This window comes from Salminus brasiliensis, chromosome 6 (assembly GCF_030463535.1).
Source record: "Salminus brasiliensis chromosome 6, fSalBra1.hap2, whole genome shotgun sequence".
NCBI lineage: Eukaryota > Metazoa > Chordata > Actinopteri > Characiformes > Bryconidae > Salminus > Salminus brasiliensis.
Genome location: NC_132883.1, coordinates 449,114 through 593,292, shown reverse-complemented (window position 1 = coordinate 593,292; position 144,179 = coordinate 449,114). Strand labels below are relative to the sequence as shown.

At 42.2% G+C, this 144,179-nt stretch overlaps 4 protein-coding genes and 1 pseudogene across 4 annotated transcripts; all 5 read left to right on the top strand.

The window, feature by feature from the left end:
- Window positions 1–24,461: 24,461 nt before the first annotated feature.
- Window positions 24,462–38,956, top strand: LOC140557104 (guanylate-binding protein 3-like). The gene is made up of 10 exons (XM_072681255.1): window positions 24,462–24,763; window positions 25,767–25,894; window positions 27,041–27,150; window positions 28,087–28,289; window positions 29,484–29,726; window positions 33,565–33,845; window positions 33,944–34,156; window positions 36,030–36,132; window positions 36,224–36,417; window positions 38,052–38,956. Exons 1-10 carry the CDS (start codon window positions 24,547–24,549, stop codon window positions 38,163–38,165), a joined length of 1,806 nt encoding a protein of 601 aa, XP_072537356.1. The 5' UTR covers window positions 24,462–24,546; the 3' UTR covers window positions 38,166–38,956.
- A 2,086-nt stretch (window positions 38,957–41,042) lies between these two features.
- LOC140557112 (guanylate-binding protein 2-like) lies at window positions 41,043–45,428 on the top strand. Its single transcript, XM_072681262.1, has 5 exons — window positions 41,043–41,313; window positions 41,406–41,618; window positions 43,859–43,961; window positions 44,053–44,246; window positions 45,200–45,428. Exons 1-5 carry the CDS (start codon window positions 41,065–41,067, stop codon window positions 45,392–45,394), a joined length of 954 nt encoding a protein of 317 aa, XP_072537363.1. The 5' UTR covers window positions 41,043–41,064; the 3' UTR covers window positions 45,395–45,428.
- Window positions 45,429–49,113: 3,685 nt separating this feature from the next.
- Window positions 49,114–65,417, top strand: LOC140557107 (low-density lipoprotein receptor-related protein 8). Its single transcript, XM_072681257.1, has 12 exons — window positions 49,114–49,197; window positions 52,670–52,789; window positions 54,033–54,152; window positions 56,087–56,212; window positions 56,340–56,514; window positions 57,166–57,381; window positions 60,930–61,048; window positions 62,599–62,738; window positions 63,476–63,620; window positions 63,898–63,966; window positions 64,133–64,287; window positions 64,911–65,417. The coding sequence occupies exons 1-12, from the start codon at window positions 49,131–49,133 to the stop codon at window positions 64,938–64,940; spliced, it is 1,482 nt and encodes a 493-aa protein (XP_072537358.1). The 5' UTR covers window positions 49,114–49,130; the 3' UTR covers window positions 64,941–65,417.
- Window positions 65,418–75,846: 10,429 nt separating this feature from the next.
- Window positions 75,847–77,513, top strand: LOC140557111 (N-acetyllactosaminide beta-1,3-N-acetylglucosaminyltransferase 3 pseudogene; annotated as a pseudogene).
- Window positions 77,514–118,130: 40,617 nt separating this feature from the next.
- Window positions 118,131–129,480, top strand: LOC140557100 (N-acetyllactosaminide beta-1,3-N-acetylglucosaminyltransferase 3-like). Its single transcript, XM_072681247.1, has 3 exons — window positions 118,131–118,246; window positions 121,008–121,036; window positions 126,668–129,480. Exons 2-3 carry the CDS (start codon window positions 121,024–121,026, stop codon window positions 127,816–127,818), a joined length of 1,164 nt encoding a protein of 387 aa, XP_072537348.1. The 5' UTR covers window positions 118,131–118,246; window positions 121,008–121,023; the 3' UTR covers window positions 127,819–129,480.
- Window positions 129,481–144,179: the final 14,699 nt, after the last annotated feature.

Genomic DNA, 144,179 nt, shown 5'->3' with positions numbered 1-144,179 from the left:
AGTAACAACAGTTTAACTGATTATGAGTTATTATTAGAACTTCTCAGAAACTGCAAAGAGCACAGAACATGAGGTCAGAGCTGTCAATAACGGCGTCTTCTGTATGTGTTGAAGGCCTGACCTGGTATTCCTCAAACGGAGAGGAGCTCAGTCAGAGTCGGGGGTTCGGTGTGAATCTGAGCTTCACTGTAGAGAAACTGACCCACTCTGATCTCTGTACAGTGGAGGTGAACGGAACCAGGAGTCGGTCGCCATGACTACAACACAGACACAGCCCATAATTTATCTTCTATCCAAACCCACCAGTGCAGCTACACGAGTCTTCTGAGTTTTATATGGAGTGATGATGATGATGATGATGATGATGATGATGAAGGTAAAATAGTGAATAGAGAATCTCAGCTAATCCAGTTTTCTTTAGGGACTACTTTCTGTAGCTGCACTACACCCTGCAGCATGTATCCCTTCACCATTTTAATGATCTGGGAGGGAGGGAAAGAAAGAAGGGAAGAAAGGGGGTCACATACAGAGAGTAATGAGAAAATTATTTTAACCATTCCTGGAACCCAAGATTATTGTTATTATTACTGTGTGTTGAGCTAATGGGCATTTTAATAGGTATTTAATACAGCCTGCACTAATCAATACTGACAATGGCACAATCCGATTATTGAGCACCGATCCGATCTGATTCAATCTTTGTGTTTATACGTGTGTTTTAATATGTTGTACATTTTCATTTGTGCATTATGTGACACTGTGGGCGTGTTTTGCTTTTTTTGGCCTATATTTGTATTAACTACCAGTGTACAGTGCATATTGATTATGGTCCAGTTTGACCTGTCTGATCATTTCCCACTTCCCACAGGGCTGTACTGGCCTCACTGAGTCTCCTGTCCAGTTATCCAGCAAGTTAAACACCTCCATACACTGAAAATGCACGAGTAAGTAATGCATGCATAAACATCATACACAAACACCAAGAAAATATTTTTGCTAACAATTAGAATAGACATCATTTACCGTTTACTCTTCAAAATGCATTTAAACTAAAGACAAATAGCAGTAAAACATTTTAAGATTTAAAACCAGAGGATTTGCACTGCTGTGACTGCTTCCTGCACCTGAATCCCCTGTTCATCCAGTAGGGGGCGCCAACCTGACAACAAAAATGGCTTGCAGAGCCAGAACAGGCACAGTGAAGCGCTTGCTGTTAGCCACTGTGTGTAGATGTATGCAGCATCACTTTCCCACATGCTCGTCTACATGTCCTCTGTCTAGCTGGAGGACTGTGAAGCATTGTCCACTAGAGGGCAGCAGCGCCTCATACATGTATGTGTAGTTAAAAACAAGTACACCACATGTCCAAATGTTTGTGGACACCCCTTCTAATTAATGCAATCAGCTGCTTTAAGCTGCACCCACTGCTGACACAGATGTGCAAATGCACACACACAGCTTGTCTAGTCCCTGTAGAGAAGAAGTACTGCCAATAGAATAGGACTCTCTGGAGCAGATCAACATCATGACCCTATTGGCTCCATGCTGCCTAATGCCAGGCGTGGGCTAGAGGGGTATAAAGGACCTCTTCAGTGGACTTTAAGATTCAATCTTCATCTTCAATCTTGCTGATGACACAACATCCTAGGCACAGATGGAGGTGAGGCAGCCTACAGAGATGAAGTCAGAGTCCTGTCAAAGCGGTGCTATGAGAGCAAGCTCTGCAAACTAAAAGGAGATGACCGTGGACTACAGGAAGCTGCAGACGGGTGGTCACTCTCCTATCCATCAACGGAGCTGATGTGGAGGGAGTAGCTGCCTGTCTACATATGCACCATAGAGCGCTTCCTCACCAGCCTGCGACTGCAGAGAGTGGTAAAACAGAAGATCCACCATTGGCAACAAAACCCCTCCAGCTTAACAGTACATCTCAGTCCCGTAGCCTGAGGAAAATCCTAAAGATCCAGTTGGACAGCAGAAATCCAGCACATGTCCTGTTCACCACACTGCCATCTGGCAGGAGGTGCTGGAGCATCCAATAAACCAGAGTCTTTATCCAGGCTATCAGGCTTTTGAACAAGCTGTCAAGCCATGACCCTTTATCATCATCATCATCATCATTATTATTATTATTATTATTATTACATACAAGATCACTGAGTCACATGTACAGTTCTCTGCAAACCCTGCATTCACACGACTCTCCTCATGAGTCAATACCTGAGACTCACCACAAGCATTTCAAAGCATGAATGTCCTGACGTGTGCAAATGACAAACATTAAAAGTGAAACTGAAACAAACTGGTAAAACAAAGATTCAGAAGTAGAGATAAGAGTAATAAAAATAAAAGCTTTAATAATTATAGTAAACCTACCAACAAAACAAATAAAGAAAAGGTCAAAATAATAATAAAAACTAACTAATTCAACTAAAACACTTAAATGCTAAAAGTTAAAGGTTTAAAGTGAGCTATTTTATAGCTTGTTTAAAAAGAGTACAATAACTAAAGGGAGTTTTACCCGGCTTAGTTTTACCCAGTTCAGTTTTACCCAGTTCAGTTTTACCCACTTCAGTTATACCCGGTTCAGTTTTACCCGGTTCAGTTTTACCCAGTTCAGTTTTACCCAGCTCAGTTTTACCCAGTTCAGTTTTACCCGGTTCAGTTTTACCCAGCTCAGTTTTACCCGGCTCAGTTTTACCCGGTTCAGTTTTACCCGGTTCAGTTTTATCCGGCTCAGTTTTATCCGGCTCAGTTTTATCCGGCTCAGTTTTATCCGGCTCAGTTTTATCCGGCTCAGTTTTACCCGGTTCAGTTTTACCCAGCTCAGTTTTACCCAGCTCAGTTTTACCCAGCTCAGTTTTACCCGGTTCACTTTTACCCGGTTCAGTTTTACCCAGCTCAGTTTTACCCAGTTCAGTTTTACCCAGCTCAGTTTTATCCGGCTCAGTTTTACCCGGCTCAGTTTTACCCAGTTCAGTTTTACCCAGCTCAGTTTTACCCGGCTCAGTTTTACCCACTTCAGTTTTACCCAGCTCAGTTTTACCCAGTTCAGTTTTACCCGGTTCAGTTTTACCCAGCTCAGTTTTACCCAGTTCAGTTTTACCCGGTTCAGTTTTACCCAGCTCAGTTTTACCCGGCTCAGTTTTACCCGGTTCAGTTTTACCCGGTTCAGTTTTATCCGGCTCAGTTTTATCCGGCTCAGTTTTATCCGGCTCAGTTTTACCCGGTTCAGTTTTACCCAGCTCAGTTTTACCCAGCTCAGTTTTACCCAGCTCAGTTTTACCCGGTTCACTTTTACCCGGTTCAGTTTTACCCAGCTCAGTTTTACCCAGCTCAGTTTTACCCAGTTCAGTTTTATCCAGCTCAGTTTTACCCAGCTCAGTTTTACCCAGTTCAGTTTTATCCGGCTTAGTTTTACCCGGTTCAGTTTTACCCAGCTCAGTTTTACCCAGCTCAGTTTCACCTGGTTCAGTTTTATCCGGCTCAGTTTTATCCGGCTCAGTTTTACCCGGTTCAGTTTTACCCGGCTCAGTTTTACCCGGTTCAGTTTTACCCGGTTCAGTTTTACCCAGCTCAGTTTTACCCAGTTCAGTTTTATCCAGCTCAGTTTTACCCGGCTCAGTTTTACCCAGCTCAGTTTTACCCGGTTCAGTTTTACCCAGTTCAGTTTTACCCAGCTCAGTTTTACCCAGTTCAGTTTTATCCGGCTCAGTTTTACCCAGTTCAGTTTTACCCGATTCAGTTTTACCCAGTTCAGTTTTACCCAGCTCAGTTTTACCCGGTTCAGTTTTACCCAGTTCAGTTTTACCCAGCTCAGTTTTACCCAGTTATCACAGACTCTACGACCAGCACTGCTCCCAGCGGACCACATACACACATACACACACACACATACACACACACACTTAAACAGAGATCCCTCAATAAAAAAATACAATGTGCAATACCCCCCCCCCACACACACACACACACACACATGCAATTAAGGGTCAATTTGTAATTATCTGTAAATAATTTGTAAATAATATAGTTATTATATATAATAAATTGTTATAATAATATTGAGTTTTTGACTTCTATTATTTATATTGTGTATATGGTGTAAATTATTTATCTACGGTTTTGTAACTGAGTGTCTTGCTCTCCCTTTGCACTGAGAATTTCCCCACTGTGGGACTGATAACAGACTTATCTAATTTATATATGAAGTTTATTTATACACTTAAACTCTTACTTTCCTACAAATGAGTAAATTACCTGTTATTTCTGTGCTTTGTGTTCATGTTTGATCTTTATTTAAGTGTTTGATGTTTATTGTGGCTCTTTCATGGGTCGATTTCAATCCTGTGCATTATAGAATCACATATTTCAGTTTTGACAATTCAAGTCAAGTCAAGTCAAGTCAAGTCAAATTTATTTGTATAGCTTTTTACAACTGTTGTCGTCACAAAGCAGCTTTACATAATTAGTACTTAATAAAGGACAGAGACAGAGAAGAAAGAAGAAATAACATGAAGGGTCAAAGACCCCCGTGAGCAAGCCAACGGCGACAGTGGCAAGGAAAAACTCCCTCAGAGCTGAAGGAAGAAACCTTGGGAGGAACCAAGACTCACAAGGGGGACCCATCCTCCTCTGGCCAGACTATTTAAACATTAATGATAAAAATGACCAAAGCAGACACAACAGAAAGTTGATAGTGGTGATATTAATAGTGTCAGACAGGCACGAGTCCATCTAGGTTTCAGCACGGCCACCAAACAGGCAGCAGCGGCAGGCGGGTGAGCCATGGGTGGTGGCGGGTGGGGGGGCCCGCTGGCCGGACTGGTAGGTGGCAGCTGGTTAGATGCAGGTAGAGGGGACCTCAGCGGGCAGTCTTCCAGCAGGTCGGGCTGGGTGGCCATTTACTCGGGGAAGGTAAAAAGAGAAAAGTTAGTTCTAAGAGAAATTTTATGGAGTGCAGAGAATGTTGAGAATCAGCATCTGGGTATGTCTGACGACTCCGGCAGGTCTGATTATCACAGCATAATTAAAAGGAGAGAGCCAGAAGGTAACACGGACACGGGCGTACCCTGAGAACACCAGCATCTAACTGCTCCACCGTCAACAAACCTGAGTGATTGTGTGTAAGCAGCGAGACGACAGCTCCAGCATCTCAGTGTACTACAATTCCCTGGGTCCACGAACCCCTGGACCTGCAGCCCTTATCTAAGAAACATTAATTACCAAAAGCTAAACTAAACATATAAGTTTTCAGCTTAGATTTAAAGATTGAGATTAAGCTGACTTTGACTTATTAATCTCAGAGCAGGAGGATGGATGAAGTCCAGACCTTTCAGAGTGCCCACTGAGGTATTTGTGTACAGCACATCCCTGTAATTGAGAACAGAGAGAACAGTTGCCTCCACAGCTGTTATCCTGCAGTCCAGAGAGAAACAGGATTTGTGAGCTTTTGCCGTGATTAAGTTTACAGATGAGCTTCAAAAACACCTTTCTCTTCAGGGTACTCGATACACAGCTACTTGTTTAAAGACAAACATTAAAAATATGATATGAACAGGTCTAGAAAACAGCATGAACTTAGTTTGCAGATTTGGCCTGTTTATGTGAGTCTGGTGTTTATGGTCTTTATTTTGCTAAACTTTGTGCTTGTTTGGTTTCTGTTTCCTTGTCTTGTATTAAAACATTCTCCTGCGAGTGCGTCCGCCTCTGTCTCGTGACAAATCTTGGCAAACGATCATTCACCAGAATACTAGCTCGATTAATTTATCCAGAAGCCAGACTGCGGTGTCCTCAACGCAGAGTTGGAGAAATGACTGTGGTTGATCTGTTAACCAGTGGTTCTGATGTTTATGGCCAGTAGGGCAGCCATGAGCCCGGAACACCTCAGTACAGTACAGATATATAAATGTTCAAATATGGAACAGAACAGCACCATTAATACAGACGCAGTGGTCAGACAGATGTGTGTGGTGGGGATAAGGTGCACGCCTGCCTTGGCTCTGTTTGTCTCGTCATTTCTAGCCCTGCCTCTTCATTAGTAGTCCCACCTGTGCCTCTGTCTTAGCCACGCCCCCTTGTTAGTTCCAGGTGTCCCTTGTTAGTCCTAGTATAAGTACCCCTTGTTTCAGCCTTCCCTTGTCTGTTCTTGTTCGTGATCATGTGGCGGTTTGTGGTTTGGTAGCTTGGCCTGTTTGTTCAGTTTCTGTTTCTTTTGTTACTTTGAGCTTTTGGTTCGCTCCCCAGTTTCTGTTTTTCTGAAGCCTGTTTGCTCTGTTTGGTTTAATGTTTAATAAATAACTGCAAGTGCGAGCTACGCCTTCCGTAACAGTAACATGCTATGACCTACATAGTTCTACATAGTTAGCTTATAGTGAACACAGCAGTTACTGAGGTAGAGATCAGCTCTTATGTAATACAGTATTTAGCAGCAGTCACCTGGCAGGTGTGCAGGTAGGCACATGATGGGCGCATCAACAGAGACGTGTATGTGAGTGTGTATTAAGTACCTACAGGGAAAAAAATGAATATAAGACATTTTATGCACATTTTAGACATTATGTTTTAAAGAAAATAAATATTTCATGCAAATAATATACGCTTGCCCACCCCACATTTACACACTTCTGTTTTGTGTTGTGCTAAATGTAGTAGCACTGTATTAAATGTGCAGAAGTGTGTCTCTAATGATGTGACTTAATCACACTTACAGCATCATGTCATTTAATTGAGTTTATTAAAACACTAAACAATCACATTGACCATTTATGACTGGGAACAGATGGAATTTGGCTTCTGCATTTATCCCATCCGTGCAGTGAACACACAACCCTGTCATCAATAGCCTGGCGCTCTTACCACTGAGCACCACTGGTGGTTGCCACTGGCAAGGGATGCAAGCTTGAATATGACATGTATGGTAATATCTACATATACAGCACATATACAGCAGTATGTTTAACATCTACCTAAGCATATTTAAAACAGTTCAGCTGTAGTACAGTTAAGTACACATAGTTTTCTATTTCTGTACAATTAAAGTAGAATAAGCACATCATCAGTGATTACTCTTTAAGTGCGTTAGTCATTAGTGTGGCTGCAATTACACGTAAATGCACTGTAGTACTTTTAAGATCAGTATACTTGAGTCTACTTTTGTCCGATAGGGATATTTGCTTGTTTGCTTGTTTGCTTGTTCTGGGTCTTAGCTCGTCATAAAACGGAAGGTCACAACTTAACCCCCAACATGTTCTATGCCCAAGAGTGCCATTATGCCTTTCACAAAGAGGAATCTAGTTTCTATACTCTATTAAAGTAGCCAGGTCACTGTACTAGAGGGTGACCCTGATAATAATAATGTATTATTTTATATTTATACTTGGGTCTGCTCTTTTTCACTAGGGATATTAGCTTGGAGTGATGTGCAGTTCGTTTGTGCTGGCGTTGCACCGTCCTGTCTTGGGTTTATAATATTTATTGTTTTTGTAGTTTAATGTTTCACGTTTCTGCAGTCTGTACTGTATTGTTGTTCCGTGTTCCGCACTGGGACTGGAGGAATGTAGTTTTACTTCATTGTGTACCTGTACTCAGATTAACAGAAGCTCTTATCATCAAATCAAAACTCCAACAACGCAAGCAGTGACAGGTCACAGGAACAATGCCAGGTATGCTCAGTGGAATGGCTGTTCCGTGTTTTTGAGGTTAGACCAGACAGGTTAGAACATCTTGCAGCTCAAGAGGAATCAAGATTGTGCTCCCAAAGTATTCAGGTGAATGGCACCTTACACCAGAGGAACCCTGATTGCGGATCCCGTCAGCATGTCGGATAGTGTTTGCACCCATGCTGCTTTTCTTTATTGATATGGCTACTGACTCTTAATGTTGGAAAGTCAAATTAAAAGACATAAATCACATTAAATCATAAATATATGAAATAAAAACTTCTCAGGTGGGTAACACTCAATGCTTAAGGTTTAGTAATTCTACCACTTACAATGTTATTGCTCAGGTTTATAGATGTTACATGTTTCAATAGGCTGTAATAGTTATGAGGCATTTCATCATTTATTCATATTTGGGTCTCGCCACAACACCTCATCAACATCACAATCAAATATCATTCTAAATGAGTTTTGCATCAAACTGCATCATGTAGCACACTAGAAACACTGACCCACTGTAATGGATGCTCACCTAGAGTGAGGATTGAATCCTGGCTGCCATGTTCGCAGGCTGACCTGCTACTAAGTGAGCTACCATACCCATGACACCGACCGACGGCCCCTAGTGCAGAGCAGTTGATCTGAGCAGCAAATAAAGTCACCCAGAAACTGAACCCAGGCCACCATGTTGCGAAAGCAGCCAACAAAGTCCAACACATGGAAAATGGAGAGCATATATCAGGGAACGGCTGATCCGGACCAGCATGTAGATTTTTCCTATGGGAAAGTGTTGTTAAGCTACACTTTAAACCTGTAAAAAAATCAAGTTTTACAAATGGAGTCTTTCAACATACCTGCTATGGAGCCGGAACACTCTTACATCATGTCTGGCTATACAGGTAATCCAGCAATATGTATGGCGCTGGAATTAATAATACACACAGCCAGTCTCTTCCCAGTGAACACTGGCTCGCTGTCTACATAAGTGAAGACCATGTTGGGTGTTTTGAAAATGATCCTGACAGGCTCCCTAAAATAATTATCCACTTTAAAACATCGTGCATAAAACAACGGACAAGAACAAGACTTTACATTTCTAATTTAGGTTCCTAAGTTCAGTCATGTCACTCCCCCGCTGAGTTCTCTCTTCACTGGCTTCCTGTAGCTGCTGCCCGCATCAGATTCAGACCCTGACTCTGGCCTACAAAGCCAAGACTGGACCAGCCAGCCCCTCCGTACTTGATGGTGATGGTCAAAAGCTGATCTGCACCAAGAGCCCTTCCAGCTTCAAGTACGGCTCGGCTCGACCCGCCATCCTTTAAGATCCACGGAAGACGAGCGTCCAGACTTTTTACTGTCCTGCACCGAAGTGGTGGAACGAACTTCCCCTGGGTGTCTGAACAGCAGAGTCCAACACTCGCTGTCCTCAAACCCAGACTGAAGACCCTCCTTTTCTGAGAGGACTCAGGCGAAGAGAAGAGTACTATGGTCTCCATATTGACTTGTGTTTAGTAGAGTCTAAGATTAGAGGATCTGAATTTTAGTCTATTTAAACTAGCTGAGGTTCTTCTTCAGTAAACAGTGAATCTCTTCTGTAAGAACTCTGGAGAAGATCGTCTGATAAATGCCCTAAATGTAAATGATTACGTCAATTACCTGTGGTTCACTCTCCGCCATATCCAGGTAGAGTATCTGCTTGTCAGGGCGAGGAGTAGCTGTCTCTGCAGGAGTGGTATTTAATGCCTTAAACCTCCTGAAATCGTTGTTCATTGCGTTGAGAAAGTTGATGTTATTCTTACAGGGGGGAGGAGTGACCACTTTTTGGTCATGAGCGCGCTCTGTGACTCTTACAGCACGGTTCAGGTTGGCTCTAGCTGTTCTGAGTGCCAACGCAACGGTGCACTCCTCCACCTGTGTGTGATGATCTTCGGAGGCAGCTGCCTTGAACATGTCCCAGTCCGTGCATTCGAGGCAGTCTTATAGTGTTTCTGCAGCTCCTGCAGGCCAGACCCCCTCACCTGCCACATAGTGGCTTTCTTCTTGATCAGCAGGGGCTTGTATGCAGGTATTAGCATCACAGAGAGGTGGTCTGAGGGTCAGGGTGAGGGCAGGGAGTTGCCCTGATTGCCTGTTTGATGTTGCTGTAGACCAGGTCTGGTGTGTTCCTTCCCCTGGTTACAAAATTCACATACTGACGGAAATGAGGAAGCACAGTTTTCAGATTGGCCTGGTTTTAGTCTCCTGCCTCGATGGAAGCTCCCTCTGGATGTGTGGACTGCAGCTCACTGATGGATGGATGACGGTCGAGAACATTCAGGGCTACTTTTGCGTTATACACTGCTATAATGATGATAACAGGGAATTCCCTATAGGCAGATAGAATAGTTATAACCGTTATTAATATGATTCCTATAATTAATTACATTTTGTTGAACACTTTTTCAACATATAATAGTGTGTGGGTGTGAGAGGTATGTTACCATTAAGCACTGTAAAAGCTTCTCCCCACAGAGTTAAGAAGTTCATTCAGACATTGTTTGTAAAAATATCACCAGGTTTAGCTTTAAATAAAAGTTTAAGAAGACACTCCAGCCCGCTCCATGACCAGCCGCCCCCCAACATACTGAATACTGACTGTGATATTACATCTATCAGGTTGACCCAATCACACACAAAACATTTAAATATGCTAATAGGAAGAGATAGGGGTTGAAAAATGGAGTGCATCGTATTTGGCGTAATTTGTTATTAAATTCTGCTTTACTGTCATTATAGTGATACAGGGTTGCTCAGTACAACCAAACACTGCTGGGCTGAGTCTCCGGTGCAGAATAGGTAGGACTGGATATGTAGAGAAAGGCTGAGCTGTGCATGTAAATGAAGAGTAAGGCGGGGAGTTCAGGAGTGAGGTAGACCGGTCTGGTGTTGTAAACAGTATCCAGTACATAAACAGAGAGTACAGTGCAGGAATAAGTAGCAGCTAGTGATCAGCTAGAGAGAACAGCACACAGCTTATGTCCAGAGAAGAGTTCAGTTAAATGGTTAGCGGGAGAGGTAGCCAGCAAAAGATTGCAAGCAAATGTGAGCGAAAGCAAAGGTGTTTAAATGACTAAGGCCTGCTCACAGACTCACAGACTCACAGACGTGTGCAGACGGACACAGCAGTGGATATCTACATGGTAAAAACTGCCGCTTCAGAGCTGTTCTGCACCTCAGACGGTTTCGAGCTGTGGTTTCCTGTTTACCGGCTGTTCTGCTCCACATTGAAGAACGCTACAGAGCAGTAATCTGCCCTCTGACTGATTGACTGTGTGTGTGTGTGTGTGTGTATGATCTGTAAGTACTGTGATTCTACTCTCACATTCATGTCAACAGCACCTTTAGAAATATATTTATTTAGAAAACTGGTGACGTGTTCAATACTGTATTTACAGTCATTTGAATAACAAAGTTCATGTTTATAATGTATCTGTTTATAATCTGTTTATAATCCGTTTATAATCCGTTTATAATCTGTTTATAATAGAAGGTTTATTATCCATTAGATCCCCACTGTAAGAACATCCTTTATTAGTCCCACAGTGGGGAAATGTTCAGTGTCAGCAGAAAGGGATAACAAGACACTCAGATACGAAAACGTAGATAAATTACCAAAATAAACACAATATAAAAAAAAGAAGTAAAAAAACAATAACAATATTATTTACAGGTTATTTACAGGTTATTGCAAATGACTCTTAATTGCACATGTGCGTGTGGCGGGTGGGGGTGGTGGTGGTGTGGGGGGTATTGCACATAGTATTTTTACATTGAGGGACCTCTGTTCCCTGAACATGTGTGTGTGTGTGTAGTTAAGTGTGTGTGTATGTATGTGTGTGTGTGTGCGTGTGTGTGTAGTTAAATGTGTGTGTATGTGGTCCGCTGGAAGCAGCGCTGGTTTTGCAGTCTGACGGCAGCAGGAAGGAAGGACCTGTGATACCCCTCCTTCACACACTTGGGGTGAAGGAGGAAGCAGCCGGTCACTAAAGGAGCTGCCCAGTGCTGCCAGAGTCTCATTCATGGGGTGGGAGCTGGTTGTCATCCTCCTGTCCAGAAGCCAGTGCAGGTGGTGGGACTTTAGTGACTGTACAGCCCCCCATAACATTCTCCTGCTCTTCTCTTGACCCCTGGTGTTTTCCCTCCTCTCTGTTCTCTCTCTCTCTCTCTCTCTCTTTAATGTTCTGAGACGCCCAGTTTTAACTGTTCCATCCTGGTTCCGCCTGACCCGGCTCTCCACTACCCTCCTGCCCACTGTCCTGCTCGGGGCCTCGCACTGTTTCATCTTCACCTCACTGCAGGACTCTGCTTCTGACAGTTTACCTGCAGGACTTTCTTTCCCTCTTGATTTGAGTGTTGTTTTATTATTGTGTTTTTATTCCTGTTTTGCTTATTGTTGAGCTCTCTGGTGTCGACCTCAGGAGAACCGGTTCCCCTTTTCAGTCTTGGTTCCTCTCAAAGTTCCTTCCTCTTGATCCGAGGGAGGTTTTCCTTGCCACTAGCTGCTCAAAAGAGGCTCGGACCTGGATCTCTGTAAAGCTGCTTTGTGACAACATTTGTTGTGAAAAGCACCATATAAATACATTTTAATTGACTTTTATTGTTATTATTATTATTATTATTATTATTATTACAGTTTCATGTGGATCCCTTCCCTTAAAAATGAGCGCCCCCTGGCTTTTATGTGCTGAACAAACGAGTTAAATAGGACAAATAGTCCTTTATTTATGGAGGTTCTGGAATCTTCTACTTTGTTGTGATTACAGTAATACAGGGTTGCACAATACCATGAAACACTGCTAGGCTGAGTCTCCAGAGCAGAATAGGTAGGACATACAATAGTGCAAGGACAATAGACAGACCACAGGACAGGGTGCAGAGACAATAAGTACAATAAACACAAAGCTTATGTCCAGAGAATAGCCAAAAGATTCTGCACAGTAGCGGGAGAGCTGCTGCTGTAAGATGTGCTTTTCAAAGGGCTGCAAAGTTGAGTATGTAGGTAAGAAGGACTCTGGAAGACAGAACAGCGGGAGCAGCAGCCGACCGACTCACCGACCAGCGTTCACCCACCCGGATGAGGACAACAAGAGAGCTAATCAGAGGAGTTCACTGGTGTTGTGTTTGCTGTGTTGGATGGGGTGGACCAGAGACAGCAGTGCTGCTGGAGTGCTTAAACACCTCAGTGTCACGGCTGGACTGAGAATAGTCCACCAACCAGGAATAATTAGCCAACAGCATCCCGTGGGCACTGATGAAGGACCAGAGGATGACCAACACAAACTGTGCAGTAACTGATGAGCCTCTGTCCGACTGTAGAGAGGGACTCCAGTCTGGACCTGAAACTGAACTTCTCCTAGTCTGCAGTGGAGGAGGGAGTTTTTGGGTTTTCAGATTTTTGAAGTTTGACACTAAGGCCTGCTCACAGACTCACAGACTCACAGACGTGTGCAGATGGACACAGCAGTGGATATCTACATGGTAAAAACTGCTGCTTCAGAGTTTTGCTGCTGCTCTGCACCTCAGACGGTTTCCACAAAAATGAGCTGTGGTTTCCTGTTTACCGGCTGTTCTGCTCCACATTGAAGAACGCTGCAGAGCAGCAATCTGCCCTCTGACCGATTGACACTATGTGTGGGTGTGCGTGTGAATTCGTTTCACAGATTCGTGGCTTTACTGTCACCAATGTGATCAATTCTCACTGATTAATATTTATAGGCCTCCAGGGCCCTACTCTGAATTTTTAAAAGAATTTAGTGATTTTGCTGCAGACTTGGCAGTGTGCAGCAACAAAGTTATAATAGTAGGAGATTTTAATATTCACTTTGAAAAAGCAGACGATCCATTAACAAAGGCGTTTGTATCAATTTTAGATTCTGTCGGCATTATACAAAACATAACTGGACCCACACATTACTGTAATCATACCCTAGATTTAGTCCTGACCCTGGGTGTTAGCATTGATCAGCTAAATATTCTACCTCAAAGCTCAGTGATATCAGATCATTATCTAATCTCCTTTGAGCTACATCTAAGGCAAAATGTAAATTCTTCTCCCCAACACTGCCTAAAACGCACAATAACACCAATGACAACTGTACAGTTTACTAAAAATCTCCCACCCCTATCGACCTTAGCTTACACTCCGTCAGACCAAACGGAGCTCGTCAAATTAACAAACGATCTAGAGAATACCCTCCGATCAACCTTAGACAAAGTAGCACCGTTCAAAAATAAAATGATGAGGCAAAAAAGGCTTGCACCGTGGTACAGTGATCAAACTCGTACCTTAAAACAAACAGTGCGGAAACTAGAGCGTAAATGGCGGACGACCAAACTAGAGGTGTTCCACTCTGCGTGGAAGGACAGCCTTAGTCAGTATAGAAAGGCACTCATTAAAGCTCGCTCAGCGTATCTGGCCTTGCTGATCGAGAAAAACAAAAACAATCCCAGAGTTCTTTTTAATGAGATCTCTAAACTTACTAAAAGCCAGGCAGATACTCAACCCCAGATCCCAACATCTTTAACTAGTCATGTTTTTATGGACTATTTTAATAATAAAATAGAAAATATTAGACAGCAAATCCAACCCTGCTTATTAAATCAAACATGGCCGTCACCCGATGTAGTTGCTTTAGAACAAAACTTAGTTGTAGAACAAAGGCTGGAAGCCTTCTACCCACTTCCACAGCCTGAACTAGAAAAAATTATATCCTCAGCTAATTGTACAACATGTACACTCGACCCGATTCCCTCTAAATTGCTAAAAGAAATTCTCCCAATTATAATCGGACCTCTTTTAACAATTGTAAATTCATCCCTTAGCCTTGGGCATGTACCCCAAACCCTTAAAATAGCAGTTATAAAACCTTTAATCAAAAAACCAAATCTTGATCCTAGCGTATTATCTAATTATAGACCCATCTCAAACTTAACATTCGTATCTAAGATATTAGAAAAAGCTGTGGCCCAACAACTCTGCTTATACCTGAGTAAAAATGACATGTATGAGAAATTCCAGTCTGGATTTAGACTCAATCACAGCACAGAGACAGCCCTAGTGAAGATTACGAATGATCTCCTTCTTGCCTCTGATCAAGGCTACGTATCTTTATTAGTCCTACTAGACCTTAGTGCAGCCTTTGATACAATAGATCATTCTATATTACTAGAAAGATTAGAGAAAATGGTTGGAATCACAGGGACAGCCCTATCATGGTTCCAATCATATCTAACGGGACGCTTCCAATTTGTAAAGATAAATGATTTATCTTCAAACTACACAGAAGTAAGATATGGAGTTCCGCAAGGCTCAATTTTAGGACCACTATTATTTACATTATACATGTTACCACTGGGCTCAGTTATAAGCAGACATGGCGTTAATTTCCACTTCTATGCAGATGACACACAGCTCTATATATCAGCCAAACCTGACGATAAATTTAGACTACAGAAAATGGAGGACTGTGTAAAGGATATAAAACTCTGGATGTCACATAACTTCCTTCTCCTTAACAGTGACAAAACCGAAGTTCTCCTTTTAGGTCCAAAAGACTCTAGAAATAAACTATCAGACTTAATGTTAGACTTGGCAGATTCTCCCATCATTCCTGGTTTAGCAGCTAAAAATCTTGGCATCACATTCGACTCAGATTTATCATTTGAGCAACATATAGCTAATATTAGTAGAACAGCCTTTATGCAGCTTAGGAACATCTCCAAACTAAGAAACTCCTTATCACTACAAGACGCAGAAAAGCTAGTACATGCTTTTATTACCTCAAGGCTAGATTACTGTAATGCGTTACTGTCAGGTTGTTCCAGCAGGAACCTCAATAAACTTCAGCTGGTGCAAAATGCTGCAGCCAGGGTCCTTACTAAAACTAGAAAATTTGACCATATCAGTCCAGTTCTATCAGCACTTCACTGGCTCCCAGTTAAATTCCGTATTGAATACAAAATTCTTTTATTAACATATAAAGCCCTACACGGCCTCGCTCCTGAGTACCTGCAGGATCTTATAGTATATTACGAACCATCAAGACTACTTAGATCTCAGGGTGCTGGCCTCTTACGCGTTCCCAAAATTCTGAAAACCTCAGCAGGGGGAAGAGCCTTTTCCTATAAAGCCCCCCAGCTCTGGAATAACCTTCCAGATAATGTTCGGGACTCAGACACAGTCTCAATCTTTAAATCTAAACTGAAAACTTATATGTTTAGTTTAGCTTTTGGTAATTAATGTTTCTTAGATAAGGGCTGCAGGTCCAGGGGTTCGCGGACCCAGGGAATTGTAGTACTCTGAGATGCTGGAGCTGTCGTCTCGCTGCTTACACGCGATCACTCAGGTTTGTTGACGGTGGAGCAGATAGATGCTGGTGTTCTCAGGGTACGCCCGTGTCCGTGTTACCTTCTGGCTCTCTCCTTTTAATTATGCTGTGATAATCAGACCTGCCGGAGTCATCAGACATACCCAGATGCTGATGATCAACATTCTCTGCACTCCATAAAATTCCTCTTAGAACTAACTTCTCTCTCTTTACCTTCCCCGAGTAAATGGCCACCCAGCCCGATCTGCAGGAAGATTGCCCGCTGAGGTCCCCTCTACCTGCATCTAACCAGCTGCCACCTACCAGTCCAGCCAGCGGGTCCCCCCCAACCCGCCACCACCCATGGCTCACCCGCCTGCCGCTGCTGCCTGTTTGGTGGCCGTGCTGAAACCTAGATGGACTCGTGCCTGTCTGACACTATTAATATCACCACTATTAACTTTCTGTTGTACCTGGTTTGGTAATTTTTATCATTAATGTTTAAAATAGTCTGGCCAGAGGAGGATGGGTCCCCCTTGTGAGTCTTGGTTCCTCCCAAGGTTTCTTCCTCCAGCTCTGAGGGAGTTTTTCCTTGCCACTGTCGCCGTTGGCTTGCTCACGGGGGTCTTTGACGCTTCATGTTATTTCTTCTTTCTTCTCTGTCTCTGTTCTTTATTAAGTAATAATTATGTAAAGCTGCTTTGTGACGACAACAGTTGTAAAAAGCGCTATACAAATAAATTTGACTTGACTTGACTTGACTGAGACAAAGCTAATTCACACACACAGTGAAGTCTGTGGTCTGCTGAAAGCACGCGATGCTGCCTTCAAATCTGGCAACATTTGAGGAACTCTAAGCTTGCGGACGCAACCGTACCTGACGGCTGGCATTAGAGCTGCTGAACACATGTACAGCACACAGATCACAGCCTCAATGCCAACGAATCCAAGAAGTCACTATGGAAGAGTTCTGTCTCTTGATTTCAGCACGGTGTTCAGCAACATCGTCAGTGTGGAGAACACTGTCCCCGCCAAGACGTTCAGTGTTTCTCCAACAATAAGCCATTGGATTAACCCGGATATAAAGGCTCTCCTGAAAGAGAATAAAGAGGGCCTTCAGGTCTGGTGATGAGGATGAGCTGAAAGCTGTGCAGAGGGAGCTGAGCAGGAAGATCAGGGAGGGGAAATCCAGCTACAGGAGGAAGCTACAGCTACAGTTACAGCAGAACAACGTCCGGGGAGTTGGGAAAGGCCTTAAACCCATATCTGGCCACCAGAAGTCTCCAGAAGTGGGTGAATGAACTTATTTTCAATAGATTTGATGAATCACCTGCCCTTCCCCTACACAGACGCCCATGCTGCACTACCATCATGCTCATTTAAGAAAGGCCAGAGCAGACTCTGCCTGCTGAGGAGACTGAGGTCCTTTGGGGTGCAGGGAGCACTGGCTGAGGACTTTCTCCACACAGTGGGGACATCTGCCATCTTTAATGGAGTGGTCTGCTGGGGCGGCAGCATCTTTTGTAGTTCTGTCTTATTCTTCACAATTTTAAAATCATTTGTGTAGAGTGAATATGTTCAGAACTTTTATATAAAATATTATATATTATATATTAATATTATATATATATCACCGTTGGGATGCTCCTCAGTTTTCTTGTACACTGTGCAATGACAATAAAAGCATCTTATCTCGTTTTATCTCGACGGCAGACAGGAAGAGACTGAACCAACGGCCGGTTTAACCTGTCCGTCTGCGGCCTGTCTGTCTGTGGCCTGTCTGTCTGTGGACTGTCCGTCTGCGGCCTGTCCGTCTGCGGCCTGTCCGTCTGCGGCCTGTCTGTCTGTGGCCTGTCTGTCTGCGGCCTGTCTGTCTGAGGCCTGTTTGTCTGTGGCCTGTCTGTCTGTGGCCTGTCTGTCTGCGGACTGTCCGTCTGCGGTCTGTCTGTCTGTGGCCTGTCTGTCTGTGGCCTGTCTGTCTGCGGCCTGTCTGTCTGCGGACTGTCCGTCTGTGGCCTGTCCATCTGCGGTCTGTCCGTCTGTGGCCTGTCTGTCTGTGGCCTGTCTGTCTGTGGCCTGTCTGTCTGCGGACTGTCCGTCTGCGGACTGTGGCCTGTCTGTCTGTGGCCTGTCTGTCTGCGGACTGTCCGTCTGCGGACTGTCCGTCTGCGGTCTGTCCGTCTGTGGCCTGTCTGTCTGTGGCCTGTCTGTCTGCGGACTGTCTGTCTGTGGCCTGTCCGTCCGTGGCCTGTCTGTCCGTGGCCTGTCTGTCCGTGGACTGTCCGTCTGTGGTCTGTCTGTCTGCGGCCTGTCTGTCGGTGGCCTGTCTGTCTGCAGACTGTTGTCCGTGGCCTGTCTGTCCGTGGACTGTCCGTCTGCGGTCTGTCTGTCTGCGGCCTGTCTGTCGGTGGCCTGTCTGTCTGCGGACTGTCCGTCTGCGGCCTGTCCGTCTGCGGCCTGTCCGTCTGTGGACTGTCCGTCTGCAGCCTGTCTGTCTGTGGCCTGTCCGTCTGTGGCCTGTCCGTCTGCGGCCTGTCCGTCTGCAGCCTGTCTGTCTGTGGCCTGGTCCTGGCTCTGGATTGTCAGCAGCCTTTTTCACAACTCTGCTGTACATAATTTAATTTCATAATAAATGCAGTTATTAACAGTTATTTCTGTATTTGTCTAATGATTTGAACAAGGGTCGAGAGGTTCACACTGGTAAATCCTGCATATGAGATTGTAAACTGCATTTTTGAGTGTAAGTATATTAATCATATTCAGTTTAACTACATTACTGATGCAGCTCAGTAAGTTAATGCTCATTTAAATAATTCTATTAGCACTGTGTGTGTTTTTAATGTAAAACTGTGTGAAACAGAGAAAATGAGGAGCCATACAGTAATAGATCACTCTTGCCCTTTAATGGTGTAGGTAACTTCATACCATCTCTTACAGTGCTCATGCCACGCCCTTGCTTCCTCATATATATGTGTGTATACAGGTTCCTGAGCACACCACCGTGCCTCACACACACCCTCTCTGTCCTACTGTCTCTGCAGCACGTGAGTACTTTTACATTTTTAATATAGATATGTTAATGCTGTTACTGGAGCTTAGCCCTGTGTGGAGTAGGACTGCAGGACTGCAGGACCTGCAGGACTGACTCCTGAGGTGATCTACACCTGCACGCATTATTCTTTATTCTTAATCACGTGAGGACGTGCTGCAGGCTGTAAACCTCGTATGTTCACCGGGTCCGTGTTGGTAATCTGTGTGTTAGGCACTGTGTGGGCTGTGGTACTCTTCCCAATAACTGTAGTGAGCTTCATGAATGAGATCAAAAACTGTCTCTGTGGACTTCTCTCCTGAAGCAGCGCGAGCCGTCCTCAACATCGACTGAACTCCGTCTGATACACTGCTTATCATTATAAACACTTATTAATAGCAATGTATACAATATTCTTCTTCTTCTCGGTATTACTATATAATAATAATAATAATAATAATAATAATAATAATAATAATAATATGCTATTTTAAAAAAGAAAACAGAAGACTATAGAACCATTTAATTAATTAATTTACAGACACTATCTGCAAAATATGAAAGAAAATATGAAATACTATCCTTCATGCCAGGTATGACCCCCATCACTAGAGGCTTAGTGGGGTAGATGCACGGGTTTGACACCCCGCTGTAGAGGGAAACCAGTGAAAGCTCTCAGTGATTAAGCATTGATTTATTATTATAATGTTTGTTAAGATTTTTATTTTGTCTTTTCTGATTTATGTTTGTAGTAAAGATGAATGAAATGCATCAGATACATGTGCATATTTAAATATATATTTTACATTTGGGTTTCTAGGCAGGTGATCTAGACAGATGATCTAGGCAGATGATCTAGGCAGATGATCTAGGCTGGTGATCTAGGCAGATGATCTAGGCAGGTGATCTAGACAGATGATCTAGGCAGGTGATCTAGGCAGGTGATCTAGGCAGATGATCTAGGCAGGTGATCTAGGCAGGTGATCTAGACAGATGATCTAGGCAGATGATCTAGGCAGATGATCTAGGCAGGTGATCTAGGCAGGTGATCTAGGCAGATGATCTAGGCAGGTGATCTAGGCAGGTGATCTAGACAGATGATCTAGGCAGATGATCTAGGCAGGTTTTCTAGGCAGATGATCTAGGCAGGTGATCTAGACAGATGATCTAGGCAGATGATCTAGGCAGGTAATCTAGGCAGATGATCTAGGCAGGTGATCTAGGCAGGTGATCTAGGCAGGTGATCTAGACAGATGATCTAGGCAGATGATCTAGGCAGATGATCTAGGCAGGTGATCTAGGCAGGTGATCTAGGCAGATGATCTAGGCAGGTGATCTAGGCAGGTGATCTAGACAGATGATCTAGGCAGATGATCTAGGCAGGTTTTCTAGGCAGATGATCTAGGCAGGTGACCTAGGCAGATGATCTAGGCAGATGATCTAGGCAGGTGATCTAGACAGATGATCTAGGCAGATGATCTAGGCAGATGATCTAGACAGATGATCTAGGCAGATGATCTAGGCAGGTGATCTAGGCAGGTGATCTAGACAGATGATCTAGGCAGGTGATCTAGACAGATGATCTAGGCAGATGATCTAGGCAGATGATCTAGGCAGGTGATCTAGGCAGGTGATCTAGACAGATGATCTAGGCAGATGATCTAGGCAGATGATCTAGGCAGGTGATCTAGGCAGATGATCTAGGCAGGTGATCTAGGCAGGTGATCTAGACAGATGATCTAGGCAGATGATCTAGGCAGGTTTTCTAGGCAGATGATCTAGGCAGGTGACCTAGGCAGATGATCTAATCGATCTTCGACAGCGGGGCGACATACTCACAAGTTTATCCCACTGCGACACTAGGGCGCGCTGTTCAAATGTGTAGGCAATAGTATTAGTATTATTATTGTGTGGTACCAGTATTAGTATTAGTATTAGTATTGTGTGGTATTAGTAATAGTATTAGTATTGTGTGGTATTAATATTAGTGGTATTAGTAATAGTATTAGTATTGTGTGGTATTAGTAATAGTGGTATTAGTATCATGTGGTATTAGTAATAGTGGTATTAGTAATAATGGTATTAGTATTGTGTGGTATTAGTAATAGTGGTATTAGTATCGTGTGGTATTAGTAATAATGGTATTAGTATTGTGTGGTATTAGTAATAGTGGTATTAGTATCGTGTGGTATTAGTAATAATGGTATTAGTATTGTGTGGTATTAGTAATAATGGTATTAGTATTGTGTGGTATTAGTAATAATGGTATTAGTATTGTGTGGTATTAGTAATAGTGGTATTAGTATTGTGTGGTATTAGTAATAATGGTATTAGTATTGTGTGGTATTAGTAATAGTGGTATTAGTAATAGTGGTATTAGTATCGTGTGGTATCAGTAATAATGGTATTAGTATTGTGTGGTATTAGTAATAATGGTATTAGTATCGTGTGGTATTAGTAATAATGGTATTAGTATTGTGTGGTATTAGTAATAATGGTATTAGTATCGCGTTGTATTAGTAATAATGGTATTAGTATTGTGTGGTATTAGTATTGTGTGGTATTAGTAATAGTGGTATTAGTATTGTGTGGTATTAGTAATAATGGTATTAGTATTGTGTGGTATTAGTAATAATGGTATTAGTAATAGTGGTATTAGTATTGTGTGGTATTAGTAATAATGGTATTAGTATTGTGTGGTATTAGTAATAATGGTATTAGTATTGTGTGGTATTAGTAATAGTGGTATTAGTATTGTGTGGTATTAGTAAAAATGGTATTAGTATTGTGTGGTATTAGTAATAGTGGTATTAGTAATAGTGGTATTAGTATCGTGTGGTATTAGTAATAATGGTATTAGTATTGTGTGGTATTAGTAATAATGGTATTAGTATCGTGTTGTATTAGTAATAATGGTATTAGTATTGTGTGGTATTAGTAATAGTGGTATTAGTAATAGTGGTATTAGTATCGTGTGGTATTAGTAATAATGGTATTAGTATTGTGTGGTATTAGTAATAATGGTATTAGTATTGTGTGGTATTAGTAATAATGGTATTAGTAATAGTGGTATTAGTATTGTGTGGTATTAGTAATAATGGTATTAGTATTGTGTGGTATTAATATTAGTGGTATTAGTAATAGTATTAGTATTGTGTGGTATTAGTAATAGTGGTATTAGTATTAGTATCGTGTGGTATTAGTAATAATGGTATTAGTATTGTGTGGTATTAGTAATAGTGGTATTAGTATTAGTATCGTGTGGTATTAGTAATAATGGTATTAGTATTGGTGTTTTTTGTGTTTAACATTTTGCAGAAATGTTACATATTAATTGCATTTAATATTTTATTATATTATATTATTGTATTATATTATATTATATATTATATTTTTGTCACTGGTATTGTGATCTTAATAGCCTAAATAATTAATTAATTACATGATTTACATCACAACTTTCATATTTTGGCATTATTACAAAGTTTTTGCAGTGAAAGTCAAACCGAAACATCTGGAAACACTGAAGTAATTACTGTATTAAAAAGATTCTCCAAAAATGAATCTTGCGTTTAAACCATTAAAGTTGAATATCATTACAACAACGTTTCCTAGCTAGTTAAAATTTTCTTATGATAATTAAAGTCCTACTAACCACATTAAAGTTAACCAGCTCCCCACGCTAATAGACTAGTGTATACGCTGCGCTGGCCTGACAGTATCTGTGCAATAAAAGTACTGCATTCCATTAATATGATCAATATTCAGTTAGAATACATATATGTATTATCAATAATCAAACATTTTTACGTTATGGGATGTTTTTGTTACTTCAGAGGCAGCAAAACGTCTGTTTGGGTCTTTTGAAACCAGATCAGCTGTAGCTCCCAGTTCATCAAGGTGATTCCTGCTTTTGGGATATTACATTATTAAATGATAGATGTATAAAAAAGGATAATAATAATGATGATGAACAGACATTAAACTTGATAATGAGCTCAGTGCAGTGCTGAGAGCTATTCTGGTCCAGAATGCTGGGACTAACCTCTTAACAGGAGGGGGGAAAGGGGAAAGCATCACACCTGTACTGGCTTCTCTTCCTCATACCAGTTGCTGTAAGCACTCTCACAGAGCTTTTGTGGCTGCTCTAAAGCTGTGGAACAGCCAACCAGTCTATAAAAGGAGGTCATTTACAGGTGCTGTTTTTAAGGTAAACCTAAACTAACACCTACCAACCTACATATATATGCATATAGATAATACTCTTCATTTTTAGGGCCCCTGTCAGTCATAGGCCCTTAGAATCCTCCTACCTTTTCCACCCGCAGGGTGCTCTGCTTCCATTATCTCACTCTCAGGGGTTCTGTATGAAGTACATAGAGTTGCAGCAACATGGGACTCCCTGGTCTTGAACCACACTTTAATTTAACAGCGTCTGACAGATATTTTTATCAGTATGCATTCTGCTGGATTCATAGAAAAGGTGTAAAGTGCCTAATTAAACTTTACACGAACTTCACATTTCTCAGATATTATATATAAAGTACCAATTTCCATTTGCATCCAAACTTAGTAATGAAGCTTTCTAATGATGTGGTTTTGTTTATTTGAACTGTATCCAGTGTTTGCCTTTGGAAAATAAACCTTGTCTGATTTGATGTGTGTATTAATAGAGAATACAGATTATACTGGATATTAATTTAATTAATACTTCATACTGGATATTAATTTAATTAAAACTTCATACTGGATATTAATGTTATTAGAACTTCATACTGGATATTATTGCTAATAGAGCTTCATACTGGATATTAATGTTATTAGAGCTTCATACTGAATATTAATGTTATTAGAGCTTCATACTGGATATTAATGTTATTAGAACTTCATACTGGATATTAATGCTATTAGAGCTTCATTTTGAATATTAATGTTATTAGAACTTCATACTGGATATTAATGCTATTAGAGCTTCATACTGGATATTAATGTTATTAGTTTCATACTGGATATTAATGTTATTAGAGCTTCATACTGGATATTAATGTTATTAGAGTTTCATACTGGATATTAATGTTATTAGTTTCATACTGGATATTAATGTTATTAGAGCTTCATACTGGATATTAATGCTATTAGAACTTCATACTGGATATTAATGTTATTAGAGATTCATACTGAATATTAATATTATAAGAACTTCATACTGAATATTAATGTTAATAGAACTTCATACTGGATATTAATGTTATTAGAACTTCATACTGGATATAAATGTTATTAGAGCTTCATACTGAATATTAATGTTATTAGAACTTCATACTGAATATTAATGTTTTTAGAACTTCATACTGGATATTAATGTTATTAGAGCTTCATACTGGATATTAATGTTAATAGAACTTCATACTGGATATTAATGTTAATAGAACTTCATACTGGATATTAATGTTATTAGAGATTCATACTGGATATTAATGTTAATAGAACTTCATACTTCATCATTTCTTTCATGATTACAGCCACAATGTCTTCGAAAGGCAGTAAAAATGAAATGCCCAAACCAGTATGTCTTATTGACAACACGGAGAAGGGTGGCCTGCGCATCTGTGAAGAGGCGTTACAAATTCTGGACAAGATCTCACAGCCTGTGGTGGTGGTGGCGGTGGTAGGCCTGTACCGCACTGGGAAGTCCTACCTCATGAACCGACTGGCTGGAAAACAAAAGGGTAAGTGAATGTGTTATGCATGGATAGTGCAGGTTCATTCATATTTATCCTTTCATTCATTGTTTTTTTATTATAAAAGCGAAACCTAAGCCAAGGGAGGAAATTTCACCAGCTGACTTGTAGTTGTTGGTGCAGCGGTGTCTCCTATTACATACAGAACCACGCTGGAGTTCAGTGAGCTCTTCAGAACCTCCCGTTCTTTCACTGATGTGTGGAAGAAAGACAGACTGCAGGACTAGAGGCTGGATTTTATACACCTGTAGCTGAACTGGACTGAATCAAACAGCTGGATTCAGTGATTAAGAGCTGTGTCCCAAAACTTTTTTCCTTAGTATAACTGCCAAAGCAAAGAGAACTGTCAGAACTAATGAAAACTGTGAGTCTGGTGTGAAGGAAAAGGTGGGAAAAGGCTGTCAGGGAGGGAAAACACACAAAGGAGAGTGAGACCCACTTAGCCTTCAACTGGAGAGACTGGCTGTAACTAACGCTCAGAGAGTCAAAAGATCCAGCAGTGGGCGAGGAGTCTGAATCTAGCCCTTTGCCCAGGAGTTGTCTGTTGGGCTTGATTGCTGGCTGGCATGACTTGAGGCCTCCCCCTGGTGGTGAGAGGAGGCATTAATCTTGAGCTACCCCTTTTATTGGCGCTACATGCGGATGCCAATCAGGGTCAGTGATGGGAACAAGAAGGGTTAAACATGGGCCCTATGTAGACTGCACACGGGGCCTAGATGGGACTGGATTAGCACATGAACACCTGGAGCCCACCTAGCCCACGTTCCACAAATATGAGCCCCACATGAGCATGCTGACTGGGTCATGGAACTGGCTTCTCCCTCATTCATTTACTCACTCACTACATCACTACGTCATGTACATCACAATTCACTGCCAGGTTTCAGGTTATTCACCAAGGCTAAGGACGTCTTCCCACAGTTTGAGGCAATATGGTTCACAGCCTATTTACTTCCATCTATCTGTTCTGTTCTGTCTGTTCTGATTTCAGGCTTTGCTCTGGGGAGCACCATTCAGTCAAAGACCAAGGGCATCTGGATGTGGTGTGTGCCTCACCCCCACAAAAAAGACCATACACTGGTGGTTCTCGACACTGAGGGACTGGGAGACGTGGAAAAGGTGTGGACAGAAACACTCCAAATTCATTAAATATACACACATTCAGAAGTGCAAAAAAGTCTACGAAATATTTTTGGATACTGTAAGGGTTGTTCTGCCCAAACTCCCAGCACCTGGTGAGCTGGGTATATATACTCCCCAGGGAAGAAGCAGAGTGGCTGGTTCTTTGTGTGACACATGGTGTTTGCAAAGGTTAGCCAGTCATTTGAGGTCGTTTTCCTCTTCCTCATTGAAGACCAAGGTTTCTCCCTCCCCTTCTCCTAGTTTACTCATTCTTCTTCAGGAAGAACTGGAGGTTCGAGGAACCTTCCTTATTAGTTATTAGTTTGCCTCAGTTAAAAGAAGATGGCCAGCCTCTTCTGGCATCCTTTGTTCTGGTTTCCCACTCAAACCCTCCCCTAAAACAGGTGGGTTGAGCAGCCTGTTTTGAGGCTTAAAGGGCTGCTGTGGCACAGTGGTAAAGCACTCTGTCTCTGATCCCAGGGTTCTGGGTTAAATCCCCACTGGTGGCAGGATATCAAGTTCTGTTATCCGTCCCTTTCCAACCCATCCTAACTTCCACTGGTAGCTCTATTGGTGGGGTCTCGGAATAGCAGCAGGAGGCCCATTTACTCCTAAAAGAAATTGTAATTATATATATATATATATATATATATATATATATATATATATATATATATAATATCAAGCCAAAAAACATCTACACACTCCTTTCACTTTCTCCACATTTTAACATTTTATTACTTTACAGACTTATACATTGAGGAGTATTAGGCTAAGGGTGTGTACAGATATGTAACCCCTAAATAACCTGTTTCTGTCAGTGAAATGAAACCGCATATTTTCTAAAAAAAAAAACAAAAAAAAGTTTTTTATTATATATATATTTGTAGATGTTTGTAGATGTTTGAGGCAGAAAATGATCTTAATCTATTGTAGAATAAGTCTGTAACATAAACACAGAGAAGATGAAAGGGGTGTGCAGACTTCCTGGCGTGCCTCATATACGTATACACATATAGAAGCTCTAGCAATAAGTAACACAAGTGTGTGAGCTGGGCCGGACCAGTGATTACTGAAGGGTGTTGTCAGTAGGAGGTAAGAACAGAGCGCTTCCCATATTCTGTATGTTCTGTGTGTTTTTAGGGGGATGAGAAGCATGACATTTGGATCTTTTGCATGGCTGTTCTGCTCAGCAGCACTCTGGTCTACAACAGCTTAGGAGTCATCGATAACGCAGCGCTAGAGAAGCTACAGTATCCTTAAATACACACACACACACACACATACACACGTACACACACAGCGCCCTGAGATGGAACGGGAGGGCAGAAGCCAGGCCGTGGGGATTCATTGTGAATGTATTAATGGCAGGCTAGGGAGGACCAAGAACCGAGAAGCTGGATCATTTGGTTGAGTTCGTGCAGAGCGAGAGCTCGTTGGGCCAGGAGGAGATGAACCAGTGGCTTTTTAAGAGAGTGTCTGAAGCTGAGGGAAGGGGCCATGGCTGTGGAGAGCAAAAGATGGTCAGCAGGTGGAGAATTAATAAAAAGAGGGGGATGCTATTCCAGTGGTGAAGAAGGAGGATCCCGAAACAAAGCTAGAAGGAGCAAGTACCCGTGCAGTGGAGGGAGGCCTGAGGGGAAGCCGAATCCAGGACTATGTTGAGGAACTCATGAGGCGTGCTGGAGCCGGGCGCTTTCTTTGGGGAGAACGGAAGGCTTGCTCTTGCAGCCGAAGGTCAGACAAACTGAAGAGCAATACCACCTCTGCCAGCTGCCAGAGGTCGAGGGACGAAAGCAGGCACAATGTCAGCCTTGGCCAACCAGGTGCCATGACCAGCGGGTTTAATGAGGGAGATGGCATCATGAATGCTGCAGTAGCAAGGAGAAAGGTCCGGGCTGGGAACGAGGCTTTTGAGAGAAGAGAAGAGAAGAGCAGGGAGATCTATTAAGAACATTCTCTTTCCTGAATATTTGAGGTTGATCGTGAAGCCCTCTGATACCTGCTTGGCCAGGAGAGAGGAAAGAGGGAAGGGAGGGAGGTAAGGGTGTGAGCCTTCTCCCAAAGGTTAGTTATTGTATAACGTCCACTGAGTGAAACCCACCAGAAACACACACTTGCATGGTTTTTCTTTGTTTTTGAGATGTGGTCAGCATCTGTGATCTTCTTCCTGAAAAGTCTCTATGCAGATATGTCACAAAACTGACAGAGCACATTAACATGAACATGGATGCGGTGGAGGGGGAGGAAGCGTGCAGCAAGTCCACAGAGTTCATGCGTGTGTTCCCGTCCTTTGTGTGGGCGGTGCGAGACTTCTCCCTGGACCTGGAGCTGGATGGAAAAACAATTACAGCTGATGAATACCTGGAGAATGCACTGACGCTCAACAAAGGTGAGGAATAGGGCTGGGCAGTGGCAGCAACTTCATGAGGCACGAGCGTCTAGATTAATGTTTGTTTGCAAAACAAAAAAGGAGTCATATTTAATAACTAGAAAAGGGCTTTTCCTAAAGACAAACATGGAACGGTTGTGCAGCTTAAGTGGCTTTTCCATTTCCTGGCAGTTGCTAGGCTGTTGTCATGAGGTTGATATGGTGTTGCTGTGTGGTTGCTATGGCATTTAGTTTAGTTTAGTTTGTTGGCCTTCCTAAAAACGAGATGCATGAAGCAGTCGGTCACTCCTAGCAGGGCTTCCAACTGACATTTTTAATGCTCCCAGGAATGTCTCCGCCAGACTGCAGCACTTCCTCATCTTGACCGGCCACCAGATTTATTGCCAACTGAGCATTCATGGGATCAGCTGGGACGCCAACTTCAGCAACCTAGGGAGTGTGCAGGATCTACAGACCTAGCTATAACTATGGGGAAATGTGCCGACAGCTCCTTCTTGCTGTGTTACTTCTGTTTGTGAATGTGTATACTTTATAATGTTAAAATATTTGACAAACAAACAAGGAGACAAACTTATGCACCTTTACTACAGAACTACTGTTTACTTGCTCAATTTAAGAGCCTGAAAAACATTGCAAATGCAAAAGTAATGGCATGTTAAATGTATTTATTTCCAATATCAGTAAATAAACAGAATTTGTTTAGAAAATGTGCAGAAGAAAAGTATAACAAATGTAGTGTAGCATGTTGGCCACAGTCAAATTTATACTGTCAAATTCTTTACACCCTATACATCATCAGAGCTCCTCTGACAACATTAATCTAGAATAAATATTTATAAGTTATCATTAAAAAAATATCTATCCCACTGTATCCCTGTCCTGGCCTCAGCAGCTTTGATGGCTGTGGTGGCTTGGTTGAGCGCTGGGTTATTGGTTGCCGGGTCGTGGCTTTGATGCCCAGAACAAGGTCCTTAACCCTCTCGGCTCCAGGGGGCACTGCAGCATGGCTGACCTTGTGCTCTGCCCCTGGCTTTCTAAGCTGGGCTCTGGGATGAAAGCAGGTTCATTGTTCTCTACGCTTTAAATGCACCTGTTAGACATTTAGGAGTTGTTTTCATACTCAATTCTGGTGCCAAAGGTTTCAGTAATTTGGTGGAAAACATCTAAAGATTCTCATTTGTGCTCAATTAACAGATGACCCACAAAATGTGAAGACCTACAATAAGACGAGAAGCAGCCTGCGGATGTTTTTTGCTGTGCGCAAGTGCTTTGTGTTTGAGCGGCCAGGCAACACTAAGAAGCTGAAGAAGATAGAAGAGCTGACAGATGAGGAACTGGATGAGTCTTTCGTGAAGCAGGCAACAGCCTTCTGCTCATACATCCACACTAACTCCAAGGCCAAAACCATGAGGGGAGGCCTAGTGATGACTGGCAGAAGTAAGTACAGATGTCAGATACACTAAAAAGTCAATAGTCAATATACACAATCACTTTATTTAAGGGTCCTGTACACACACACACACACAAACACACACACACACACACACACACACACTATACAGTATATATAGTGTCCAAAGTGTGTGTATAGAAAGTGGAGCACTGATGAGCAGTACATTAATGCACCAGGCCAAATGGCCTCCTTTTGTTCAGCAATGTACATTTTGTGATTGTGCAAAAAGGAAAACAGCTCTCCTGTGTGATATACAGCTCCTAAACACCTAAAGTAAAGTATTTAGACTGAGTGCTCCCACAGCTTTGCATATTGTTTGTGGTAGCATGTTCGGTTTTCACCAAACGTAGCAAAAGTACACATATTCCAATCAGAAAAAGATGAAGTAAAGTAAAAGTAAGTGAAAGCAGAATTATCATTTACTTTTTTTATGCAAGTACAAATGCAAAAAAAAAAAAAAATCACAATCACAATCACAATCATTGTCTCGGTCATGAGACAGAGGCGGAGGTACTCGCTGGATAATAATTTACAAAAGAAAACAAAACACAACAAACAGAAACCAAACAAGCACACACACAAGACCAGACAAAGGAAGACTGAAACAAAGGGGTACTTATACAGATGCTAACAAGGGAGTCAAGGAACACCTGGGACCAACAAGGGGGGGTGGCTACAGAGGAGACACTGGTGGAAGCACTAATGGACAGGCGTGGCTAGGGCAGACAAGACACAAACAGAGCTTGGGAGTACATGGCAACACCAAACAAAGGCAGACATGACAACAGGGGCAGGCTGACAATCACACAACATTTTGATACCCTGATCATGAGATTTACACTAATAGCCTGTTCCTGTTTTCTCACTTGGACCTTAATTTTAACTAATTTTCTTATAATAAAGATGCCAAAGAATAATTAAACAGTATATATATCAAGTCACATGATTACCTGCCTGATTAGAAACTGTTCAATTAAAATTTTAAAGTAACAAGCATGTTTGGTAGTGAGTAATGTAGTAAAAGTAAAAGTAGTTTGTAAAAAGTACAGAATTTACGAGTAGAGAAATACTCAAGAAAAGTACAGATACTTAAGTACAGTACAGGACAGTAACTAAGTACATATACATTTCAGTAAAGATAGTGATCAGTAATCGTGTATTAAAATGTGCAGAAGTCTGTCTCTGTAGGATGTGACTTCTTTTAGGGTGACCATGCATCCTCTTTCTCTCCTCTTTTTTTTTAAAAAAACAAAGAATTTCTAAATTGTGTAAAATGTCGAGACTTCATATTGATTTCATTTCAGCATTTGCTTCATTCTGAGGGCCGAATTTTTTTTATTCACTCCAGTTTAAGCTCTGCTTTCTCACTGCTCGCTACTGCTGGTTTATATGTACCTGCATCTACATCACCCTTGGTCAAACTGCTTCCCATCAGCATCACAGAGCTTGACCACAGCCTTAAAAAAAGCCTAAACACACAACTGTTAATAAACACAAATCAGTTCCAGAGCAAAATCATGTGGTTCCGTCTCAGTGGTACCAAGTGGACCAAATATTCGGAAAGGTCTAAAAGCATGTCTGACTGGATGTGGCTCACAGGCTCGACGTATTGCCGGTCAACATTTTTTGCCGATTAATAAGTAAACGTAATCTGGATTTCACAAAATGAAAGCGTCCAGAGTGGAACTTAACAGTCGGAAGGCGGGAGAGAACGCTGGTGTGGCATTTCAGAAGAGGAAAGACCTGAAGAGCTTGAAAACTGAGGCTGAGCTAGCTTTGCTCCTAATTATCAGGTAATTATTTTGCTTGGCAGCTTGTGCTGTAATGTGTTGTTATTAGCTAGTATAGTAATGTTAGCTGTTGTACAGAAGTCCAGAAGTACAGAAGTGTAGTGACTGAATAATAATAATAATAATAATAATAATGATACAATTATTATAAGAGATGTGAGTTTTTGTCACAAACTCAGAAGGGCAATGGAACAGGATTTAATTTAATACACAAGACAAACAACAACATAAAGAATGACCCAGAATAGAATGATTAGAATAATAGAATAATATGCTGTATAACAGCTAGCCAGAAAAAGCCAGAGTTAAATCAGCATTATCTAAGAATTGGTATTTTTACTCTTGGGCTCCCCCTACAGTTGAGGAGTGTAATTCACTTTTTCTCCACTACTGTAAATACCAATCATGCTTTGAGCGCTGTACACATGCATTTCTGGACAGTCTAAAGCGGCTGCTCAAGAAGCTTGATCTGAAGGTGGAGCAGCATGTGGGCTGAGGCGGTAGAGTAATACCACAGGATTTTACACTAATATGACTCTATGGGTTCCGTAGGGGTTTAGATTAAGATTAGGAGTTAGGTTTTAGGGTTGATTCAAGAGTAAGGTTAAGAGTTAGGGTTAGGGTTATGGTGCAGGTTTATATTCAGTAGACTGTCGTTTACATTCAGCTGAGAGTTCAGTTGATTCAGCTGATTGTTAGTTGAATGTCAGGTGTCTATAATGGACCGAAGTGATATTGAAAACATTACCATTCAGTATGAATACAGTGTATCTCTAGTTCTAATTCAGCACACACAACTGCAATCATGGGGAAGACTGCTGACATGACAGTTGTCCAGAAGACAATCATTGACACCCTCCACATGAGGGTTTGCTACAGAAGGGCTTTGGTGAAAGGGTGGCTGCATTAAAGCATATTAATGGAAAGTTTTCTGGAAGGGAAAATGTGGTAGGAAAAGGTGCACAAGCAACAGGGATGACCACAGCCTTGAGAGGATCATCAAGAAAAGACAATTTGAGAACTTAGAACGATATCCCTCAGACACCAACGTCTCCAGAAAAGGGGCTACAACTGCTGCATTCCCAATATTCAACCACTCCTGCACCAGACACACTGTCAGAAGCATCTTACCTGGGCTGAGGAGAGGAAGAGCTGGACTGTTGCTCAGTGCTCCTCTTTTCAGATATTAGTAAATTCTGCATTTCATTTGGAGATCAAACCCTGGTCTGGAGGACGACTAGAGAGCCACAGAATCCTTAGTCTGGGATCTGAAGTCCAGTGTGAAGACGGTTTGGAGTGCCACGCCTCTGCTGGTGTTGGTTGACTGTGCAAGTCCAAAGTCAACGTATCCTAAAGTCTACCAGGCACTTCATGCTTCCATCTGCTGATTTTCTTTTCCAGCAGGACTTAGAACCTGTCCACAGTGACAAAACTACTATCAAATGGATTGCTGACCATGACATTACTGTGCTGGGTTGGCCAGCCAGCTCTCTGGACCTAAACCCCATAGAGAGTCTGTGTCTAGAGGAAGATTGGAAACACCTGACCGAGCAATACAGACGAGCTGAAGGCCACTATCAAAGCAACCTGGGCTTCAGTAACATTTAAGCAGTGCCACAAGCTGTTTGGCTCCATGTCACATTGCACTGATGCAGTGATTGGTGGTAAAGGAGTCCCAACCCCCAAAGTGCGTAAATGAACAGACATTGGTCATTTATGTATTCTACTTCCTTTTCTGTTTGATCTTATAAAATAGTCTGAGATACAGGATTTCTGATTTTCATGACCTATAAGCCATATTGACCAAATGTAAAACAGAAATGGCTTGAAATGTCACTGTCACTCACATATGATAGTTTAAATATTTTAAATATTATTAAATATTTTTTCATGATGTCTCATTTATATATATATATATATATATATATATATATATATATATATATATATATATATATATATATATTGATGTATTGTATTAAATGATTGTTTGTGTTCCATTTAGGTTAAAAGTGTTAAAAATGTGTTCCAGGTTTGGGCACTCTGGCACAGACGTATGTTGAAATGATCAGCAGTGGGATGGTACCATGTCTGGACAGTGCTGTGGATTCTCTGTCTCGGATTCAGAACAGTCGTGCCGTCACAGAAGCTGAGGAGTTCTACCTCTCTGAAATGACCAAAAAGGTCCAGTTTCCCACAGAGACTCACCAGGAGCTTTCTGACATCCATGCAGGAGTAGAGAAGGAGGCCATCAGCATCTTCATCAAAGGCTCCTTCAACGACCAGGACCAGAAATACCAAAAAGAGCTTGCGGTACCGTAACATCAGTACAAGATCCCTTTATCTGAAACAGTGTTCTTACTCTCAGTGTTGTGGAGAGGAAATTAACCCCACCTTCACTTCGTCTCCAGGAGTTCCTTAAGAAGGAGTACGAGATGTTTGTTCAGCAGAATGTGGAGGAGTCTCGTAAAGCATGCAGGGCCATCATCTCTCGAGTGTTTGGCCCTCTGGAGGAGGCAGTGATGGAAGGCACTTACCTGCAGCCCGGCGGCTACACCCAGTTCTGCAGTGAGCGGGATGAAGCAGCTCAGCTGTACATGTCGGAGAAAGGGCATGGACTTATGGTGAGTAAAATGTGCTTGGAGGCAGGTTGGCAGCTGCAGACATCATTTTATCCTCTGGGTTTCTTTTAACTTTCTGTAGCACAAATGTTAAATGTAGCACAGTGTCCTGGAAGCACAGCGCTGTAAAACAGGTAATACCTCACTCAATGCATCTGATTAGATTGCCCTGGAAGCACTTTATGCATATACACACATGGACAAAAATGTTGGTACCTCTTGGTTAATGAAAGAAAAACCCACAATGGTCACAGAAATAACCTGAATTTGAAATTATAATAATAAATAATAATAATAATAAATAAAAATGCTATGAAAATCATTGAAAGTCAGACATTGCTTTTCAGCCATGCTTCAACAGAATTATTTTACATAAACTCATGAAACAGGCCTGGACAGAAATGATGGTACCCTTAACTTCATATTTTGTTGCACAACCTTTTAAGGCAATTGCTGCAATCAAATGATTCCTGTAACTGTCAGTGAGACTTCTGCACCTCTCAGCAGGTATTTTGGCCCACTCCTCATGAGCAAACTGCTCCAGTTGTCTCAGGTTTGAAGGGTGCCTTCTTCAGACAACATGTTTCAGCTCCTTCCAAAGATGCTTAATAGGATTAGGATAGAATAGGATAGGTCAGGGCTCATAGAAGGCCACTTCAGAATTAACCAATGTTTTCCTCTTAGCCATTCTTGGGTGTTTTTACCCGTGTTTTGGGTCATTATCCTGTTGCAAGACCCATGACCTGCGATTGAGACCAAGCTTTCTGACACTGGGCAGCACATTTTTCTCTAGGTATCCCTTGATAGTCTTGAGATTTCATTGTACCCTGCACAGATGCAGCAAAGCAGCCCCAGAACATCACAGAGCCTCCTCCATGTTTCACAGTAGGGACAGTGTTCTTTTCTTGATATGCTTCATTTTTCCGTCTGTGAACATAGAGCTGATGTGCCTTGGCAAAAAGTTCCATTTGTCCATAGGACATTCTCCCAGAAGCTTTGGGGCTTGTCAACATGTAGTTTGGCAAATTCCAGTCTGGCTTTTTTATGATTTGTTTTCAATAATGGTGTCCTCCTTGGTTGTCTCTCATGAAGACCACTTTGGCTCAAAGTGGTCTTTGATGATCTTATAAACTTTAACATGCTTGTCTGTAATATTCTTTCTAATCTCCTGAGACAACTCTTTCCTTCGCTTCCTCTGGTCCATGTTGAGTATGGTACACACCATGTCACCAAACAGCACAGTGACACATAGTGGACACACCTTGATTTAACATGTCCCTTTGATCACATTATTTTTAGGATCACCATCATTTTTGTCCAGGCCTGTTTAATGAGTTTACATTTTTTAATAATTCTGTTGAAGCATGGTTCAAAATCAATGTCTGACTTTCATTTGTTCATTTTCATAGAATTTTTATTTATTATTACTTTTGTCAGATTCAAGTTATTTCTGTAACCATTGTGGGTTTTGCTTTGATTAATTAATACCAACAATTTTGTCCACGTGTGCATATGGGGAGAAACATGCCTGAAGCCTCACCTCCTCTCAATCTAAGGTCCTGTCAATTCCTATCTCTACCTTGCATGTTCACTTTGATGTTTCTACACCCCTCCACCTCCACACTGTCTCCTCCCTTTAATCCAGCCATATTTCTCAGTGCTTGCTGCACTTATCAGAGGAGGTCCTGACCTTCTATCACAAAACTGCCTGAACTCCAGCCAATATTTGATGGTGTTCTCTTACAGTCTCAGCCCATATCTTCTATGCTTATGGCATCAAATCGCAAAAAACATAGTTTGTATATTTTGCATATTTTGTATCTAACAACAGAAATACCTCTTACTCATGCACTCACTCGTCCTTCTGTGTTCTCAGAGAGAGGAGGTTTTGATGAGTTATCTGTCTGAGAAGAATGACGTGGGGCGGAGCATTCTAGCAGCTGACCGCTCCCTTAGTGATGCTGAGCGGAAGATGGAGGGTAAGTGGGGAGGAGGAATGGAGGACTTACAGGGAATACTTGATGGTGTTGTCCTGGTAGAACATCCCTGTGTCTGTTTATCTCTCTGTAGAGGAGAAACGTCAGAATGAGGCGTTGGAGCAGAAGAACAGATATCTAGAAGAACAGCAGAAAATCCAGGACCAACAGATTGCTGATCTGAAGAATTCCCATGAGGAACACGTGAAGCAGCTGACGGAGAAGATGGAGGCAGAGAGAGAGCGCTCTATGGAAGAGGTCACGCAAACACTGCAAGCTCAAATGAAGGTAATAATGGGAACGAGTTTACATGAATATTCTTTTATATATTCAGATTTATTTTCCGTCACTGTTAGCTGTGAAGTACCACACTCTATATAACTGTCTGCAAAACTTTGTGCACCCCTGATAAAATAACATTACAAAAAATTTGGCCTCCGCCTTTAACACTGCAGTGAACACACACACACATTCAAGAGATTCAAGAGAATGAAGTAGGTTTAATGATAAAAGGGCCATCTATCATTAATATGAAAACAAGCAAAGGTGTGAAAAGTACTGACATTCATTCCTCAGGTAGGAGTGGAGATACTGGGGTTTAAAAGACTTCTATAGAAACGGAAGCATTAACTTAAGCTTTTTACTCCAGTAAAAGTGTAAAAGTACTGGTTTCAGAACGACTTCAAGTAGAAAAGTAAAAGTAATGGAAGGAAAACAAAGGCTGAAAGCTTAGGCCACACCACAGGGGTCTATAGTGCACCACCCCCCCCTCCCCAAAACCCCATTTCTCTAAAAGTCATAATGAGGAGAATGATCTATTAAAATGTTGATGTTAAAAATGTTGGGCTGCACTAGGCTCCTGTTTCAGCTGCAGATCTGCCCATTAAAAATGAAGCATTTCAGTAATATCAGCTCTATTAAAGGAGCGTCTCTGTGCTCTACTGAGCATCAACATGAGCTTCATGGAGGAAAATATGAGGAGTCGTTGTCTAGAAGTTCTGTAAAGCTGCAGAAAGTCAGACTTCAGAGGCGTGTGATCAATAAGCTTTATTGGAGTGTAAATGTGGGGCTCAGTCGGGACGTTTCACTGCAGCTCTCTTGAGTCTCTGCCACGGACACAGTCTTCATACTAGACTACAGACGTCTGCTGTGAGCTCGCTGGAGAGGGACGGGACGAGTGCAGGTGTGATGGATCTCTTATAAACCAATAGGGAGTCAGAATGGTGTCTGTTTATACTTCTCATCCAATCACGATCAGACTCACACTTTCCGGATGGAGAGATTTATCTGCAGAGGGTTTTTATTGATGACGAGCCGGAATGAAAACTAAGGGAAATGAAATAGGAGGAACGAGGCTAATTTTAAAATGTAAGGAGGAGAAAGTTCAGATAATTGGGTGAAAATGTAAGAAATAGAAGTAAAAAGTCTGAAAAAATAAATAATTACTCTTAAGTTTAATATTAAGTTTATATAACCAACATTTCTACTGTAGTAAAGTAATGAAGTTTTGTCTTGGTAATCATGACATGGTAATCACGTGGACGTCTGTTGGAGTAGAGTAGAGTGAAGTGCAATGATGGAAATAAGTCACGTCCTCTACAGAGACGCACTTTTCCCAATTTTTATACACACTTTAATTTTTGTTTATTTACTCAATTTAACAAACAGTATTTTGAAAACAGGGGTGTCCAAACTTTTGCACTTAACCACATACACTATTCTTCCTTCAGCCTTAGACCAGGTGTAGCCAGTCACGTCTCTACACCTCACATGGCCCAACAGATATGTGTTATAGTTCAGCATCACAGGGGTATTGATGATGATAGCACAGTAAGTGGTCCCGTCGGAATTGGATCATAACAAGCTGCTCTGATTGGACCGGTTAAGATGGATAAACTGGGTTTTATTTTTGCTTGTTTCAGGAGCAGGAGCGCATGATGAAGGAAGGGTTCAGGCAGCAAAGTGAAGCGATGCAGAGGGACATCAACTCTCTTAGAAACCGGACGCAGACAAGAAGTGATTGTATTATTATCTAGCTCTGCTTTTGGTAATGCGACAGGGATCTTTTTGTTTTTAACAAAAGGTGCTTATGTACAGTATGTGGACAAAAGTATTGGGACACCCGCTCATTTACTGCTTCTTTTGATATCAAGGGTATTAAAGAGTTTCTCCTGCTTCTGTTGGAGTAACTTTCTCTACTGTCCAGAGAAGAAGACTATCTACTAGATTCTGGAGGATGAGCATTGCTGTGAGGATTTGATTGCATTCAGTCACAAGAGCATTAGTGAGGTCTGAATAGTGGATGATGATCACCACCCCATCTCATCATCCCCAACTCATCCCAACCAAAAGTACTGGATGAAGCTCCTCCACCATAATTCCAGAGAACACAGTTCTTCCACTGCTCCACAGCTCAATGCTGGGGGGCTTTATTATACCCCTCAAGCCCACGCCTGGCATTAGGCAGCATGGTGCTGATAGCTTCATCAATGTTGATCTGCTCCAGAGAGTCCTATTCTATTGGCAGTACTTCTCTTCTACAGGGATTGGACAAGCTGTGTGTGCATTTGCACATCTGTGTCAGTAATGAGTGCAACCTAAAGTAGCTAAATGCATTCATTAGAAGGGGTGTCCACAAATATTTGGACATATAGTGTATTTCTGCTTTATAATTTTCTAGCAAAAGGGTCAAATCTGTCACAGTTTCTATCAGTGATCAGTGTCGCTCTGCCTGTGTTTCTTCTGATTGTTGTCTTTGGCTTTTTGAGTTGGGTCTGATTTTGAACATTCTTTGTCCTTATCCTCTTTCGATTTTGTGAGTGTCTGGTTATGGTGAAATATGTCATAATAGTTATTCATGCAGAATTGTTGTTCTGGATGAATGATGTTATTCTCATTTGTTTTTAAATTTCTTTCTTTCTTTTCTAATAAGAGCACACTGTCTGCATGAATTACAGTTTGTGAAAGATTTAATAAAGTTCTATAAAACAAGTGATTAAAAGACTAGCATTCTTCTGAAAATCTCTTTGTTGTTCATTATTTGTTTTAATAACAATGGTAATCAAGTGATTTTGATGTCATTTTTCTTAAAAGACATGATGATAAATATGCAGCAAGCCATATTGTTATAATACAAAAAGAAAATCATTAAAATGATAAAAATCATTAAGACTCGGCTGTTTATGAAGTTCTCCGATGTTTTAGAGTGTCTGAAACTGATATTTTATTATTCAGCTAAGTTTATTATCAATCCATTAAAGTAAATCAAAGAAGATCTTTGTAAACATCTTTGAAAAGATGTTATTAAAAATATTAAAATGGTTGTTTCTTATAATGCCTGTCGAATTTTATTTGACATGAAAATATCAGCTGATGTTACCTGGTGACTTGACTCTGTACAGTCCTGCTATGTCTTCTGTATATAATATGTGGTTTGCTACCTCAGTGTCATCAAATATCATATAAAATATTACATTTCTCTACATTAATAATCCATCAAGATTAATGAGATTGTTTTATTAAGCTGATTGTGTTTAATCACATTAGACGTTGATCTAATATAAAAAACCCTGTGATCTCTGACTGTTTTCAATCTTTATCACCAATGTCTAGTGAGAGAGCAGCAGGGTCTGCATGTTCCCTCCACTGTATAGATCATACACTTTATGGACACTAAAAGTATTGGGACACCTACTCATTCCACTTACAGGAGCTTTTTTTGAAATCCCATTCTAACCGCTACAGTCATTAATCTGAAGCCGGTCCCCCTCTGCAGCTCTACCAGCAGCAGCAGGTCTGGAGCTCTGCAGCTCTACCAGCAGCAGCAGCAGGTCTGGAGCTCTGCAGCTCTACCAGCAGCAGCAGGTCTGGAGCTCTGCAGCTCTACCAGCAGCAGCAGCAGGTCTGGAGCTCTGCAGCTCTACCAGCAGCAGCAGGTCTGGAGCTCTACAGCTCTACCAGCAGCAGCAGCAGGTCTGGAGCTCTACAGCTCTACCAGCAGCAGCAGGTCTGGAGCTCTGCTGCAGTTACTGAGTCAGTTGGAGGCTTTTCTGCACTCTGCTCTGAGCTCAGCACTCGGCCCTGACCCCGCTCTGTAACTTTACGTGGTCTGACAGACACTCGGTGGCTGAGCTGCTCTCTGTGAGCTGTTCCTCCTAAACTCTTCCACTGTTCAATAATAACACCACTCACAGCTGATGGAGGAAGATCTAGGAGGGAGGAGATTTCACCAGCTGACGTTGTTGTTGGTGCAGCGGCGTCTCCTATTACATACAGAATCACGCTGGAGTTCAGTGAGCTCTTCAGAACCTCCCGTTCTTTCACTGATGTGTGGAGGAAAGACAGACTGCAGGACTAGAGGCTGGAGTTTATACACCTGTAGCTGAATGGGACTGAATCAGACACCTGAATGCAGTGATTAAGAGGTGTGTCCCAATACTTTTCAAGTCCACTGGTACGAGTAGCCTGAATGAGTAGCCTCTCACTCTCGTGGGTTCTTGTTACAGTGGAGGTTCTTGAGGGAACCAGAACTTTACTCTGCTGCTAAAGCTCCACCAGTTCTGATTAAGGCTTGGAAGATTTGATGGTTCTTGTGAATATTAAGAATCCTGCCCCAGGAATAGTGTCTGTCTTCCTTTAAGATAAAGATGTGTTGGGCTGGTGAAGACAGCACTATGCTGTATAGTTCAGCTTCTGGGATTAAAGAAATGATGAATGTCTTATTTGCTTTAATAAACAGATCCTGTGTTTATTCTTCTACAAACTGGATCTAATCTAATGTAATCTAATATATAAGATCAGGTAATTATCACGCTCCTCTTAGGTGTGATTAGGTGTGTGTTGTTCCACAACAGTGGAGAACCACCAATCTATGACCAATCTAAGTGTTAAAAATGTGTTCCAGGTTTGGGCACTCTGGCACAGACGTATGTTGAAATGATCAGCAGTGGGATGGTACCATGTCTGGACAGCGCTGTGGATTCTCTGTCTCGGATTCAGAACAGTCGTGCCGTCAAAGAAGCTGAGGAGTTCTACCGCTCTGAAATGACCAAAAAGGTCCAGTTTCCCACAGAGACTCAGCAAGAGCTTTCCGACATCCATGCAGGAGTAGAGAAGGAGGCCATCAGCATCTTCATCAAAGGCTCCTTCAATGACCAGGACCAGAAACACCAAAAAGAGCTTGCGGTACATCAGTATAAGATCCCTTTATCTGAAACAGTGTTCTTACTCTCAGTGTTGTGGAGAGGAAATTAACCCCACCTTCACTTCGTCTCCAGGAGTTCCTTAAGAAGGAGTACGAGATGTTTGTTCAGCAGAATGTGGAGGAGTCTCGTAAAGCATGCAGGGCCATCATCTCTCGAGTGTTTGGCCCTCTGGAGGAGACAGTGAGGATAGGCACTTACCTGCAGCCCGGGGGCTACACCCAGTTCTGCAGTGAGCGGGATGAAGCAGTTAAGCGGTACAGGTTAGAGAAAGGCCATGGACTTATGGTGAGTTGTAATATCTTTATACACCTTTAATAACAGAAATATTATTTTTTTGCTGAATAGCTTAATGATAAGTTTGACTGATATCCATCCGATATTGGATTTTTAAATATAATACACCACTCAATTTGGATAAAAAATAGTATAGAGTGGGTAGATTTGGTATTTTACAGAGAAAAGAAAAGAGTCAATACATAAAGTCCAGAAATAGAAAAATCTCTTTAAAAATCAGGATCACTGAGAAAGCAGTGGAGGCGAGGCAATGAGGAGAACAGAGAGAGCACTTTTTCATTAAGTAAAGCATTATACACACATGGACAAAATTGTTGAAACCCATCTTTTAAAGAAAGAAAACCCCACAATGGTCACAGAAATAACTTGAATCTGACAAAAGTAATAATAAATAAAAATGCTATGAAAATTAACTAATGAAAGTCAGACATTAAGACCCGTGACCTGTGACTGAAACCAAGCTTTCTGACACTGGGCAGCACATTTCTCTCAAGAATCCCTTAATAGTCTTGAGATTTCATTGTACCCTGCGCCAGATGCAGCAAAGCAGCCTTAGAACATAACAGAGCCTCCTCCATGTTTCACAGTAGGGACAGTGTTCTTTTCTTGATATGCTTCATTTTTCTGTCTGTGAACATAGAGCTGATGTGCCTTGGCAAAAAGTTAAATTTTGTCTCATCTGTCCATAGGACATTCTCCCAGAAACTTTGAGGCTTGTCAACATGTAGTTTAGCAAATTCCTGTCTGTCTTTTTATGATTTGTTTTCAACAATGGTGTCCTCCTTGGTCGTCTCCCATGAAGTCCACTTTGGCTCAAACAATGACGGATGGTGCGATCTGACACTGATGTTCCTTGAGCTTGAAGTTCACCTTTAATCTCTTTAGAAGTTTTTCTGGGCTCTTTTGTTACTATTCATATTATCTGTCTCTTTGATTTGTCATCAATTTTCCTCCTGTGGCCACGGCCAGGGAGGTTGGCTACAGTCCCATGGATCTTACATTTCTGAATAATATATATGCAGCTGCAATCACAGGAAATTCGAGCTGCTTGGAGATGATCTTATAACCTTTATCTTTAACATGCTTGTCTATAATTGTCTTTCTAATCTCCTGAGACTCTTTCCTTCTCTTCCTCTGGTCCATGTTGAGTGTGGTACACACCATGTCACCAAACAGCACAGTGACTACCTGTAGCCCTATATATACGCCCACTGACTGATTACAGGATTGTAGACACCTGTGATGCTAATTAATGGACACAGCTTGATTTAACATGTCCCTTTGCTCACATTATTTTCAGGGGTACCATCATTTCTGTCCAGACCTGTTTAATGAGTTTATTTTTTTAATAATTCTGTTGAAGCAATGGTTCAAAATCAATGTCTGACTTTCACTGGTTAATTTTCATAGAATTTTTACTTATTATTACTTTTGTCAGATTCAAGTTATTTCTGTGACCATTGAAAGTTTTTTCATTAACCGAGGGGTGCCAACAGTTTTGTCCACATGTGTATGTGTTCTCCCCTATTCTTTGCATGTCGAGTTGTCGCTGGTGTCGTCGGTTCTCCTTAGCCAAGGTTTCCTTCCTCCATGGCTCCTCTGCAGTGTGTCCCCAGGATGCGATCAGTCGTTATTGCCCCTGCCACCCCTACCAGCTTTGCCAATCTGGGCACTCTTGCACTGTCCATATGGGTTCTCGGCTTAGCGGCTGCTCCTCTCTGGTTTCTCCAGCTCCCTCTCACTACTCCCTTTTCCCCTAGAAGCTGCACCAGCTCACCCTCTACTCTAGATACCCAAATGCAGCCCTGTTCTTCTTCTACATGCTAGGCTCCCAGCATCTCCGACTAGGCCATCACTGGCTTCCAGAAGGTTTTAAAAAAACAGGGCATCTCCTTTTCCACACTGTGCCAACAAGAATACCCTAATTGTCCTATACCTTGCCTCAGCCACAGACATGTGGCACTCACCAGCTTAAGCTGCAATGACAATGATGCGCTACCATGAGTCCTGTGGTGTTATCCATGGACAGCAAGTGGATGGTTTATTTTATGAAGTTAACAACACCATTTAAAGATGAAGTTCTGAAAGGAGGAAGATGAAGTATGCAGATTTAGAAAGGCTTGCGACTCACATGTGATATTAGTGAGTTTTAGGAAGACACTATGTAACTGAACCTGGAAACTATATGTTCTTTCTTCCCCATGCACTCACTCATCCTTCTGTGTTCTCAGAGAGAGGAGGTTTTGATGAGTTATCTGTCTGAGAAGAATGACGTGGGACAGAGCATTCTAGCAGCTGACCGCTCCCTTAGTGATGCTGAGCGGAAGATGGAGGGTAAGTGGGGAGGAGGAATGGAGGACTTACAGGGAATACTTGATGGTGTTGTCCTGGTAGAACATCCCTGTGTCTGTTTATCTCTCTGTAGAGGAGAAACGTCAGAATGAGGCATTGGAGCAGAAGAACAGATATCTAGAACAACAGCAGAAAATCCAGGACCAACTGATTGCTGATCTGAAGAATTCCCATGAGGAACACGTGAAGCAGCTGACGGAGAAGATGGAGGCAGAGAGAGAGCGCTCTATGGAAGAGGTCACACGAACACTGCAAGCTCAAATGAAGGTAATAATGGGAACGAGTTAGGGATAATTAAATTAAATAAAATCATAAAAATCAGTATTTATATATAGTAATATGCATAATAATCTATGATATATATATATATATATATATATATATATAGATTAATTAAAAGTTATAAAACAGCAGCAGAATGCGAATGGTGAACTGGGTGAGGCATGAAGGAAGAGCATCATGTGGTAGAAATGTAGTTCTTCAGTGTTTTACTTATGCACTCTGAATTCCTCAATTGTTACATCTGCATATCTTTAAAAAGTGCAGTGGTCTGGTTTCAGTTAGCTCTGGCCTTGTGCTATGAGGCTCCTGGTAGTCAAGGGCCCCTGGGTACTGGCCCCATTAGCATAGTCAGTAATCTATCCCTGTTAGCCGGAGAGAGTTTGATTGATTAATTCCTGTGATTGAAGATTTCCCACACACTTGAGGCCTGGAGGGCCGACAATGGAACAAAAAACTGAAATAAAAGAGTGTGATGTCAAATTTTTCAATTGTTCACTCATCAAATTCATAAAGCATATTTACTGTAACGGACAGCACAACAGATATGCTCATTCAAACATAATAATATAATAATACAATATAATAGATAATTCTGCTGTTTCTGTGAAATCTGCTTCTAAACCACACCGTCCTGCAAAAACAAGCCATGTGGATGAGCCTGACGGTACACATCCCAATAAGAGACTTACATGTATTCAGTGCTCTGAACTGCTTAACTGAGACTGAGAGTGTTCTAGATAAGATCACTAATACACAGTTCAGTATCCAGCACTTCACACCAGCAGCTTCCAGCGACAATCAGATTATGGGTTCTGCTGTTCTATCAGGATTAGTAAACGCTAACACAGCATCTTATTAGTAGATTCAGCATCTCTACTGTCTGATATTGAACTGAAGTGCTGCCATAGGCTCAGGTTGTGTGACTGTTTCACCTTCAGGAGATGAAGCGGAGCATGGAAGAGGGATTTATGGAGACAAGTGAGGCGATGCGGAGGGAGATCAGAAAACTAAACGCAGAGGCTGAAAGACCGAGGACGTCTTTTTTGGGGTCCCTTTTTAAAGCTTTTATAAACCCAATTGATTTGTTTCTAAATCCAGTTCTTAAACTGTTTTCGAACCCATGTGGTCAGTAGTCCAAGTGTATGCTTTAGTAAGCAAACAATGACCTTTTTTAAGTGGCCACTGTAAGGCTAAGAGGATTGAAATAAATTCTTGTACATGCATGTTTGTTGTGCTTTATTTATTTATTATTGTGTTTTTTTATTTAAAGTGTTGTAAGTGTCATTTTTTATGTTTTATAAAATTACATGTAATGGGAGATTTTCACTTTAAAATGCATTTGGGATACCTACAGCAATACACTAGTCAGCAAGTGAACAGTCAGTTCTTGAAGGTGATGAAGGTGATGAAGATGCTGAAGCAGGAAAAATGGACAAGTGTAAGAATCTGAGACACTTTGAGAAGAACCAAATTGTTGATGTTCTAGACAATGACTGGGACAGAACATCTCCAGAACATCAGGCAGGTCTTGTGAGGTGTTCCCAAGACTCACTAATGCTTATGAAGGTCCCACCTCACAACTGACAGGATTTAAAGAATGTGCTGCTAACGTCTGAAGGTGTTTCAGATACCACAGGGCTCCTTTAGGGGTCTTGTGGAGGAGACGAAGGTCAGATCTTAATGTTATGAATATATATATATTCATGGGTTATTTAGGTTTAACATGGTCATTAAACAGGTAGCATTGGTAGGAGGGTGTGCCGCTGGTCTGACGTGGTGTCAGGGGACCTCAGCGGTCAGTCTGAGCATCTCAGTGTACTACAATTCCCTGTGTCCTCGAATCCCTGGACCTACAACCTTTATCTAAGAAACATTAATTACCAAAAGCTAAACTAAACAGATGAGTTTCAGCCTAGATTTAAAGACTGAGACTGTGTCTGAGTCCCGAACATTATCTGGAAGGTTATTCCAGAGTTGGGGGCTTTATAAGAAAAGGCTCCTCCCCCTGCTGAGGGTTTCTGAATTTTGGGAACGCGTAAGAGTCCAGCACCCTGAGATCTAAGTAGTCTTGATGGTTCGTAGTATACTATAAGATCCTGCAGGTACTCAGGAGCGAGGCCATGTAGAGCTTTATATGTTAATAGAAGAATTTTATAATCAGTGCTGAACTGAACTGGGAGCAGTGCAGTGCTGATAGAACTGGACTGATATGGTCAGATGTTCTAGTTTTAGTAAGGACCCTGGCTGCAGTGTTCTGAAGCAGCTGAAGTTTATTGAGGTTCCTGCTGGAACAACCTGACAGTAGTGCATTACAGTAATCTAGCCTTGAGGTAATAAAAGCATGTACTAGCTTTTCTGTGTCCTGTAGAGAGGAGGAGTCTCTTAGTTTGGAGATGTTCCTAAGCTGCATGAAGGCTGTTCTACTAATATTAGCTATATGCTGCTCAAATGATAAATCTGAGTCGAATATGACGCCAAACTTTTTAGCTGCTGGACCAGGAATAACTGAGTAACTGGGGAAGGTGCATTAGCGCACTCTATTGGCCAGCCGCACCAACAGCAACAGAGCTGAGATTCTTTGAGTAATGCCATAACAGAACTAATTAGGCTTTCATTAAGAATCAGTTTTGCAAATAGCAAACCCAAAAAAGACACCTGAAGAAACTTTTAAAGGTTTAAAGTCAAGTCGAGTCGAGTCAAATTTATTTGTAGAGCTTTTTACAGCTGTTGTCGTCACAAAGCAGCTTTACATAATTAGTAATTAGTGAAATACAGAAAAAAATACATAACATAAGAAGACAAAAAATAAATAAGTCTAAGACCCCCAGTGAGAAGCCAATGGCCACAGTGGCAAGAAAAAAAAACAAGAAGAAACCTTGGGAGGAACCAAGAATCACAAGAGGGACCTGCCCCGTCCTCCTCTAATCAGAACTATTGATAAATTATTGAAGTTGATGTAAAGGTTAATTATCAATTTACAGTTTCTTCACACTCACATCTCTGTTACAAATTAAATCATCATGAAAATACTTCTTTTCTGGTGTCGCTGAAAGAACCCTTTTAGCTCCGTTATTTTAAAAGTGTAGGTCCCGATATAGCAAGTTATATAACTTACACCTTTAATTATTAATACTGTATTAATAAACCTTAACATTAATACTGTACTTTATCATAAGCTTGATCACACACAATAATTTAACAATCAGTTTCAGTTTTAACAGACAGCAAGAAATCACTATGTACGTAAAATACAAATGAATTCAAAGGATGAATTAAAGTCTTCTAGACTTTTTTGTTCTTATCTAAACTGAATGATCTCCAGTAGTAGCCCGACACATTCACAGATAGACACAGAGAGAGAGAGAGAGAGAGAGAGAGAGAGAGAGAGAGAGACAGAGGGTCATGCTTTAGTTTAAACATCTAGAGAAGACATACACATAGCTATTCAAAGACCAACACACACACACACACACACACACACACACACACACACACACATTTATACATATGCACACATCAACCCCTGCACTGAAGCTACAGACAGATTCATAATGATTTAAAAATGGTCAGCAATGGTCAAGGCCATCACAGCGTATAGACACACCAGAGAACCACACCATTACCACACATGAGCGAGTGACGTGGTAACAGACAGACAGTTCATTGATTAATTAATCAATTAATTAAGCAATCTTCATTTATATAGCACTTTTCCAGAGCATCTCACAAAGTTTACAGGCAAAATAAAAATAAATGCATAAAATAATCTAAAACAAAATCAAGTCAAGTCAGATTTATTTGTAGAGCTTTTTACAGCTGTTATCGTCACAAAGCAGCTTTACATAATTAGTCATTAATAAAAGACAGAGACAAAAAAAAGAAATAACGTAAGACATGAAGGATCAAAGACCCCCAGTGAGCCTCAACGGCGACAGTGCAGGAGAACCTCCCTCAGAGCTGGAGGAAGAAACCTTGGGCGGAACCAAGACTCACAAGGGGGACCCGACCCGACCTCCTCTGGTCAGAACTATTTAAACATTAATGATAAAAGTTACCAAACCATCTAAACTGTTGAACTGCTCTGATCAGAATCATTATATAATAATCATGGTGTAGAATAACGTAATATAGTCATGGCAGTGATGGTCAGAGGAATGAGAGGAATGCTGGGTAATAGTGGTGATATTAGTAGTGCAGATAGTTAAGAGTCCATTTAGGTTTAACATGGTCATTAAACAGGTAGCAGTGGTAGGAGGGTGAGCTGCTGGTCTGCTATGAGTGGTGGTGGGTGGTCAGACTGGTAGGTGGCAGCTGGTCTGACGCAGGTAGAGGGGACCTCAGCGGGCAGTCTTCCAGCAGGTCGGGCTGGGTGACCATTTACTGGGAGAAGGTAAAAAGAGAGAGAGTTAATCAAGGTATGAAAGTCGTCATCATCACAGTCCAGACTCTACTGAAAGCAAGAGAATACACACCTGAACTGGTGCTGAAGGTCTGATGTCAGTAGTGAGATCTTTCCACAGTCTGAGAGCATAAGCTGCAAAAGCCCGGCCAGCCTTTAACTCCAGTTTAGCTCGATCAATAATCAATAACTCTTGACTGGAGGACCACAGATGTCTTACAGTCTGGGGGATCAACACTAAAAATGTAAAATCAATTAGAAATTAAAAAATTCAAAATATATTTTTTAATATAATAAATCCACCACTGGCCTGGTAAGATCCTGAGATTCTGAGCATTGATTGACTTTATTGATTTTGAGCATAGTGATTCCCTACATAGGGCACTACTGTTTGATTTGAGACGCGCCCCACGCGCTCTCGTTGCGTCATATTCTCGCGATAGCAGCAGTAGAGGTCGCTGTAGTGAAGCATGGAGCTGCTGAAGTCGTCGATGTTACTGTGTGCCGGCTTACTGCTCCTACACTCCGCAGCAGCAGGTAAACACACATACACACACACCTGAGCGCCTCTCCGGCCGTGTGTTCAGCAGGGTCAGGTCTCAGCGCTGTGTTCGTGCTGGGCGCCAGGCTGGAGGGCAGAGCTGTCATTCAGCAGCACATGGCTCACAGTCCCTGCACTGCTGCGTGGCCGGTGGTAGGACTGATGGGCTACTGATGCCAACCTGTGGGTTTCTGACCATCTATCTTTATGTTCTCCCACACTGAGACCCTGGCTGCTCCCTCACCTTGACCAGCTGGCTGAAGGTGGTGCTCCAGCTGGCTGAAGGTGGTGCTCCAGCTGGCTGAAGGTGGTGCTCCAGCCTGCTGAAGGTGGTGCTCCAGCCTGCTGAAGGTGGTGCTCCAGGTGACTCGTAGGTGTGCAGTGTGTTGATGTTTATGCTCAGAGGCTGCAGCAGGGTGTTCATGAGGGTGCCTGTGTTTCACACACTGCTCTTCAGATCTGCATTAATAAAAATATAAATAAATATACAAATAAATAAACCCCTCCCAAACAGCAGCGCCTTTACAGGAGGGGGGGAAAGCTCCTGAACTGTCAATGGAAGTTAATGTGAAAGAATTGAGGAGCGTTTCTATTGGTCCACTCATCATGAAATTCTGATACTGTATAAAGAACAGCTGCAGAGTCTCATTATGGAGAAAAGGTGAAAATGCCTAATTTGGCAATGTGTCAGACAGTGCTGATATATTTTAGTGTTATATTCTATGTTATACAGTGTTTATTTGTTTGTTTATTTGTAGTAATTAGGAGGATATTGGCCAGAGGTTATCCAGGTCAGTGAATTGATCGGCTGTAATAGCTCTGGCAGTTTGACTATATTTATAATTATTGTGATGATAATGCTGGTTTATATATATATATATATATATATATATATATATATATATATCCCTGTCTGTCTCTTGTCCAGAAAAATACACTTTATGGGACACCTACTCATTCAAAAAAGATTTTCTTTTGCTTTTGCTGGAGTAACTGTCTCTACTGTCCAGGAAACGGGACTTGGGCAGGATTACTGAGGTCAGGGTGTTTGATGATGATCACCGCAAACCCACCTCATCACCCCCAACTCCCCATCCCAAAAGTACTGGATGGAGCTCCTCCACCATCATTCCAGAGAACACAGTTCCTCCACTGCTCCACAGCTCCTCAGTGCTGGGGGGCTTTATACCCCTCTAGTCCACGCCTGGCATTATTAGGCAGCATGGAGCCAATAGGGTCATGATGATGATCTGCTCCAGAGAGTCCTATTCTTTTGGCAGTACTTCTTCTCTACAGGGGCTAGACAAGCTGTGTGTGCATTTGCACATCTTTGTCAGCAAAAAGTAGCTGAATGTGTTCATTAGAAGAGGTAATAAAATGAAATCAGATCAGAAACACTGTAATAAAGGTATTATTATTATTATTATGAGCAGCTAATCCAGCACCAGAGCCGCAGTAACCAGCTTATCCTGGGGCCTCGTGGAGGAGAAGTGGGAGTGTGTGTGAACTGAGGGGTAAAGAGAGGTTGGAGAATGGTTGTGTAAAAATGCATTGTGTGTGAGTGTGTGTGTGTGAGAGAGAGTGTGTTAGGGCTGTGTATTGTGAAGAACCTGGTAATACGATACATATCACACTACAGGGGTTATGATTCCATATGCTGTGATATTGAATTCACTTCAGCTCTATTGTGGTTCTACTGATGCAGGGCTGTACAGCAGTTAGGCTGAGTCTCTCCGGTGCAGTAATAGATGAGGACGTGGGACAGTAGTGCAGGACAGTAGACAGAACACGAGACAAGGTGCATTTCCTAAAGTAAGTGCGGTATGGCTGCACAGCTGAAGTCATTCTCATTGTTTACTCTGGTTTCCCAGGTGGTTGCAATGGTATAGGTGTTGGTTGCTAAGCCATTGCTAGGTGGTTGCTAAGGTGTTGCTATGGTAAAGGTGTTGGTTGCTATGGCAAAGGTGTTGGTTGCTATGGCAAAGGTGTTGGTTGCTATGGTAAAGGTGTTGGTTGCTGTGGTACAGGTGTTGGTTGCTAAAAGGTGTTGCTATGCTATAGGTGTCAGTTGCTAAAAGGTGTTTTGCTTTGGTAAACATATTGGTTGCTATGGTATAGGTGTTGGTTGCTAAGAGATAAGATAAGATAAGATAAGATAAGATAGTCCTTTATTAGTCCCGCAGTGGGGAAATTCACAGTGTGACAGCAGAAAGGGATAGCAGGACACTCAGTTACAAAAATTTAGATAAATAAATAATTTACACTATATACACAATATAGATAAGAATTAAAAAAGCAATAAACAATATTATTTACAGCAAAAGACTCTTAATTGCACATGGGGGTGGGATATTGCACATAGTATAGTATTGCACTAAAAGGTGTTGCTCTGGTAAACATGTTGATTTCTATGGTATAGGTGTTGGTTGCTAAAAGGTGTTGCTATGGTGAATGTGTTGGTTGTTGAAAGATGGTGCTACGGTAAACGTGTTGGTTGCTATGGTATAGGTGTTGGTTGCTAAAAGATGCTGCTTTGGTAAACGTATTGGTTGCTAAATGTAGGGTACCTAAACGGTTGGTCCAAACGCTCACCCAATACATTTGGCTAAGAGAGCTCTTTCCTTAAACTTTTGGCTAAAATGTGGATGCAAAACCTTTTGCCAATAAGCAGGTCGGTCCGATCGCATTATGCTTGGCTAATAGAACTATGTCCACATACTTGTGGCCAAAATGTTGTGTGACAAAACTTTAGTAGAATAGGACGGGACGGGACGGGACAGGACGGGACAGGACACACACAGTGACAGTGAGCACACGTGCCAAGAGCGGTGGGCAGCTATTGCTTCTCCTTTAGCCTGCACTGGTTCTGCTGTCGTATGTGTCGACTGTAATAGATGATCATTATGAAGACAGTGAGGGGAGAAGGGGAGAAGGGGGGGGGGGGGGGGGGAGTTGGGCAGAGAATGTGGTGGTCATTTTATAAAAACTGTACAGTGTATCAGTTCATAAAGCTTAAAGCTACTCTGTTAGTTCTATGATTTTTTTTTGTTTGTTTATGGACAAATTTCAATGCATTCCTATGGGGAAACTATAATGAGTAGAAAAGAGAGTGGATACAGAGGTGTGTCTAAAGGCAGAGGTGGGATTTAAGGAGGTGGGAAGCACAGAACCTGCAGTGTATAGGCCTCGCAACCTTGTATCCCAACACAGCCTTATTCTTACTCTGATGAAGCATGGACGGTGTTCAGGTTGCCGGGGCAGTGGTGGATCAGCGGTTAGAGCCCCGGGATATTGATATTGACAGGGTTGTAACCCTGAGAGAGCCACTCCGGCTACTGATGGCAAGCAGAATGACCCGGGACCACTTGGAGCCCCCTGTCTGATAATCTTTACATCTAAACATTTACATTTATATTTTTTTAAAGTGTGTGTATGTATGTGTGTGTATGTGTGTGTGTGTGTGTGTAGCGAGAGCGGTGTCCTGCAGTGGTTCAGAGTTCAGCTGCTCTGACGGACAGTGTGTACCCAACTCTGGGAAGTGTGACCACTCTCCGGACTGCAGGGACGGCAGCGATGAGGAGAATTGTGGTAACTGATACTACTTTGTTTGTTTATTTATACTGCATAAGTATGATAATAAGAGACAGAGGGCACTACACAGTTACTCTACGAAGTGTTACTGTCTGTACACAAAGCATCTCTTTTGATCTACAGTCATTTTTCACACACACTGCTTTTAGCATTTGATTAAAACTTCTCCAAATTTCTCAAAAAAAAAAAAAAAAACAAAAAGAATAATGCTGATAAATGACACTTTTACTGTTCCTAACCGGACGGTTGCCTCCTGATGGTTGAAGAATTCAATATTGCTCTCCCACTATTATGTAGTGGTGGGCAGCGATCTTCTGAATGTTGACACACTTGTCGCCATGGAGCCATATTAAGCAGAAAAGCCTTTGATTGGCTGTGCTCCACACCTCCCACTTCTCACATGAAAGAACTTTTCCACAGAGGGTTTTCCGGTGTGTGGAACCTGCCAGTTCTAAGCAGGTGTATCCCAATCTAACTCAATTAAAGAGCTGAAACTGTACTATAGTGAAAGTATGGTACTGTATCCCAATCTAACTCAATTAAAGAGCTGAAACTGTACTATAGTGAAAGTATGGTACTGTATCTCAATCTAACTCAATTAAAGAGCTGAAACTGTACTATAGTGAAAGTATGGTACTGTATCCCAATCTAACTCAATTAAAGAGCTGAAACTGTACTATAGTGAAAGTATGGTACTGTATCCCAATCTAACTCAATTAAAGAGCTGAAACTGTACTATAGTGAAAGTATGGTACTGTATCCCAATCTAACTCAATTAAAGAGCTGAAACTGTACTATAGTGAAAGTATGGTACTGTATCCCAATCTAACTCAATTAAAGAGCTGAAACTGTACTATAGTGAAAGTATGGTACTGTATCCCGATCTAACTCAATTAAAGAGCTGAAACTGTACTATAATGAAAGTATGGTACCGTATCCCGATCTAACTCAATTAAAGAACTGAAACTGTACTATAGTGAAAGTATGGTACTGTATCCCAATCTAACTCAATTAAAGAGCTGAAACTGTACTATAGTGAAAGTATGGTACTGTATCCCAATCTAACTCAATTAAAGAGCTGAAACTGTACTATAGTGAAAGTATGGTACTGTATCCCAATCTAACTCAATTAAAGAGCTGAAACTGTACTATAGTGAAAGGATAGTGTTTTGAGTGTGTTTGTAGGTCTGTTGTTGTTCTCTAACTCTCTGTCTCACTCTTGCTGTCTCTCTCTCTGTAGATGAGAATGAGTGTGAGGTGAATAACGGAGGCTGTTCCCACGTGTGTTTGGACCTGCAGCTGGGTTTCGTGTGTGATTGCCCCTCCGGCATGCGGCTGGTGCAGGACACACACTGTGAAGGTGGGAGGGGATTTGGAGTTTCTGTATTTACTCTGATAATCCAGGACTGAAAGTCCAACCGACCTCAGTGCTTTGCTGCATTTAAAGCCAAGGTCATTAAAATGGGCATTAATGAGGCTAAACCAACACAATGGCCAGCGTTTGTTTGAGATGAGCTCATTCAGGGTGGGGGTGGGTGGGAAATTAAAATCTGATTTCTCTACAGTGGCGGTCAGACCATAGTTATAACATGTTATTGTGATGTTAATGATAAGGTCGTTTGTAGATAATAAACTCTTAACAGAGGATCAGTAACATCAACAGTAGATCAGTGCAGCAGCAGCAGTGAAGCTTCTGGATCCACTGAGGTAAAGATCCTGAAGATCTTCTGCTGATGATTTACTGACATTCAGTAGATTTACTTTTCATCTGTTACATCAAGTAGACTTAATATCCTCACCCAGCCTAACTCACACCATAACCCTAACCCTGATCCTAATCCTAACCTTAACCCAAAACCTAACCCACACTCTAACCCTAACCCTGATCCTAATCCTAACCTCAACCCAAAACCTAACCCAGCCTAACCCTGATCCTGATCTTAACCTCAACCCACAACCTAACCCTGATCCTAATCCTAATCCTAACCTCAACCCACAACCAAACCCTGATCCTGATCCTAATCTTAACCCCAACCCACACCCTAACTCTGGCCCTGATCCTAACCTCAACCCACAACCTAACCCTGATCCTAATCCTAACCTCAACCTCAACCCACAACCTAACCCTGATCCTAATCCTAACCTCAACCTCAACCCACAACCTAGCCCTGATCCTAATCTTAACCCCAACCCACACCCTAACTCTGACCCTGATCCTAACCTTAACCTCATTTTGTGGTTTAGAACCCATTTGTGTCTGGAGAACCATTGACCCATTTAACCATAAAGCATTCATTTATGGAACCCTTACCATCCTCCTTTAAGAGTGTACAAAAAGGGTAATACTGAAAAAAGTAATACTGAATAGGGTTCTTTGTCTTACAAAATGGGCAACAGTGGAACCCTTTTTTCTGTGATGTGGAACCTGTGTTTTTTTTTTTCTTCAGAGTGAGAAAACCCTTGATCGTAATCAATGCAGAAACAGTGATGTTGATTCTGATGCTGATCATAAAGCAGGGTTAGCAAAATCACCCAGTAGTTCTATAAAATTCTAGAACAAGGTAAGGGTTCTTTAGTAAAGGACATAGAGATTACACATGAGAGAACTATGGCAACTCAAAGAACCCTTGATTTAAAGTGGTTGTTCTCTTTGATGAACCCTTTATGACTTTGATGGGAAACTATCCATAATCCAGCTAAGAGTTGATTACACTAGATGACGCTCTATCCCCAGCTGAAAGACACAAGGAGGTCTAAGAACAGTAACACAGCCGGGGGAGGGCACAGCAAGCAAACAGACAGACAGAACACCCAATAGGTGGCGCTCTACAATAACAGTGAACAGTGGTTCTTTGAATTGTCATGTTTCTGTAAGGAAACCATGCTTTTAATAAGCAATGTGGATCCTAAACAGCACTGAGTGGTTCTGTGACTTACAATTGAAACAGTGGAACCCTTTTTCTGTGATCTAGAACCTTTTTCAAAAAAGAGTTTCTTTTATGTGAAGCATTCAGATTTTATTTAGGGATTCAAATGGTTCTTTGGGTTGTCATAGTTCTGTGTAGACCCATTACCTTTAAACAGTTAAAGCACCATGTGGGCTGTATAGAACCATTTCATTTAATAAAGAAGTGTTTTTTAAGAATGTGAATAAAAAGAGTTTCAGAACCGGCTTCATTTGGGCGTTCTGTTGGTTCTTTGAGTTGTTGTGGTTCTATGCAGAGCTGTTACAGGTTGAAGAACCTCAGCATGATGTAAAGGTTCAAAGAAAGCTCTGTTGACTTGTTTCCCCAGAGGTGGACCCCTGTCTGGATGCAGATGTGTGTGACCAGCTGTGTGTCCAGTCCAACAGCTCTTTTACATGCGAGTGTGTTGATGGTTACCTGAGGAGTCCAGAGAGTGGGCGGTGCCTGGCTACAGGTGAGGGTTGTTTTCACGAGTGTGTGTATATTTATATATAAATCACTATATTTCTATATTTGATGGCTTTGTTTTATTTACGCTAATTTTTCTTTGTATACACGGTGTGTCTGTTCTTCATGAATAGGTGGCGCTGCTGCAGGGGTGGTGTTCTCCAGCAGTTCTGGGATCAGCTGGATGAACACTAATGGCTCAGATCAGAAGACGATCTCTGAGAGCACAGGATCTCCTGGACCTTTAGCCGCGCTTATGGCGAACAGCACCCTCTACTGGAGCAACCCTGAACATGCAGGAGTGTACAGGTACTGCAGATATCGCACAGTGCTGGACACCACACCAGTTCACATCCCACCACTTCACATCCTCTGCAGAGACACTCTTCTGTTTATATACTGATTTTATTTAAACCATAAAATAGTAAAAGTTATGTTGAGTTACGTTATTGAGGCTCTGTATGATTAGGTATTTTTGACCTGCACATTGTCACGATCACTCAAAACCTTGTATCTCCAAAACAGGAACTTGACAAACTGAGAAAAAATGTCTTATCTTTTAATGGAAATGAATATAATTCATTATTCATTTCATTTCAATTTTTTTTTTTCAATTTTCTCCCCAGTTTTAGCTGAGCCAATTAACCCCCCCTTCTGACACAATTAATTTCTGTTATGGAGAAATGATGAAGTAAAAATGATACAAGGTTTCTGTGTGACAACAATGATGTTTATTGTCCAATAGGAGGAGAGCAGAGGAACATGGTGTGAATTTTGTGTGATGATATTTATAAGATAAGAATATTTACAAGAAACAATAATATATAAATAATAATAAATAAAAAATATTCAATAATAATTTATAATATATAAATAAGAAACTCCAAAAACCAAATAGAATCATGTGAAAATGTAAGTAAACTCACAGCGGTTCTGGCTGATCTTCACTGTGTGCTTCAGGTTGTTTTTGGCTGAGGAAGATCAGATCCCCAAGCTGCTGTTTGAAGAAACCCGTGGAATTGTGGGACTGGCTGTGGACTGGGTTCACCAGGTCCTGTACTGGACCAGCAACATTACTCAAGCCTTGCACGCCTCCCCTCTGAACGGATCAGAACATACACCGCTCGTCACTGGCCTGACCCAGCCCACCGCTGTTGCTGTCCACCCTCTACTGAGGTCAGTCACTGTTTCAGAACATGCTATTAATCAACAGATTTAAACTTCGGGTTTTAAGGTTCGGAAATAGTAGTCTGTTTGTCTGTTGGCGTGTTTGGTGTCTGAAGTTTCCTTCCTGAGTCTGATGAAGTCAGAAGTCTGTTACAGAGAACTAAACACCTAGAAGAGTGTGAGATGAGTTAAGGGGAATTCTGGCGATAGTTCTAAATTCTCTGCATCAGTCGGGGGTCGGTGTGAATCTGAGCTTCACTGTAGAGAAATCTGACCCACTCTGATCTCTGTACAGTGGAGGAGAACGGAACCAGGCATCGGTCGCCATGACCACAACACAGATGCAGCCCATAATTTATCTCCTATCCAAAAGAGTTTTATATGGAATGATGATGATGATGATGATGAAGGCAAAATAGTAAAAAGAGAATCTGAACTAATCCAGTTCTCTTTAGGGACTACTTTCTGTAGCTGCACTACACCCTGCAGCATGTATCCCTCCACCATTTTAATGATCTGGTTCTAAAAGCAGGTTCTAGAGCCGAACTCTTCTCAGAACTCTGGTAGAACCGTGTCTCAGGCATCAGGCAGCGTCTTCATCACCATTAGGTGAAGAACTTTCTGTGAGGAGCTTTTATTAGAGCTTCAGACGTCTGCTTCCCTTCACCTCCACTGTAGAACTCCAGCTCTGACTGGGGGAGCTTATCTAGAACCTCCACTGTAGAACTCCAGCTCTGACTGGAGGAGATTATCTAGAACTTCCACTGTAGAACTCCAGCTCTGACTGGAGGAGCTTATCTAGAACTTCCACTGTAGAACTCCAGCTCTGACTGGAGGAGCTTATCTAGAACTTCCACTGTAGAACAGCTCTGACTGAATCAGAATCAGAATCGGACTTTATTGGCCAAGTATGCTACACATACAAGGAATTTGTTTTTGGTTACAGTAGCTCACAGTGCACGATTACTGACATTACAGAAGTAACAAACACACCCAACCTTCACACCAAACACACACACACACACACACACACACACAGTGACATACACGCATATACACACCTGTAAACTTAACATGTGCAGAGTTGTATATTTCACTGGTCACTGGTTGAGACGGTAGTACAGGTTGTTCTGAGACACTATCAGATAAATAAAGTGCAGTACAGAGAAAGGAGAGTGAGAGAACATCTGGATGGGATGTATGTATGTAGTAGACTTTATTCAGAATGTAGTGTTGTAATGTTCAGCTGTTCATGAGTGTGATGGCGTGTGGGAAGAAGCTTCTCTGTAGTCTGGAGGTCTTGATCCTCAACTGGCTGAAACACCGACCTGAGGGAAGATACTGGAACAGGTGATGTCAAGGGTGTGACGGATCACGGACGATGTTCTCTGCACGCTTCCTGGTTCTGGCCGTGTGCAGGTCCGGTAGGGAGGGTAACTTCACAACGATGGTTCTCTCTGCAGACCTGATGAGGTGCTGCAGTCGGTGGGTGTCGTGTTTGGTGGCTGAGCTGCCCCACACTGTGATGGATGCGGTGAGGACAGATTCTATGGTGGCGGTGTAGAACTGCACCATCAGCTACTTGGGCAGGTTGAACTTCCTCAGCTGACGCAGGAAGTACAGCCTCTGCTGAGCTCTCTTGATGATGGTGCTGATGTTGCAGTCCCATTTCAAGTCCTTGGAGATTGTTGTGCCCAGGAACTTGTAGGAGTCCACAGCCGTTACAGTACTGTTGAGGATGGTGAGTGCTGGAAGGGTTGGAGGTCTTCTCCTGAAGTCCACTCTCATCTCAACTGTCTTGGCTGTGTTCAGCTCCAGGTTGTTCTGATTGCTCCAGAGGACAACCTGCTCCACAACCCGCCTGTAGGCAGACTCGTCACTGTCCCGGATGAGACCAATGACTGTCAAATCATCTGCGAACTTCAGGATTTTGACTGAGGGGTCCGTGGAGGTACACTCATTTGTGTAGAGTGAGAAGAGCAGCGGGGAGATGATTGTGTTGAAGGCGGAGCTGAAGTCCAAGAACAGAACTCTGCATATGTACTTGGACGGTCGAGGTGCTGGAGGATGTGGTGAAGTCCCATGTTCACAGCATCGTCCACAGACCTGTTGGCCCGATACGCGAACTGCAGAGGGTCTAGTTGGGAGTTGGTGATCTCCTTCAGGTGGGTGAGAACCAGCCTCTCGAAGGATTTCATGACCACAGAGGTCAGTGCGACAGGTCTGTAGTCATTCAGTCCTGAGATGGTTGGCTTTTTGGGGATGGGAATTATTGTGGAGCGCTTGAAACACGCCGGTACGACACACTGCTCCAGTGATTTATTGAAGATCTTGGTGAAGACAGGAGCAAGCTGGTCTGCACAATTCCTCAGGCAGGAGGGTGACACTCCGTCTGGGCCGGGTGCCTTCCTCACTCTTTGTTTTTTGAAGAGTCGGTGCACATCTGCTTCACAGATCTTCAGGGGGGCTGTATGGATGGCTGGGAGTCAGAAGGGTGTGAAGTGGTGTTGTGTTGTTGAGTGGAGCTGGGCAGTTGATGACCCCCCATTGTCTGGTGGAGTGGTCGTTTGTAACCCGAGAGGTTGTGTAGACACTTCCAGACGACTGAAGGCTCGTTAGTGGACATCAGTCTGCTCAGCTTGGTGGGGTAGCTCTTCTTTGCAGCTCTCCCTGGTGGGGCAGGTGACATGCTGTCTGTATTTGGGCAGCTCACTGGTAAGTTTCGCTCTGTTGAAGTCCCCAAGAATGATGAAAACAGACTCTGTGTGTTTGTGCTCCGCGCTGGTGATCTGGTCTGTGAGGGCGCGCACGCGCTTGGTGGGATATAAACTCCGACGAGCATCTCGGAGGAGAATTCCCACGGGCAGTAAAAGGGTTTACAGAGTATAACCACAGACTCCAGATCAGGACTGCATGTTTTCATGAACACAGTGACGTCTGTACACCAGCCGCGGTTGAGGTCTCCGCGGCGGACTTCGGGGAAGCTTAGAGGAGGAATCTGCTCCGCTCTGTGGAGATGAAAGCCGGCGAGCTGGAGCGCGCTGTCCGGGACGGCCTCGGTGAGCCAGGTCTCAGTGAAGCACAGCGCCGCAGAGAGAGAAAAGTCCTTGTTGGTCCGGTTCAGAAGTGAAAGTGCAAAGTCCATTTTGTTGCCTAGTGAGCGGAGGTTGGCCAGGTGTATGCTGGGAAGCGCTGTGCGCAGTTTGACGAGCGCTCCGCTGCGTTTCCCACGTCTGCGCATCCGCCTGCGTCTGTGGCTGAGGAGCGCAGCTACTCCGCTCACTACAGCGTCCAGAAAACAGTCTGATAATGAGAAATCGGGAGTAATTCCATTTGGCATGGAGTGCCTGATGCAGAGAAGATCCTCAGCGCTGTATGTGACCGTGTTAGGTTCACACGTGACAACAAACAAAAACAAACAAAGCACGACGGAGCTTCTGACCAGAGTCGCCATCTGCGGCACCATCTTGGATCTGGGGGAGCTTATCTAGAACCTCCACTCCTCCTGTTACTGTAGCGCTGGTAGAGAAGCTTAACCTGCTGTGTTTCTCCCTCAGGCTACTTTTCTGGGCGGACAGTGGGGTTCCCCCCAGGATTGAGCGGTCCAGTCTGGATGGAACGGACAGAAAAGCCCTGATTACCTCAATTATACACAACCCGGTCTCCATCTGTGTAGGTTAGAACCTCAGTTCTGTTCGCTGTATGTAGAGGTGCTGTACAGAACCAGACTGGGTTTCATAAGTCTTTGATCTCCAAGGCTTATGACCAGAGAACTGTGTTCGTACAGTCTTGTGCAAAAGTTTGGCCACCCCTGGTAAACTGACATAAGTTGTGCATGTTCTAAATGTGTAAACAAATAAACAAATCCTCTATGGGGAACTTTTTTCTATACATTTTAGACACAATTTCAATTATACAGAGTGTGATCAGAGTTGCATAAACCTTTGCGTAAGACTGTATATACTGATTTATATATTTCATTCATATATATCATTATTATTAATAATATTATTATATTTTGGGGGCATAAAAATATAATTAAATATAATATAATTATAAAATAAAAATATTTTTACATATAAAATATTTGAATAATAATAATTATTATTATTATATAAAGTGCTAAAACTATCGTATAGTTTAGTTGTATAGTATAATTTGTATGGTTGTGATGTAAAGATTTATAAAAATATTTTTATATTTTATATATTTTATAAAATCTTTTATTTTTTATTTAAAGCTCTGATGAAAATTGCAACAATTCCAAACAATTACTAGTGATTAATTCGTCCACGAAGAGAGATAGTCTGTCCAATGTGTGCGTGAGGGTGGGGGTGTATTGTCAAGGTGGGTGTTGTAGGCCTTCCTTCAGAAGTGTGTGTGTGTGTGTGTGTGTGTGTGTGTGTGTGTGTGTGTGTGTGTGTGTGTGTGTGTTTGTGTGTGTGTTATCTGTGTGGCCTGTGAGTCAAGTCAAGTCAAATTTATTTGTAAAGCTTTTTACAACTGTTGTCGTCACAAAGCAGCTTTACATAAATAGTAAAAGACAGAGACAAAAAAAAGAAATAACGTAAGACATGAAGGATCAAAGACCCCCAGTGAGCCTCAACGGCGACAGTGCAGGAGAACCTCCCTCAGAGCTGGAGGAAGAAACCTTGGGAGGAACCAAGACTCACAAGGGGGACCCGACCCGTCCTCCTCTGATCAGAACTATTTAAACATTAATGATAAAAATGACCAAAGCAGAAACAACAGATAGTTAAATACAACAGATAGTTGTATGTGCATGAGGCCTTGGAGGAAAGGAACAGGGTGTGATGGATCTGTCTTCAGCTCTACGAATGCAGGCGTAAACACGATAAAGGGGATGGAGTAAGGTACCAGCTTGTTCCTCTGGACCTGCTGGAAGACAAAACAGCTTCAGCACATTGCATGCATTTCAAATCCACTACTACATTAACAGCAGTTACATGAAAGTTTCAATGGTTCTAAATATGATTGGTAAACGATTAAAATATATGATTAGCAAATGATTCTATAATATTGAGAATAAGTAATGACCTGGGGTGAATGTAGACCATGCATTTCTCTTACACAGTAAAGAAATCCCCTGCAGTTAATATCTGCGTCCAAACTTTTGACATGTCCTGTATTTGCCGGTCAGGATGATTGATGACCTGGTGTATTGATGATCGGACTGATGCATTGTTTCTTCACTCCTGTAATCAGATATTCCTCGTGGGCTGCTGTACTGGGCAGACTCGGGACTCCACGCCATCTCGCGGGTCAGATACGACGGCCAGCAGCGAAAGACGGTGGTGGAGTCGAACGGTTATCTGGACGAGCCGTTCGGACTGTCCATATTCGAGGTACGCACTCCCACCACTGCAGTGCAGTGGCTTCTAGCCAGCTTATATGGTATCCCAGGTGGTTGCCATGGTTTTGCTAACATATACCAAGTGGTTGCAGTGGTGTTGCCAGGCAGTTAATATGGAATCCCAGGTCACCACATAAGTGACTGTTTCTTGTTACGCTTCGGTGTACTCTGTTTTTCGTTCACTATATGGACAAAAGAATTGGGACACTTGCGCATTCATTGCTTCTTCTGAAATCAAGGAGATTAAAAAGAGTTGATCCTGCTTCTGTTGGAGTAACTGTCTCTACTGTCCAGAGAAGAAGACTTTCTACTAGATATTAGAGATGGAGCATTGCTGTGAGGATTTGATTGCATTTAGTAAGGTCAGGATGTTGAATGATGATCACTACCCGATCTCATCATCCCCAACTCCCCAACTACTGACGCAGGTTAAACTAATACCCCACCAGTGAGCAATGGAGCTACGAGGCTCATGTAGCTAGCAGGTGATGGAAGCTTATATCCCATCAAAGCAACAAAGGTTCAGCCAACATACACTATGTGTCCGAATGCATTCAGCTACTTTAAGCTGCACACAGCTTGTCTAGTCCCTGTAGAAGAGAGATTTGGACAGTGTATTCATAACATAAGATGAGTGTCTTTATCAGCACATCATTCATTCTTAAATGGTTTGCTTAATCCAGTGTACATTACCTGTGTGTGTGTGTGTGTGTGTGTGTGTGTGTGTAGGATCGTGTGTACTGGAGTGACCGGTTGACGGGCTCTATCTGCAGTGCAGATAAACACAATGGGAAGTCTCTGAAAGTGACTCAGAACGCTAGAACACGTTCCCCTGCAGGACTGTTCATCTACCACCCACTCCTCCAGGACACAGGTGGCCACCTAACCACTTAATTAACACATAAACACTTACACTCACACACACACACACACACACACACTCACTCACACACACTTAAACTGTCACCAATTTCATTTCTGTAAATCTTAAAAATCTACAGAAGCTACAGTTTGAGTTTATACAGCTGTGGCTGAATGGGACTGAATCACCTGAATTTAGTGATTAAGAGGCATGTCCAAATACTTTTGTCCATGTAGTGTGTGAATGTGTGTATTTATTAATGTGTGTTGGCTTGTTGGTTTGCTGTCAGGTGCAGTGCTGTCTCCAGATAAGGTTCAGGATGCTGATTCTGCCTTTCCGTGGATCCTATCTCTGATTGGTTGGTTTACTGTTTTCGTCATGTTGCAGATTAGACTTTTAGATATGAAACCGACTCAAGACTAAGACTAGATCTAAGATTTTTATTTTATGTTTAATCCATTTTGTGTATGTATGTATGTGTGTGTGTGTGTGTGTGTGTGTGTGTGTGTGTGGTGGTTCTGCAGTGTTCCTCTGCGTTGTGTTGGCGGTTCTCCTATCGTGCTGGTGGAGAACACAAACCTCCTCTTCTTACTCTCTTACTGACTTCGGAGACGCCACACTGAAGGAGTCACAGGACCCCCTCGTACCGTCTACATGCTCTGACGCACACCCAGACAAAGTACGGTTTACACACACACACACACACACACACACACTGTTACTCTGATCACTCTTTTTGTTGAAGTGGATCAACAATACAGCCCCCAAACATGGTGGAGGTAGTTTCACACACCGTTACTAAACTTAGACCCCCATAGTAAACAGTGCTGTGTTTGACCAAGGTAGGTCAGGAGTGTACTGTAGATGTGATGGTGGGTCAGTCAGGAGTGTACTGTAGATGTGATGGTGGGTCAGGAGCGTACTGTAGATGTGATGGTGGGTGGGTCAGGAGCATACTGTAGATGTGATGGTGGGTCAGTTAGGAGTGTACTGTAGATGTGATGGTCAGTCAGGAGTGTACTGTAGATGTGATGGTGGATCAGTCAGGAGTGTACTGTAGATGTGATGGTGGGTGGGTCAGGAGCATACTGTAGATGTGATGGTGGGTCAGTCAGGAGTGTACTGTAGATGTGATGGTCGGTCAGTCAGGAGTGTACTGTAGATGTGATGGTCGGTCAGTCAGGAATGTACTGTAGATGTGATGGTGGGTCAGTCAGGAGTGTACTGTAGATGTGATGGTGGGTCGGTCAGGAGTGTACTGTAGATGTAGATGATATTCTCTAATTATGTTCTGTTCTGCAGGATGGTGTCCACACAGATCTGGCAGTCTGACGCAGGAAACTTCCACTTTAGAAGTGTGTGTGTGTGTGTGTTTGTGTGTGTGTGTGTAATGATAAAAAGGTCATGTTTTTTCCACACAACCATCACAAACGACTCCTCCCACTTCCTTATGGTGCTCTGATCTACACACTGAAGTGGGTGGTGCCCTAAAACTACCTGCCTTGCTTTAGCTCCACCATCTCCTGTACTACATGATTCATCGTGAACCCATATCTGAGTCGACTCATCTGCAAAAGTGAACAATGCATCTGATTTAGACGTCACATGGGAAATTTATGTTATTGTACCCATAATACACTCTTTTTTTCAACTAAATGAATTGGAATCTGACTCACATTTGCAAATGAATCTTGTGAAAAAAAGCAAAGAAAAAAGAAACTAAATCTGTCTGGATGAATCAGAATCTTTTTTCATTTATTCTCTGAATGAATCAAATAATTTTCTCTCTTCTGTTTTTGATATTTTTATTCTGAGTGAATCTGAGTCTGTCATCTTCTTATATTTGTGTTGTTTGTAGAATTACTTAAGTTCTCGTTGTTTCTGCTGTATATTTGACTCAGTTTTCTCCCAATCATTTGAATTGCTTCGGAATCTGAATGAGTCATTTTTACGTATCAACTTTTTGTTAAAGGTTAAAAATATACCTTCAAATTGATTCATTTGTAAGTGAATCTTTTTATTTGAGTATATATTTATTCTGAATCGGAGTGTAAACTATTCATTTGAGAAAATATTTATTTGCTGTTTTCTGTATTTCAGTCTTTTTTCATCTGAATCAGTCAGGAGTTTAAATGAATGTTTTGGGGAAAAGAATGACTCTTTTGGAATTGATATGAATCGTTTGGGTACACTTTCTTTGTTCTGAATGAATCTGAGTTGTTTCTGTAAATGATTCCTTTTTTTAAAAGCAGGTGTTTTTCAGGACTCTGAATCTGTGTTCGACTCTTTTGAACGTTGGTGAATCGGTACTTGCCTCCTGAAGCTGCTGATTTGTGTTGATTCATTAGATTTCATTTGATATAGTTTTTTAGGTATACTTTCTGTTTTGGGGGCTGTTTGTTTATGTTTGTATACACGCGCAGACCCTCAGACCACCTACATACTTTGACTTGATGTTGAGCTCTGACACGTGTGTGTGTGTGTGTGTGTGTGTGATCCGCGCGCGCAGAGGATCAACAAAAAAACTGGGATTGTTTATTTATTTTTGGATTGTTTTGGAAACTTCCAGCAGAGACTTCCTCATCCTCACTTAAAGGAGGAAGAGTGAGTGAGGAGTGAAAGTGAAGTGTGTATTAAAGTTGTAGACCCTCTGTTCCCGACTTGTGTGTTTATGAATGTTATTAGTGTTCGTTAGAATGCTTCGTTAGAAGCTACATTAAAAAGTCAACCAAGCAAAAACATATTCAAGGACACCACCCGGTTAAACAGAATAGTGTATGTCCAACTCGAGCAAAAGCATACCCTATACCCTATATCCTCTCCTTCAATCACCCCCTCGCCCTCTCCCTCAATCATCCTTTCCTCTCCCTCAATCGCCCCCTCGCCCTCTCCCTCACTTAAAGGAGGAAGAGTGAGTGAGGAGTGAAAGTGAAGTGTGTATTAAAGTTGTAGACCCTCTGTTCCCGACTTGTGTGTTTATTAATGTTATTAAAGTGTTCGTTAGATTGTGTGTATGTGTGTGTGTGTTTCTGCTCTCAGTCTCCCGGTGGTGTGTGGTTCCAGGTGATAGGGATCCTGAGGGAGGACAACCTGCAGATACAGACCCACACACACACACACACACATACTTTTTGTTTTTTTCTTAAGTCTTTTGGGGACTACAAGCTGTAAGCTACATTAGGGGGACCCACCTTTCTAAATGATGCTCTAAACACACCCATCACTTAGAAATAACAGAAACAATTGCTAAAGCAATGTGACATTTTCCGACCTTCTGGGGACCGGGAGACACACACACACACAGTGTTTCTAGTATTTTTTGTAGGTACTTGAAAACAATGTGGGGACAAATTTGACCAACAATTGTGTTGCAGCTATAACATTTTTAAAGTAGGAGAATTGAATTAATAATAAATAACCAACTGTTTGCATTTTTTTTTCATTTTTTTCTTGGTTTGCAATGCATTATTTTTGCAAAAATAATAATGGTTTTAAAACATAAGTAATATCTGACTACATAAGTATTGAGAATTCAGAAGTACACGACATTTTCTGTTACATTTGTCATTTAAAAAAATCCAACTCAAGACCAGCTTCAATTAGTACCTTGATTTAGATGGTTTAAGCTGATCTTTGATGGTCAAGGTTTGACAAGCCTGTCATCCAAGCAAAAACATATTCTAGCACCCTCTCCCTTAATCATCCTTTCCTCTCCCTCAATCGCCCCCTCGCCCTCTCCCTCAATTGCCCCCTCGCCCTCTCCATTAATCATTCTTTCCTCTCCCTCAATTGTCCTTTCCTCTCCCTCAATCATCCTTTCCTCTCCATCAATCGCCCCCTCGCCCTCCCCCTTAATTGCCCCCTCGCCCTCTCCATTAATCATCCTTTCCTCTCCCTCAGTCGCCTCTTCGCCCTCTCCCTTAATCATCCTTTCCTCTCCCTCAATCATCCTTTCCTCTCCCTTAATCATCCTTTCCTCTCCCTTAATCATCCTTTCCTCTCCCTCAGTCGCCTCTTCGCCCTCTCCCTTAATCATCCTTTCCTCTCCCTCAATCGCCCCCTCGCCCTCTCCCTCAATCATCCCTTCCTCTCCCTCAATCGCCCCCTCGCCCTCTCCCTCAATCGCCCCCTCGCCCTCTCCATTAATCATTATTTCCTCTCCCTCAATCATTCTTTCCTCTCCCTCAATCGTCCTTTCCTCTCGTTCAATCGCCCTCTAACCATCCCCCTCATTTGTCCCCTCGCCCTCTCCCTCAATCATCCTTTCCTCTCCCTCAATCGCCCCCTCACCCTCTCCCTCAGTCATCCTTTCCTCTCCCTCAATCGCCCCCTCACCCTCTCCCTTAATCATCCTTTCCCCTCCCTCAATCGCCCCCTCTCCCTCTCCCTCAATCGCCCCCTCGCCCTCTCCATTAATCATTCTTTCCTCTCCCTCAATCGTCCTTTCCTCTCCCTCAATCGTCCTTTCCTCTCCCTCAATCGCCCCCTCACCCTCTCCCTCAATCATCCTTTCCTCTCTCAATCGCCCCCTCGCCCTCTCCCTTAATCATTCTTTCCTCTCCCTCAATCGCCCCCTCGCCCTCTCCCTCAATCATCCTTTCCTCTCCCTCAATCGCCCCCTCGCCCTCTCCCTTAATCATCCTTTCCTCTCCCTCAATCGCCCCCTCGCCCTCTCCCTCAATCATCCTTTCCTCTCCCTCAATCGCCCCCTCGCCCTCTCCCTCTCCCTCAATCATCCTTTCCTCTCCCTCAATCGCCCCCTCGCCCTCTCCCTCAATCATCCTTTCCTCTCCCTCAATCGTCCTCTCCCTCAATCATCCTTTCCTCTCTCTCAATCGCCCTCTCCCTCAATCATCCTTTTCTCTCCCTCAATCGCCCCTTCGCCCTCTCTCTCAATCATCCTTTCCTCTCCCTCAATCATCCTTTCCTCTCTCTCAGTCGCCCCTTCACCCTCTCCCTTAATCATCCTTTCCTCTCCCTCAATCATCCTTTCCTCTCTCTCAATCGCCCCCTCGCCCTCTCCCTCAATCATCCTTTCCTCTCCCTCAATCGCCCCCTCGCCCTCTCCCTTAATCATCCTTTCCTCTCCCTCAATCGCCCCCTCGCCCTCTCCCTCAATCATCCTTTCCTCTCCCTCAATCGCCCCCTCGCCCTCCCCCTTAATTGCCCCCTCGCCCTCTCCATTAATCATCCTTTCCTCTCCCTCAGTCGCCTCTTCGCCCTCTCCCTTAATCATCCTTTCCTCTCCCTCAATCATCCTTTCCTCTCCCTTAATCATCCTTTCCTCTCCCTCAATCATCCTTTCCTCTCCCTTAATCATCCTTTCCTCTCCCTCAGTCGCCTCTTCGCCCTCTCCCTCAATCATCCTTTCCTCTCCCTTAATCATCCTTTCCTCTCCCTCAATCATCCTTTCTCTCCCTCAGTCGCCTCTTCGCCCTCTCCCTTAATCATCCTTTCCTCTCCCTCAATCGCCCCCTCGCCCTCTCCCTCAATCATCCCTTCCTCTCCCTCAATCGCCCCCTCGCCCTCTCCCTCAATCGCCCCCTCGCCCTCTCCATTAATCATTATTTCCTCTCCCTCAATCATTCTTTCCTCTCCCTCAATCGTCCTTTCCTCTCGTTCAATCGCCCTCTAACCATCCCCCTCATTTGTCCCCTCGCCCTCTCCCTCAATCATCCTTTCCTCTCCCTCAATCGCCCCCTCACCCTCTCCCTCAATCATCCTTTCCTCTCCCTCAATCGCCCCCTCACCCTCTCCCTTAATCATCCTTTCCCCTCCCTCAATCGCCCCCTCTCCCTCTCCCTCAATCGCCCCCTCGCCCTCTCCATTAATCATTCTTTCCTCTCCCTCAATCGTCCTTTCCTCTCCCTCAATCGTCCTTTCCTCTCCCTCAATCGCCCCCTCACCCTCTCCCTCAATCATCCTTTCCTCTCTCAATCGCCCCCTCGCCCTCTCCCTTAATCATTCTTTCCTCTCCCTCAATCGCCCCCTCGCCCTCTCCCTCAATCATCCTTTCCTCTCCCTCAATCGCCCCCTCGCCCTCTCCCTTAATCATCCTTTCCTCTCCCTCAATCGCCCCCTCGCCCTCTCCCTCAATCATCCTTTCCTCTCCCTCAATCGCCCCCTCGCCCTCTCCCTCTCCCTCAATCATCCTTTCCTCTCCCTCAATCGCCCCCTCGCCCTCTCCCTCAATCATCCTTTCCTCTCCCTCAATCGTCCTCTCCCTCAATCATCCTTTCCTCTCTCTCAATCGCCCTCTCCCTCAATCATCCTTTTCTCTCCCTCAATCGCCCCTTCGCCCTCTCTCTCAATCATCCTTTCCTCTCCCTCAATCATCCTTTCCTCTCTCTCAGTCGCCCCTTCACCCTCTCCCTTAATCATCCTTTCCTCTCCCTCAATCATCCTTTCCTCTCTCTCAATCGCCCCCTCGCCCTCTCCCTCAATCATCCTTTCCTCTCCCTCAATCGCCCCCTCGCCCTCTCCCTTAATCATCCTTTCCTCTCCCTCAATCGCCCCCTCGCCCTCTCCCTCAATCATCCTTTCCTCTCCCTCAATCGCCCCCTCGCCCTCTCCCTCAATCATCCTTTCCTCTCCCTCAATCGCCCCCCTCGCCCTCTCCCTCAATCATCCTTTCCTCTCCCTCAATCGCCCCCTCGCCCTCTCCCTTAATCATCCTTTCCTCTCCCTCAATCGCCCCCTCGCCCTCTCCCTCAATCATCCTTTCCCCTCCCTCAATCGCCCCCTCGCCCTCTCCCTCAATCATCCTTTCCTCTCCCTCAATCGCCCCCTCGCCCTCTCCCTCAATCATCCTTTCCTCTCCCTCAATCGTCCTCTCCCTCAATCATCCTTTCCTCTCCCTCAATCATCCTTTCCTCTCTCTCAATCGCCCCCTCGCCCTCTCCCTCAATCATCCTTTCCTCTCCCTCAATCGTCCCCCTCGCCCTCTCCCTCAATCATCCTTTCCTCTCCCTCAATCATCCTTTCCTCTCTCTCAATCGCCCCCTCGCCCTCTCCCTCAATCATCCTTTCCTCTCCCTCAATCATCCTTTCCTCTCCCTCAATCGCCCCCCTCGCCCTCTCCCTCAATCATCCTTTCCTCTCCTTCAATCGCCCCTTCGCCCTCTCCCTCAATCATCCTTTCCTCTCACTCAATCACCCCCTCACCCTCTCCCTCAATCGCCCCCTCAGCCTTTCCCTCAATCGCCCCCCTTGCCCTCTCCCTCAATCGCCCCCTCTTTAAAAAATGCAGGGAGGGGGAGGTGCAGCACCTGTTCACTATATTCACTTCTTTGCAAACGCACACCCCCAGAGTACACTGTACATTTACATTTAAATAAGCAGCTTCATATCTGACTGCAGAATGTAGACTCATCCTGTGAATGTTGGGTGCAATGAGGCACCATCCGTCTCCAGACAATTACTGTCTGCGTCTACTCCACTTTTTGTCACCTGAAATGGGCACAACAGTCACTAATAAACCCGAGATGAACAAGAATGTTGGCAAATGAAAGCTACCTTGATCAGTGTAAAGCCATAGAAAAGTATAGCCATACTTTAATAGCCATGCCTTCACACTAAACACACCAAACTTATTTACAGGAAAATGCATAACTCAGACAATGTGGGGACTCAGTAGGGGAGGTGTAGCACTTCGAGTGTTGACTGACATCACTTTATTACTAAAAAAAAACATTCCTAGAGTACATTGTACACTGTGGTGACTCAATGTTTACCAAAAGAACTAAATAAAACTTTCATACCTCGTTCCAGAAAGTAGTTTCAAAACCTGAAACATTTCATGTGTAAAACATGCATGAATTAAAGCAGTTAACTTACCTGGATGTGAGAAGAAGAACAGTGTGGTGAGTCCTGGGTGCAATGAGGTTCATCTTGAGAGGAACCATCTAACAAAAGACATTTCCTCTTCTGCTGCACACTGTGTCACCTACCCCACTCACAACAGCGCAAAAGTAAACATTACACAGCATGTGAGCAGTATCATATTGCAACCAGTTGGGATTGATCTGATCAGTCCTGGACACTAAACCATTCTGACAATACTTTAAAACATACAACGTTTCATTTACATAATGCAAATAATGTAAAAATATGTTTGGTTTTTTTTTATCTAACTAGTACCACTGCTACAATAAGTGACATTCTTATTTTGCATCTCCAGGGAAAATCACCATCTGTATAATTATATGTGACCTCTTTGCCAGGTGCTATGTCTCTTAAAGCAAACAGGCACAAACAGGGCTTTCCATCCACAGTTATTAGCTTCATTTTACAGTTGGGGTTAATGTGGTCATCATTAACCAGTCTTCCTCGACTGCCATCATCCCTGACAGCATCAATACTGAATTTGAACCAAAGTTATTTGGTGACAAAATCTTTCAGTTGTAGAATTAAAAATAATCCCTACTGGGAAAAGTCTGGCTGGCTGGCTAAGATGGTCAGGCAAGCTGTGCAAGCTGTGTCAGTTGTATAATATGTTTTAATTTGAATTGGATGCTTGAATCAACCAGCATGAACAACTTGCTGAGGCCCTGCAATGAGGCCAACAACCTGAAGAACAGAAGTACTCCCCTCAACATTCCATGCCAGATGAAGTCTGATGTTCCTCTGAGCTGATGAGATCTCCTCTCCCTAACTGGAATCTGCCTATTTAGAAACAACAGTCCTTGCTAACACACCTTTTAAGTCTGAGTTCATGAATCTGCTCTGCTCACCTTTAAAAGAATCAGTACATTTAGCCTTAGCATTGCTGCACCACATGATAAAGAGTGCTAGCGCTCTTGTAATTAGTGTATCCGGACGCTGGGGGAGTGCACACACTTTTAATCAGTTTATATTGATGCTGGGGACTTCTACGATTTTAAGGGGCTCAGCTCTTTTAAACTGATATTTTGAAATGGTTAACTTTGTGGGGACTCGATTTTTCACCCCCACATTGACGTGTGTCCCCACAGTATTGGTGTGCATTCGAAGTCCCTTTGATGTAAAGTTTACAAACACACACACACACACAGTCTCATCTGTTTCTCTCTCTCTCTCTTTCTCTCTCGCTTTTCCTACCTTTTCTAAAATAAATGTCTTGTGAATATATTTGAATATATTCTACAATACAGTTAATATGTGAATTTTTAAATTATTAATATTTTTCTATATGGAATTAAAACCTGTGCAACTAAAATTAAATCTCTCTCTCTCTCCCATTTATCTCCTCCCTCTTTCTCTGTCTTACTCACTGAGGGGAGGGCTATGAAGTGTAAAAGTGGGAGAGAGAAAGGTAGAGAGAGCTGCAGAAGTGAGTACAGCATATACAGCACACACACACACACACACACACACACACACTGAGTGCTGCAGTGGAGTCTGGCTGTGTGTTCTGGGGGAAGGTAAGCTCAGTACTGTAGTGCAGTTTGCTGGACGGTGGTGTAATTAAAGGGCTGTACTGCTTCTGGGACTTTGAGTGACCCTGGAAGAGCTGAGGGCTGTTCTGACTCTGATGGTGTAGAAGGTTCTGAGGTGGAGGCTTTGGTTCTTGCTGGTTCTCCGGAGCTGATCTGGATGGACCTGTTTTCCGTGTCTGAACTGAAATCTAAAAATTTCACATTTCACTCGTTTTTATAATGAACTGAGTTTCTGTTTCTGTGTCCTGATTATACTGAACACACACTGCTGCACAAACACCACCACCTCACTGAGATTCCTATTTTATACAAACTGCTGCTGAGTTCATCATCACTCATAATTCATCTTAATATTAATGAACTGCTACTAATTATTGACTGATTCAGCCCAAATTACCCAGATCCACTGAATCACTGCTGGGAGAGATTCAGTACTGCAGAGTCTGAAATCCAGGATTTAGGGGGTTATTGTAAAGCTTCTGAGGCTCAGGGAGATTATTCAGCTTCATTCAGTAACTCCTTAATAAGGTGTTCAGTATCTCCTGTAATCAGCAGTCTGCCGTGCAGTATCCAGTCTGAAATTTAATAAATGCCAAATATAGGTTTTATGTGTATACATTTTTGACCAGACTAAAAGACTGGTCAAAAATGTATGTGTGGGTGTGGGTGTGGATGTGGGTGGTGTTAAGTTGCATTTGGGTGGTGTTTGTGCTTTTTGTGTGTTTTACAATAAATAACTGGGTCAGAATTTACTAAAATATAAGGGTTTAAACACTTTTTTGTTTGTTTTTAATTTAGATTTCAACATTTACATATTATAACCCATTTAAAAATAAATCTAACTACATATTAGTCTAACAGGGTGGCTAACAGGTACAGCTACATCTTTACTGCGTATCTGTGAAGTTTGCATACTGTGAAGTGTATATTTGCTAATACTTATACCTGTGTAAAATATTTCCCTGTATAGGTAAAATAAGTGTGAATATATTTGAATATATTCTACAATACAGTTTATATTTGAATGAATTTTAAAATGAGATTAATATTTTTCTATATGGAATTAAAACCTGTGCAACTAAAATTAAATCTGAAAACTTGTACAAACACACAGAGAAAATAATAAACATTAAAGGCTTCGTTGTCAGAGCAGAGAGTCCTATTCTATTGGCAGTACTTCTTCTCTACAGGGACGAGACAAGCTGGGTGTGTGCATTTGCACATCTGCGTTAGCAATGGGTGCAACCTTAAGTAGCTAAATGCATTCATTAGTACATACAAATAGTGTATAAGTATAGTAGTGGTAGTAATAATAATAATCATAATCATAATCATAATAACAGGAGCAGCAATAACAAGATTAATAGTTAGATCCTATGTAAACGTCTGTGCAGTCAGCTCTTCCGTAAGTGTCAGGTCTTACAGTAAAGAGATAATAAGCATAAAAAAGCATCATCATCCATAAAAAGCCCAAAAGCACTGATCTGAGTCCCATTTTACATCCTTACTGAGTTTCCTCTCATGTGATCCTGTTCCCTCGTTCTGAAGCCAAGTTTAACGACCTTCTGTCTGTTGTTCTCTTAGGTGACCATGAAGCTCTGCAGTGAGTATCTCCTACCATATTTCTGCTTTCACTGATGGCACTTCTGTAAATGCCTCTGTTCACTGGCTGTTTTTCTAAACCGTTGGTCTCTAGGAAAAGCAGAATGACAGAGTTCAGTGTTTCAGTTCCTGTAAATTAACCCATCAATCAGGACATCTGCCTCAGGTCTGGGTGGTTCCCTTGAGTATTTAATGTGTTATGCTGCTCAGTTAGTCATTCCCAGATCACCCAACTAGCTAGGAATCACTTGCTGCTACCATGTTAGCTGCCAGAGCTGCCCAGGTTGAACAAAACTCTGGGTGGAGGATTTTGACTGTCTGGATCTGAGTTTTTCATTGCTATCAGCTTCTCCTGAGACACGTCTAGCACCACCTTTTAAAAAAGAGTTCTCCGAGTTCGAATCCCGTGCCATGCCGCTTTTCCTTTAGCAGCCGGAGTCTGAAAGAGCACAACTGGCCGTGCTCTATCCGGGTGGGTAGATGGCGCTCTCTCCCCTCAGCACTTTTAAGCGATGTTGGCCGGCACAGGCACATGCCGTTAAAGCAGAGTGCGTATCTCACCTTATGATTTTAATCACCACAGTCCTGCAATCACAAACACACATACACACACGCACACATCACTACTCTCAAACATCCTTCATCACAGCACCAGCTTATACCTTAATATCCTGTTTAACCTAATAAAGCCTGGGTACAACCAATTCCTATGCATCCTCATTCATTACATCCAATTCCCAATCACGTCCACTCATCCCTAATCATTACAGCCAATGCCCACTCATCCCCAATAACTAAAACCAATGCCCACTCATCCACCATCATTTCTATTCACCGCCAATCATTACATCCAATTTCCAATCACTTCCACTCATCCCCAATCATTACAACCAATGCCCACTCATCCCCAATCACTTCCACTCCAAAACACATTTTCCAAAAACACAACCAGTTTTAATCTTATTTTTAACCTCTTCAGTTTAACATGCCTGGGATCTGGAAAACTGCTCATGTCATCCCACTACATAAGAGAGGGGAGGCGTCAGATCTTAGCAGTTACCAGCCTGCTGCCTTTACATTTCAGTTCATGTATTTACTTTTTTTTTTTTTTTTTACAGAAGTTGAACTTCCTCAATCTTTATCCAACTCAATCTTTCTCAGTCTTTCTCATCTTTGGAAATCGAGCTTGCTAACTGTCTCCTCCTTCTCCAGATGGCAGGATGAAGAGGCGGAAGCTGGAGCTGGCTGTCCTGTTTGTTATCAGTGTTTTGTGTTTGCTCATACTGCTGAGGACAGACATGGAGAACTATGACCAAAAGGAGAGTGTACAAAAAAGAGGAGAACAGAATCAGGACATGAACAACGCTGGGACACCTCAGTCTTTCCCAAGCTCGTTCCCCAAATGTGAACAGAATAATTCTGCTTCCAGCATTGCAGGATTTTCCACCTTGCCAACACACATTCAGGATTTCCTGTTTTATCGCCACTGTCGGCACTTCCCAATGCTACTCAACGTTCCTGACAAGTGCGGTGGTCCCGAGAAATCCGGAGACGTGTTCCTTTTGTTGGTCATCAAAAGTTCCCCGCACAATTACGATAGAAGGGAGGTCTTGCGGAAAACGTGGGCCGCGGAGAGGCTGCAGGACGGCGTGTGGATCCGGACCGTGTTCATATCCGGGACCAGTGGACATGGCTTTGAGAAGCAGAGGCTGAACAAGCTGCTGGAAGTGGAGAACCGTGAACACCAGGACATTCTGCAGTGGGACTTCCACGATTCCTTCTTTAACCTCACGCTCAAGCAGATCCTCTTCTTGGAATGGACGGAGAAGTGGTGCCCCAACGCCCACTTCCATCTCAACGGGGATGATGATATTTTTGCCAACACTGATAACATGGTGGTGTATCTCAAAGGGCTGGACGGTAATGATGGCAGCAAGCACTTGTATGTCGGGCACCTAATGCAGTTTATCGGACCAATCCGAGAAGTGGCCAGCAAATATTACATCCCAGTCCAGGTGCAAGAATCTGAGTTGTTTCCTCCATATTGCAGCGGTGGAGGCTTCCTGCTTTCCCGCTTCACCGCCGCCACCATCTACAACATGTCTAAGTCCATCACCATTCTGCCGATTGATGATGTTTACATGGGAATGTGTCTGGAAAAGGCAGGACTGAAGCCCAGTTCCCACATTGGCATGTGGCCTCTTGGCCTACATGTTCCTTCCTCGAAGATGGACCAGTATGACCCTTGCTTTTACCGTGAAATCATCCTAGTCCACAGATTTCTGCCTCATCAGATCTACATCATGTGGCATGAAATCCACCAACCAGATCTGATATGTGGAAAGGGGGAGATTACTGTTTAGAGCAGGTCACGATCGCAAAGGACTGTTGAAATAATCACTGCACCTGAAAAACCTTTTTGGAGTATGACACGATTTCTGCTGGGCTTAATTAGTGTAAATTTATAGATATATGTAGTATAACTACAGTAATTCATGTGTTTATGTTATTTATGTTAATATATGTTTATATAAAGCACATACTGTTCTGATCAGTTTAACCCAGTAGTCACATTAGAGGTTTCAAAGGGTAAAACTCTTTTAAGGGTAAAATGTTTTTGTTAATTGTGAATGATTATAGGTAAACCATGATCTATAAGGGGTGAACATTTTGCTTACATTAAATATTGATTATATTTATATGAACTAAACTAAAGATAATGGTTATTTTAACTTGTTTAACATGGCTAAACATAGGTCGGTTTGATCAGGGGAACATTATTATTATTAGTACTATTGCCGTTCCCTACAGTAGAATATAACAGGAGGGTTAGCTGATGCCCTAGAAGAACCAATTTTGGTTAAAAAGAAGAAAGTTAAAAGAACTGTGTTTGACGAAGGTTCTTCACAAATATAAATGTTCCTTATACTCAGCAGTTCTTTATGGTTCTTCTGTTGCACAGGATAAGTAGTCCTTTGTAGAACCTCTATTTTTAAGGGACCAACAGAACCTAATGCCACGGCGTGTGGATCCGTACCGTGTTTATATTCGGGACCTTAACCCTGCTCAGCATATATACAGATAGACAGATAGACAGCAGCTGTAATAAACTGCCACCATACATAAACTGTAACACCACTGCTTTTACTACTCTTGATGTGCAGTGTAGCCATGTTGGATTTTGAACTGCGGATTGGTGAGGTCCTCACAATTTTATTAGTAGGAAATCTGACATGTGGTGACATTTCATCCAGTTGAAATGTCCTACTTGGAAAATTTCCTACTTGGCATAACTTACAATCAGGCCAGTGACAGTTCAGGAAATTCTTGATGCTTCCAAATAACAATAATGTCCCTAATATTCAATACAGCAAAGAACATTAACTAGAGTAGTGTGTTAAATCTATTGGTTTTTGTTTGTCTTTTTTTGTGCTATTGTATTATTACTGTGCAAAACACAGTTAGTTAAAAAGCTAATGCTAATGTAACAAGTGCTTCACAAAATAAGTGCTAATATTTTTAAATTATAATGGGACTTTACTGTATTGTTTCCACAGTTTTAGAGACTGTGTTAGGGTTTTTTATGTTTGTATGTGTGAGGGTATGAGTGTAAAATGGTGAACTGTTACATCACTATATCAGCAAAAGAAGCATCAAGCTTGGATAACTAGTAACTAGTTAAATTGCCAAAAAACAGTTGATTATGGTTTCTGTGGAGGTACTACTACCAAGAACTGCGAGTTCTGTGGGTTACTGCTTGGGTCACTTCTTGTTTTGAAACGTCCAGTTGAAATACGTCCTTCTAGAACCACAGCGGAGCTTCTTAGAACATCCAGCATCTCTCAGCACGGGAGCTGCAGTGGGTCAGACTGTTCTTCTCTGTTTGGATCTTTGGGTGTAAATAAAGCCCTGCAGCTCCAGAGTGAGAGGAGTAAACCCAGAGGAGAGAGCCAGAACTAAACGTTAAACAGCTACAGTGGAACTGTAATATAAGTGATAAGTATTAGTGTTTGTACGCACTCAGGAAATTACACATCAGAAAGTTCATGAAGGACATGAAACTGGATGAACAGGACTAATGCCTGCATGCTTCTTCTTGCTTCTTCATGACGCAAGAAGGCGACTGAGGAAGGTGTGTCGAGGGTACAGTGTGCATGCTCTCTTAGAACCCAACCAAATACTCTTAAAAGGTTCCTGGTTGCTTCTTGCATTTGGGGAACGTGTCTTCAGGGGTCCCTTTTCGGTGCCTTTATTTTGAGCTAGATAAAGATGAGCTCATTAGAAACCAGCAGAAGAAGGTTCAGATTCAACCTGTTTATTTTTATTATTGAACACAGATCAATTTCTTCCTCGATGACCTGCTGAAAGCCCCTCACACTGGACCGAATTTGGGTTTGAATTTAATTGTTGCCTGTAGGTCAAAGGGCATCACTTTGGGTTCCCTGTTAGTTAACATTTGCATATAAGAGCAATAAAACCTTGTTCTTTTAATAGTAATTTATTCTACAGTCATCAGTATTTCACTCCAAACTAAATGGGTTCTATGTAGTACTGAAAAGGGTTCTTTGAGTGACATTTCAACCTTTTTGGGTGCTACACTCTTAAAATCTGAACTGGCAGCAGGACAGTGTAATAAGACAACTGTCACAGACATATTCACAATTATTCACACCCTAAAAGACCATCATATCTGCAATACCTTTCAGACCCACCATCACATCTACAGTACACTCCTGACTGACCCACCATCACATCTTCAGCAGATTTGTGACACTACCTTTTTAAACAAGACAGGAGTAAGTTCTTGGAATTCTACACATACATGAGTTGCCAACACACTTTCCACGAAGACAGGTAAAAAATCTGGAGAAACATCTCTCCCACTGCTGGCCCAAACCGATTGGTGAAGTTGGTAGGGAAATATGAGAACAGACCTATGAAGCATGTTCTACTGAAACCAGTTTAACTGAATAAAAAGGTTTTTACTGAATAAAGAGGTTTTTACTGATCTATTAGAGAATACTTTGTTGTTGTTGTCAAGTCTTATAGCATCATTTCATGCTAAAACTGAAAGCAGGCAGCGTGTAACATCAGCTGGCCAGTACATTAGGGAAGCTGGTTGAGCTGGAGTAAAGAGTAAAAAGGAAATAAGTTTATGTTTTGAACTATGACGAAAAGCAAGAATTCATGTTGTAAACAATGAAGAAGCAAGAGTTAAAAAGGAAAAGAGTTTATGTTGGGAACAGTTTGGATTGTCCTTTGTTGAAAAAACGCCACTTCTGGTGTTTCCTTTGTTAGTGTTTTCACACCCTTTTTTCTGTATTGCTTTTAAACAGTTTTTATACTGCCACCTCCCACACATAATATTATACCCTAAAAATAAAAAATAAATAAATTTCATTAAATAAGTTAATTACTAATTAAACTGCACTTGAGTCCAAACCCCACACCATACAGTAACACAAAGGTGCAACCAACAAGGGACCCCTGAAGCAGCCACAGTTAGACATGAGGCACACTTGGTTACACCTAAGAAAGGAATCAGACAAATGTAGACAGTTCATGCTACAGTGCAGTCTTCCATTTGAGCAGCAGCCCTCCCAGTTCCCCACATAGCGCACCAGAGTGGCCTATATGGTGTCTCTGCTCAGGGACCGAACTCTGACATGTGGGAGCAGAACTCCCCTGACTGCCTCACTGCTCAGGCATTCGCTAAGGCATTACCCCAGACATTTTACCAGCTGTTGGATGGTAGAGATGCTGGCTCATGGCTGCTAGAAGTCACCCAAGATGCACGCTCTGTAGCAGAAGACGCCATAGACTTTCACACTCCGGCAGCTGAGAGTGCTTGGAGTGAAGAGGCCTTAGGAGCTATCTTTCTGTGAGATCTCAATGACAGGATGAAGGACAAGCTGACCACTCGTGATCTACCCCCTATGCTCATTAATCTCTATGATGTGTGCATCTGCCTGGACAACCACATATGCCAGAGGGTACATAACCCTACTGCTTCAGGGCACCAGTGGCAAGCCAATCCCACTTGGGAATCTCCCCCACTGGAGGCCCCTGAGCCCATGCAACTGCCCGATTACCTGACCATCTACCACTCTAACCCCTCTCGGGAGATAGGTCTAAAGCAGTCCCTCATAAGTCTTACCCTTAACTTCATATTTTGTTGCACAACATTTGAGGCAATCACTGCAATCAAAAGATTCCTGTAACTGTCAATGAGACTTCTGCACCTCTCAGCAGGTATTTTGGCCCACTCCTCATGAGCAAACTGCTCCAGTTGTCTCAGGTTTAAAGGGTTTTCTAGACGGCATGATTCCAAAGATGCTTAATAAAATAAGCTGTGTTTTGGGTCATTATCCGGTTGCAAGACCCATGACCTGTGACTGAGACCAAGCTTTCTGACACTGGGCAGCACATTTCTCTCTAGAATCCCTTGATAGTCTTGAGATTTCATTGTACCCTGCACAGACTCAAGACACTCTGTGCCAGATGCAGCAAAGCAGCCCCAGAACATCACAGAGCCTTCTCCATGTTTCACAATAGGGACAGTGTTCTTTTCTTGATATGCTTCATTTTTCCGTCTGTGAATATAGAGCTGATGTGTCTTGGCAAAAAGTTCCATTTTTGTCTCACCTGTCCATAGGACATTCTCCCAGAAGCTTTGGGGCTTGTCAACATGTAGTTTGGCAAATTCCAGTCTAGCTTTTAATGGTTTATTTTCAACAATGGTTACCTCCTTGGTCGTCTCCCATGAAGTCCACTTTGGCTCAAACAATGACGGATGGTGCGATCTGACACTGATGTTCCTTGAGCTTGAAGTTCACCTTTAATCTCTTTAGAAGTTTTTCTGGCCTCTTTTGTTACTATTCGTATTATCCGTCTCTTTGATTTGTCATCAATTTTCCTCCTGCGGCCATGTCCAGGGAGGTTGGCTATAGTCCCATGGATCTTACATTTCTAAATAATATGTGCAACACCAGCACAGTGACTACCTGTAGCCCTATATATAGACCAACTGACTGATTACAAGATTGTAGACACCTGTGATGCTAATTAGTGGAAACGCCTTGATTTAACATGTCCCTTTGGTCACATTATTTTCAGGGGTGCTGGATTACCCCTGGTTGGAACTCCACAACCCTCGAATAGATTGGGAAACCTGCTCAATCTATGCCTGGGGGCTACATTGTCAGGGGATCTGTCTGGGATACAAGGAAGTGGCCCCCTACACCAGAGTCACACATGCCTCATCTGGACAGGGTTCAGGGTTCTGACGTGTATTGGGAACTTCATGCTGTGTTCTGCAAGGAAGAATTGCAAATCTTGCCTTCGCACAGGCCTTACAACTGTGCCATAGATCTTCTAACAAGGGGAGACACCTGTTTGCACTTTCTCCTCCTGAATGAGCTGCCATGGATGCCTACGTTAAGAAGGCACTGAAATCTGGGTTCATTCGCCCATCCTCATCCCCAGCCTAAGTGCGTTCATGGTGTAAGACCGCTATCCTCTGCCCCTCATGTCAGCTGCTTTTGAGGCATTGCAGTAGGCATCCATTTTTACTGAACTGGACCTGCACAGTGCCTACAACCTGGTCCACATACGTCAGGGAGACGAGTAGAAAACTGCTTCCATCACCCCTACAGTGCATTATGAGTATTGCATCATGCCTTTAGGCCTTGCGATTGCCCCAGCGGCTTTCCAGCGTCTTATCAATAACATATTACGGGAGGCCTTGGACCACTTTGCATATGTCTATCTCGATGACATCTTAATATATAGCCAGTCCCTGGAGGAACATGTGTGACATATTCGACGAGTCCTCCAACTACTCCTTTTCATCAAGTTGGAAAAGTCAGTGTTCCACACAGAGACTGTCTCATTCTTGGGGTTCATAATCTCCAAAGGCACCTTTCATATGGATTCAGCCAAGATTCAGGCCGTTAATAAGAAGGCCACGTTTGCTAATTTCCTTCGTCCTTTTGTGCGGAATTTTAGTACAGTAGCAGCGTCCCTCACTGCTCTGACTTGAAAGACTCCAGACCTCTTTCATTGGTCCATGGAGGCACAAAAGGCTTTTGAAGAGATCAAAGTGAGGTTGACCTCACCTCTGGTTTTACAGCTGAACCATTTGTCGTCAAGGTAGACGCCTCTGATATAGGCATAGGTGCGGTACTCTCCCAACACCAAGACCAGCTAAAAACCTCAATGTCTACTCACACAGGTATTCCTGCGCAGAATGCAACTACCCCTTTGGGGACAGGGAGCTCCTAGCGGTAAAGTCATCCCTGAATGGAGGCATTGTGGGCTTGAGGGAACCAATTATCTGTTTATCATTTAGGCAGACCACAATAACCTGGCTTATATACAGAAGGCCAAACGACAGATTCCCAGGCAGGTCCGATGGGCACTGTATTTCAGCTTTCACTTTTTGCTGTCTTATAGGCCAGGTTAAAAAAACACCAAGCCAGATGCCTCATCCCAGAGGTGGTAACACTTGGGATCTGATCCAGAGCCAGAACCAATCATCCCTTGGCAGATTTAGCCACATGGAGTTTCTCTGTAACTGCAATGAGAGCAGTTTCAGTCCCTGGGTATGTCTTCTTTAAGTGCAAATTTTGGGTACTCGCCTCCCTTCTTCGCAGAACAAGAGAAGGGGGTGGGTGTCCCCTCTGCTGTACAGCTTGTCCATTGCTGTCGTAAGACCTGGCAGAAGGCACGGGCCACCCTGCTAGCAACCACGAGGGCCAGAAAGCAGATTGCAGACTGCAAAAGGTGTCGTGCTCCTCCTTTCCATGTGGGCCAACAGGTGTGGCTGTCCACCTGAGACCTACTGCTGCAAGGTGTCTTGCACAAACTATCCCCTAGGTATGTGGGACCCTTTCAAGGGTTATTACATTTACAACATTTAGCTGATGCACGTATCCAGAGCGACTTACAGGGTTACTCATATTACAGAGGTGGGCCAATGTAGTGTTAGGAGTCTGGCCCAAGGACTTTTATTGGTGTAGCGCAGCATAGTCATAGTCCAGACCAGGATTTGAACTCCAGTCTCCCACATGGTGCAGTACCTCACTGACCACATCTGTTGCACCACACCAACCCTTTGGTGAGTGAACCCGGTTACCTTACAACTACAATTCCCAGGAGTATGAATGTGCACCCCTCTGTCCCACCTGTGCCTGTTCACATATGGAGCTCCTACGCCTCAGGCCTGGTCCCCTCCCCCACGCATTGTGGGGAAAGCTGGTGCAGCTGGAGTAAAGAACTCCAAGCCCCAGAATCCCCAGCGGTAATCAAAGCTGACCAAACCCACCCAGCCAGACACACTTCCCCATCGCACCTTTGTAGAGGCGCAAACAGTAACAGTGGGTCTAAGTCACAAACAGTGAAGACAAGCAAGAGTTGAAAAAGAGTTTATGTTGGGCAAGAGCTGAAAAAGAAAAGCGGGAGTTAAAAAGGAAAAGAGTTTATTTTGGGAACAGTTTGGAAATGCCACTCTTGGTGTTTCCTTTGTTAGTGTTTACCCTCCCTTTTTTCGGATTAGACCTCTCACAGTTCTAGCCCCACCACAACCACATAGTCTCACCAAGCTCCAATCTTGTCTTTACAAAACATTTACCATTTGTTACACACATAATATAATTCCATAAAAATGTAATTTAATTAAATAAATGAACTGCACTTGATTCCAAACCCCACACCACACCATAACAGAAACTCAGTGTATTAATATTTGTAATTTATTTCTGAATCTTGTTTTTCTTGTTCTTAACTTTAAACTTAAAACCAGTGGAAAGTAGATTAGTTTTTAACCCCTCCCACTCTGGCCATCTGGTTTGTCTGGATTATAAATGAAGCTTTTATGTTATAATGAAAACCGACCTAAAACAATTCATCTGAAGTGATCTGGGTTTTTATCTAAAAAAAGTAAATATAAGAAAACTATAAAAATGTGAATTAAATAATTAATTGTGTCTAAAGTGTTTACCAGAATGCTTTGTGGGATAGAATTGTAGCTTTTCCACAAAATTTCAAAACAAGTGATGTAAGGTAGGGGCAGCTTTATGCTGTTGAGATGCTTTTCCTCCTTGGAGATTGAAAATCTGAAGGAAGAATGGATGGATGGTGGAAAGTACAGTGAAACACTGCAAGACCACCTGCTTCAGTCTGCTAAAGAACCAAAGCCTGGGAGACACTTCAGCTTAAACCATTAAACCAAACCATTACACCACCAAACTAACAAACCACCAAACCATGAAACCACCAAGCCACTAAACCATTAAACTACCAAACCTCCAAACTACCAAACCATTAAATGTTGTCAAAGTAGCTGTTTTATTTGCATGTTGGTTTTAATTAAATCAAGTTTATTAGTATAGCACTTTTTACAGCTGGTGTTGTGACAAAGCAGCTTTACAGGAATCAGTAAGAGAACAGATAGACAAATCAAAAAATATAAGTGAAAAGTTAAATTTCCTTTAGTTCAGTTCTTTCAAGCACAAATTTGGAGAAAAAAAAACTGAAGTCTTAATTATGCATTAATTTTATGAATAAAGTTCATTTAAAAAATGATCTTAGAAATCTGAAGTCTGTACATTTAAAAACAAAACTGCTGGAGGAAGGTAGACTGTGATTACAGTCACTTATTGTCACATCAAATGAACACAGGTGTGAAGGTGAGTTAAACACTTGCACTGTGCATTGTCTCTCTCAGTAGTAAATAAAACCATACACATCATAAAACAAACTACAGAACATATACATATTAACATACACTATACACCAATCTGCCATAACATTAGTACCACCTGCCTAATATCCAAGAGGTCCCCTTTGTGTCACAAAAACAGCTCCTTAATGCTGGTGAAGAAAGATGAGGGGAAAATTCTGTGCTGTAACCAGTGGACATATACGATTATGCATGCTCTGTTGGGTGAGATGATCTTTTATCTGTGTCGTGGAAATTCCTCTTAAAATCTTGCCTGTAAACACAATCAGTGATCAGGAACAATGCTTAGTATATCAGTATACACTCAAAACAACAAGCCAAGCATTTTTTACTGATGCTTTTAAAATAGTTTGTGTCACATTAAACACAACCTAGCTTAGCGATGTTGCTCAGCTGATTGAAGCCGTCAGCGCTGAGTAAATAAGGGCAGAAACATCCTGCATCCAGCTGTTTAGGCCTGTTTAGAGAAATACAGACCACGCTGACTGTGAGGACGGAACTGTAAGGACGGAAAACCTGGGCTGGAGTTCTGGGTGGACTGAGGCTAGAACTTTTGCCAGGAGAAGGTGAGGAAAGAGGAGCATTTCTGTAGGGTGTGTAATGAAGGGGAGGAGGAGTTTGGGCGTGATCTTTCTCCCAAACGTTAGCTATTTAATAACACCAACTAAAGACCATTTGGGGTGTGGCCATTGTTTTGCCAGTATTATCGACTGCATATTTCAACAGTATAAGGTTACACAATAGTAATAGATTAGACAGGATTAACACTGATGTCCCACATATGGGAACTGTTACAACATGTGCCTTGTGCCAGGGTATAAACCGTGAGGCTTTTCTTTGTCTAGGGAGAGAGAGCAGAGGGACACTGAGAATCTGCAGAATCATTTCATTAATGGAAAACACTTCAGAAGAATGTTGGTTTCACCCCCTGGGCTCCAGAACAGGAAAATCTAGATCACGACCCGTGGTGTTGCTTTTTTGCCATCACAAGCTGTGCATGTTTGAGTTGAACTCAGTGAGTGATTGTTTGTGAATCAGTTGTTTCCTCAAGACACCCTATAAAAAATTATATGAAAATGAACCATACTTCAACCAAATTATTTTAAAAAATAAACTCATGAAACAGGCCTAGACAGAAATGGGCTGTTTGGTGACACTGTGCTGTTTGGTGACATGGTGTGTACCACACTCAACATGGACCAGAGGAAGTGAAGGAAAGAGTTGTCTCAGGAGATTAGCAAGAAGATTATAGACAAGCATGTTAAAGGTAAAGGTTATAAGACCATCTCCAAGCAGCTTGATGTTCCTGTGACTACAGCTGCACATATTATTCAGAGATTTAAGATCCATGGGACTGTAGCCAACCTTCCTGGATGTGGCTGCAGGAGGAAAATTGATGACAAATCAAAGAGACAGATAATACGAATGATAACAAAAGAGCCCAGAAAAACTTCTAAAGAGATTAAAGGTGAACTTCAAGCTCAAGGAACATCAGTGTCAGATCGCACCATCCGTCATTGTTTAAGCTAAAGTGGACTTCATGGGAGACGACCAAAAAGGACACCATTGTTGAAAACAAATCATAAAAAACCAGACTGGAATGTTGAGCTTGTTGACAATCAGATCCCCCCTAAATCTCATGTTTAGAGATTGCTATGGAGGAATCCGTACAGGAGGCATTAGCTCAAGGCTTCATCCCTTGAGCTAATCATCCCTGGTTAGGAATAAAGAGGGTAATGAATGGAAAACACTTTCCTCACCACCAGGGGGGACTACGAGTACACGGTCATGCCTTTTGAAGAATGGATGGATGGTGGAAAGTACAGTGAGACACTGCAAGACCACCTGCTTCAGTCTGCTAAAGAACCAAAGCCTGGGAGACACTTCAGCTTCCAGCAGGGCCGTGATCCCAGACACACATCTGAACACCTCAGGTGAAGTTTGCAACAAGCTTAAACCATTAAACCAAACTATTACACCACCAAACTAACAAACCACCAAACCATGAAACCACCAAGCCACTAAACCAATAAACTACCAAACCTCCAAACTACCAAACCATTAAATGTTGTCAAAGTAACGGTTTTATTTGCATGTTGGTTTTAATTAAATCAAGTTTATTAGTATAGCACTTTTTACAGCTGGTGTTGTGACAAAGCAGCTTTACAGGAATCAGTAAGAGAACAGATAGACAAATCAAAAAATATAAGTGAAAAGTTAAATTTCCTTTAGTTCAGTTCTTTCAAGCACAAATTTGGAGAAATAAAAAAAAATGAAGTCTTAATTATGCATTAATTTTATGAATAAAGTTCATTTAAAAAATGATCTTAGAAATCTGAAGTCTGTACATTTAAAAACAAAACTGCTGGAGGAAGGTAGACTGTGATTACAGTCACTTATTGTCACATCAAATGAACACAGGTGTGAAGGTGAGTTAAACACTTGCACTGTGCATTGTCCCTCTCAGTAGTAAATAAAACCATACACATCATAAAACAAACTACAGAACATATACATATTAACATACACTATACACCAATCTGCCATAACATTAGTACCACCTGCCTAATATCCAAGAGGTCCCCTTTGTGTCACAAAAACAGCTCCTTAATGCTGGTGAAGAAAGATGAGGGGAAAATTCTGTGCTGTAACCAGTGGACATATACGATTATGCATGCTCTGTTGGGTGAGATGATCTTTTATCTGTGTCGTGGAAATTCCTCTCAAAATCTTGCCTGTAAACACAATCAGTGATCAGGAACAATGCTTAGTATATCAGTATACACTCAAAACAACAAGCCAAGCATTTTTTACTGATGCTTTTAAAATAGTTTGTGTCACATTAAACACAACCTAGCTTAGCGATGTTGCTCAGCTGATTGAAGCCGTCAGCGCTGAGTAAATAAGGGCAGAAACATCCTGCATCCAGCTGTTTAGGCCTGTTTAGAGAAATACAGACCACGCTAACTGTGAGGACGGAACTGTAAGGACGGAAAACCTGGGCTGGAGTTCTGGGTGGACTGAGGCTAGAACTTTTGCCAGGAGAAGGTGAGGAAAGAGGAGCATTTCTGTAGGGTGTGTAATGAAGGGGAGGAGGAGTTTGGGCGTGATCTTTCTCCCAAACGTTAGCTATTTAATAACACCAACTAAAGACCATTTGGGGTGTGGCCATTGTTTTGCCAGTATTATCGACTGCATATTTCAACAGTATAAGGTTACACAATAGTAATAGATTAGACAGGATTAACACTGATGTCCCACATATGGGAACTGTTACAACATGTGCCTTGTGCCAGGGTATAAACCGTGAGGCTTTTCTTTGTCTAGGGAGAGAGAGCAGAGGGACACTGAGAATCTGCAGAATCATTTCATTAATCACTTTGTTGATCACCCAGGGGGTGAATGTTGGTTTCACCCCCTGGGCTCCAGAACAGGAAAATCTAGATCACGACCCGTGGTGTTGCTTTTTTGCCATCACTGACAAATCCACGCCTGCCTCACCAGTTTTCTCCTTCATATTAATAAATATTCATATTGTATTCTATAACGTCTGATCTTTCAGTGGCACAGCTCTGGTCCTCAAGTTGACAAACAGCAGAAGGTGTGCTGTCATTTCTATACGGTCAAACTTAAAAATGATCAAAGTAATCATCTGAGCAGAGGTGTCAAGTAGCGAAGTACAAATACTTCATTACCTTACTTAAGTTGAAATTTTGGTTATCTATACTTTGCTGGAGTAATTATTTTTCAGCTAACTTTTTACTTTTACTTTTACATTCTTACATTTTCACTCAATTATCTGAACTTTCTACTCCTTACGTCGTAAAAACAGCCTCGTTTCACCTGTTTCATTTCAATTTGTTTTTATTCCGGCTCGTCATCCATAAAAAAAACCCCTCTCCAGTCTGCTCGTGGTTGGATGAGAATAACTATAAAGGTTTATAATAAATATAAAGCTTATTGATCACAGACCTCTGACGTTTGACTTTCTGCAGCTTTACAAAACTTCTAGACAACGACTCCTCATATTTTCCTCCATGAAGCTCATGTTAATGCTCAGTAGAGCACAGAGACGCTCCTTTAATAGAGCTGATATTACTGAAATGCTTCATTTTCAATGGGAAGATCCGCAGCTGACACAGGAGTCTAGATCGCACCATCCGTCATTGTTTGAGCCAAAGTGGACTTCATGGGAGACGACCAAGGAGGACACCATTGTTGAAAACAAATCATAAAAAACCAGACTGGAATGTTGAGCTTGTTGACAATCAGATTCCCCCTAAATCTCATGTTTAGAGATTGCTATGGAGGAATCCGTACAGGAGGCATTAGCTCAAGGATTCATCCCTTGAGCTAATCATCCCTGGTTAGGATTAAAGAGGGTAATGAATGGAAAACACTTTCCTCACCACCAGGGGGGACTACGAGTACAGGGTCATGCCTTTTGGACTCAGAGATATGCTGGGTCAATTCATTATAGCGTACATTGAAGATATTTTGATTTACTCGCCAGATACAGAGACTTAAATCCATCATGTCAGTACGGTATTGGAATGTCTTCTTGAAAAACAGTTATTTGTCAAGGGAGAGAAATGTGAATTTCACATTGATTCAGTTTTGTCCTTTTTGGGGAGTAGTTATGGATGATTGGAAAGTAGACATCATAGTTAATTGTTAGTTAACATAGTTAATTTTTATAGGAGATTCATAAGACAATACAGTTCGGTGGCTGCTCCTCTCATGGTGCTTCTTAAAGATAATGCCAAAAAGCTCCTATAGACTCCTCAGGCTGACTCTGCTTTCTGATCGGTTCGGATCAGTTTACGTCAGCTCCCCTCTTAAAACACCCTGACCCGGCAGAGCCTTTTGCCGTGAAGTTTAATGCCTCCAATGTCAGCATAGATGCTGTACTGTCCCAGTACTGTGGGAATCCTCAGAAATCGTACCCTGTTGCTTAATATTCAAATAAGCTGACCCCCACAGAAAGAAACTACGGCATCACGAACTCTTGGCTATGAAGCTTGCTTTCAAGGAATAGAGACACTGGCCTGAAGGAGCTAGATATTCCTTCCTAGTTCTTACTGACTGTCAGGCTTGTTCCTTCTTTTTTACTCGATTTTAGTTTACCATCACATATCGGCTTTAACACTAAAGCCAATGCGCTCTCGCACCTATATGATATACCATATGATACTGAACCCATGGCTCTGGAAGACCCACCAGTGTATCACCGCCTGGGTTGGTGGTAGCACCCATTAGATGGGACATTGACATGGAGATTGATCAGTGTAATGATCGAATACCACCGCCTGAACAGTGTCCTCTGAACAAAAAGTTTGTTCCAACATCATGTAAAGATAGGTTAATTACTTGGGCTCATTCTTTTCTGACCTCTGGTCATCCTGGAGAAACATGAATGTATGATTTGCTAGCAGATAAATACTGGTAAGAATCTATGCTAGCTGATATACACCATTTGTGGCTTCCTGTTCTGTGTGTTCCCAATGTAAGGCCCCTCATACTCTACCTGCTGGAAAATTCCTGCCTCTTCCAGTACCCTCACGTCCCTGGTCCCAACTAGCAATGGATTTTTCGATTTCTACCAGAATCTCAAGGTTGTACAGTTGTTCTCAATAGCGTTACATTTATACCGTTTCGCCGACTACCCACAGTGTTTCAAACTGCAGAAACATTATTTCAACACGAATTTCATATTTCTGGCGTACCAGAGGATACCAGTGTCAGATAAAGGAGCTCAATTCACTTTGCAGGTGTGGAGGGCAGTTATGGAAAGATTAGGAATTACTGTCAGTTTGACATCTGAATATCACCCTCAATCTAACGACCAGTGTGAACAAATGAATCAAGAATTCTTAAGGCTTTCAAGAATCAGCATGATTGGTTGACTCATCTTCAGTGGGCTGAGATGGTGCAAAATTCTCTCACCAGCTCTACCATCAACCTCACCCCCGTTCCAATGTATGCTTAATCCGCTTTTGTTCCTGATCCGCTTGACGAGGTGGCGCCTGAGGCCACACCTCCGCCCTCAGTTGCTTTTGACAGCTTGCCCGTGTTTGCTGTTCAGCGGCTGCTGGACTCTAGACAGAGAGGGAGTATTCTCCAATGGTTGGTGGACTGGGAGGGGTATGGTCTGGAGGAATGATGCTAGGTCTCGATGTCCAACCTGTTGGACCCGGGTCTGGTGAAAGCTTTTCTACAGGCATCATCCAGCCGCCCCGTCCAGCTCCACAACCGCTGGGTCGCCCCAGACACCGTTCATGGGATTCCCTGGGCCTGCGCCGTTGATCCGCCTCGTCCTCCATTCCAAAAATCTCAAACAATAACAGACAAGCTGCTCTAAATCACATGCATTACAATATTCTTCAAAAACAAGGTGAAGACATTAAAACCTTGGAAAAACAACAAGTTACTGATTCTAAAGTAGTTAAAGACATCCAGGAATTGTGCAAGGAGCAAGTGGTGCACTGTAAAACTGGAATATACCTATTGTTTAATTTAAACAGATGTTTACAGTTAAACCATCATCACGGATACCTGTTGCAGGACCATCTTCTTCTAGATAATTGTTTAAGATGGTTAAAGTGTTTGGGTGTTAATAATAAATCAACTCATCAGTACAAATTCAAATTTTATGAATTAGTGCTATTTATAACCTATCTAAAAGGCTTTGGGAGTCAGACAAAGACCTGAACTATGGGAGCAGTAACCTCTCAGTGAACAGATGCAATGTCTAAATGATGTGTTGGCCATTAACAAGCTTAGTAATAATTAGAAAGACATAGACACACAACACTGCCCGAGCGTTAACAGTAGTAATGGCTTTTTACAATCTCCACTGGATCAATGGTTGAAGACAGTAAAGTCAACTATATACACCGTTTATCAAGAACACACATCTTAACATTAACATATTCAAAAGCTTTGTGCTTGACTGTGCGACATCAGTGCCATAAATCCTTGGTGGAGTGGGGACTGGGTGGATATGTCAATCAAACTGACCTGTCACTCAGGGTCATAAATGAGTGTAGTATATATACTACTGACAGACAGACAGCTCTAGGAAATGTCTACTTAAAGTTATTTAAGTCTACTAAATATTTTGTATTTAAGTGAAGATCAAACACCCGGTTGTTTAAATGTCTTCAAAAAGACAAAAAGACAGTGGTGGCTCAGCAGTTAGAGCTCTGGGCTATTAATGACAGGGTTGTGGGTTCGAGACCCAGGCTCGGCATGAATAAGTGCTAAGGAGTGGAGGAAGCGTTGAAATGCAAGATTCTTTCAGCTGTTTTTCTTCCTGCCAACCTAAAGCAGTTACCTGAGGCAGAAGCAGGTACCACAGACCACAGAACAGGAACATATGCTAAGGTAAGTTCAGCCAGTGGCAGAAAGACAAAACCCAAACTGGTTGAACTATGGTTGAGACAGTTTCTCTTTCCATCGTCATGAAACTCCCCAACTGATGTGACTCAAACCAGCAGGTTTACCTTTAGGGCTATTCAGTAGATCCACCTAAATAAATGGCATCAACATCATTTGATCAGGATGCTCTCAGAGTCAACTGAAGCTTGTGGCTTTCCAGAGGTTATTTAAGTAACTGTACTTAGTTACTGTCTTTAAGGATTAATACGCTTTTAGGTAACTGTAGATAAACATAAAAGTAGCTTTCTCAAAAACAACCATGAGCACAGGAACTGAAGAGTGTTTTCAGGTGTAGAATGTTAGTAGTAGTTGTAGTGGGATTAGTAATGGAAATAGTAGTAGTTGTAGTGGGGGTATTAATGGTAGTAGTAATGGTAGTAGTGGTAGTAGTGGTAGTAGTAGTGGTTGTAGTGGATGTAGTGGTTGTAGTAGTGGTTGTAGTGGGAGTAGTGGTTGTAGTGGGAGTAGTAATGGTAGTAGTGGTAGTAGTAATGGTAGTAGTAGTGGTTGTAGTGGGAGTAGTAATGGTACTAGTGGTAGTAGTAGTGGTTATAGTCAGAGTAGTGGTAGTAGTGTTTGTCGTGGGAGTAGTAATGGTAGTAGTAGCGGTTGTAGTGGGAGTAGTAATTGGTGGTTGTAGTGGGAGTAGTAATGGTAGTAGTGTTTGTAGTGGGAGTAGTAATAATAGTAGTAGTGGTTGTAGTGGGAGTAGTAATTGGTGGTAGTAGTGGTTGTAGTGGGAGTAGTAATTGGTGGTAGTAGTGGTTGTAGTGGGAGTAGTAATGGTAGTAGTGTTTGTAGTGGGAGTAGTAATGGTAGTAGTAGTGGTTGTAGTGGGAGTAGTAATAATAGTAGTAGTGGTTGTAGTGGGAGTAGTAAATGGTGGTAGTAGTGGTTGTAGTGGGAGTAGAAATGGTAGTAGTGGTTGTAGTGGGAGTAGTAATTGGTGGTAGTAGTCGTTGTAGTGGGAGTAGAAATGGTAGTAGTGTTTGTAGTGGGAGTAGTAATGGTAGTAGTAGTGGTTGTAGTGGGAGTAGTAATAATAGTAGTAGTGGTTGTAGTGGGAGTAGTAATTGGTGGTAGTAGTGGTTGTAGTGGGAGTAGTAATTGGTGGTAGTAGTGGTTGTAGTGGGAGTAGTAATGGTAGTAGTGTTTGTAGTGGGAGTAGTAATGGTAGTAGTAGTGGTTGTAGTGGGAGTAGTAATAATAGTAGTAGTGGTTGTAGTGGGAGTAGTAATTGGTGGTAGTAGTGGTTGTAGTGGGAGTAGTAATTGGTGGTAGTAGTGGTTGTAGTGGGAGTAGTAATGGTAGTAGTGTTTGTAGTGGGAGTAGTAATGGTAGTAGTAGTGGTTGTAGTGGGAGTAGCAGGTACCACAGACCACAGAACAGGAACATATGCTAAGGTAAGTTCAGCCAGTGGCAGAAAGACAAAACCCAAACTGGTTGAACTATGGTTGAGACAGTTTCTCTTTCCATCGTCATGAAACTCCCCAACTGATGTGACTCAAACCAGCAGGTTTACCTTTAGGGCTATTCAGTAGATCCACCTAAATAAATGGCATCAACATCATTTGATCAGGATGCTCTCAGAGTCAACTGAAGCTTGTGGCTTTCCAGAGGTTATTTAAGTAACTGTACTTAGTTACTGTCTTTAAGGATTAATACGCTTTTAGGTAACTGTAGATAAACATAAAAGTAGCTTTCTCAAAAACAACCATGAGCACAGGAACTGAAGAGTGTTTTCAGGTGTAGAATGTTAGTAGTAGTTGTAGTGGGATTAGTAATGGAAATAGTAGTAGTTGTAGTGGGGGTATTAATGGTAGTAGTAATGGTAGTAGTGGTAGTAGTGGTAGTAGTAGTGGTTGTAGTGGATGTAGTGGTTGTAGTAGTGGTTGTAGTGGGAGTAGTGGTTGTAGTGGGAGTAGTAATGGTAGTAGTGGTAGTAGTAATGGTAGTAGTAGTGGTTGTAGTGGGAGTAGTAATGGTACTAGTGGTAGTAGTAGTGGTTATAGTCAGAGTAGTGGTAGTAGTGTTTGTCGTGGGAGTAGTAATGGTAGTAGTAGCGGTTGTAGTGGGAGTAGTAATTGGTGGTTGTAGTGGGAGTAGTAATGGTAGTAGTGTTTGTAGTGGGAGTAGTAATAATAGTAGTAGTGGTTGTAGTGGGAGTAGTAATTGGTGGTAGTAGTGGTTGTAGTGGGAGTAGTAATTGGTGGTAGTAGTGGTTGTAGTGGGAGTAGTAATGGTAGTAGTGTTTGTAGTGGGAGTAGTAATGGTAGTAGTAGTGGTTGTAGTGGGAGTAGTAATAATAGTAGTAGTGGTTGTAGTGGGAGTAGTAAATGGTGGTAGTAGTGGTTGTAGTGGGAGTAGAAATGGTAGTAGTGGTTGTAGTGGGAGTAGTAATTGGTGGTAGTAGTCGTTGTAGTGGGAGTAGAAATGGTAGTAGTGTTTGTAGTGGGAGTAGTAATGGTAGTAGTAGTGGTTGTAGTGGGAGTAGTAATAATAGTAGTAGTGGTTGTAGTGGGAGTAGTAATTGGTGGTAGTAGTGGTTGTAGTGGGAGTAGTAATTGGTGGTAGTAGTGGTTGTAGTGGGAGTAGTAATGGTAGTAGTGTTTGTAGTGGGAGTAGTAATGGTAGTAGTAGTGGTTGTAGTGGGAGTAGTAATAATAGTAGTAGTGGTTGTAGTGGGAGTAGTAATTGGTGGTAGTAGTGGTTGTAGTGGGAGTAGTAATTGGTGGTAGTAGTGGTTGTAGTGGGAGTAGTAATGGTAGTAGTGTTTGTAGTGGGAGTAGTAATGGTAGTAGTAGTGGTTGTCAAGTCAAGTCAAGTCAAATTTATTTGTATAGCGCTTTTTACAACTGTTGTCGTCACAAAGCAGCTTTACATAATTATTACTTAATAAAGAACAGAGACAGAGAAGAAAGAAGAAATAACATGAAGCGTCAAAGACCCCCGTGAGCAAGCCAACGGCGACAGTGGCAAGGAAAAACTCCCTCAGAGCTGGAGGAAGAAACCTTGGGAGGAACCAAGACTCACAAGGGGGACCCATCCTCCTCTGGCCAGACTGTTTTAAACATTAATGATAAAAATTACCAAACCAGGTACAACAGAAAGTTAATAGTTGTGATATTAATAGTGTCAGACAGGCACGAGTCCATCTAGGTTTCAGCACGGCCACCAAACAGGCAGCAGCGGCTGGCGGGTGAGCCATGGGTGGTGGCGGGTTGGGGGGGACCCGCTGGCTGGACTGGTAGGTGGCAGCTGGTTAGATGCAGGTAGAGGGGACCTCAGCGGGCAATCTTCCTGCAGATCGGGCTGGGTGGCCATTTACTCGGGGAAGGTAAAGAGAGAGAAGTTAGTTCTAAGAGGAATTTTATGGAGTGCAGAGAATGTTGATCATCAGCATCTGGGTATGTCTGATGACTCCGGCAGGTCTGATTATCACAGCATAATTAAAAGGAGAGAGCCAGAAGGTAACACGGACACGGGCGTACCCTGAGAACACCAGCATCTATCTGCTCCACCGTCAACAAACCTGAGTGATCGCGTGTAAGCAGCGAGACGACAGCTCCAGCATCTCAGAGTACTACAATTCCCTGGGTCCGCGAACCCCTGGACCTGCAGCCCTTATCTAAGAAACATTAATTACCAAAAGCTAAACTAAACATATAAGTTTTCAGTTTAGATTTAAAGATTGAGACTGTGTCTGAGTCCCGAACATTATCTGGAAGGTTATTCCAGAGCTGGGGGGCTTTATAGGAAAAGGCTCTTCCCCCTGCTGAGGTTTTCAGAATTTTGGGAACGCGTAAGAGGCCAGCACCCTGAGATCTAAGTAGTCTTGATGGTTCGTAATATACTATAAGATCCTGCAGGTACTCAGGAGCGAGGCCATGTAGGGCTTTATATGTTAATAAAAGAATTTTGTATTCAATACGGAATTTAACTGGGACGGAATTTAACTGGGTTGTAGTGGGAGTAGTAATAATAGTAGTAGTGGGAGTAGTAATTGGTGGTAGTAGTGGTTGTAGTGGGAGTAGTAATGGTAGTAGTGTTCATTCACGCTGGCCTGGACGAAAAGATGGCCCCAGACCATGTCTACGATCTGCAATGACCTTGCATGAAGGAGTTTGTGCCAGTAGAGGGGCACGGGCACACCGCCAGGCCATTGTCAAAAGGGCACATTTCCAGAAAAGAGTGCCAGAGGGTGTTGTGGGCATATTCAGCCCACAACAAGTAATCTGCCTAGAAGGCAGGGCTGGTTGATGCCAGACACCGTAGAGAATGCTTGAAGTCCTGGTTTACTCTGGGGGTGAAACCCAGATGACAGACGATGGCCCCCAGAGATGTACAGAAGGCCTTCCTGGGAAAAAAAAGCACAGGGATAAGGCTTTTGGTTCTCATCTGATCGCTGGGACAGGACAGCACCTCCCCAATCTCAGAGGCATCTACCCTTACCAAAAAGGAGAGGTCAGGCTCTGAGAGGCATAAAACTCTGATGCAGGGGTGCAGCAACTGAACCAAAGTTTCTGACAAACCGACGGTAGAAATTCACAAACCCCAGAAAACGCTGGACTAAACAGAGGGATGTTGGGCACGGCCACTCTTAACAAAGAGGTGGTTCTCCAAAAGCAGCTGCAGCACCCACCAAACATGTACAACATGTTCTTCAGAGTTTTTGCTGACGATAAGAATGTTGTCCAGATAATCAAATGCATAGAGGCCGAGGGTCTCATGTAGGACCTCATGGATGATGCACTAGAAGACGGCTGGCATGTTCATAAGGCCATATTAATGGTGGAATCTTGGTGTAATACGACAGCAATACACCAGGGGGAGCCAGAGGGGAGACTCGGATAGCAGTCTCAGATTGTTTTGTCCTGATGGAGTACACCACCAGGATGGACTCAAAAGCAGATATGGGGGTTTTGCACAGAACTGGATCCGAACCTAGGCTGCTTGGGTGAAGGGGCTGAGTGTAATCCAGTGGACTATGGGGAATAACTTACCCAAAAGAGCAGTAAAGCATTCTAAAATGAACAAAAGGAGTAAAACAAAGGCACTCGGAGCAGGGCTCGAACACCCACGAGAACAGAACGGACAACTCAACACGTCTGACAAAACCCAGTAAAGCCTCTCTAAGGAGCAGAAAAACAATAAACTAACCAGCAGATACAACTACACTTACTGCACTGTCTCCACCTGTAGACCGAGCTCCAAGGTTACGATACACCTGGACATCGTTTCTCCTGAAAGCAAACAGTCTAAGAGCACTTACTCACCAGACTTAAAGCTGCTCTAGAGAGCAAAACCCCAAAACTCTTACATCACAGTCTTGCCACCCCCAACTTCCATAAACCCTAGAGAAATGCAACAGCTGCTTTGGGAGAGTATGGAAGCAAGGCTAGAAATGCTGAAAGCGAGTGAGTGCAGTTGTGAGTGTCTGTGCCACAGCTCTGGGAAACCAAAGGAACTGTTCGGGGGAGCTGGGAGAACAAATGAGAGGCTAAAAGCTAATGCTAGGTTAAAGCAGTGTTTCAGTGTTTAATTACCCAGCCTAGCAATAGCTTGTAGCCTCTTACCTTTTAGAGTTTTTTTACGAATACAGAAACGTAGTTATATATCATGGCTGTCTGAAAAAAAACTTGTTTCTCCAGAACAGCACCTTGAAAAAGTCATCCCTGATTAATCAGAAATATTAGATTCAACTCACAAATTATACAAAACAGCACAAACAACCCAAAAGTGGATCATTGGTTAATTAGTAATAGTAATGATATTGGTTAACATAACCAGTAATATTACATCATCCTATTATACAATAATCAAATCACATAAAGGTGGGTTGGTTTACTGGCTTGTAGGAAGTGCTGAAACACAAGACAAAAGTAGGGATAGTCAAAAGTCAACACGACCAGGCTGTCGTGTTGGTGAGCTGACTCGCTAGCAAGTGAGCTACCACAATCACGTGACCAACGTCCCCAAAGCAGGCAAAACTGAAGAGAAAAAAAGCCACCCAGGAATCGAACCCAGTCCGTTGTGTCATAAGACGAACATTCTGCCGCTTCACTAAAGTTGAGAGAACAGCCAACAAATGGAAACTAAAAGGGGTGGCTTTCTATTCCAAGAAGCTAACGGCAGCCGAACACAACTATGGCATGGGAGACTGGGAGCTCCTCACCATCAAGATGGCATTAGGGGAATGGCGACATTGGCTCACCCCTTTTTGGTGATCATGGACCACAAGAACTTAGAATATCTGCGTCAAGCCAAAGTACTAAATCCACGGCAGGCTAGGTGGTCCCTCTTCTTTTTCAGTTTCCGCTTCTCCATCACGTTCCTTTAACACAAAGTGGACCCACTGTCCCGCATCCACCAAGATGGAGAAATCTGAGAAACCACCCCTGAACCTATTTTGCCCTCATCCGTGTCCATCCGTGCTAACTGGTGGGATATCAACACAGTGATAGCTCAAGCCCTAGCACATACCTCTGTACCAGCCTTGTGTCCCCCCGACAAGATCTATGTCCCTATGGCCTTTCAAGAGCACCTTGTGGCCTGGGCCAATTCCTCACCATCATCTGGCCTCCCAGGGGAGACCCGCACCTTCCACCTCCTCTCCCCTAAATACTGCTGGGAGAGTATGCGTGCAGACGTCTACTTCATGGTGGCCTCCTGTAGTACTTGTGCCCAGTGCAAGACCCCCAAATCTCTCCCCTTGGGCAAACTCATGCCCTTGCCGGTGCCTGAGTGTCTATGGTCCCACCTTGCTGTCTTCTTTATCACTGATCTGCCCACAAACCAGAGGGCATTTGGTGATAATGTTGATCATAGATTGGTTCTCTAGGGGGTGCGCTTTCTCCCGTTCCCTTTAAAGTCAGTCACATATCCATAACTCTTTCCATGTCTCGATGTTCAAGCCTGTGGTACCTGACCTCTTGGATGAGGCGTAGCAGAAGCACTGGCCGAGCCTGTAGATGTCGAGGGGACCCCAGCGTACACTGTCAAAGAGGTGCTGGACTCAATGAGGCATGGGGATAAGCTTTGAGTACCTACTGGAGTGGGACTGGTATGTTCCTGAAGAACGCTCCCGGGTGCTGGCTGACCATGTCCTTCTCTGCCTAGTGACTTCCATGCCTGATACCGGCTACCAGGCCCCAAGGACGGCCCAAAAAAGACCGGCCCTTTCCCAACACCATGCGCCTACGTCCTCGCCCAGCTTTTACCAGCACCCCTGGCCATGCGGATACCTTGGACGAGAGGTCCACGGCACAGGTTGTTGGCCGGCGCCTGGGTCACTCCCGAAGGCCCCACCCATCTGCCTTGTTATCACGCTCTACCCCGGGGAAATCCCAGGAGAAGTCCAGCAGTATGACCAGCATTACCAAAGTGGTCATCTTGCTTTATCTAACTAGCCAACCAGCATGACCAACCTGGCCCAGCTAGTATTTGGCATGGGTCGTCTTAAACGTCCCTAAATTCAGCCATGTCACTCCACTGCTGCGTTCTCTCCACTGGCTTCCTGTAGCTGCCTGCATCAGATTCAAAACCCTGACGCTGGCCTACAAAGCCAAGAACGGACCAGCCCCTCCGTACTTGATGGCAATGGTCAAAAGCCGGTCTGCACCAAGAGCCCTTCGAGCTTCAAGTACGGCTTGGCTCGACCCGCCATCCCTCAAAATCCACGGAAGACAAGCGTCCAGGCTTTTTTCTGTCTTGGCACCAAAGTGGTGGAACGAGCTTCCCCTGGGTGTCCGAACGGCCGAGCCGCTCGCTGTCTTCAAACGCAGACTGAAGACCCACCTCTTCAGAGAGTACTTGGGCGAATAGCAGAGTACTATGGTCACCTTATTGTATTGTGTTTAGTAATGTCTAAGATTAGAGGTATCTTTGAATTATTAGTCTTTTCTATCTAGCTAAGGTTTCTTTCTTGGGTAAATAGCAAAGCACTTTGTAAGTCGCTCTGGATAAGAGCGTCTGCTAAATGCCGTAAATGTAAATGTAATGTAAATGTAAATGTAGTCAACCAACCTGACCAAGCTAGTCCACCAGCATTACTAAGATGGTCTACCACCATGACCAAAGTGGCCAGCTAGCTTTATCAGCCTGACCATGCAGGTCCAGCAATATGACAAGCATTACCAAAGTGGTCAACCTGCTTTATCAAACTAGTTAACTAGCTTGATGACCATCTTGCTGATGAGCTTGGTAAAGTTGGTCGTTCTGACAGACCAGATCATCGAACTCAAATGAAAACATACACTCTACTAGTCAAGAAACAGAATTCTTGCATATGTCCCTGGGCAGTCGAGATGTTGCAGGACATAATGCAGACCCATGTTGACTGCATCATCCACTGACCTGTTTGCCCGATATGCAAACTGTAGAGGGTCCACCAGGTGTCCTGTCATATCCTTCAGGTGCGACAGCACCAGACGTTCAAACCTACAATAAAAGTTGTTCAGGTCGTCAGCCAGGCCTTTGTTTGCCACAATGTGCGTGTGTGAGGGGGGTGGTCTTCTGTAATTAGTAATGTGTTAAAGACCTCTCCACACTGATCCAGGGTCGTTGCCTGAAAGCTGATTTTCAGCTTTTCAGAGTAGCGTTTTTAGCCATTCTGATCTCTTTTGTCAGTGTGTTCCTGGCCTTTTATATAGATTCCTGTCTCCATTTCTGCTTTAGCCTGACAAAGCTGACTTAGTTTAGTTGTGAACCAGGGCTTGTTATTGCTGAATGTACAGAAGGTCTTGGTTGGCACACACAGTTTCTCTGAAAAGCTGATGTAAGATATCACAGTGTCAGTCATTACATCCAGATTGTCAGTAGCAACTTCAGAAACATTCCAATCAGTGCAATCAAAACAGTCCTGCCATTCTTGCTTTGCCTCTCTGGTTGACCTTTTCCCTGTCTTCACTACAGGCTTTGCAGGTTCAAGTTTCTGCTTGTAGGTTGGAATCAGATGAATCAGACAGTGATCAGAGTGTCCCAAAGCTGCATGGGGGACAGAGTGATAGTACAGCATAGCAGTGGTCTAGACTAGTGTGTTAGTATCCCTGGTGGGACAGTTAACATGTTGCCCATATTTTGGAAGTTCGTGGTTAAGTTTTGCTCTGTTAAAGTCCCAGAGAATAATGAAAAGTGAGTCTGAATATTTTTGTTCCAGACTTCCTGTACTTGCTGCGCCAGGTTTTGCAGTGCGTCGTTGTGGCTTGAGGTGTAATTTAAACACCGACCAGAATGAATGAAGAAAACTCCTGCAGTGAATAAAAAGGTTTACAGTTTATAAACAGAGTCTCTAGGTCGGAGCAGCAGTGTTTATTCAGCACTGAGACATCTGTACACCAACCTTCATTAATATAAAAGCAGATTCCGCCGCCTCTTGCTTTCCCTGATTGGTCCTCGTTCTCCTCCTTTAGAAGGTTCTTTAATGAGATGTTGAGGAAAGTCCTGACAGGAAGTCTGGGTCAGACTGATGATGTGTTTCACAGCTCTGCTCTCATAGTGATGATCCCACTGTCCTCCTAAACTCAACACACCCCACAGATGAACCTCTGGAGAACATCAGAACCTTCCTCAAAACATGTAGGGAGGTCAATAAGAATTATTATTATTATTTTTATTATTATTATTATTATTATTATTATTATTACTACTACTACTACTACTACTTCTACTATTACTATTATTGAAATGTGCAATTTATGTGGGCTGAACAAGCAGCTTGCTAGGCGATGTGAAATCACAATGTGAATCACAGACAATGTGATTCACATTGTGATTCAACACACACTACTTCACTGCATCACTGGACATTTTTTGCGCATAAATTTCATATTGCGTTTTTGCACAGACATATTATTGATTTTAAAAACAGCGGCTAGAGTTCCACACTAACCTGTACTGTGCTCTACTGGTTTAACATAGTATTGCACATTTTATTGCACAACCCTACTTCCCACTACTGTCTCAGTCTCTGTCTTATTTATTTACACTTTCTTGTCTGCACCCTGAGTCTCGTCTGCACTGTCTGCACTGTGTTGTGTTGTCTGTCTGCACTTGTTCTGTGCTGCACTTGTGTTTCTGTCTGCACTCTGTCTATGTTGCACCATGATTCTGGAGGAGTGATGTTTCATTTCACTGTGTACTCTGTATGCGGTTGAAATGACAATAAAGTCTCCTGACTTGACTTGATTTGGAAACCACCAGCTGTGTGATCATCCCGCCTGAAGTCCTGGAGACATTCGCTCGTCCAGTTTACGTCATATGAGTGACCTTTGAGGGAGTTCTAGGTCATTTGCCAGAGCATGTATTCCTAATGTGTTTATTTACTTAATTATTTCATTGTTTATTCAGCAGATCCAAATCCAGAGCCATCAACACTGCACTGCACTGTAAAAAAGCCAATATGTTAAGTCAGTCCTCATGTTTTACCGCTTTTCTGGGCGGACAGTGGGGTTCCCCCCAGGATTGAGCGGTCCAGTCTGGATGGAACGGACAGAAAAGCCCTGATTACCTCAATTATACACAACCCGGTCTCCATCTGTGTAGGTTAGAACCTCACTGTATGTAGAGGTGCTGTACAGAACCAGACTGAGTCTCATAAGTCTTTGATCTCCAAGACTTATGAACAGAGAACAGTCTTGTGCAAAAGTTTGGCCACCCCCTGGTAAACTGACATATGTTGTGCATGTTCTAAATGTGTAAACAAGTAAACAAATCCTCTATGGGGAACTTTTTTCTATACATTTTAGACACAATTCCTATGAATTTACTGAATTGTATAGTTTAGTATGTTACAGTGAACACATTTACATACACTACCAACATGAACATTATACAGAGTGTGATCAGGGGTGCATAAACCTTTGTGTAAGACTGTATATACTGATTTTAGGACATTAAAAAGTTTTGATTATTTCTTCTTCTTCTTCTTCTTCTTTTTCTTATTATTATAATTATTAAATAAAGTGCAAAATCTATTGCGTTGTTTAGTTGTAACGTATAGTTTGTTTAGTTGTGATGTAAAGATTAAAACAAAAACATTTTATTTATTATGAAATCTTTTATTTTAATTTAATTTTATTGATTTTTTGACTTGTTTCCCCAGAGGTGGACCCCTGCCCCCTGACAGTGAAAAATTCCCCTGCAGTTAATATCTGCGTCCAGACTTTTGACATGTCCTGTATTTGCCGGTCAGGATGATTGATGACCTGGTGTATTGATGATCGGACTGATGCATTGTTTCTTCACTCCTGTAATCAGATATTCCTCGTGGGCTGCTGTACTGGGCAGACTCGGGACTCCACGCCATCTCGCGGGTCAGATACGACGGCCAGCAGCCAGAGAGGGTGGTGGAGTCAAACGGTTATCTGGACGAGCCGTTCGGACTGTCCATATTCAAGGTATGCACTCCCACCACTGCAGTTACAGACTGTTTCCATTATTTATGTTTAATATATTCATCTGTCTGATTGATTCATCGCCCAGTCGATACTGCCGTCTTCTGGCCAGGGCTGTCATTAGTTTCCTGAAAGCCCCCATGAACAATATCATCACTAACAGCTGTTCAGACACTGATGGTTCCACCTGCCAGGAGGTCACTAGGCCGTTGCTCTGTCATCACTAGAATGAAAATGTTTCTCTAAGTGGTTGCTGTGGTACTTCAGGTGGCTGTTATGGTGGGTGGACTGGTATTTTGAGTGGTTGCTGTCTTGCTAGGGTTTTGCTAGGTGGTTGATAGACAATGCTATGGTGCTGCAAGGTAGCTAATATAGAGATGCTTAGAGTAGCTTCTTGCCAGTTGATATGGTATCCCAGGTGGTTGCTATGGTGTTGCTAAGGTTCCCATTATTATTATTTTTCACTTTTTGACACAATGTGAATCTGGCAGTTGTTTGATAATATTTTATGATAAATGAACCAATGGAAATGCTCCAAAATTCCTGGAATAAATGGGGTTTTTTTGGAGGATGTTTTGGAGATATGAGGTTCCTGCAAGACAGCAATGAAATGTTGACCCATAGCAATCCAAGACCAAAGTGTGTCTGTAAACCTTTACTGATGAGCTCTAACCAGGGGCAGGTGAGTCTCTGAATCACCCTTTAAATAATGGGCGGGGTTTTAAAGGGCTTGGCATGCAGTTGGCCAGTCTTTGGGTAAATGAAAAGGCCCAAAGCCCTGACTGGGCCAGCAGAGGGAGCCATTGTGACAATTTGCATGTTCAGTAAACTGCAGTCCAAGCATGTTCAGTCTGTAGTGTAGAGTGAAGTACGGCTCTGATTGGCTGTGTAACATATATAAAAACTCTTTATTAAGATTAAGCAGTTTGAATGATTCAGTCCTCTCGTCCATAAACGGACACTAAACTGCAAAAACAGCCTATTCTGAATCCCCTGTCCTGATGTCATTAAAGACAGCTCATTTACATAAACCCAGCTAAACAGTACCCATTATAGTTATAAGCACTGTTTCAGCCTTGAGGCACAATACAGGGCAGCCAATCAGAATAGATCTCATTTACATATACCCAATATGGACAAAAGTATTGGGACACCTGCTCATTCACCTGCTGTCGCTGCAATAGCTTTATCCCACAAGCAGTCAGATTTTTGTCAGATGGAACTAACCCCCTACCTGCACGACCAATAGCCTTTTAATCTGTTTGCATCTGTTTATCTTATTTATATATTCTATACTTTACTACCTCAGTACCTGCTGTGTTTCATGTTTCATGTGCATTATAAGCTTCATATAACTGCATATAACTGCATATAGCATTCAGCTGCATATAACGTCACAGCATGTTACATTTCTATGCACCTTAGTATCAATACCTACCTGTTAAATGACTATGCACCTTACACTCACCTTACCTCTACTCAGAATTGAGTGGTATTTATTGTATTTACTGTATTTACTGTACTGTCTTACACATTACACTTTCTGCAGTCTGTCCTGTACTGTATGGTTTTTGTTCTGGCTTTGTTCCATGTTGCACATTGACGGTTTATGTACTCACTATATGTCACAAAACGGTGTATCAACTGTAACTGTAACACCACTTTACCACCAACGCTTAGCATGAGACAGCTGGCCTTCCTCTAAAGATAGTGATGCTAGGAAGGAGGCCTCTCACCAAGGGAGGGGCCATGAGATGGGGTGAAGGAGAAGTGCACATCTTAGCAAGCAACAGCTATCGGCACTCCCTCTTTGTGAATGTCAGCATATTCGATTTGCAGGGGTCGGCACTCCCTTTTTAAAAAGAACGGTACTTTTGGTCTGGACATAAGCGGACCTTGAAAACACCTGGATTCCAAAGTAAGGACCCTCATTTTGGAGATAAGCGGGGGTCCAAACAAGCACAGTGAATTATAAAAATATGTATAAGAGTCAGAGCCGATAAGGGAGACAAGTCAGACTGCTATGGGGAGATGCTGGCTCTCTCAAGCAACATTATACTATATAGTGCCTTAGTCTTCATATCCTTTGAAAACTTTATATAAACTTTATATAAACTTTATAAAATAAAGTTTGTATTCTGCCTTTTATTGACATCAGAGCTGGATTCTTTCATGCATCATTTCTTTAAGAGCTCATTAGCTGACAACCTGTTCTGGAAAAAAATGTAATTCTTTTCACTGTGTGCTTATACAGAGCTGACTTATACAGAGCTGACTTATACAGAGCTGACTTATACAGAGCTGACTTATACAGAGCTGACTTATACAGAGCTGACCTACACAGAGCTCACTTATACAAAGCTGACCTATACAGAGCTCACTTATACAAAGCTGAAATTACTATAAAAGCCTCCTGACTTGACTTAACTTCATTATTTCTTCTGAGATCAAAACATAAAGACACGCCAGCAAGCAAGCCAAAGACCACAGTGCAAGAAACAGTCACCACTAGATTACTTCCTGTTATGCTTCGGTGTACTCTGTTTTGGTAATGCAACAGGGATCTTTTTGTTTTTTAACACAATGTGCTTATGTACAGTAAATGGCCAAAAGTATTGGGACACCTGCGCATTCATTGTTTCTTCTAAAATCAAGGCTATTAAAAAGAGTTGCTCCTGCTTTTTTTGTTGGAGGAACTGACCCTACTGTCCAGAGAAGGAGGTTTTCTACTATTTTGGAGGAACATTGCATTTCATTCAGTGACAAGAGCATTAGTAAGGTCAGGATGTTGGATGATGATCACCAGTTGGGGTCCTTATCATCCCCAACTCCCCAACTCATCCCAAAAGTACTGAATGGGGCAGCATGTCAGTGCTGAAGGCACAGTAACAGAAACAGTGTGTTTAACTGTAAGGGACACTGAGATGTTTGTATAAAGATGAGTTATGATCATTTATGACATACATAAACATAAACCCACAAAAACGCCACAAGCGGATGTCAACAATAAAAACATGAGGATATGAGCTCTTTAACACAAAGTTCTAACAGTGCTGCCTGTGTTCAGAGGAGCTGCTGATGAGCTGTATTTCAGCCCCATGCAAATGTTGGTCATTCAGAAAACACACTGAGCTGTAAGTGTTTTATCTGCAGGTCCTCTACATTTGACTCCTGCAATTCCTCTTTACCTTAGATAATAGACATAGACATATTTTATGTCTGAAGCTTCTTTAGTTTTACATTGACGCAGGTTAAACTAATACCCCACCAGTGAGCAATGGAGCTACGAGGCTAATGTAGCTAGCAGGTGATGGAAGCTTATATCCCACCAATTAGCATCAAAGGTTCAGCCAACATACACTATGTGTCTATGGTTTAAGTTGCACCCATTGCTGAGACAGATGTTCAAATCCACACCCACAGCTTGTCTAGTTCCTGTAGAGAAGAAGTACTGCAGATCAACATGAACTTATTGGCAGCATGCTGCCTAAAGCCAGGCCTGGGCTCACTGTAAATGAAATATCAGTTGCAATATCATTGCTGGTGAAAATATCAATACTCCAGTGCTGTTTATAAAGCAAAATATGTAGCTGCCATACAATTTAATATTTACTGTAAATTAATTAGTGTATATTATACTATGATTTATTCAGTGTCCACTATGTATTGTTCACTAGGAATACACTAAGAGTTATTCAGCCATAAATTCTGATTATTTTAATAATGTGAATAAGCTGCTTTAAAAGAAATAGAAATAGAAAGAAATAGTAGTATAGCAAGCGACAGTTTTAATGTATTTCATGCAGTTCTGTGTTGTGTAATTATGCCTTTTTAAATATTAAAACTTTACGAACTGTTTACAAATTACGAGATTATGTTGCATTCATTTTGGAGCGCCCTCTAGTGCCTGACCAACCTAGCAGACATTACTGAGTGGTGGTAAGAGCTCATTACCAGTTAGTGCACAATATAAATATATTATAAATAGATACAAATGAATAAAGATTAAAAGAATAAAAAATGACAGCTTGAGTAGCTGTAGATGACTAACTGTGGAAAATAAAGCTTCAGTGTTTGTTATAATATTAGTTTTTCTAAATGCTTTGTTGCGTGGTTTATTTGAATGTTTTATTGTTTAAGGCCTCAGAGATTACTGTTACGAAAATTGTGTATCATCCCTGATGGGTAAATAAAACTGATAGAAATGAAGGGTTTGCAGTCATCATTCAGAGCTTCAGAAGACAAGCTGTTTTTCTAAAAGCTTCTGAAGAAGAAGCACAGAGAACAACAGTACATCTCAGGGACTAGATAAGCTGAGTGTACGTGCTGTTTGCTTAGTCCAATGTACATTAACTGTGTGTGTGTGTGTGTGTATGTGTGTGTGTGTGTGTGTGTGTGTGTGTGTGTGTATAAGTGTGTGTGTAGGATCGTGTGTACTGGACGTATGTTAGCCTGGCTTGCTCTCACTGTGAGCTGCTGATGAAACTACCTCCACCATGTTTGGAGGCTGTACTTTAGCCTGGCTAGCTCTCACTGTGAGGTGTTGATGGTGAAACTACCTCCACCATGTTTGGAGGCTGTACTTTAGCCTGGCTAGTTCTCACTGTGAGCTGCTGATAAAACTACCTCCACCATGTTTGGAGGCTGTATGTTAGCCTGGCTAGCTCTCACTGTGAGCTGCTGTTGAAACTACCTCCACCATGTTTGGAGGCTGTACGTTAGCCTGGCTAGCTCTCACTGTGAGCTGCTGATCTGCTTCTAAATGGTGCTCTATTATGCCACCAATCAGAGCTTCAGATTATATAGGAGTGAATTCTGGGACTTCTACACACACCTCAGTCCTCCTTTCCCTCTGGCTGCAATGGCCCATGGACACTTTCACTATGGTGGCTCTACCCTTCTCCCGGTACCCTATTATCACTATCATCAGCTAAATCATCTTCTTCGCCCATGACGATGATTCTGCACACTGTTACAGCTGACAGCTGTGCTCAATTAGTGGGATGTTGTAGAGCCAAGGTGTATGGAGAATGGACAGACACCCACACCTTCTCTCACCCTAATACAGTCCACACTGTGACGTCTCGCTAGTGTCATCTGAGCCAAGGGTGGTAATGGGTATATTAATGTACTGTTAGGTAGGTGGTACATCTGGTATGATCCAAACAGCTGAGGACATTATGGCAGAATAAAAATACACCAATAAATGCAAAGTTAAGAGTTCTACTGTCTTTTAAATGAATTTACTGAATTTCACTTAACTAAACATGGCTTGCGCAAAAGGCTAAATCTAAATATATAAATAGAAAAATCCACTTTTTTCTGCAGAGGATTTACATCCTGATTTGTCAGTAGATGTACACACAGGCTGAGGAACTTCTCTTGTTTGCTTTTAATAACCGTGTCCTTTTCTGCTTAGTTTACCTTCCTCAGAGTTTATTGTGAACTAACCACAACAGCCACATCCTGTGCAGAAACATGGCCTGGTTAGGCAGTAGTGATCAGATGACGCACACATCTGAAGGAACATTCTGAATGATTCCAGTTTTTCTGGGGCTTTAGTGGAATGTGGTGACGTATGGAAACATGTCCCTGACATTTGTACATAGTGTTAAACACACACACACACACACGTACAAACATGCCCATCTGTGTCTTTCACGCATTGTTGTGACATAAAGGCAGTGCTGTCTGAGTGTAGATGATCACCGGCACTGCCTTTTCTCAGTGAAGCTGCTGCTGTTCTGTTGGGTAAAACCATTAGAACTGCTCCAGAATGATGGTAATAGTCCTTTATCTCCTCAGTAAATCACTGATATCAGAATAAACACTAATAATATCACTCCTACAGAAAGTGGTGGAGGTTCTCCATCACTGTGTTCATCATTAGAACATCTCCAAAGTTCTCCTCATGGAGTCTAGTATTATTTAGAGTTCTCCTCAGATCAACACCTGGTTTGGTGGTAAATCAGGGCTTAATGATGGTAAATCAGGTGAGCTGCTGCTGCTGCTGCTGCTGCTGATGGAGTTGATTGAACACATCCTCCACGCTGTGCTGGCTGGACTGGGGGGTGTCCAGGAGAACCCTGGAGGAACCGAGCTCTGTTCTTCAGACTAGCTCACCGACAAGATCTCACTACTTTCTTTCTTCAGAATGAGAAGCTCTTGTTTCTCCTTTTTACTGGATTTATGTTGAGCTGCTTTATCTGTTCTGATGAGATCTGGAGCTTCTGCAGTAGAACCCTCTCACTGCTGGTCCTGCTGTGGTATCTGGCACCAAGACCAACATTAGCAGCAGATCCTTTAAGTCATGTGGTGTGTGTGTGTGTGTGTGTGTGTTTGGTAGGAGAAAAACAAATATGTATTTACATTTAATTTACATTTGCGGCATTTAGCAGATGCTCTTCTCCAGAACGACGTACAGAAGAGCTTCACTGGATTCTACTAAATACAGAAGTCAGTATGGAGACCATAATACTCTACTCTCAGAAGAGGTTCAGTCTGGGTTTGAGCACAGCGAGTGTTGGACTCTGCTGTTCGGACACCCAGGGGAAGCTCGTTCCACCACTTCGGTGCAGGACAGTAAAAAGTCTGGACGCTCGTCTTCCGTGGATCTTAAAGGATGGCGGGTCAAGCCGAGCCGTACTTGAAGCTGGAAGGGCTCTTGGTGCTGATCGACTTTTGACCATCGCCATCAAGTACGGAGGAGCTGGCTGGTCCAGTCAGGGGTCTGAATCTGATGAGAGCAGCAGCTACAGGAAGCCAGTGAAGAGAGAACACAGGAACTGAACATGGCTGAACTTAGAAACCTTGAACCCAACCCATGTCGCTGCGTTCCGGATTTAGCTGCAGGCTCCATTTAAATACATGTTTTACATATATGTGCATAAACATGTACAGATGAACCCCAGCCTGAAACCCAGGCCTGTCGTCTTTTGCTTCTAGCACACATGCATCACATCTCAGGGTTCAGGAGCAGAGAGGGATTTCTGTACAGTTAGAATTCCACAAACACTTCAAACTGTGTATGTCCTATTTTGTTCTTTGTAATTATGTGTATTCTGACCACTGACTTTGTTTATTTGGGTTTATTCTAATGTTATATACAGTTGTAATGGTAGACACTCTCACTGACCATTAGAGTAAATTACCGGTAACTTTCCATGGGAACTTTAGCTAGTGAACTTTGTACTGTGAACTGTACTTTCCATGAACATTTTTGGAATTTTGGGAATTTATGGGAATTTATGGGAATTTGTTTGAATTAGTTGGAAACTAATTTAAGGAATTTTATCATACACTATCTTCAATGTACCATTTTTTTGTTTGTTTTTTGTCAACAGCAAACTTGAAGGCATAACAATACAAATAAAATTACGGGAATAAATGGGTATAAAATTATTATACCTATTTGATGTAATTAGATATGATACCAAAACAGTTGAAAGCAAAGCTGCTCCTAAATCCCCGACACATGGCCCATTACTCACTCCAGGGCTATTGAGACCACGCCCCTGCATCAACTGTCCATTCCTCCATCACATGATCAGCACGTGTCCAACATTAACATATAAGGCCCTACATGGCCTCGCTCCTGAGTACCTGCCAGATCTTATTACATATTACGAACCATCAAGACTACTTAGATCTCAGGGTGCTGGACTCTTACTCGTTCCTAAAATTCAGAAAACCTCAGCAGGGGGAAGAGCCTTTTCTTATAAAGCCCCCCAGCTCTGGAATAACCTTCCAGATAATGAGCTCCCGTGTCTGTGTTACCTTCTGGCTCTCTCCTTTTAATTAGACTGTTATAGTCAGACCTGCCGGAGTCGTCAGACACACTCTGATACTGATCAACATTCTCTGATCTCTATAAAATTCTCTCAGAACTAACTCTGTCTCTTTACCTTCTCCCAGTAAATGACCATCCAGCCCGACCTGCTGGAAGACTGACCGCTATAGGTCCCCTCTACCTGCATCAAACCAGCTGCCACCTACCAGTCCAACCATCAGGCCCCCCACCCACCACCACCCATAGCAGACCAGCAGCTCACCTGCCTACCACTGCTACCTGTTTAATGACCATGTTAAACCTAAATGGACTCAACTCTCTGCACTATTAATATCACCATTATTAACTATCTGTTGTATCTGCTTTGGTGATTTTTATCATTAATGTTTAAATAGTTCTGATCAGAGGAGGTCGGGTCGAGTCTTGGTTCCTCCCAAGGTTTCTTCCTCCAGCTCTGAGGGAGGTTCTCCTGCACTGTCGCCGTTGAGGCTCACTGGGGGTCTTTGATCCTTCATGTTTTACGTTATTTGTTTTTTTGTCTCTGTCTTTTACTAATTACTAATTATGTAAAGCTGCTTTGTGACGATAACAGCTGTAAAAAGCTCTACAAATAAATCTGACTTGACTTGACTAGCAACAGGTTAGCTTACCAAAGCTAGTATAGGCTTCATATATATTTTTGCCTCAACAGGTTTCTGTAACCAAGAATAAATATTTATTAATTATTTATTAACATCAAAAGGGTTTCATTTCAGTCTTCATTCGTGACTTCTTGCGAAAGCTGTCACAGCCGTCACTGACTCTGTGTAAGAGTGTGTGAGAGTGTATATGTGTGTGTGTGTGTGTGTGTGTGTGTGTGTGTGTGTGTGTGTGTGTGGTTTCTCAAGATTAAAGTTGAGATGGGTTTTACAGCAGTGCTGCTTCAGTCAGAATGAAAGTATGTTTGTTGGGTAATTACAGAGAAGTGCTGAGTTCATTACAGAGAAGTGCCACATATAGAAGAAAAGTGATAATAATATAGGTAATACATCATAATTACTAAAAACTATATATGTAAATAAATAACTTAAATAATTAGGATTAATAATAAACCAAATAATAAAGACATTAGAAATGATGATATGTAAGAGTATAGGTAATGAATCATGATTATAAGTGAAACATATATGGAAATAAACAAATTAATAATTAAATAATAATAACTGTTGTAGACAATATAAATAATGATAATTAGAAATTAAAATACACAATAATATGAGTTATAAGTAATTAAGACTAAATTTAACTGATAATAAATAATGATATTTATTAAATAATGATATTTATTAACCGGTGTCTGTCTGAATATGCATCAGGTTAGAGACAGACTGTACGCCCACTTTGCTTCTGCACACACACACTAAGATAGCCACTGTAATTGGGTGTGTGTGTGTGTGTCTGAGTTCTGTTTAAGCAGCACAGTAGCTGAAGGCTACCAGTGAACAGTCCTGTAGTTTACTGGTCCAGGGCTCTGCTTTTTCTGGATTCCAACTGGATTCCAACGTTTGCCCACCGGCAGAGAACCTTAGAAGTCCAGTCAAATTAGTTTGTAGACCCCAAGTGAGCGAGACCAAAAAAACTCCCTCAGAGCTTTGGAACTTTGAAAGGATAAGGTGTACAAATAATAATAATAACAATCTTCCATCAACAGGAATATAAGAACGTTCAGCAAAGCTTTGAAAGGGTTGCAGGAAGGTCAGTCTGTAACGTTACAGGAGTAACATGGTGTTCATGGGGTGTCCTCATTTTCTATATGGGTGGACAGATATGATGGAATGGGAAGTTATCTTGAAGCATTTCTATTGGCCCAATGAATCTCCCTTGCCAACACCACATAATAACGCCCCTCGTCTGATAAACCCTCTCTGGTGGAACCCCACCGTCTGAAATAGGGTTGCTGCGGTATAATGGTACCAATCATTTCATATTTATACCAGCTTTATATATATATATATATATAGCTCACCAAGTTTACAAAAAAAAGTCGATAGTGAAAATAATCCTTAGCTGGTTTCAACACTGTACAAAAGAGCTCAATAACATAAACAGCTTTCTTATCTTTTTTATTTATTTTAAGTATTTATTTATTTTTTTAAAAAGGAGACTTCAGGAGTTTTCTTTTTTAAAAAACCTTCAATTTGTGTGTGTTCAACTAAAAAAACATTTTTGATTCCTTTAAGGGTCATTATTACTGATAATAATAAAATAATTAAATGTAAATAAAAGTAGGAATTGTGAAATAATAATTAATTCATAATTCAAGATAATAATTTGATAAGAAATCTAAATAAAAAGAGGAAAATATAATGGCAATAAAATAATATTAATACTATTATGAAAAAAAATCGATATGTATGAAAAGAAATATCTAAAATAAACCATTTCTATTAAAAAAAACACTTAAACCAGCTGACTGCTGTCATTGAATGCAGTGAAATCCTCACAGCAAAAGATCTAGTAGAAAGTCTTCTTCTCTGGACAGTAGAGACAGTTACTCCAACAGAAGCAGGGTCAGCTCTTTAATACCCTTGATTTTAGAGGAAGCAGTGGATGAGCAGGTGTCCCAATACTTTAGTCTATTTTATAGTGTAAGTGAAGAAATTGTAAAGGCTTGTTTCACACAGTTTCTGTTGATGTAATGAATGTAAGAGATTTCACATGTAACATATTTAGTGTGCCATGACTTTTGCACACGCTGCATTTATTATTTCTCCACAATCTGTTAAACGCAGTGAATAATTAGTAGAATGTAAAATGTGCAGCAGTCCGTCTCTGTAGAGGATACACTTAGGACCTTTACCCTGACCCTGGTTCCGCTTTCAGCCAAGCAGGACACATTTCTTTTCCTAAGATATTTGGGTTAAATTTACAGATCCTTCCTTTCATTTTTGGCGAAGCTATTGCCATCGTCCCTGATTCTGGGAACACACTGCTGGAACACACCAACATCAGATCCGAAAGAGTGTTTATGAACATGCATTCCTTATCAGTGTGCTGGGAAGGGAACTGGCAGGGAATGCTCCATGAAGAGGTTTAGGAATCTGGTTTAAACGGCAACTGCCTGTTCTGCTGTGCCTTTTTAAATGTTTGTCACATACACACTCCCACACACTCCTACACACTTCTACACACTCCTACACGCTCATACACATTCCTACACGCTCATACACACTCATACACAGTCCTACACACTCATACACGCTCATACATGCTCCTACATGCTCATACACACTCATACACACTCCTACACACTCCTACACACTCCTGCACACTCCTACACACTCCTACACGCTCATACACACTCCTACACGCTCATAGACACTCATATACACTCCTGCACACTCCTACACGCTCATACACACTCAAACACGCTCCTACACGCTCATACACACTCCTGCACACTCATACACACTCATACACACTCCTGCACACTCCTACACACTCCTACACGCTCATACACACTCATACACACTCCTGCACACTCCTACACACTCCTACACGCTCATACACACTCCTACACACTCCTACACACTCCTACACGCTCCTACACGCTCATAGACACTCATACACACTCCTGCACATTCCTACACGTTCATACACACTCCTACACACTCCTACACGCTCATACACACTCCTGCACACTCATACACACTCATACACACTCCTGCACACTCCTACACACTCCTACACGCTCATACACGCTCATACACGCTCATACACACTTCTACACACTCCTACACGCTCCTACACGCTCATACACATTCATACACGCTCCTACACACTCATACACACTCATACACACTCCTACACACTCCTGCACGCTCATGCACGCTCCTACACACTCATACACACTCATACACATTCATACACACTCATACACACTCCTACACACTCTCAGGACCCCCTCGTACCGTAAGCTAAACCCACACTGCTGCTCTGATCACTCTTTTTGTTGAAGTGGATCAACAAATCATACAGTCCCCAAACATGGTGGAGGTAGTTTCACACTGTAAGGGTTTTCAGTCTTTGGTGAAAAAATGATTAAGTCAAATGAAGACAGAGTCTAAAGATATGCTTCACCAGTTTAATGATGGAGAATGCTGGTCAAAACAAGTTTTTTTCAAAAATGATGAATCACAGTATACAAATCAGGTTTTAGATCAAGTTCAGTAAATCAATAAGTCAGAAATCAATAAGTCCTCAATAACCTCCGTGAGGAAGAGTTGAGCTGAGAGAATTTTCTAAGTATCGGCTAAGGATCAGGAGTGTGCTGTAGATGTGATGGTGGGTCAGGAGTGTACTGTAGATGTAATGGTGGGTCAGGAGCATACTGTAGATGTGATGGCGGGTCAGGAGCATACTGTAGATGTAATGGTGGGTCAGGAGTGTACTGTAGATGTGATGGTGGGTCAGGAGTGTACTGTAGATGTTATGGTGGGTCAGGAGTGTACTGTAGATGTGATGGTGGATCAGGAGTGTACTGTAGATGTGATGGTGGGTCAGTCAGGAGTGTACTGTAGATGTGATGGTGGGTCAGTCAGGAGTGTACTGTAGATGTGATGGTGGTCAGGAGTGTACTGTAGATGTGATGGTGGGTCAGTCAGGAGTGTACTGTAGATGTGATGGTGGTCAGGAGTGTACTGTAGATGTGATGGTGGATCAGGAGTGTACTGTAGATGTGATGGTGGGTCTGGAGTGTACTGTAGATGTGATGGTGGGTCAGGAGTGTACTGTAGATATGAGGGTGGGTCTGGAGTGTACTGTAGATGTGATGGTGGGTCAGGAGTGTACTGTAGATATGAGGGTGGGTCTGGAGTGTACTGTAGATATGAGGGTGGGTCTGGAGTGTTCTGTAGATGTGATGGTGGTCAGGAGTGTACTGTAGATGTGATGATGGGTCAGAAGTGTACTGTAGATATGATGGTGGGTCTGGAGTGTTCGGTTTAAACATTACCATCAAATTGATTCATTTGTGAGTGAATCTTGAGTGAGTGAACCTTTTTACTTGAGTATATATTTATTCTACATCGGAGTGTTAAAGATTCATTTGAGAAAATACTTATTTGCTGTTTTCTGTATTTCAGGGTTTTTTTTTATCAGAATCCTTCATCAGAAGCAGTTAGGTGTTTAAATGAATGTAGTGGGGGGGGATGCCCTTTTGGAATTGATATGAATCCTTTGGTACACTTTCATTGTTCTGAATGAATCTGAGTTGTTTCTGTAAATGATTCCCTTTTTTAAAAAGCAGGTATTTTTCAAGATGACTCTGAATCTGTATTCGACTCTTTTGAACGTTGATGAATCGGTACTTGCCTACTGAAGCTGCTGTTTGTTCCTCGTGTTTAGCTGCAAGCTTGTTCTGATTCATTAGCTTTCATTTGATACAGTGATTGTGTTCATCAGTGAGGAATCAGGAATCAGTCAGGTTATTATATATTGGTTATATATTTATATTTTTTTATTAAGGTACACTTTTTGTTTTGAGAGCTGATTGTTTTGTGTGTGTGTGTGTGTGCGCACAGACCCCTTAGACCACCTACATACTTTGACGACGTTGAGCTCTGACAGGTGTGTGTGTGGGCAGAGGGTCAGTGTGGTGTTCAGTGTTGGAACAACTGGGGATTGTTTATTTATTTTTGGATTGTTTTGGAAATTTCCAGCAGAGACTTCCTCTTCCTCAATTAAAGGATGAAGAGTGTGTGAGGAGTGTGTAGTGCGTGTGAAGAGTGGGGAGTAAAAGGGGGAGTGTGTTTTAAAGTTGTAGATCCTCTGTTCTCGACTGTGTGTTCATTAATGTTATTAAAGTGTTCATTAGATTGTGTGTGTGTGTGTGTGTGTGTGTGTTTTCATGCTCTCAGTCTCCGGTGGTGTGTGTTTCCAGGTGATAAGGATCCTGAGGGAGGACAGATGAACAACCTGCAAATACAGACCTACACACACACACACAAACACACACACACACACCCACATCCTCATCTGTTTCTCTGTCTGTAACTCTCTCTCTAACTCTCTCCCATTTATCTCCTCCCCCTTTCTCTGTCTTACTCACTGAGGGGAGGGCTATGAAGTGTAAAAGTGGGTGAGAGAAAGGTAGAGAGAGCTGCGGAAGTGAGTACAGCATATACAGCACACACACACACACACACACACACACTTCCACACTGAGTTGTGCTGAGGATCATGCTCCAGTGGAGTCTGGCTGTGTGTTCTGGGGGAAGGTAAGCTCAGTACTGTAGTGCAGTTTGCTGGACGGTGGTGTAATTAAAGGGCTGTACTGCTTCTGGGACTTTGAGTGACCCTGGAAGAGCTGAGGGCTGTTCTGACTCTGATGGTGTAGAAGGTTCTGAGGTGGAGGCTTTGGTTCTTGCTGGTTCTCCGGAGCTGATCTGGATGGACCTGTTTTCGGTGTCTGAACTGAAATCTAAAAATTTCACATTTCACTCGTTTTTATAATGAACTGAGTTTCTGTTTCTGTGTCCTGATTATACTGAACACACACTGCTGCACAAACACCACCACCTCACTGAGATTCCTATTTTATACAAACTGCTGCTGAGTTCATCATCACTCATAATTCATCTTAATATTAATGAACTGCTACTAATTATTGACTGATTCAGCCCAAATTACCCAGATCCACTGAATCACTGCTGGGAGAGATTCAGTACTGCAGAGTCTGAAATCCAGGATTTAGGGGGTTATTGTAAAGCTTCTGAGGCTCAGGGAGATTATTCAGCTTCATTCAGTAACTCCTTAATAAGGTGTTCAGTATCTCCTGTAATCAGCAGTCTGCCGTGCAGTCTCCAGTCTGGAGGCGGCTGGGTGATTTCACAGGGAGTCCGCAGTGCCGAGTAGGGTCTGTGTTGTGCTTGAGCTGTTTGGGTAGTGTTGAGTTAGTGTGTGGGTAGGGGTTAACATTAACATGCATTTAATCAGAAATGGGTTAATAAAATATATTCAATACAAATATATTCATTGACAAATTTAATAAATGCCAAATATAGGTTTTATGTTTATATGTATTTTTAAATATATTTACATTTATATTACATTTTGTCCATATTTATATTCAAATGTATTTGGTAATTATAATAAATATATATATATATATATATATATATATATATATATATATATATATATATATATATATATATATATATGGGATGTTTGAGTGCTGTTAAGTTGCATTTGGGTGATGTTTGTGGTTTTTGTGTTTTTACAATAAATAATTTGGTAAATATGGGCCTGTGACACTGAATTGAGCATGTTTCACAACTCAGCACTGGGTCAGAATTTACCAAAATATAAGGGATTAAACACTTTTAGTGAAACGTTTTTAATTTTTAATGAAATGAAAACTTTAAAATGTGTTTTAGTTTCAGTTTAAAAACCAGGATGTAGATCCAGCTACATCTTTACTGCGTGTCTGTACCCGTGATGCTGGTCTGTGCCGTGTTAAGTGTATATTGGCTAATACTCAACTTTCAGATATGCTACATACCTGTGTACAATATTACCTGTATAGTTAAAATAAGTGTGAATATATTTGAATATATTCTACAATACAGTTTCTATGTGAATTAATTAGAATGAAATGAGATTCATATTTTTCTATATTAAAACCTGTGCAACTGAATTTAAATCTGTATTAATGTTTATGCTAATTCTGCTGCTTATTCCAACATTTAAAAATAAACTTTTACAAACACACAGCCAATATATTAAACACTGAACAGTCAGAACCAGTGTCTTATCCACAGTACGGCGAGCAGAAGAGCAGTGATGTACAGTCTAGCTAGGTTAGCCATAGCCGACTATGCAAAAATAAATACATACATCACACAGATACTGTTAATATCTGCTTAAACCTCTTATATTCAGATAAGCATTTGTTAAACATCGTTAAACAGACTACAGCCCTCCTCCAGTAAAGAAGCATCATCGCTTTATAGCGCTAATGTTAGCAGGTTATAGAGCACCAGCATTTACCAATCCTACATCAGCACATCAGCAGCTCTGAGGAGCACAGTGTCTCAGAGATTCAGCTGGTAATAAAACCCATCTTTATGAAATTATCTACAGGAGTGCCTTACAGGAATCCAGCCTTACAGGAATCTAGTAACAAGCAAACAGATCAACAACAAAAAAAACAGCCGAGCAGGACGAACACCACAGTGCAGGAAACACTCCCTCAGAGCTGGAGGGGGAGCCCATCGCTTGTTGACCATTTAATGTGAAACAAAAAAAAAGGTCACTGTGACAATGCACAAGTCTGTTGTTGTACTGATATACTTTGTCCACTATTTGGACAAAAGTATTGGGACGCTTGCTTTTGGTACACTGTTTCTTCTGAAATCAAGGCTACCAAAACGTTTATCCAAAAAGTGTACTCAAAAGTACTGGATGGAGCTCCACCACCATCCTTCCAGAGAACACAGTTCCTCCACTGCTCCACAGCTCCTTAATGCTGGGGGGCTTTATACCCCTCTAGCCCATTCCTGGTATTAGGCAGCATGGAGCCAATAGGTTCATCATGTTGATCAGCTCCAGAGAGTCCTATTCTATTGGCAGTACTTCTTCTCTACAGGGACGAGACAAGCTGGGTGTGTGCATTTGCACATCTGCGTCAGCAATGGGTGCAACTTAAAGTAGCTAAATGCATTCATTAGTACATACAAATAGTGTATAAGTATAGTAGTGGTAGTAATAATAATAATCATAATCATAATCATAATAACAGGAGCAGCAATAACAAGATTAATAGTTAGATCCTATGTAAACGTCTGTGCAGTCAGCTCTTCCGTAAGTGTCAGGTCTTACAGTAAAGAGATAATAAGCATAAAAAAGCATCATCATCCATAAAAAGCCCAAAAGCACTGAGTCCCATTTTACATCCTTACTGAGTTTCCTCTCATGTGATCCTGTTCCCTCGATCTGAAGCCAAGTTTAACGACCTTCTGTCTGTTGTTCTCTTAGGTGACACCAGCTGACCATGGATCTCTGCAGTGAGTATTCCCACACTTCTGCTTTCACTGATGGCACTTCTGTAAAAGTTCAGTGTTTCAGTTCCTGTAAAATAACCCATCAAGTAGAACAGCTATTATTATCTCTCCTGCAGAACATCTGCCTCAGGTCAGTATTAGATGTGTTATGCTGCTCAGTTAGTTATTCCCAGATCACCCAACTAGCTAGGAATCACTTGCTGCTACCATGTTAGCTGCCAGAGCTGCCCAGGTTGAACAAAACTCTGGGTGGAGGATTTTGACTGTCTGGATCTGAGTTTTTCATTGCTATCAGCTTCTCCTGAGACACGTCTAGCACCACCTTTTAAAAAAGAGTTCTCCGAGTTCGAATCCCGTGCCATGCCACTTTGCCTTTAGCAGCCGGAGTCTGAAAGAGCACAACTGGCCGTGCTCTATCCGGGTGGGTAGATGGCGCTCTCTCCCCTCAGCACTTTTAAGCGATGTTGGCCGGCACAGGCGTCCGTTAGCTGGTGTGGAGGAGCTGGGGACCCGGAGCTTTCCTCCGAGCATGTCTGGCTTCACCTGTATTGGAGGAGACATGTGTTAAGCTCTTAACCTCTCAGTGTCAGGAGCATTGCTAGTGCTAGGAGGGTGGTGGGGGGGTTACGAATTGGTGAGTATATTGGCAGAACCAAGTTAGGAGAAAAAGGTAAACAATTCCAGATAAATTAATTCATGAAATTACAGTTAAGTTAAATGAAGTTTAATTAAAGTTAATTAAATTAATTTAACAGGGATGGCGTGTGGTGGTGAACCACTTTTGTTTCCCTAAAGAACCCATCTTGTACTAGAGATGTGAGAGTGTAAAGCTTTGTTCAATTATAGTGAACATCAAGTGGATTAAAAGGTTCTTCACACGCCTCTTTTATGATAGTATGATAGTATTAATAATAGCTTTTTTGTGATCTCACACCCTCTGCAGCACCCTTATTTTTAGGAGTAAACCACACCTATTCAAACTGATGCTATCGCAACACCCCTAGAGCTTAACACACTTAAGAGGAGAACGGCAACCTCAGAACAGCCAAATGAACATGTCCAAATCCCATCCCCATAGAGAAGTACTGAGCATTGAGCTGTGGAGCAGTGGGGGAACTGTGTTCTCTGATTAGAATAGAAATAGAATATTAGATCCACCCAAAACCGGTTGGCACACCATTCCAAATAACATTTTTTGAACATTCATAATAACATTCTTTGAACTACAGCACAATAGCTCTTGCCTATTCAGGCCCATCGCTGTGGCCCGGCCCGGCCCACCCCCTGTTAGCTGCCACAAAGTGGAAGGAAACTCTGGAGAAATGACTTCAGATTTCAGCTCTATCTTCATGATGGAGATTGGGGGACTAAAATTTGATCATATGATTGGCTGCTAAAATGGCCACTCCCTTTATACTTGATTTGCGAAGTGTGGACCACGCTTGCTTGGCTGAGGAAAGGAAGGAGAACTCCAGAAAATTGGGTTGGAGGTTTGGGGGGCTTTGAGCTGATGGGACCCATAGCCAGACCCCCCTTGCCAGGCAGAGGTTGAGCATAACTGGACCATTAGGAGGAGGGGTGGGAATTTTCATCACATGAAGGAAAAGGGAGAGGAGCGGTTTTATAGTGCATAGTAATGAAGAGGAGTTTAGGTGTGGTCCACTAGACAGAAGGTTCACCTCACTCCTACACTTTCTAAAATGCCATTTAAGGGCATTTCAGTTTTTTTCCGTCTACGTCATAGTCTCCTGAGTCAGGAGGTTCTCTACAGGCACCCTTCACGTTTCACTAAATACCACAGTGCGGGTAGATCAGCACTGCACTCTGTGTCTTCTGTAAACACACACCTGCACAGCTGGTCAGTAATACCACCCAGGCATGCTCTAACCCCCGTCTCTCAGAGAGAGTTTTACTGTAGAAGCTCCAGATCTCATCAGAACAGATAAAGCAGCTGAACACAAATCCAGTAAAAAGGAGAAACAAGAGCTTCTCATTCTGAAGAAAGAAAGTAGTGAGATCTTGTCGGTGAGCTAGTCTGAAGAACAGAGCTCGGTTCCTCCAGGGTTCTCCTGGACGCCCCCCAGTCCAGCCAGCACAGCGTGGAGGATGTGTTCAACTCCATCAGCAGCAGCAGCAGCAGCAGCAGCAGCAGCAGCTCACCTGATTTACCATCATTAAGCCCTGATTTACCACCAAACCAGGTGTTGATCTGAGGAGAACTCTAAATAATACTAGACTCCATGAGGAGAACTTTGGAGATGTTTTAGAATTTATTTCTTTTTAATTTCTAATTTATTTATCAATTAAAAGTTATTAACTTATATGGTGTAGGATGTTTGTGTTGTGTAAAGTCCCCCTGGTACAACAAATAACCAATTATCAGGTGTTAATAACAGATAATTATTAATAACACAGACTATTATAAATCATAGACTGTTATTATTTTTAATATTTACATTTACATTTAAGGCATTTAGCAGACGCTCTTATCCAGAGCAACTTACAAAAGTGTTTTGCTATTTACTTAAAAAAAACCTCAACCTCAGGGTTGTAACTCTAACTCTAGTCTGTATTAACAGATGAACATAATCAGTGATCTTTTAATATGAAAAAACTCAAATTATCCTGTTACCCTTTTGGCCACGATTTCATGGAATGACTCTCCTCCGCCTCCACTATTCAACCTACAACCTCCGTCCTTTCCCTATACGCTCTCAGACTGACTGCTTTCACGGTTTTCTCATTCTGGGTGGTCAAAGGCCTTTTTCCGCTAAAATGTAATGACTGAATGAGTGTAAATGGAAAATGCTGACGTCATGGAAGTTTTCTGAAGGGTGTTAATACTATGCCGTTAAACAGAGTGTGTATCTCACCGTTTAATTTTATTCACCACAGTCCTGTTTAACCCTTATTAGGCCCGTGTACTTTAAACCATGACAGTTCTGACCATCTTCATACTCAAACAGAACCCCCTGCAGGCCTGTCCACTACAGCGCCATACTCAGCAACAGATCCAGAAATGACTGGACACACTGTCAGTGGGAAACAAATAGTGCCTCCCATTCTCCCAGACTCAATCAACTGCACTTGATTTTTTAATACCATTTCTTAAAAGATTTAAAACTAAAAAGACAAATAAAAAATAAAATAATAAAAGAAATGATAAAAATAAAAATGAGGATTACAATTGAGGTATTATGTAAAGTCTAAATCTCAAATAAAATAAAAGGAAAAGTAAAACTGATCTTTAAAAAAATGCAGAAATAAAAATAGAATAAACAAAACAGCAAAGTAAAGAAAAGTGAACTGAAACCTACAACATTTATAAACACTCCAGAATAGCCAGATTAAATCCATAGGTTTTTAATTTGCATTTAAAGATGATAACACAGAAAAACCCATTAGACCACAGAACACAACTAAACTCGATGATAGCAGAATTCTCCCCCTGCTGAAGAAAACATCCAGTCAGGTCAGGAACACTCTGGAGGAGGCCGGCGTGCCGTTAGCCAAGTCTACAGTGATGAATGTAAATACAGATGTTAAAGAGTGAAGCAGCTTTAATCTCTTATCTAAACGTCTTTTAGTGGAACAGAAGTGGTTCTGAGTGTACACATTACCATCTGCCAGGTGCTTATTTACACAACGCATGAAGGTATCCATCATATCTGTTGCTGAAACAGAACAGTGTAGAAACTACAAACCGAATTAAAGGACAGTGAGACACAGTTCCTTCCTCAGTCACGTACGTCTGTCCATCAGCACGGCAGTACTGTAATTGTTGCGCAGCTATATTTAGTCATGTGTCACTGGAGCAACTTTTGGTTACAGTATTTGCATAAGTGGCGCCTGGTCTGATAGAATCGGAGTCAGGAAACTTCCTCTGAACCGGAATCTTTTACAGACCATTTCGATTTCTGACCAAACTTCATTCCACATTTTAATTCCCATCCATCCCAACCACCCATTCTTACCCATCTCCCAGAATTTCTACACTTTCCCAATCATTAGAACAAATCCCCAGTTATTACCATTCACCCCCAGTCATTGCCACCCATCCCCAATCATGATCACCCATTCCTGATCATTACCACCCATTTCCAATAATTTCAGCACATTCCCAATCATTACCATTCATGTACAATCACTATAACCCATCCCCAATTATTACAACCCATTTACAGTCATTAGCATTCATTCCCTGTCATTCCCACCCCATCATTACAACCAATCCCCACTCACCCACAATCATTACAACCAATTCTCACTCATCCCCAATCATTACAACCAATTCTCACTCATCCCCAATCATTACAACCAATGCCCACTTATTCCCAATCATTACAACAAATGCCCACTCATCCCCAATAATTCCCACTTACCCCAATCATTTTCATTAATCTCCAAATATTATAACCAATTCCCACTCATCTCCACTCATTACAATCACTTCCACTCATCCCCCATAATTACAATCCATTCTGATTCATCCCCAATGATTTCCCCTCATCCCTAATCATGACAACCAATGCCCACTCATTCCCAATCATTACAACCAACGCCCACTCATCCTCAATCATTTCCCTTCATCCCCAACCTTACAAGCAATCCCCACTAATCCCAATAATTACAACAAATGCCCACTCATCCTCAATCATTCCCACTCATCCTCAATCATTCCCACTCATCCCCAATCATTAAAACGAATTCCCCTCCCCAATCATTTCCACCCATCCCCAATCTTTCCACTTATCCCCAATCCCCGTTTTACTCATCCCCAATCTGTTCCACTCATTTCCAAAAGACAACCAGTTTTAATCTTAATTTTAAATCTTAACATTTCTTCAGTTTAACATGCAGAATTTCTGGGATCTGGAAAACTGCTCATGTCATCCCACATGAGGAGGGGAGGCGTCAGATCTCAGCAGTTAGCCTGTCTGTAAATGATCCTCCTTAGCCAAAATATTAGAAGCCTTAGTGAATGATCAGCCAAAGACATTCCTTTATGCAAACTCTGCTCTGTGCCATTCTCAGTCCGGTTTCAGAGAAAACCACAGCCCTGACGCTGTACTGCTAGAGACAGAAGGAAGCTCTGCTCTGCCCTTTTAACTGATCTCTACAGCTTGCGACACAGCTGATCATTCCCTGCTAGTAGACCGAGGTTCGACCTTCCACTCAGCTCTGAGGTTCATCACTGGAGACCCTACAATACTCATCACTCCACCCTGGGTCAAAAAGTGGGCGGTGCAGCTGGAAACACACTGGCTTTTGTCCATTTGCATCTTACACCACATCAATGCACAATGCTACAAACAAAGGAAGCAATAACTTTGCTTTTACCGAACTCAGGAAACCTGCTTTCGCCACAGATCACCAGCGAGACAAAATGTATTACAGGAATCTCTAAGACGTCACTCTACCACCTCTAACCACCTCCACTCAGCCTGCAGCTTAATTCACTATTATAATCTATTTTAGTGTTTTAGGTATTTTAGGTTTCATCTTGTTTCCTTTTATTTTGCTTTACATTTCATTTCATGTATTTACTCTTTTTGACTCAATCTCAATCTAACTCAATCCAAGTCTTTCTCATCTTTGGAAATCTAACTTGCTAACTCTCTTCTCTTTCTTCAGATGGCAGGATGAAGAGGCAGAGGCTGGAGCTGGCTGTCCTGTTTGTTATCAGTGTTTTGTGTTTGCTCATACTGCTGAGGACAGACATGGAGAACTATGACCAAAAGGAGAGTGTACAAAAAAGAGGAGAACAGAATCAGGACATGAACAACGCTGGGACACCTCAGTCTTTCCCAAGCTCGTTCCCCAAATGTGAACAGAATAATTCTGCTTCCAGCATTGCAGGATTTTCCACCTTGCCAACACACATTCAGGATTTCCTGTTTTATCGCCACTGTCGCCACTTCCCAATGCTACTCAACGTTCCTGACAAGTGCGGTGGTCCCGAGAAATCCGGAGACGTGTTCCTTTTGTTGGTCATCAAAAGTTCCCCGCACAATTACGATAGAAGGGAGGTCTTGCGGAAAACGTGGGCCGCGGAGAGGCTGCAGGACGGCATGTGGATCCGTACCGTGTTCATATCCGGGACCAGTGGACATGGCTTTGAGAAGCAGAGGCTGAACAAGCTGCTGGAAGTGGAGAACCGTGAACACCAGGACATTCTGCAGTGGGACTTCCACGATTCCTTCTTTAACCTCACGCTCAAGCAGATCCTCTTCTTGGAATGGATGGAGAAGTGGTGCCCCAACGCCCACTTCCATCTCAACGGGGATGATGACATTTTTGCCAACACTGATAACATGGTGGTGTATCTCAAAGGGCTGGACGGTAATGATGGCAGCAAGCACTTGTATGTCGGGCACCTGATCCAGTATGTTGGACCAATCCGAGAAGCGGCCAGCAAATATTACATCCCAGTCCAGGTGCAAGAATCTGAGTCGTATCCTCCGTATTGCGGCGGTGGAGGCTTCCTGCTTTCCCGCTTCACCGCCGCCACCATCTACAACATGTCTAAGTCCATCACCATTCTGCCGATTGATGACGTTTACATGGGAATGTGTCTGGAAAAGGCAGGACTGAAGCCCAGTTCCCACATTGGCGTGCGGACTGCTGGCCTACATGTTCCTTCCTCAAAGGTGGACCAGTATGACCCTTGCTTTTACCGTGAAATCATCCTAGTCCACAGATTTCTGCCTCATCAGATCTACATCATGTGGCATGAAATCCACCAACCAGACCTTAGATGTGGAAAGAGGGAGATTACTGTTTAGAGCAGGTCACGATCGCAAAGGACTGTTGAAATAATCACTGCATCTGAAAAACCTTTAAAAATACCTTTATAAATTAAGGGGAAGCTCAAAAGCAGTGGGTACAGCCTTTCTTACATCCTGGACTTGACACTACAAATATTTCATTTACCCTCGGTCAAACTGACCTGTTTTAAAGTGTTAAAACAGGAAAAATATTTGTAATATTTTTTGGAGTATGACACGATTTCTGCTGGGCTTAATTAGTGTAAATTTATAAATATATGTAAAATAACTACAGTAATTTAAGTCTTTATTTTATTTATGTTTTATGTAGGGTTTTTGTTAATTGTGAATGATTATAGGTAAACCTGTAAGGGGTGAACATTTTGCTTACATTAAATATTGATTATATTTAAATGAATTCAACTAAAGATAAGATAAGATAATCCTTAATTAGTCCCGCAGTGGGGAAATTCTCATTAAAGATAATGTTTATGGAGAAAATGATTATTTATTAACAACTTGTTTAACATGGCTAAACACAGGACAGTTTGATCAGGGGAACATAATTATTAGTAGTACTATTGCCATTCCCTACAGTAGAATATAACAGGAGGGTTTGGTGATGCCAATTTGAAGAACCAATTTTGGTTAAAAAGAACAAAGTTAAAAGAACTGTGTTTGAAAAGGTTCTTCTGTTGCACAGGATAAGGAGCCCTTTGTAGAACTTTTATTTTTAAGTGTGTGCTTTTTTCTGTGGACACCAGACCAGTACATACTAATGCTGTGTTTTATTTACCCCAGAAGTCAAAAGTCTGAGCTGGGAATGATATCACACCCAAGTTAACCTCGTTCCAGTTAAACGATTTTACACAAGTTCAAAACATTTCCAAAATACAGTTCTCTAAAGACTTCTGAGTTTACCACAGCTGATTAGACTTTATCGGTGACTTTAACCAAAATATGTCCCACTATTAGCCTCGTCACAAGGACCCAGAACATTAACTAGAGTAGTGTGTTTAATTTATTGTTTCCAGTTTTTTTTCTATTGTTTTTTTTTTTATCATTATTACTTTGCAAAACTGCGAGTTCTGTGGGTTACTGCTTGGGTCACTTTTTAAACATCCAGTGGAAATACGTCCTTCTAGAACCACAGCGGAGCTTCTTGGAACATCCAGCATCTCTCAGCACGGGAGCTGCAGTGGGTCACATTGTTCTTCTCTGTTTGGATCTTTAGGTGTAAATAAAGCCAGAACTAAAGCCAGAACTAAACGTTAAACAGCTACAATGGAACTGTAATATAAGTGATAAGTATTAGTGTTTGTACGCACTCAGGAAATTACACATCAGAAAGTTCATGAAGGACATGAAACTGGATGAACAGGACTAATGCCTGCATGCTTCTTCTTGCTTCTTCTCGACCCGAGAAGGCAACTGAGGAAGGTGTGTCGAGGGTACAGTGTGCATGCTCTCTCAGAACCCAACCAAACACTCTTAAAAGGTTCCTGGTTGCTTCTTGAATTTGGGGAACGTCTCTAGAAAAGACACGTTGTTGTTAAGGTTCAAAGGTTGTCTAAACCTTTTTACAAAATTTATATTTAATGAATTATGTGAGAAAAGAGGTTTAAGATGTAATGGTGGAGTGTTTCTTATCTACTGCTCAATAAAAGAACTTGAACAGTTTCTTGTTTTTTCTTGTGTTTGTCTTTACAAAAAGAACCAGAAGGACATAATCATAAACATGTAATAATAATAATAATAATAATAATAATATGTAGAGTAATCCTAATTATTATTATTATACACACATGGACAAAATTGTTGTTACCCCTTGGCTAATGAAAGTCAGATATTGTTTTTCAACCATGCTTCAACAGAATTATTTAAAAAATAAACTCATGAAACAGCCTGGACAAAAATGATGGTACCCTTAACTTAATATTTTGTTGCACAACCTTTTGAGACAATCACTGCAATCAAACGATTCCTGTAACTGTCAGTGAGACTTCTGCACCTCTCAGCAGGTATTTTGGCTCACTCCTCATGAGCAAACTGCTCCAGTTGTCTCAGGTTTGAAGGGTGCCTTTTCCAGACAGCATGTTTTAGCTCCTTCCAAAGATGCTCAATAGGATTTAGGTCAGGGCTCATAGAAGGCCACTTCAGAACAGTCCAATGTTTTCCTCTTAGCCAATCTTGGGTGTTTTTAGCTGTGTTTTGGGTCATTATCCTGTTGCAAGACCCATGAACTGCGACTGAGACCAAGCTTTCTGACACTGGGCAGCACATTTCTCTCTAGAATCCCTTGATAGTCTTGAGATTTCATTGTACCCTGCACATATTCAAGACACCCTGTGCCAGATGCAGAAAAGCAGCCCCAGCACATCACAGAGCCTCCTCCATGTTTCACAGTAGGGACAGTGTTCTTTTCTTGATATGCTTCATTTTTCTGTCTGTGAACATAGAGCATGTGCCTTGGCAAAAAGTTCAATTTTTGTCTCATCTGTCCATCGGACATTCTCCCAGAAGCTTTGGGGCTTGTCAACATGTAGTTTGGCAAATTCCAGTCTGGCTTTTTTATGATTTGTTTTCAACAATGGTGTCCTCCTTGGTCATCTCCCATAAAGTCCATGGGAGGTTGGCTACAGTCCCATGGATCTTAAATGTCTGAATAATATGTGCAGCTGCAGTCACAGGAACACCTTTACCTTTAACATGCTTGCCTATAATTTTCTCTCTAATCTCTTGAGACAACTCTTTCCTTCGCTTCCTCTGGTCCATGTTGAGTGTGGTACACACCATGTCACCAAACAGCACAGTGACTACCTGTAGCCCTATATAAAGTAGTATTCAACCCCCTGCAGATTTTGCACATTTAACAAGTTGCAAATAAGTTAGAGCCTTCAAACTTTGAACAAGAGCAGCCTTTATTAACAGATACATAAATATTCCAAACAAAAAATATAAGTTGCTCAGTTAAATTATAATACATTTTAAACATAAAAATGTGGGTCAATTATTATTCAACCCCTAGGTTTAATATTTTGTGGAAAAACCCTTGTTTGCAATTACAGCTATTAATCATTTTTTATAAGACCTGATCAGGCCAGCACAGGTCTCTGGAGTAATCTTGGCACACTCCTCCATGCAGGTCTTCTCCACATTATCTAGGTTCTTTGGGTGTCTCATGTGGACTTTAATCTTGAGCTCTTATTGTATTGTGTTTAGTAATGTCTAAGCTTAGAGGTATCTTTGAATTATTAGTCTATTCTTACTAGCTAAGGTTTCTTTCTTGGGTAAATAGCAAAGCACTTTGTAAGTCGCTCTGGATAAGAGCGTCTGCTAAATGCCGTAAATGTAAATGTAAATGTAGGAGACTGACTAGGCAACTGCAACACCTTGATGTTTTCCCTCTTGAACCAGGCATTGGTTTTCTTGGCTGTGTGCTTGGGGTTGTTGTCTTGTTGCAAGATGAAATGACAACCCATCTTAAGATCCTTGATGGAGGAGCAGAGGTTCTTGGCCAAAGTAGGCTGTGCTGTCCATCTTGCCGTGAATGCAGACCAGATGGCCAGGCCCCTTGGCTGAGAAGCAGCACCACAGCATGGGGCTGCCACCACCATGCTTGACTGTAGGGATGGTATTCTTGGGGTTGCATGCAGTGCCATCCTGTCGCCAAACGTCACGGGTGTGGTTGGCACCAAAGACCTCGATCTTGGTCTCATCAGACCAGAGAACCTTGAACCAGTCTGCCTCAGAGTCCTCCAAGTGATCATGAGCAAACTGTAGACAAGCCTTGACATGGCGCTTTGAAAGTAAAGGTCCCTTCGGGCTAATCTGGAGGGGAGAACATTGCAGTCGAGTATGTTACTTATGGTATTGACAGAAACCAATGTTTAGACTACAGAAAATGGAGTACTGTGTAAAGGATATGAAACTCTGGATGTCACATAACTTCCTTCTTCTTAACAGTGACAACACCGAGGTTCTCCTTTTAGGTTCAAAAGACTCTAGAAATAAACTATCCAACTTAATGTTAGACTTGGCCGATGCTTCCATCATTCCTGGTTTAGCAGCGAAAAATCTTGGTGTCATATTCGACTCAGATTTATCATTTGAGCAACATATAGCCAATATTAGTAGAACAGCCTTTATGAAGCTTAGGAACATCTCCAAACTAAGAGACTCCTTATCTCTACAGGACGCAGAAAAGCTAGTACACGTTTTTATTACCTCAAGGCTAGATTACTGTAATGCACTACTGTCAGGTTGTTCCAGCAGGAACTTCAATAAACTTCAGCTGCTTCAGAACACTGCAGCCAGGGTCCTTATTAAAGCTAGAACATCTGACCATATCAGTCCAGTTCTATCAGCACTGCACTGCTCCCAGTTCAGTTCAGCACTGATTATAAAATTCTTCTATTAACATATAAAGCCCTACATGGCCTCGCTCCTGAGTACCTGCAGGATCTTATTGTATACTACGAACCATCAAGACTACTTAGATCTCAGGGTGCTGGACTCTTACTCGTGCCCAAAATTCAGAAAACCTCATCAGGGGGAAGAGCCTTTTCTTATAAAGCCAACTCTGGAATAACCTTCCAGATAATGTTCGGGACTTAGACACAGTCTCAGTCTTTAAATCTAGGCTGAAACTAATCTGTTTAGTTTAGCTTTTGGTAATTAATGTTTCTTAGATAAGGGCTGCAGGTCCAGGGGTTCGCGGACACAGGGAATTGTAGTACACTGAGATGCTGGAGCTGTCGTCTCGCTGCTTACACGCGATCACTCAGGTTTGTTGACGGTGGAGCAGATAGATGCTGGTGTTCTCAGGGTGCTCCCGTGTCCGTGTTACCTTCTGGCTCTCTCCTTTTAATTAGGCTGTTATAATCAGACCTGCCGGAGTCGTCAGACATACTCTGATGCTGATGCTCAACATTCTCCGACCCTCCATAAAATTCCTCTCAGAACGAACTTTCTCTTTCTCTTTTTACCTTCTCAGAGTAAATGGCCACCCAGCCCGACCTGCTGGAAGACTGCCCGCTGAGGTCCCCTCTACCTGCGTCAAACCAGCTGCCACCTACCAGTCCGGCAAGCGGGCCCCCCCACCCGCCACCACCCATGGCGGACCGGCGGCTCTCCCGCCTGCCGCTGCTACCTGTTTGGTGGTCGTGTTGAAACCTAGATGGACTCGTGTCTGTCTGCCACTATTAATATCACCACTATTAACTTTCTGTTGTGTCTGCTTTGGTAATTTTTATCATTAATGTTTAAATAGTTCTGATCAGAGGAGGACGGGTCGGGTCCCCCTTGTAAGTCTTGGTTCCTCCCAAGGTTTCTTCCTCCAGCTCTGAGGGAGCTTTTCCTTGCCACTGTCACCATTGGCTGCTCACGGGGGTCTTTGATCCTTCATGTTATTTCTTCTTTCTTCTCTGTCTCTGTCCTTTATTAAGTACTAACTATGTAAAGCTGCTTTGTGACGACAATAGTTGTAAAAAGCTACACAAATAAATCTGACTTGACTTGACTTGACTTGATTTAACATGTCCCTTTGGTCACATTATTTTCATTTCTGTCCAGGTCTGTTTAATGAGTTTATTTTTTTAAACAATTCTGTTGAAGCATGGTTCAAAATCAATTCATAGTATTTTTATTTATTATTACATATTCAAGTTATTTCTGTGACCAATGTGGGTTTTTCTTTCATAAACCGAGGGGTAGCAACAATTTTGTCCGCGTGTGTAAATGTGGCTAATGACACAAGGACGTGTCATTCTGAAGTTTATTGATAATAAATACTTTACAAAAGCATGAAGAGCAGAACCACCCAGAGACAGATTCTTATCTCAGACCTCCAAGAAAGGACAACCGGTGAACCGACAGGGATATGGGTGGCCAAGATTCACTGGTGCTCATGGAGGTTCCACTTCACAACACACAGGACAAAAGATCTGCTGCTAACGTTAGTCTTAGTTTCAGATAGAGGTCTTCTAGAGTTCATGCCTCGATGGTTCAGAGCTATTTTTGCAACAGAAAGGGAACCTATGCAATATTAGCCCTCACACTTGTGTTCATCTGACGTGACAATAAGTGACTGTAATCACAGTCTACCTTCCTCCACTCATGGAGTAACCAGCAAGCTGATTGGCTCGTTTTGTTAAAGGGCGAGACTTTATCAGTAAAGAAGAACATGAACTCTCAACTTGTTTTTAAAATGTACTTTATTCATAAAATTAATGCATAATTAAGACTGTTTTTTTCCTTCAAATTTGTGCTCAGAGAACCAAACTAAAGGAAATGTAACTTTTTACTTATATATTTTTTGATTTGTCTATCTGTCCTCTTACTGATTCCTGTAAAGCTGCTTTGTCACAACACCAGCTGTAAAAAGTGCTATACTAATAAACTTGATTTAATTAAAACCAACATGCAAATAAAACCGTTACTTTGACAATGTTTAATGGTTTGGTGGTTTGGTAGTTGTGTGGTTTGGTGGTTTGGTAGTTGTGTGGTTTGGTGGTTTGGTAGTTTGGTGTTTTGGTGGTTTGGTAGTTGTGTGGTTTGGTAGTTATGTAGTTTGGTGGTTTGGTAGTTATGTAGTTTGGCAGTTTGGTGGTTTGGTAGTTGTGTGGTTTGGTGGTTTGGTAGTTTGGTGGTTTGATGGTTTGGTAGTTGTGTGGTTTGGTAGTTTTGTAGTTTGGTGGTTTGGTAGTTATGTAGTTTGGCAGTTTGGTGGTTTGGTGGTTTGGTAGTTGTGTGGTTTGGTGGTTAGGTAGTTTGGTGATTTGGTGTGTTGGTAGTTGTGTGGTTTGGTGGTTTAGTTGTTGTGTAGTTTGGTAGTTTGGTGGTTTGGTAGTTGTGTGTGTTTGAATTGAAATGGAAACAAATCCTTAACGGCAAAGCAGAAAGCAGGAGAACGTTAATCTGAAGGAACTCACCCGCCATCATCTCAGCAATGTGGGTTGGAATTCAACCAGATGAACTTTGTTCAGTCTCTGTCTTTCCCATTTTTCAGTGCTTTGAAAGGTACTCAACCCCCTCAGACGTTATCAGATTTCTCTGGATTACAAACGTCGGTTCACCTCCTTCAGATAAGGGCTTGGTATTATCTTTAAGCTTGCTGCGTACTTCCCCATGTGGTGTGGGGGATGGTGTCTGGGATCACAGCCCTGCTGGAAGCTGAAGTTTCTCCTAGACTTTGGTTCTTTAGCAGACTGAATCAGTGGTCTTGCAGTGTCTCACAGGTAATAAATTCAGAAATAAATTACAAATATTAATACACTGAGTTTCAGCATGAAATGATGCTAAAAGAGTTCAGATCAGTAAAAACTTCATTTTTGCACTTCCTACTTCCCTACAGAATGGCAGACTGTAACTAACATGGGACATTTTTATGCAGTTAAACTGGTTTCAGTAGAACATGCTTCATAGGTCTGTTCTCATGTTTCCCTACCAACTTCACCAACCGGTTTGGGCCAGCAGTGGGAGAGATGTTTCTCCAGATTGTTTATCTGTCTTCGTGGAAAGTGTGTTGGTGACTCAGGTGTGTGTAGGAGTCCAAGAATGTATTATTTCCAAGAATCCTGTGTTATTTGAATAATAGAGCTCCATCTAAAAGCAAACCAGCAACTAACAGTGAGAGCTAGATGTGATGGTGGGTCAGGAAAGTACTGTAGATGTGATTTTGGGTCAGTCGGGAGTGTACTGTAGATGTGATGGTGGGTCAGTCAGGAGTGTACTGTAGATGTGATGGTGGGTCAGGAGTGTACTGTAGATGTGATGGTGGGTCAGTCAGGAGTGTACTGTAGATGTGATGGTGGGTCAGGAGTGTACTGTAGATGTGATGGTGGGTCAGGAGGAATGTACTGTAGATGTGATGGTGGGTCAGAAAGGTACTGCAGATGTGATGGTTTTTGATGTGTAAGTGAATACTTGTGAATATCTCTGTGACAGTTGTCTTATTACACAACCCCAGACTGTCCTGCTGCCAGTTCAGATTAACAGACTTCAGGAATGCTGCGTTACCAGGTCCATTGCTGAAGTTCAACCAGACTGGATGCAAACAGTGTCAGACACCTATCACCAATCTGTCTTTACTGATTTTAATGGAACAAAAGGCAAATGAACCAGAACAGAGCAGCAGAGTCAGAGAGGTTATTCTCTGTGTTTGTCAGGTAATTATTAAACACACCCATCTCCAACCACCTCCAACCAGCTTTCAGCTGATCATTCTGATCTTTAATGGTTGTTTTTTATCATACAATTGTTTTGTATTTACATATCTATTTGTTTACAGATTTGATTGATTTTATTCTTAAGTCTTACTTTGATCTGTATGCGCATGTGTGTGTGTGTGTGTGAGTGTGTATGTATATAGATGTAAATTGATAATTGTGTTATCTTGTCAAAGAACCATTTTTCAGTACTACATAGAAGCCATTTTGTTTGGAGTGAAGTAGTGATGATTGTAGAATAAATTACTATGAAAGAATAAGGTTTTATTGCTCTTATATGCAAATGTTAACCAGCAGGGAACCCTAGAACAATTCTAGAACATTTTAAAAGGGGAATGAAGCATAACACATGAGTAACAATGTGCACACATGGACAAAATATGTTGGTACCCAGTTTATGAAAGAAAAGCCCACAATGGTCACAGAAATAACTTGAATCTGACAAAAGTAATATTAAATACAAATTCTATGAAAATGAACAAATGAAAGTCAGACATTGATTTTGAACCATTGCTTCAACGGAATTATTTTTAAAAAGTAAACTCATTAAACAGGTCTGGACAGAAATGATGGTACCCCTGAAAATAATGTGAGCAAGGGGACATGTTAAATCAAGCTGTGTCCATTAATTAGCATCACAGGTGTCTACAATCTTGTAATCAGTCAGTGGGCGTATATATAGGGCTACAGGTAGTCACTGTGCTGTTTGGTGACATGGTGTGTACCACACTCAACATGGACCAGAGGAAGCGAAGGAAAGAGTTGTCTCAGGAGAAAATTATAGACAAGCATGTTAAAGGTAAAGGTTACAAGACCATCTCCAAGCAGCTTTATGTTCCTGTGACTACAGTTGCACATATTATTCAGAAATTTAAGATCCATGGGACTGTAGCCAACTTCCCTGGCCGTGGCCGCAGGAGGAAAATTGATGACAAATCAAAGAGACAGATAAAATGAATGGTAACAATGGTGGACTTCATGGGAGACGACCAAGGAGGACACCATTGTTGAAAACAAATCATAAAAAAGCCAGACTGGAATTTGCCAAACTACATGTTGACAAGACCCAAAGTTTCTGGGAGAATGTCCTATGGACAGATGAGAGAAAAATTGAACTTTTTGCCAAGGCACATGCTCTATGTTCACAGACAGAAAAATGAAACATATCAAGAAAAGAACACTGTCCCTACTGTGAAACATGGAGGAGGCTCTGTGATGTTCTGGGGCTGCTTTGCTGCATCTGGCACAGGGTGTCTTGAATCAGTGCAGGGTACAATGAAATCTCAAGACTATCAAGGGATTCTAGAGAGAAATGTGCTGCCCAGTGTCAGAAAGCTTGGTCTCAGTCGCAGGTCATGGGTCTTGCAACAGGATAATGACCCAAAACACACAGCTAAAAACACCCAAGAAATAGGAAACATTGGACTATTCTGAAGTGGCCTTCTATGAGCCCTGACCTAAATCCTATTGAGCATCTTTGGAAGGAGCTGAAACATGGCGTCTGGAAAAGGCACCCTTCAAACCTGAGACAACTGGAGCAGTTTGCTCATGAGGAGTGAGCCAAAACACCTGCTGAGAGGTGCAGAAGTCTTATTGACAGTTACAGGAATCATTTGATTTCAGTGATTGCCTCAAAAGGTTGTGCAACAAAATATTAAGTTAAGGGTACCATCATTTTTGTCCAGGCCTGAGTTTCATTAGTTTATTTTTTAAATAATTATGTTGAAGCATGGTTGAAAAACAATATCTGACTTTTATTAGTAAATTTTCATAGCCTTTTTAATTATTATTACTTTTGTCAGATTCAAGTTATTTCTGTGACCATTGTGGGTTTTTCTTTCATTAACCAAGGGGTACCAACAATTTTGTCCATGTGTGTACATACTACCTGATACTCCCACTAGTAGCTCATTTAGATTGGAAAATGTCCACGGATAAAAATTGTATTCAGAATGGCCTCAATCAGAGTAGCCTATTCTGAATACACTTTCCATCTGAATGAGGTGGGAACCCTTTAAATAATCCAGTTAACAGAAGAATAATAGTCATGTAAACAGCTGTATCTGATTACATTCCCAATCAGAAAGACAACAGTAACTTGCATTCTTACTGGAATAGGGGCTCTCACAGTACCCGGCCAGGAATTCTTCTTTCACTTCCTTAATGCTGGTGAGCAAAGAGGGGGGAGGAACATACCATTACGCATGCAAAGGTGTGAAAAGAATTGATATTCATTCCTCAGGTAGGAGTGGAGATACTAGGGTTTAAAAAGACTTCTATAGAAGCTGAAGTATCAAAGTAAGGTTTTTACTCCAGTAAAAGTGTAAAAGTACTGGTTTAAAAAAAAAAACATAAAAGTCATAATGAGGAGAATGTTCTATTAAAATGTTGATGTTAAAAATGTTGGGCTGCACTAGGCTCCTGTTTCAGCTGCAGATCTGCCCATTGAAAATGAAGCATTTCAGTAATATCAGCTCTATTAAAGGAGCATCTCTGTGCTCTACTGAGCATTAACATGAGCTTCATGGAGGAAAATATGAGGAGTCGTTGTCTAGAAGTTTTGTAAAGCTGCAGAAAGTCACTTCAGAGGCGTGTGATCAATAAGCTTTATTGGAATGTAAATGTGGGGCTTAGTCGGGACGTTTCACTGCAGCTCTCTTGAGTCTCTGACACGGACACAGTCTTCATACTAGACTACAGACGTCGGCTGTGAGCTTGCTGGAGAGTGACGGGACGTGTGCAGGTGTGATGGATCTTTTATAAACCAATAGGGAGTCAGAATGGAGTCTGTTTATACTTCTCATCCAATTAGGATCAGACTCACACTTTCCGGATGGAGAGATTTATCTGGAGAGGGTTTTTTATTTATTTATTTATTTTTGAAAACAAATGGAAACGAAATAGGAGTAACGAGGCTGTTTTTAGAAAAGAGTAAAAAGTTCAGATAATTGGGTGAAAATGTAAGCAGCAGAAGTAAAAATAATTACTCCAGTAAAGTATAGATAACCAACATTTCTATTTAAGTAAGGTAACAAAGTATTGTACTTTGTTACTTGACACCTCTGTATTTACTTGTTGGGTCTGTTGGGTGAGATGATCTTTTATCAAGTTGCTGAACTCATGGAAATTCCTCTCAAAATTTTTGCCTGTAAACACAGTCAGTGATCAGGAACAATGCTTAGTCATGTAGTTAGTATATCAGTATACACTCAAAACAACGAGCCAAGCCCAAGATGTAACGTTTTTACTGATGCTTTTAAAATAGTTGGTGTCCCATTAAACACAAACTAGCTTAGCGATGTTGTTCAGCTGATTGAAGCCGTCAGCACTGAGTAAATAAGGGCAGAAACATCCTGCATCCAGCTGTTTAGGCCTGTTTAGTGAAATGCAGACCACGATGACTGTGAGCTGAGGCAAGGACGGAGAACTTGGGCTGGAATTCTGGGCGGACTGGACTAGAATTTTTGCCAGGAGAAGGTGAGGAAAGAGGAGCATTTCTGTAGGGTGTGTAATGAAGGGGAGGAGGAGTTTGGGCGTGATCCTTCTCCCAAATGTTAGCTATTTAATAACACCAACTAAAGACCATTGTTTTGCCAGTATTATCGACAGCATATTTCAACAGTATAAGGTTACACAACAGTGTATGTGGGAGTCTGATTACAGGAGATTAGACAGGATTAACATTGATGCTTTTTTTTGTTTGGATTGTAATTTGGTGAGAGACACGATACAGAAAAGAAAGTCGAGACAGGACCTGCTCATTTCCTCACCATTCTTTCATTATCAGCCCAAATAGAGAGACCCTGTCTATACTGTGCACTGTAGTCTCAGGAACAGCATCTTCACCACATGATTCTGCACCACCACCACCATACTCCACTCAGTCCTCACTGAGGAACAGCATCTTCACCACATGATTCTGCACCACCACCATCATACTCCACTCAGTCCTCACTGAAGAACAGCATCTCCACCACATGATTCTGCACCACCATCACCATACTCCACTCAGTCTTCACTGAGGAACAGCATCTCCACCACATGATGCGGCACCACCACCACCATACTCCACTCAGTCCTCACTGAGGAACAGCATCTCCACCACATGATTCTGCACCACCACCACCATACTCCACTCAGTCCACACTGAGGAACAGCATCTCCACCACATGATGCGGCACCACCACCATCATACTCCACTCAGTCCTCACTGAGGAACAACATCTCCACCACGTGATGTCAGGACTAGGATTGAGAACCACCTTGAAATTAGTTCCTCTTTGAACCAATCGGCATTTGTCATCATTAGACTACACTGAGCTGAACATGAAGGGGTTAATAAAGGTACAGAAAATCTGGAGCAACCACACTTGGTTTCCTAACTTGCCAGTAAAACCTCTTCATCCTCTCTGAATCATTTGGCTGATGAAATGCAGTGAAATCCTGCAGTTCATGATTACAAAACTCAGGATATGTGCAACTAACTGCAACGGCCACACAGCACTGTGCGCTCGCCTGTAGAAGTGCATCAGGTAAAGGTGCACGTATTTGTCACTGCACAGTGTGGACTGTACAGCGAAATGTGTCCTCTGCATTTAACCCATCTGGTAGTGAACACACACTCACACACACACACACATGTGTTAGGGGCAGTGAGTACACACACACCCAGAGCGGTGGGCAGCCAACTCCAGCGCCCGGGGAGCAGAGAGGGTAAAGCTTTGCTCAAGGACCCAACAGCGGCAGCTTGCCGAGACCGGGAATCGAACCCACAACCCTGTTATCGATATCCCGGCGCTCTAACCGCTGAGCCACCACTGCCACAGAGCATCAGAGCATCAGAGCATCGCTTCAAAGGCAGGAATTCAGCTTAATCAGTTTAGGAACATCATCATCAATAATGTTGGATTTTGGGCAAAATAAAAATTTAAGTTATGGTGTGAGGTCCATTCATCACATATTATAATCAAAAGTTCAGTGTGGAGAGAGTCCGCCAATTCTCGTTGTCCCTCTGCTCTCTCCCCAGACAGAGGAACACCTCACGTTTTATACCCTACTACAGGTCATGTGTTGTTGCACTGTTTCCATATATAGAATCACTGTCTAACTCCACAAGGGGTGTAAATCAACCGTCACATACTATGGAAAGTATGTTCAACCTAAACAAGCTCCTATATTTGTTCAGTTCATGTATGGCTTTACCAAGTTAGGCCTGGGAATGGATCTCATTCCCCTTTCTCAAGTCTAACCCATGGGCTTTACCATATTATTCCTCAACTCCATACCCTTCCTTCAGATCTATGAACACCCGCAGAGCCAATGTGTATACACTACAATTGCATCTGAAAGACTCAGTTTCTTGGTCTCGAGTCTCCTTTCAAGGGAAGTTCATCCAAAATCACCTCAGATGCACCAAAGGAATCAAACTAAACTCATTTGTAGTAAAAGGTGGGATTTAATGAAGCAAGAATCATTTCATTAATAGAATACACTTCAGAAGAATGTTGGTTTCACCCCCATGAAAATCTAGATGACGACCCGAGGTGTTTTTGCCATCACTGACAAATCCACGCCTGCCTCACCAGTTTTCTCCTTCATATTAATAAATATTCATATTTTATTGTATAACGTCTGATCTTTCAGTGGCACAGCTCTGCTCCTCAAGTTGACAAACAGCAGAAGGTGTGCTGTCATTTCTATACACTCAAACTTAAAAATGATCAAAGTAAAAAGTATATATATATATATATATATATATATATATATATATATATATATATATATATATATATATATATACATGCTTTATTATATTAAAGCCTTTAGCCAGTGTGAACTTTAACCATAGACTAATAGTTTTTGTACACATTTAAAATGGTTGAATTCAGATGGAATATTTATATATACATATATACACACACACACTGATCGGCCATAACATTAGCACCACTGCCAGGTGAAGTGAAGAACACTAATGATCTGGTTGCAGTGGCTCCTGTTAAGGGGTGAATCTATTAGGCAGTGAGTGAACAGTCAGTTCTTAAAGGTAAATGCCATAAATGTAAAGGTGATGAAGGTGATGAAGGTGTTTCAGCAGGAAAATTGGACCATCGTAAGAATCTGAGACACTTTGGCAAGACTCCCCCCAAGGCTATCTGGGGCTCATGAAGGTCCCACCTTGCAACTTACAGGACTTAACACATCTGCTGCTAATGTTAGTCTTGGTACCAGATACCACAGCAGGACACCATCAGAGGTACTAATGTTATGGCTGATCGATGTATATGGATATATAGTCACTGTCAAAACAAATGGATATAAAACAGATGTTGGCCATGGCCACAGGGCAAAACCATGGCCACAGGGGGAAACCATGGCCACAGGGGGAAACCATGGCCACAGGGCAAAACCATGGCCACAGGGGGAAACCATGGCCACAGGGGGAAACCATGGCCACAGGGCAAAACCATGGCCACAGGGGGAAACCATGGCCACAGGGGGAAACCATGGCCACAGGGGAACTCTGGGAAATGCCTAGCGGCACTTTCCTGTAGTTGTTAGCACATGATTTGGATCAGTTGGTAACAGAAAGGCTGTAGAGTCTGTGACCTCGCCTAAGCTGTGATGTTTGAGTTGAGAATCAGTTGCTTCCTCTTGATGCAATCTGCCCAACCTCACAATCAATAAGCTTCTGTTTTTCCAAGCTAGGTATTTACAGCATATCACTGGTTTGCTCTCGTGCAGAAGATTTTCATTCGAACCATGGGTCGCAATTTCCAAAAATCCCTTTTCTGTAAATTTTTTTTGCAAAATGGTAGAGCCTCAGATCGTCTGTTAATTGCTCTTCCTGATTTACCTCGGATTCAAACACTCAAGCAGTGAAGAACAGCGTTTTCCGGCGTATCACAAGGAGCCGTTCTCGTAAGAGATGGTTTTTAGCAGAGCAGGCCTTAAGTAGAAGCAGTCATGTGACAAAGTTAACCAATCACACAAGCCAACGCACGGCGCTGGGAGTGGTTCTCTGGACCACTCCTGGACTTGAAATACACCTTTTACACACTGGATTTAAAACAACTGACAAAACCGTCTTGGTTTCAGAGACCGAAGTTCAATTCAGTTTAATACAGCACTTTTACAACAAACAGTATAGACGTGGTATACATCCTACACTGATTTATAACCCTGACTTATGACTCTGAGTGACAGGTGAATTTGATTGACAGGACATGTCCTGAAATGTCCACCCAGATGACAAATGTCTCAGGAGACAAAAATCTCTATCGAACAACGTAGACAAGCTGCTCTAAATCACATGCATGACAATATTCTTCAAAAACAAGGTGAAGACATTACCATCTTGCAAAAACAACAAGTTACTGATTCTAAAGTAGTTAAAGGAGCAAGTGGTGCACTGTAAAACTGGAATATTTAAACAGATGTTTACAGTTAAACCATCATCACGGATACCTGTTGCAGGACCATCTTCTTCTAGATAAGTGTTAGACGTGTAAGACGGTTAAAGTGTTTGGGTGTTAATAATAAATCAACTAATCAGTACAAATGTAAATGTTTATGGATTAGTGCTATTTATAACCTATCTAAAAGGCTTTGGGAGTCAGACAACAACCTGAAATATGGGAGCAGTAACCTCTCAGCGAACAGATGCAATGTCTAAATGATGTGTTGGCCATTAACATTAATTAAGCTTAGTAATAATCAGAAAGACATAGACACACAACACTGCCCGAACGTTAACAGTAGTAATGGCTTTTTACAGTCTCCACTGGATTAATGGTTGAAAAACAGAAGTTGAAGACAGAACTTCACAAAGTGGTGATAAGGCTTCGATTCTTCTAATGGTGAGGATTGTTTTAAGCTCAGATGTTCCAAGAAAAAACATTAGAACTCTGCACAAATTTAAGTAAAGGTCTGGTCTATGTACCAAGAATGCTGGAGTCCATTGTTGCTTCCAAGATGGGGTCTGAATTGGGGGTTTCTCACAGGTTTTTTAAAGTCAACTATATACACCGTTTTTCAAGAACACACATCTTAACATTAACATATTTAAAAGCTATGTGCTTGACTGTGTGACATCGGTACCATAAATCCTTGGTGGAGTGGGGACTGGGTGGATATGTCAATCAAACTGAC

Bases quoted from the DNA above. Each gene is read 5' to 3' on its own strand.
- LOC140557104 (XM_072681255.1), top strand. From the start codon at position 24,547: ATGATTACAGCCACAATGTCTTCGAAAGGCAGTAAAAATGAAATGCCC. The intron at 25,895-27,040 runs GTGTGGACAGAA...GTGTGTTTTTAG, and splicing joins GACTGGGAGACGTGGAAAAG to GGGGATGAGAAGCATGACAT. The intron at 29,727-33,564 runs GTAAGTACAGAT...AATGTGTTCCAG, and splicing joins CCTAGTGATGACTGGCAGAA to GTTTGGGCACTCTGGCACAG.
- LOC140557112 (XM_072681262.1), top strand. From the start codon at position 41,065: ATGATCAGCAGTGGGATGGTACCATGTCTGGACAGCGCTGTGGATTCT. The intron at 41,314-41,405 runs GTACATCAGTAT...CTTCGTCTCCAG, and splicing joins AACACCAAAAAGAGCTTGCG to GAGTTCCTTAAGAAGGAGTA. The intron at 43,962-44,052 runs GTAAGTGGGGAG...ATCTCTCTGTAG, and splicing joins TGCTGAGCGGAAGATGGAGG to AGGAGAAACGTCAGAATGAG.
- LOC140557107 (XM_072681257.1), top strand. From the start codon at position 49,131: ATGGAGCTGCTGAAGTCGTCGATGTTACTGTGTGCCGGCTTACTGCTC. The intron at 63,621-63,897 runs GTGGCCACCTAA...GTTTGCTGTCAG, and splicing joins CCCACTCCTCCAGGACACAG to GTGCAGTGCTGTCTCCAGAT. The intron at 64,288-64,910 runs GTACGGTTTACA...TCTGTTCTGCAG, and splicing joins CTGACGCACACCCAGACAAA to GATGGTGTCCACACAGATCT.